Genomic DNA, 138,530 nt, shown 5'->3' on the forward strand with positions numbered 1-138,530 from the left:
TCCTGCACTTTTAATAGAGCGCCCTCGTTTCACCAGCAGCAGCGTCGCGTTTGACTCCCGCCTACGTCGGGAGCGCGCTGCGTTTATCCAAGGATCGCGTTTAGGACGCCGCTTGTTTGTGCTCCGTTATTAACGCTCGAACCATCTATTTGCCTTTGTTTTACAGTGATTTGAGTTCAGATTCCCAGTGATTTCTGAGCCTCTCCGTGTGGGGTCGCCCCGGTTTGAAGCTGAAATGCCAGACAGTCGATATTTTGGAGCTTTCTCAGCTGCACAAACGTCGCAAATTTAATGAGTTGCGGTCTTCCTGACGGTTGTGAAACAGCCTTTTCCCCGTGGCGACGCGCATCCTCAGACGTAAAGTATCTTCCAACCCATCTGACGTCTGTAGCTAGCTGGTGTAGCGGGCCACATCCTCCCCCACAGCCAAAAGACCCGTCAGTCATTCGTGAGGACGCGCGTTGTTACGCAGCTCAACTCCAGAGCTGCGTGTCAGCCGCGCACTCAATTACTGCGCCTCGATGCAACGCAGGCTGCCCCCCTCCGGAATTAAGAGCGGGACACGCTTCCAGTCAAACCCAGGAAAGGAGAAACTATTTAGGCGGCTGTGCAGTCAGATTTCAGTTGTCTCGTCGTATCTCTGCTCATATCAGGCGCTTTGTTCCGCGTGGTGGGTGTCGAGGTTATACACCGTGCACGGCCCCGCTGCCTGTCTCCGGCTGCATGTAAACGAGCGCATCAGTGCGGGTGTGTGGGTGTGTGGGTGTGTTTTCGGGGCAATGATGAAAAGCTTTTGCGATGGAACCAGTCAGACCTGTGTTATTTCCTTACAGAGATTTATGTGCAATCCTCCGCTGAGGCTCAGCGGGGTCTGATATGGGAAGCGGATCATCTCCGCCATGGATTTAGCGCCGGGGCGGAGGGGTCAACGACCACTTCATACGGGCAGAACTCCCTCGCAACGGGACGCCCGTCACATCGGGTTTGTCAGAGCTGACTGCCGAACTGCTCCGCGGATGGTGTGTGTGTGTGTGTGTGTGTGTGTGTGTTCAAGTCTTCATTAGACGCTCATCAACCTGAGGCAACGGCTGGTTGCTAACAGGCCACCAGCCAGCAGCAGCTTCCTGTTTCCTCGGTCACTTCCTGCTGGTGAACAAAGGCACAACAAGGCTTTTGAGTCACATGTTCAGTCCATAATAACGAATGTTGCGGACGACACGACAGGAGCCTGAACGCTTTGCTAACGCACGGACAAACGCAACCGTCGCCGTGATTCCAGCAGGGCTGACGCCATCGCGGCCCGTCTCCACGGAAACGACTCCCGTGTCGCTGCAGATGTTGCCCTCTGTCTGGGTAGATGTGTGCGTAGACTTCATATATCTGTATAAGTGGGAGGCGCCATACCCTCGCCGTGTAGGAGCGCAGCGGTGGGGGGGGATTAGCTGCAATCCTAGCATCTGCTGGACGGCACTCAGCAGAACAGCTTGTGTGTGGGGTGACGGGGGTCTCTAATGATCCTATTTGGCCACTTTCTTACTCCCCAGGGTGTCGGGAAGGGGGGGGGGGGGGGGGGTGCTTCGCAAACACATCAGCAGAGGCGCCGTTCCTTTTAAACCGCTGTATCAAAGTAGCAGCTTGAGGTCTCGGATGATGGGACCAAAGCAATCAACAGGCTCCGGCTCTGGTTGTTGCGCCTGTGAATCCATTTGCGTTGCTGCGGCGATGCAACCTTACTCTGGGCTAGTCTGCTCCGTCTGGACGTGGCTCCACTTATCAACGGGCGCCACGGCGGTGTCTGATTTCACGAGGACGCGTCAGAATTTTAACGAAGCGGCTCGGGCCGCGGACAGATAAGCAGAGGCGGGAAAATACTCGACGTGAGCGGATTTTGATTTTTCTTTGTTGCCTTTTTGTTTCCCCTCCATCTCTCTGAAGGCAGCTTCTCCCGTCTGACCTGAACATATTCTCTTTAATCAGGATAGTGGCCATAAGACCACAGGGTGGTCACGGGGTGGGGGGTGGGGGGGCACAGCAACATGAAGCCATAAGCACTTACCTGCTCTATTGACTGTGGAATAACAGATGGCAACAGCGGAGGACCTCACAGTGGAAACCAGCTCCTAGTGGGGGCCATAAACAGGAACTGGCTCATCAGATATCTGTGGCTCCCATCAGACTGCAGCCACAGCCAGGACGGGAACGGGAACGGGAAACACCCCCGGCTCCTCTAGAACCCTCCAGCCCGACAGTGCGGTATTCAAGCTTGTGTTCCTCTGGTCCATTTCCAACTCAATTATTCTGCGTGTGAATCCTTAACAGCCTGTTACTACTGTCATATTAGCACTGATGGATCCAGTAGGTCATGTGACGCCTGCAGCAGGTCCTTTGGTTCTGGAGCCCTGAATTACTGTCTTGTTCTAGCGCCTGTGTTTATTTTAATTTGGTGCTATTGCGCGCTTGGAAATGCATGATGGGAATGTATAGAATGTATTAAAACGCCGTCAAATCTTCAAACGAGCCGGGAGAGCGAGTTTGTCTTCACAAGTGGCTGCAGAGGCCATCATCCCCCCTAATGGGAGGATAAGTCAGGCAAATGGAGAAGTAAACAGCCACGGGTGACGAGGGAATTAGAGGAGATTATACAGGTGGAGAACGCGCCGGCATCATTAGCATCGGCAGCGTGGCCGATTCTGAGCTGCTTCTGGAGCCCTTCCCTCTTCTCTGGGGGTCTGGTCTCACCGGGCCGGCCCAGAGAGCAGCAGGATCAAGTTCCATATGTCTCCTGTAAGGAGGTAATATATAATGAACATGATCTATAGCAACTGCATGATCATATATTAAAAACAGTTAAATATGTGAGCATGATGTCAATATTCCACATGGTAGCTGACATTAGCATATCTATAGCATGGAGTTTCAAACATCCTCAAAATGTGTCTGAAAGATGGACTGAAGGAACACGTGAATAAAACACAAGTTACATTGATTAGCCTAAAACAAATGCTAATTATTTAGATCGGCTGTCACAAATAGTCACTCGAGTCTCCGAGTTTTAAAACTTTCCTTGTGGATTGATCGCCAATTAGGACGAGCAGACAGCGCCGGCTTTCGGGACCGCTATTGATGCCCCAGGCCCTCTCGCTGCGCCTTTGTCTGGCTCTTTTGATAGGGTACACTTTGTGTTACCATGGGGGCATAGAAATGAACCATTCTCTTATTTGCACTCTACTGTTCTCTCAGCAGGAGTTGCTTTTTGAATGCTAATGCGCGGCGGCTATATCTTCAAAAGGCGACACTGGATTGATCCCCTTGAGCAACAGAGGACTTTTCCATCAAATCCTGGATCAATTCACCTCGGCGCTCCTCCCAGGTACCGCGGGCAGAAAGTAAAACTGCAGACCTAATTTCACCGGTGCTGACTCTATCTGGTTCTTTAAAGGCCAAAGATGGAGCTGCTCTGATTAAACCATGAAGCTGAAAGCGCCGTGGCGTCGTCGGACTCTCCGGTCCAGATGCGGAGACGTCGCCAAACAACTTTCACTTCCTTGACCCGTCTGTGGGAACCCGATTCGGAGCTTCATCAGACGAATGGACTCAACTGGTATAAATAAACAGCTGCTTCAGGTCTAACCTCTATACTAAATTTCAAAATCTGACTTCCTGTGAGGCAGATATGACGGTGGCGGATGCAGCTCCTCCTCAACAGCGACCCCTAGTGGGGCCCAGACAGAGCAGCTTAAAGTGCCGCTCAACAATTCCTGCTGAGCACAGCAGGGAAGCTCCAGCTGCAGCCGAAGGGCACAAAGTTTTGCTCACTTTTACAGGCTTCTGCTCTTCCTCGCGTTCTTTTCTTCCTCCCAGTTGTTTGTTTTCACGTTCGCGCCGCCGACCCGTCTAAAAGCTCGGGGTGGAACAAGTCAAGTCCTCCCCGCTCTGCTCCGCTTTGATGCTTTGTTCTGTTCGGAGGACGCCTTTCAAAGCGAGTTTGCATCCAGCAGCCCGACGCTGCAATCTTCTGCTCCTTTGAAGTGCTGAGGCAGGTTTGACAGCAGAGGTAATCAGGCCGTTTCCTCTCTTCTCCCCTCACTTCTCTGTATCACAGGTTCGCTTCTTTGTTCCCCTGCGCCGTTATCGAGGACGCCGCGATGATGAATGTGCAAATCAAGGCGTAAATGTGCGGGTTCCTGCAGCGGCCACGGTCGCTCGGGGTGACAGCGAGACCAGGAGCCACCTGGACGACGCGGTCCACTTCCTGTAACGACCTCATCTCAGCCTGCAGAACAGAAAACCAGGCTGGTTCTGGCGAGGTGTGACGGATGAAACCAGGCCGGTGTTGCTCCACTTTCTCAGCCGCGGAATGTTTCTTTTTTTTAACAGGAGTATTTTTAGGAGATGTCGGCTCCAAATTCGGCTTAATTATTGAAATTCAAAAGGAGCCAAAATTTACGGTGTGGACCGGCCGGGCCAGTGCTGGGAACACCAGTGGGGTTCAGGACAATGTTTTAGGGAGATGCTGCATTTTGTCGCTTTTCCTCATGATGGAAGTGAAGTTTTGTGAAATATTTAGTCGGTTTTCCATAACTTATTGAAGATATAGGCACGAAGATGAGGAAAATCTCAGAAGGAGATTCAGAATTTGGCTTAAAGATGATGAATGAAGTTGTTTTAGAGGTGAATTAGGAATAGGCTTAAATAAACTTTTCTGGAGAGAAATAACACCAGTATTTGCGCTGAATCCTGAACTCTTGAATTGAATTCTTAGAAAGGTTAATTGTTGCGTTTTCTGTGATCTTAAGGCTAAGGTTAGCTTAGCATAAACAGTTCCAGCACAGGGAGCTTTCTTCCTGCTAGAGCGACTCTGCCTGTGAGCGCTACCGTGTAAATTATTGAGCTTTAAGGAGGCGGTTTTTGTGTTTTTACCTGTCTTTATGCTAAGCTCAGCTCATTAACCGCATGCTGTTGCGCTGCGTCGTTAATAAATATGAGACTTATCAACTATTTAAAGGATATCCCTTCTAAAGAAATGGAAATAAGCATATTTGTCATAATTATTCCTGATCTTTAAATTCTCCAGCTTTAGCTCCTGAACTCTAAATGCTGAATCATTTACTGCTGTGAAAAAGACTTTGGAAGGAGCCTCCGAGGTCAACATCCTGACCTCTGTAGGTTATTCTGTTAACGAGCTCTTGAACTGTGACACTATCGTTGTTGATGGATGATTAAGTGGAAATATTGCCAACAATCGGCTAAAATAAGCAACAGTGTAGACTGGCTATTGCTAATGCTACATAATATCAGCAGGAAACACACATTTAGCAACTTTAGCTCAAAATCGCTGGGTAATGTATTACGTCTAGGAAAGTCCTCACAAAGATAGGGATATGAGCAGGTGTGTGTGAGGACCGAAATGTGCGTTTTTCTTGCAAAGTGAGGACAGTTTTTTGAAGGGCTGTTTGAGAGTTGCGGATTTAAGGTTTTTTATGGAGGTTGGTGTTAGTGTACGGGGCTGTGGGGGGTGCAGGCCGTTCCCGAGAGTCCTCACAATGATACAAGTACCAACACATGTCTGTTCCTCGAAGAGCCTCCTCATTGGGTCAATAAGTCAATTTATTTTACCCTCTGTCGTCACTAAGATGGCCGCCGCTGTAAATTTCCAAATCCGGGTCTTCGGTCAGGAGCCGCTCAGCTCAGGCGACCCGGTGACATTCAAGAGATGGAGCGGCGGCAGCGACGGAGATTTATGCATCAGGCTGGTCTCTAGATCTCCTCTCCGCCGCCACGTCCCGCTTTATTGAGTGCAAGTTGACTCACAGCGACGCTGTTGGCGTGATAATGAGTAACGCAGTCGATATCATCCGAACAGATAAGGCCGGCTCAATGGGGCACGGGGGCTCTGGGGGAGGGGGGGGGTTGTGTGTCTTGCTGCTTGCTTCTAAAGCCAACAGATGGACGCCTCTTTAATTCACAGCTAATAAACAGATGCTAGCAGTCCAGCTCTCATTTCCGGTTTAAACCCTGAAACTGCGCTTCCCTTTGTCTCACTCTGTTTCGGCTGCAATGCCGAATGGGTCCTGACAGGCCGACCGGCCCGGCCCGCCCTCTGAGGCGTACGCCATCGCTCATGTTGAAGCCACCTCTGTGTGTCTGTGCAGGCAGCACAGAGCCGCTGCTTCTGTTAGCATCTCCGTCACGGGTTAAAAATCCCTTTAAAAGTTCTGGCACAAAGGGGGTGGAGCCTGAGGGTAAGCCAGTATAACCAGTTCAGACTGGTTAGTGAGGCAGGGAGTCTCCGGTACGCTGATACCAGTCTGTTTATTGGCTCTTTCCTGGTATGACCCGTCCATTATCGTTCCTCTCTAAAAATCTAAAACCAAACACTGTATCCATGGTGACAATGATGGAGGAACCTCACTGTTGCTGCAGGGTTTTTTCTTTATTCTCTCAGATTTAAAGAATTGAGACAGGCGTTTTTATATTAGTTACATTGACCGGAGCGACCTGCTGGTTTTTCCTGCACGTTCAGTAATAATGCAGGTGCCGCATGCTCCGTGGAGCCGCAGGGTTCTCGGGCAGCTCTCTGCCTAAAATCTCTGAAATCTTCACCTCAGCAGGATTCTGCAGCTTAAACCCTCCAACAAGCAGATATTCTGTTGAACCCCACCCCCCAAGACATGAATAGATCAGTAGACCCCCTCAGCTCTCTGCAGAGTGACATCACCACGGTGGGTAACCTGGACTACATAGAACCCTTTGAATCACTCTTCCGCAGCGCTTTGATGCAACAATGTTCTAATTCTGTGGAAATCCCAGGCAAGCTGGGCAGCTGTGAACAGGGATTTGAACATGGAACCTTCTGGTGATCGCATATCCTAAACTGACCTTTATTTCCATCAGGAATGCATCAGCTGGTCCTCCTAGAGACACTGAATTAAATCACTAATCCCCTCAGATTCTTTATTATCACCTGTCTGGGGATTATAAGTAATATATTGCTAAGCATAATTAATATTGTCTAGCTCAGGCCGAACCAGGAGTGATTAAACTCTGGGTTTAATGTGTCCAGATCTGGAATCAAGGGGGATTGGGGGAGTTTTTTGTTGGTTTTTTTTGTGCGTATTCAGTTGCAGTGTCACCATTTGAACAAAAGAGGGCGCTAATCGCCCCGCTCCTAAATAAAGGGTGATTTATCTCGTCCTCGCCTCCTACTGGGGCATTTATTCCTCACGTACAACCCCAGATAATTACCTACCGGCAACCCTTTGGTACTCAATGCTTTTAAATGGCTCGACTGAAGTTATAGTTCAACCTTCCGACTGAGGTCATTTCGTCTAAAATGTGGGTAAATTGCCCAGCTTTTATTCCAGCTGCGTTCTGGAGAAACAGGCTGATCTGAGAGGAGCACACGGTTCTCCTGATGACCCTCAGAACCCTCAGACAGCACCAGGCGGACTCCCTGCAGCGGCTTTACTGCCTGTGGAGGCAAAGCTGTTGTTATTAAACACGCGGCTCTCAATCACGTAGCGCTTTATTCCTCTGATGGGTGCTGGGAAGTTCTAGTTAATGTTTGGAGTTATTACCCAAACTCCAGTTTCTAGTTATTAGAGTCCAGCACCAACCTGTTGATCATCCTGCAGAAGGGCCGGCAGAGCAGAGGTCAAAGTTCAACCCTCGTGGGGCTTGGACCTGTTTTCTTGGAGAGATAGAAACGCCTCCTGGATGTGATCCTGATCAGATCCCAGCCCCTGTCCCTGTCCCTGTCCTTGTCCCAGTCCCTGTCCCAGTCCCTGTCCCTGTCCCAGTCCCTGTCCCAGTCCCTGTCCCAATCCTGGTCCCAGCCCCTGTCCCTGTCCCTGTCCATGTCCATGTCCCAGTCCCTGCTCCAGTCCCAGTCTCAGTCCCAGTCTCAGTCCCAGCCCCAAGCTGAGCCCCAACTCAAGTCCCAGTCCCAGTCCCAGCCCCAGCCCCAGTCCCAGTCCCAGTCCCAGTCCCAGTCCCAGTCCCAGTCCAGCCCCAGCCCCAGCCCCAGTCCCAGTCCCAGTCCCAGTCCCAGTCCCAGTCCCAGCCCCAGTCCCAGTCCCAGTCCCAGCCCCAGCCCCTGTCCCTGTCCCAGTCCCAGTCCCAGCCTCAGCCCCAGCCCCAGTCCCAGTCCCAGTCCCAGTCCCAGTCCCAGTCCCAGTCTCAGCCCCAGTCCCAGCCCCAGTCCCAGTCCCAGCCCCAGCCCCAGCCCCAGTCCCAGCCCCAGTCCCAGTCCCAGCCCCAGCCCCAGTCCCAGTCCCAGTCCCAGCCCCTGTCCCTGTCCCAGTCCCAGTCCCAGTCTCAGCCTCAGCCCCAGCCCCAGTCCCAGTCCCAGCCCCAGCCCCAGCCCCAGCCCCAGCCCCAGCCCCAGCCCCAGTCCCAGCCCCAGTCCCAGTCCCAGCCCCAGCCCCAGCCCCAGCCCCAGCCCCAGTCCCAGTCCCAGCCCCAGCCCCTGTCCCAGTCCCAGCCCCAGTCCCAGTCTCAGCCTCAGCCTCAGCCTCAGCCTCAGCCCCAGTCCCAGTCCCAGTCCCAGTCCCAGTCTCAGCCCCAGCCCCAGTCCCAGTCCCAGTCCCAGTCCCGGTCTGTGATGTGTTTGCAGGAAGCACTCTGCGCTGGATCAGAAATGCCGACACCCGGACTTTTCAAATGGAAATCCCAGATTTGCATACAGAGGCGGGTGAGAAGTGGCGTCCCAGCATGAGTGCGGAGGCTCTGGCCCAGACCAGCAGTGAGAACGGCTGTTGGAGTGTAAATGGCTCAAGGCCTCAGCTGAAACTAAACATGGGAGAAGGAGCAACTTTTATTGTACAGCTCATGAAAACGTCACTGAAACCTCCCTGATAAACAAACCTCTTGTGTTTCTCAGACCACAAAATCTCCCAGCAGAGCTCACAACAAATGTTTCCTTTCTTCTCTTATCTTCTCCGTTTGTTGTCTCCAACATTTTATTCCCAACCATGCAATTGATTTCCCACACGTTATCTGGCATTAGCAGCTGGATTATGTTCGTTAGTGGAGATTTTCCGGCAGAATCTTTACTGCACAACCTGCAGCAGCCCAGGAGTGAAACCATGGAAACGGTCTTGTGAGGTCAACTACTGCCACCTAGCGGAAGGCTGGTGTATAGTGGAGTTTTAGCACTTAAGTGCTCAAAACCCACAATTCTTTCCAATAAATTTTACTTTACTTTTTGTTCAAGATTTTCTTTGGTTTTCCCAGTTTGGGAGGTCACTATCTGAGGCTTAATTGGCAGAAAGAATACTTGATGTGCGTTTGTTTACTGCCGGGTATGAAGTTTGAATCTTTGAGAAGCTTTATCAGACTGTGTGTGCGTGTGTTGCAACCTGCCAGCCCTCATTATTTTCATGCTATTTTTGAGATAAACAATGCCGGGCAGCTCCAAGCCATCGAAAGTTCCTCATTTCATGCTGTAATGAAGATGGCAATCCAGCCTGCAAGTAAAAACGCCTGGTCAATTACATCTCCGTGTGGAGGTCAGCTGTGGATCTATTTTTATTTTCAAGCTAAGCTTTAACTGACTAAACCACTGAGGAATGGGTGTGGCTCAGGCATCCCTCTTTATGCCCCCCCACCCCTTCAAAACACCCCAAATGGTCTTATCTCAACACCTCTATCACCACGCATACAATTACCCCCTCCCCCTCCCCCCCCTGCACTTTATTCAGCAGCCCTCATTAGCATCGGCACAATGAAAAGGCTGTGAGCAAAAGTTTCAAAGCTTCCTGATGCGGCTGCTGCCATCGTGTGATTTGCAGGTTTATCCAGACGCTTTTGTTGCCGCCACTATTGTGATTAATTGTCCAGTTTGTCCAGCCAGAGAATGGGGCAGCGGCGCGGGCGCTGGGGCGTCTGAATAGAACGCCTTAGCGAGGGGTGATTGGTATCGTGGCTGCCTGAATAACGGCCCGACCAGTCGGACAGAACCCCGAACGACTCCGGAGGGTTCACAGCCTCCCAACATGCAGCGCACGACGTTACAGAGTGGAAATGAAGCGAAGGCTTGAAACTAGTCTGCACTTTATTGACGGCCCCCCAACACAGATTTTCTGCACGACTGGACGGCCGATGCAGCCTGCCAGCATCAGCAGAGCACATTTCACACATTCAACCAGGAAGAACGGCAGCGGGTACAATCAGACACCGAAACCTGTCGCCACGGCTACGGCAGACGCAGTAGGTAGTTTGTTCACGAGTAAACAATCACTTAAAATGGCTTAGAAATAATAATAATTAAAAAAAAGATAACCACTGGGTGCACAGGTGAGTCCATACATTCATCGCTGTCTTCTTTAGTGCAAATAAAGTGAGACGATATTAAATGTCGGATGATTAAACAACGTACGGTCAGAAGTGGAAAGTCAACGGGAAAGGACCGGAATCCTGTTTGCATGTGGAAAAGAAAACAACCCCCCCCCCAGAAACAGCCACGAGATCCGATTTACATTCAAATAATAAACAATAATTAAAAAAAAGAAAAGAAAGAAAGCTCCAGGAGTCCAAATAAAACAAATCAGTGGGAAATTTGGCTCCAGCCGGGTAACGGGGAGGGAAAATGGCATTAAAACACGGTGGAGGGATGAGAACGCATCTTCACACATGTCCGAATGTCCGGGTGGGGGGCGGGGGGGGCAAACAGAGATGCAGGACACTTAACTTAGGCGTGTCCTCGGCGCTCTGCTAGGTAGCACGTTTGCAGCGTGGAGGCGTTCTGATGGGCGAGAAGTTCTTCTCTTCCACACAAAAGTCTGTTGCGGTGCAGTTTAACGCCCGCTTAGCCGTGAACTAGTGACACGCCGTGATACAAGGCCCGCTTCCACATGTAGTACGTGGAGCGCGGGGTGAAGGGGAAGTAGGACCGGAACTCTTTGAACGTGGGGAAGGCCTTCTGCTCGAAGCGCTGCTGCAGGAAGAGCTTGGCCTTGGCCTTGAAGTTGGCCAGAGCCACCACATCCAGGGCAAACATCTGCTCGTCGAGGGACACCTTGGGGAGCGCGTGCTTTGAAAGTGGGGCGTCGAAATGGGGCGCCGCGGGACACTGGCGGTGTCCGGGGTCCTGCGTGTACACGAGCACTTGCCGGCTCTCCGTCAGCCTCCCCGCCGGCCCGTCTTCTGCAGCAGGTTCCTCGCCGCCCGCGGGGAGCTGGACCGCCTCGGCCCCCTTCTTCCTGCGGCCCAGACCGCCACGCCACAGCCAGTAGAAACAGGGCGACATGGTCGGGAACCTGAGCCTGAACTTCATCAGGGACCATTTGGACTTCTGGACGTGCAGCTTGGCAGCATCCCTGAGCTGTTTTTTGCTCATGTATGCCAGCCTGAAGCTCCGGTGCCTCCTCCTGCAGACCCTGGCCCGGGGCAGGAGGGGCTGGGGCAGCCCTGGCGACAGGCTGCCGGGACTCTGGCACTTGTCGGCGTCCGAGCTGTCCTCACTGCTGGCCAGGCCGCCTTTGTAGCCCCTGGCGAAGAGCATGGCGTCCCTCCTCCAGTTGTAGTACGTTGACCTGGAGATCCCCGGGAAGTTCTTCTTAAAGACCCTGAAGGGGAGCGAGGTGTTCATGGCGATGGAGTTCTGAAGGCAGCGCTTGGCCTGCTGCATGTTAGCCATGGTGTGAGCGCGCTCCAGGTCCAGCTTACCCGCGCTCAGACCGAACATGCTGGCGACGCTGTCGTGGTGCTCCGGCTCCTCCTCCTTCCCCTCCGGGGAGGACCAGGCCTCCTGCTCCGTGCTCTCCGCGGGACTCACCTCTCCGGTTGACAGCGAGGTGGAAAAGCTTCCTCTGGTCTTTAGGAGCTCGTGCTTCCAGTTGTAGTAAGATGACCTGGAGATTTCTGGGAAAAACTTCTTGAACTGGTGCAGAGGCATGAGCTTGCCCTCCAGGTAGCAGGCCTGCAGGAAATGCTTCGCCTCGTACCTGGCCGTGGACTTCTTGCAGTGCTCCTGGGTCTGTCTCTTCCAGCGGTAGAAGGTGCGCTTGGTGATGTTGTACTTGTCCTTCAGATTCGGGTAAGAGAGCTGCAGCTCCCGGCTCAGCAGCTCCTCGCTCTCATTGAGCGACGCCTTCTGGTCGCCGTCTTCATTCGCCTGGACCAGAGCCACAAAACGGTCCGGTCTGAACAGAGACCTGGAGTGTAGCACGCCGGACCACATGATGTGAATGGTCTGGGGCTCTTGGTCGCCGGGCCTGGTCCTGGGCCGTATGACGCGGTTGAAGTAAGGTCTGATTTTGAGGTTGAACATGGGGTAGATGGAGTAGACGTTGAACTGCAGGACTGACGACAGCGCGTACACGTGCCACATGTTGGCATAGGAGCCGGGGAAGCAGGAGGCCTTCACGTCCGCGTCAAAAATGGCCTCCAGGACCGAGGCGGGCAGGTTGAGCATGTCCTCCGACTCTTCCGCGCAGAGACTGAAGCGGACCGCCTGCAGCATCATCTTCGAGTCGATCATCCCCGACAGGTAGTACCTCTTCCACAGCACCATGTCCACCACAGTCCGGACCTGCGGGAGCGGGAATCAACATGTTTGTGGGTAAAATGTGGCAGACGGACCGTTAAGAGGGGACCAGGCGGGGGCCGCTCACCTGCAGCTCCAGGCTGAGATCAGTGTTGCCCACCAGCAACATGCTCGCGGCGTCAAACAGCAGGTTCCCACCTCCCTGGCAGCTCAGAGGCAGGAGACCCGCTGGGGCGTCCGCGGGATACAGGTCACGGGCCGCCTCGTCCACGCGCGCCCACTGTGGGAAATCCTGACAGGGGGTTACAGGGAGGGCGAAGGGAGCCAGGATCTGGTCCACCTCCAGGGCCACTCTGGTCAGAGCATCCAGGCCAGAGCACTCCGTGGCCTCCTGGAGTTCCCCCAGGACAGACAGCACCAACTCCTTCCTCTGGATCATACCTGAGGAACTGGAAAGCAGGGGAGGGGGGAGAAAGGGGGAGATCTGAGAGATAAAGGCGCAGAGGGAAGCTAAAAGAGGAGCTATTTTAACATTAAATCGCCTAAAATAACTCGTTTTGTCACAAACTAAACACATGTCATCATTTAAAGAGACTGGTTGTTAAATCTCCCAGTGGGAAGATTTTTAAAACACCCGCAGGTCTGAGAGTCGAGGATTTCAAGAATAAAGTTAACCAAAACTCCCACGGGCCGTCGCTTATGACCATGTTGCCATCCGCAAACAACCTGGGCCTCTTTTCAAACGTCTTAATCCCGATTAAATCAGCCCTTGGTTTCAGCTGAAGCTCCTCTCTGGGGGGGGGGGGGGGGGGGCGCTCATCGGCGGCGCCCTCCGAGTTCGGCGCGTATCCACACGCAGGTAAAAATTCAAATAAATATAAATCAATGAATAAGTAAACAACCCAGCCAAAGACTAAGCACCGCTGTCCTACCTGGATGTCCAACAGCCGAAGCGAGGAGCTCCAGATCTCGTGGTTTGCGGGGGGGCGGATGCGGGGAGTTTCAGCTTCGTTTGCGCAAAAGCTCCAGAATGCGCCGTCCCTCCTCCGGTGAGCACGGCAGATTTCTGGGAGCGACGAGCCGCACCTCCCTGCAGGAAATAGCTCACCGTCGACTCGCCCTCCTTTTTTTTGGCATCTACGTCAAGAAACACCTCCTCCAGCCCCCCAACAACACCCCTCCTCCTTAGACCGCAGCCAGGGTCAATTTCAATGTGAACTGGGAACAAAAGCCAAAGTGTCACGGCCACCGGCGGAGCCCTTTGGTCCCGCAGGTAAAAGACTTCTGGTTTTTACCCAAAACCAAATCTGCCCCTGGCCTGATCACGTGACCCACGTGGTCTCGCCAAAACAAAGAATTTGTCAATGATTTAAATCTCATTGGGACTTTTGGGGCTTTGGTTTGTGTTCCAACACAAAACCAAAAGCCCAGTTTGTTGATTAGAGTGGATATGTGCAGACTGGGTGTGTATGTTCGGGTGTGGGGGGGGGGGGGGGGGCTCCAGGTCGGCTTGTTTCTCCACTGTATGACTTTTAACACCTCCTTTCCTGCCCCTTGCAGGATTTCAGCCATCAAGGCCTTTTGTTCCACACACGCACAACAATCCCAAGCCACTGTCACCAGCCCCCGCACCACAGACCCCTGCCCTGCTACACGCGCACACACACACACACACACACACTAGTGTTGGGCTCCCACTGATGTTCACTCTGGCAGACGTGCTGGTGCCAGGATCCACTGGGGTTCAAGGCTTCCAGCCAAGACTTATCAGCTACTTGGACAAAGTGTCTGTGTGTGTGTGTGTGTGTGTCTGTGTGTGTGTGTGTGTGTGTCTGTGTGTGTCTGTGTGTGTGTGTGTGTGGGGGGGGGGTCATTATCAAGGATGGACATATCTCCACTAAAGGTAGTTAGTTTAGCCACCAAACTGGGATACACAGGGGTGCTCGGTGGGCCGCAGCATCTTCTGTTCCTTTGATTCTTGTGCATTTTAGGCGGCTCCATCAACACACACGTTTTGCATCTGCGAGCTTCTTTCATTCCCTCTTTTCCTTCATCTTCTTCCTGCAGGACCGCTGAGAAGAGACTTCCCTGAGACCTGAATCACCGGCTTTCATCCCGGCCTGAAATCTCATCAGATCGGATCATTCTAACGGGAGCACAGCGCCAGCCTCTGATCCAGCCTGGAACACTTTCTGGGTTCTGATCCAGCCTGGAACACTTTCTGGGTTATGCTCCTCTCCCCGCCTTTCCATCTTTTCAACCCCCCCAGACTGCAGCCCCCCACACACACCTTAGGTGTGTAGATTAGATGTGCTGCACTCGGAACACAGTAGTGGGCTGGCTGCAAGCATTTAAAATGCAAATAGGGCAACACTGGGCCGGCTCCGGCAGTCTCTCACCTGCTGGGGCCCAACGTGTGCGTGTGCACGTGAGCGTGTGTGTAGCAATCAGAAGGAGATGAAGGCTGAAGCCGGTCTCAAACACAACTCAGCATGAGTCCTCACACAAAGTGGCGCAAACATTTCAGCACAAACTTTATTTAAAGACATCCACTAATTATGCAGCTGTAAGCTCAGAGGGGGTCAAAGGTTAAACGAGGTAGACAGGGGACAATGCCAAGGCCCCAAACGGCTGACTCGGTTTGTGTGCGATGGCGTCGTCGCGGCGACGGATTGACGCTGCAGGCCACAGATTATTGGCGTTGGATGCAGGCGTATTCGGTGTCCTCGCGCACCAACATCTGAACGGAGCTGTCAGGTAGGATCAAATCAGCATAGATCATGTTGTCCTGAAACACACACACGCACACACACACACTTTAAACCACTGGTGCTCCCGTCCTGTCAATGCAACTGCAGGAGAAGGTTGGAGAGGCTCACGTGGTTGCTGGTTGATTCGGATCCACCAGGCTGCTGGTTTCCTGCAGATCCACATTATTATGACTAAGGGGCTTAATGGCCTGTTTGATAGTTGCAGAATAATTATTAAAGACACCACAGCGAACAGCACGCCTGCAGCTGACATGGACCTCTCTAAAAACCACACCGTTATGCAAAACCTGTTTGTGTGTGTGTGTACACAACCTGATTTCAACAGGTTTCAGGTCAACTCACTAGTTCTTCTTTTTCTTCTTACAACAAAAGCTGCAACCGCCGCGATAAAAAACGCACATCCCGCCACCCCCACCGCCGTGCTGACAATGTCCCTTTTGCCGCCTGGAACACATTAAGATTTAAAGATAACACACACACCAAAAAGAACACACTGTTGACTGAAATGAGCCCTGTGAACCTGCAGGGCCTTGAGTTAGCTTAGCGGTGCTAATTCAGGGGTAATTAGGAAGGGCTTTTGTTCCGAGTCTGGAACGCTTGCCTGCGTCTGGGAGCTTGTGATCAGGTCCAGGCACTACAACCATCGCTCTTCCTTCCCCTTTAAGAGCTACAGTGAAACCAGCATTAATCAGCAGCGTAATCAATAATGATTGGATTATGATGCGTACCTGTCTGGGATCAGTCGTACACACCTGGAACTTTGACCCACAGCTTCACTGAAGTCTTGCTCTCTTTGTTCGCAGTGACCTGACACCTGAGCTTTTTGATTCCAGGACTTTTGAAGGTGACAGTCAGAGTTACGTTACAGTCAGAGTCCCGATCAACCCGATGCTCCGAGTGTGCCTCCATGTCAGCGCCGGCTTCATCCAGCCACCTCAGGCGGACCTTCTGCTCGCTGCATTTACGCCTGCCATAAGCGAGCAGGACGCACTGCAGCGACGCAGATTTGCCCCAATTCAGGCTGATGTTTAGGACGTCTACGGGGCATCACAGAAGGGACAACGTGTGTATGAGACAGCTGAAATCAGATGATCGTGTATTTGTATCGTGTCCTCACCCTTTTTAGCAAATGGCACTTGTGTCCCGTTCGTGCAAATCTCAACGATTTGGTCTTTCTCCTCTTTGATTGGCAGATGGCATTCTGATGACCTCTCTGATCTGGCCTTGATCAGTCCAGCCGTTGCCACGGCGATGTAATCCGCAGTGCTCCTCTGGTTAAGGCGCCACATGCGAAGGCAGACTAGGTCCTCCTGACACGGGAAGACGAGCTCATATTTCTGTCCAGTGGCTAAGAGAGAACCTGCAGAACCAGATGACACGGTCAAGACTCCACACGTGGGATCCCAGACGGACACAAATGCTTCACTTACTTCTGATCACCATCACCAAAGAGAAGAGCAGCAGTCTCACTGGGGATCGAGTGATTCCGGCAGCCATCACGTGTGGAACATCTGTTGATGACAGTGTTCTTTTTTGGGGTGGCACAAATATCACTTCCTGCATTTGCATCCTCCCACCAAGGAGGACTTCACTTTTTTTTTTTCTCCACACGGCAGAGGTACTCTGACATGTATGCGTGAAATACATGACAATCCACAAAAAGACAGCCTGGTTGATAAAAATGTAGCTTTCTGGGCCACTAAGGATCCTTTTAAAATGGAATAATACGTTGACCTTCGGCTCTATTATATTTAATAAACGTGATGAAATGCTGTCTCTGGTGTTCCGTTTAGGTGTTTCCACTTCTCTCTGTCAATCATTCACCACTTAAAATTTTAAGCTGCAACCCCCTGTGACGTCCAGCAGATGGCGCCCGAGCCCAAGAACGTAAACGTCCATTTCTAAGAATGTTTAAGTCACACAAACCACAAAAACTCTGAAATAAACTTTATTAACCCGATTGTACATCTTCTAAAAGACTAAATGAATGTTATGTAATGTTACAAAAATATTACATCTGTTTCCCAGGAAGGTTCTCATTGTTGTAACGGCTAACTGGTCGAATTGGTTCTTTAGACATTCACTATCAGAATCAAACAAAAAACAAACCCAGAGACACACAGAGACTTTACACATATACAGTATGTATGTCAGAACCACTCCAAAATATAGTGCACATCTGCTCTAGCAGTAATCAAATGTCAGGTTCCCAGGCAACAATAAAAAGGTGAACGGGTTAAACACTTCAACGAGACGTCCCTTTCTCCCTGTCAGTTTTTATCCTCATCATTCAACCAGCACAAATATACTTACTTTGATGTTTTTCTTAGCAGCGTTGGACAGTCGGCCCTCAAATTAGCCAGACGCGTTCAGGACTGAACACAGGCCTGTGACATTCACGCTCTCTGCAGCTTATCTAGCGTCCGACGGCCTCCTAAACATTCCACAGAACCAGCTTGCGCACAAGTTCCAGAATCGGTGGAAGTTCTAAGAACAGAATCTGGACAGCAAATGGATCAGCAATATAGCTGCCGATGGAGCAGCTTCAGATAAACCAGGAGCACTGACACCCTGGAGCCAGGACAGACACAGACGTTCAACACGGTCCGTGTCAGTCACTGTTCCGGGTGCATGTATTCAAAAAAATAAAACTCCAAGAGTTCCAAGAGGTTATAACTCTCAATATCAGGTACAGTTTAAATGAACAGATACAGATTACACAGTTTCTAAGGTTAAAAGAATAAAAGGTGTAGCACCATGCTCTGCACAGAGGAAACACCCGCGTCTGATCTGCAGACGCTCCGCTCTAGGTCCCTGAGGAACTCCTCTGAGGGCGCCGCCGCGTGGAATAACACCGCCGAGCTAACCGTGCAAACCCAACCGTTATCATCTTCTTTTGGTTTTAGAGGCAGGAAACTGGTTATTTTTCTTGATGTCTGAAAGTTCAAGTACACACAGGTGCTTTTTTTTCTCATAAGGCAGGAAACACGTTTCCGACAAACATAAGAAAAGAAATAAAAAACGAACAATATGCCGAGTTAAACAGGAATATGAGACTTTACAGTACATGCCTAGCCAGGACAGGTTTTCAGCCCTAATTATCCAATCAAATGACGCTGATTCGTCTTTATAAGTGCGCATTTTTCACAGGCAAACCGGATATTTCATCTTTCTACAGATTAGATGCTTTACAACGTTCCGAACTTGGGAATGGCTGCTCGACTGCTGGGGAATAAGTATCTTTAAATGCTAGATCTTGTTTCCCATGCTCTGGTAAAGTGCCCGGGTTGAGGGTCGCCGCCTTGCCGACGTCACAGGCTGGACGGCTGCTGCTGTATCTGCGTGTGGGGGCCCGGCTGAGGCGGCTCGCAGTCCATGGGCGCAGGCTCCTCCCCTCTGGCGTACATGAGGACCAGTGTGACGGTGGCGAAGGTGGCGGCGTTGACGGGGAAGGCCCGTAGCAGCGTGGAGGTGAGGCCCCGCGTGAACACCATGTAGCCCTCCCGCTTCACGCTCTGCCGCACGCAGTCGGCGATGCTGCTGTACTGGTTGACTCCGCCCACGCCATCCGCCTGGAGCCGGGACTTTATCACATCCACGGGGTAGGTGGACAGCCAGGAGGCGATCCCCGCCATGCCCCCTGCGAAGAGCAGCTTGGGGATCATGTAGCGGTCTCCCAAGTCGCAGCCCAGGCTGCGCGTCAGCACGTCGTAGGTCCAGAAGTAGAAGCCGAAGGCCGGCGTCTCCCGGATGAGCGTGGTCACCATGCCCCTGTTCACCCCCCGCAGGCCCTCCCTGTTGTAGATGCGCACCAGGCAGTCCAGGGAGTTCTTGTACAGCTTCCTGGTGGACTTCTTCTCCCCTGTCCCCTGCATTTGCATGCGGGTTTTGGCCAGCTCCATGGGGCAGCAGATGACGCACTGGATGGCGCCGGCCGCCGCGCCGGCCAGGAACTGGTTCGTGGGAGTGTCCTTCGCCAGCAGCCGCATGGCGTTCCCCTGAACGCCAAACACTATGGCGTTGATGAACGTGAGGCCCATCATGGGGGATCCGATGCCTTTGTACAGACCCAGCAACTGCAGTGAGAAGCAAAGACCGCCGGACGGTGAGTGTTTTGGGCCGAAAGCCTTTTCTAACGCCTGAACCTAGACACAATATATAGATCGTATAATGCGATGGTCTTCAACCTGGGGGGGGGCTGACATTATGACAGGTGCGGCTACTGTGACACTGCTGTCACTGTCGAGCAACATCTAGCAGGCGGCGCCACTTTCAACGCCCCTGACACCGCCACCCCTAGCATACACACATTTGTGACAGGACAACTAATTAAATATATACATTAATCATATTAGCAAAAAAACAAGCGTAAATCTACGTACCGACTCCTGGCGCACGATGGACTGGAAACAGTGAAAGGTCCCGCGGTACAGAGGCTTATCGATGCACTGGACCTGCAGCCTCACCTGGAAACGTCACAAATGACACACTGAGCGTTAAAAATAAATGCTGAAACACAGACGTTTAACCATAATTTAAACATATCTTTTGTCCCCTCACCTTGACCGTGTCAAACGGGTGTCCAACCAGGACTCCAGCAGCGCCTGAAGACCAAGAACATTGTTTACATTTAGCATGGTGTAATTATAGAGCGCCATATGTGCTAAACGGGCATCGTCGCCCGTTCAGCTTTCTGCGGGGCGTTACGCAACCGGCACGACCTTGTTCTGATACCCACTCTGGTTCTCCTCAATAGAGCCCGTGTAGGAACCTAATAATAGTTCCCGGGCCTAGCGGAAGACGTGTGTTTGACATCTGAGTGCCAGTAGGCAGGATTGCACAACTGCTTTGTTTGCTCTAAGTGATAACGGCTGACGCCCAAGTCGTTTGTGTGTACTTTAACATCACTTGTGTGTACTTTAACATCACTTGTGTGTACTTCAGAATGAAAAGTTGTTGCACATCACACAAATGAAGCCTTAATTTCCACAGGTCACCCAGAGTAAACAAACCACAGCGCTAATCCCACATAAGCGCCTGCTGTGTCACCTGACCCATTTGTAAAAGGAGCCAATGGGGAGCGAGCTCCCGGCCATAAGCCACGTAAAACGCGCAGGCAAGCGCGTGTGGCACAATGACAGGCAGCCAGTGACCTTGACGCCCGGGTACAAGCGTAGGGCGTGAAAAAAGGGGGCACTCTGATCTCCGCGTCCTACTCATCCTCACACAAAGGCGGACCGCTTCGTCTGAGAATGGAGAAAGACAAGGTGTGACAGGCCAGGTGTTGTGGAAGCACAGGATTGGTCCCTGAAGGGGTGTGGACTGGTTGGCATCACCTGATTGTGCTGAAAGGAAACTTTCCAAGGCCAAAGCCCTAAACTCAGCACGGGGACACGGAAACAAAACAATGAAGTAAACATTCATCGCACACACAATGGTCTGGAGCCTAGTCAAATCCAGTCTGCCAAGTTCACCACATTAAGCTTTCAGATTCGAAATCGCTTTAAAAAAAAAGATTGTTAATCTTTTTCTAAATTACATATTTGCTAGCAAATCAGCATAATAAAACAATTATAATGGTTTAGCGTTGGAGGCTACTATTTAATCGGTGGAGTAATTATCATGTCCATCATTGAGCCGACAAGCGGCAGAATTTCGGAAATACAACTGAAATCTCGTGATGGCGTTGCATCACTTCTGCGCGTGCTGGCGGGTTGGTGCTGTTACCATGAGCAACGGGGACACTTTCTGCCCCCCTCGGGAGGCAAAGCCATGTCCACCCCAGAGCTGCTTCTTCGGCAGCTCTTCGTTATCCTGAACTTATACAACATATGAAGAGATAAGGCGCAGGTGCGGTTCACTTACCTCCCATGCATCCCGCAACGAAGTCCATCGCTCCCGCACGTCACCTCGCCGATCGACTCGTTCACCCCACGTGAGAGGAGGAGACGTCTTCAATAATTTAGGGAAACCTTCTCCCAAATTGCCAACTTTTGCTGCACCTGTACCTTTACACCTGCTTTTATCCCGTTTATTCCCTGATGATCAAATTGACTGTTTCCGGTAATCTATATGAGCCACCTTTCCGCCCCCGCAGACCTAAAAACACATAGGATGCCGACACCTTTCTCTTCTTCCCTGTAGATTTGCGCGTACAGAAACGCTCTCCTTGACTTTAAACGACCTCCGAGAACCCGGTTCTTTCATGGGCTGGTCCGGGGCTTCAAGGAAGTCGGTCTGGGGAGCTGCAGCAGCCAAGCTAGCGTCGCAGGATGTAAGTAGTAGTGGGCGGGGCCGCCGGCAGCGGCCCATCGCCGACCAATGAGAGAAAAGGTTACCGCCCACACCCACTGATTCGTGACGTTCATTGGTTGTTTAGCGCACATATTCTGAATATGAGAAGAAATGACTTTCAAATTCAAGATCTTGAAAGTCATTTCCTATTTGTTTAAACACAGTGTCATTTAGTGGTGCAGATGATCATCCAGTACAGTTCTTGTTGCTGTACAGACTATTTTTCCATGAAGATTCCAAAAAAATACTGATTTCCTGCTGATGTTTAAACCTGTGACATCTTCTTCCACATCTATTTGTTTTCTGGGAGGGTTTTGTTGAAGAAATGACTTAAAAAAGCTCAATAAATAGAACAAAAACACCCACACCGTGGCACTTGTTGACCCTGTAAATAGTTCTTGTTAAGAAGTCATATGTTCTGTCCTGTAGTCTTAAATGTGTAAACAATGTAATTGATATCATGTAATTTATTCCTACTGTCATTTAATTGTATTTTATTGTATCTTATGTATTGCGTTCTGTGTAAAACTTAAACAAAGTTTGTTTTAAAAGGAAAACACTAGAAAACAGAGACACTATGATATTCCATCATTTACCTTAACAGGACAAAATTGATTTATAAGAATTTATATAGCGTTTAAGTCAGTAAGATGTAAAAGAGATACGTTTGATTACAGTTCAAACCATATTTAAGGTGTTTTTTTGTTTGTTTTGTTTTGTTTGCTCTTTCTATCTCACGATATTCCTCGCGCTCATAACCTCCTCAAACTCAGTGAGTCTTGGGACAGCCAATAGGAACCTTCCTTATTGAGGAGTGGCCAACACTGGTTTCAAGCCACGCCTACCCTAAGAATGATGTAACACTCAAGGTTACTGTCATGCAGACATACTAAAAGATGGTTGGGTTCGTATCAAGCCGGCTTTTCTTTGTCAGTAGAGGTTTGACAGGATGCACATCGCTGATTTTGTGTCAGGATCGCTGGCAGGTAACAGCCGACACCGGTGTTGAGCTAGTGTTAGCACGGGTTGTTAGCCAGCCGGCTGCTACATAACTATGCTGCAGGTTCATCAACATTATCTCTGTTTTTCCGTCCCGATTTTTAGCTGAAAACACTGATCACATTGAAATTAAGATGGAAAATGTTTCCGAATTTTGCATAGAAGATGCGTTTTTATCTTTACTAGTATATATGTCAGTAGCCGAGAGAGCTAAATTTTCACATTAAATAATTGTTTACTCAGGGGTAGATAATTTATAAGATGGTTGTTGAGTCACACGTGAATGTTCAGTATTTTAGTAGAGCAAAATTCAAATGTGAACGTGTGGGTGATTGACTTTAAATAATTAAAAGTGTTCCAGAGAATTATAAATATTAATTTCTTCCTCACAAATTCAGTTGCTGTAAAATAAATGGGCCAGTGTGTCACATTAGAATAAAGAAAATCTGATTCTTTCTGTTGTAACAAATATCTAATGCAAAGTGCCTTTCAAACTACTAACTCACGATGGAAAACCTCTGCAGATAGAACCAGTTAGCATTGGCAGCAACACTAAAAATCACGTTATATTCATGTTGTTGTTAAAAGTGAGATGATTACTGGTTTTTATCACAAGCAAGTGATTAAAGCGCTGGAATCTTTGTGTTTATAGTGTTGTCTTTAACACTCAGGGGGCATCGGAGTCGTTGTGGGCTACCCTCTGGACACTGTGAAGGTACACTAATGGACATCCTGCGATAGACGTCTAACAAATCAACGTCGTTTTGATTTCATGTCCTTTTATCTTCAAAAGGTGCGAATCCAGACTCAGAAACAGTACAAAGGAGTATGGCAGTGTATCGAAACCACGTTTTCAAAAGAAGGGGTAGGTGCCCTCTCCATGAATAGAAAGTGCAGAAGCTGGAATAAGATCGTGCTCCATGTGGTCCCAGCCAGTCGGCGCATTTCCAACGGGAACATTTGGAGTCGCCTCTTCACCCTTTAAGATGCTCCAACGCTTGATTCACCTGTCACGTTTTTGTCGTTCTCCTCGCTGCTGTTTTGAAGGTGAAGGGCTTCTTCAAAGGCATGGCCCTGCCGCTCACCACCGTCTCCATGACTTCCTCTGTGGCGTTTGGCACCTACAGGAACTGTCTGCACTGTCTGAGCCAGGCACGCGGAGCCGGCGGCGGCCCCAATACCAAGATGGAAGTCTTCCTGTCAGGTCTGGCGGGGGGGGTAGCCCAGGTACGGCTCACGGATTGAGATGTGTCATGTTTGGAATGTAAAATCATGTCTGATTACTGCCCTCCCAACAGATATCAGTGATGGCCCCGGGTGATATCGTGAAAGTGCGTCTGCAGTGTCAGACGGAGTCCAAGAAAGGAGCCACGAACACGTCCAAACCCAAGTACCAAGGCCCAGTCCACTGCCTGCTGAGCATCCTCAAAGAGGACGGGGTCAGAGGTCTCTACAGGGGAGCCCTCCCGCTCATGCTGAGGGACGGCCCGTCCTACGCCGTTTACTTCCTGATGTACAGAACCGTCTCCGAGCTCCTGACAGACTTTGGCGAGAAAAAACCCAGTGAGTGCGGAGGGAAACGGCAGGAAGGCACGTGGGGAAGCAGCTGTAGTCATAAGTCAGCTGTTAAAATGGAACACCACGTGTCCCGTCATGTGACCTTTACCATTCACGTCCCAAATCTGGGACGAGACTGAACAACAACATTGTCATCACGCAAGTGCTGCGTAGGAAGTGTTTTCAATGGCAGCGTTTTGCATATGAAGACATCTCTAAACTATATATTCTATCATTTATATATAAACTGCTGCTCCAGATATGCTAGATCCCAGGCAGGCAACGAATTTAACATCAAACATTTGATGGTTGAGTTTCCTGTGTTGTCTGGTCTGTCTAGGCTGGATCGGCGTGATGTTTGGCGGGGCCGTGGCGGGCATGTCGGCCTGGACGGTGGGGACGCCCATGGACGTGGTGAAGGCCCGTCTGCAGATGGACGGCCTGCTGGGGAAGAAGCAATACAGAAATTTTTTCCACTGTCTCACTAAGACGCTGAGGACAGAGGGAGTCGGGGTGTTCTTCAGGACCTTGGGCCTCAACTATGTCAGGGCCGTCCCTGTCAGCATGATGGTGTTCCTGACCTATGAGGTCATCACCGCATTCCTCCAAACTAGTTCTGATAACACGGACACGCCCCCCGTCGGCTTTGAATAGCAGCAGCCGCCGACTCTTCTCTTAATAATGTTTGCTTTTACATATGCTCTGTTTGATGCTGTTACCTCCACCATCGGTAATATTTCCCACGCTCATAAGCTAATTTGGTCCAACCGCCTCTTCCGCCACTAGATGGCGCCCTCGTCCATCTTGTGCGTTACTTCTGTTACACTTGACGGCGATCAAAGGTCTTTGCAAACAAAACTGCATTCGTGTAGTAGTTGCCTGGAGAACATTCAAGCCTGAAAGCACTATTCTATTCTGAAGGTATGGATTACCAGCAGCACAGTTTGCACCCCCGACACTACCTGGAACCATAAACACGATGGTGTGTCTCAGGAGGACGAGTTGTGAAACAACACATATCAGTCACCAATTTTAAGTTATTTATAATTTCTTACCTGTTTGACAGTCAATGTTTGTCTTGCCTGCCGGCAAAATGACTCAACGCTTTCAACGGATTAAAAGGGAAAAAGAATCCAAAATGGCTCAAGAAAAGAGATGTTTGCATTTTTGCGATGCTCCGGGTTGCGGAGGGACTTTGACCTTTGGCCTTCCAAGCAGAAGGGAGTTGCGGTAAATGTTTGGGCTTGAGTTATCATCTTTAGAATATCGCTGACATTTCCATGTGAGAGATTTTTCACTTATTTATTGAATTTGTGACCGATGTGCTGACGCGCCTTCCCCAATTAAAGCAGTAAATCAATGGATATTTTCTATGGAGGAGTGAAGCTCAAAGTAGAGGTAGAAGAGTTAAATAACCAGTAAAACCCTGAACAAATCACAAATATTTGACTGGTCTGCATAAATGTAAAGGGCTGATTCACGACGTGATCACGTGATTTTGCGACAAGGCCTCAGAATCATTTGGTTGCCTTTCATACAAAAACTCTACGGATCAGTTTGTTGGTGCATGTTTTAAAATCGCTGACAATCCAGGCAGCATCCATGACCGACGTCTTATCATGTTTTTGTGTTGTTACACCCGACAACAGGACGAGTGTCATATTTACGCTGAGCGTCACAGCTGTTAATCCCAGTGGAGACAAAAATGCAGTATACAGGTACAAAAGAGACATCAAAGGGGAGAAATTAGCAGGGGGAAATCGGACATCTGAGGCAACAAATCCTCAGCCTGGAGTGATCACCTAAACTCCGGAGCCGGCTCACCGGGTTCCCTGCTCTGCGTCTCTAATGACGATCAGATCGAATTCCGTCAACAAGGTGACACGGAAACGCTGATAAATGCACCAAAATGTGGAATCGTGTCCTTTTTAATCGTGTCGGAACATGCTGAAGCTGGGAGAGGTCATCATTGATCTCACACGCGCAATCAGCCAACTTTTGCAACCGAACACAAGCGTTTAAAGTTTCAGCCGGAGTGCTCCAAATCTGATGTTTAGGGTAAACAACAACAGAAAAGAGCCAGTTTTCCTTCACCGAGGGAGATATTTCTGTTATTCTGTTGGAGGGGGGGCAAAAGAAATCCGATTATCCAAATATCAAGGGGAACATTTTAAAAGCTGGACCGTCGCAGCTCCTCCGCGCGCCTGCTGTGCATGGAAGGGAGTTCTATAAATCACCAAATAACTGAGTTTTAGCGTGCAGGAGCGAAGGGTCACGCCTCTGTGGCAGTTCCACACCAGTGCCGGCACAAACCAAAAGCACACTCGCTGAAATTCTGAGAATTGCCCTGAATGTTTCCTTTGTGTGCTGATAATTAAACCCTGCATGTTTGTATTCTTTTACGCAACCTGCACAATTATTCACAATTATGAAACCAGCCATGCTCTTCGTTTGTAAAATTCCATTTAATGAGTTTCCACAATTTCTGTATTATTTCCGTACATGCACACGAGCTAAAGGAGAAAACACACACACAAACACACGAGATGTGATGGAAACATGTCAACTGTTCTAGTCTCGGCTGCGCATCACGCATGTTAAATAAGTTTTGTCAGACGGATCAAATCAAAAAGCGGATCATGAAGATGAAAGCGGCTGGGAATAAAGAAGCAGCGCCGGCATTTCCATAAACAGATCAGTGGGATGAGGCGCAGCGCATGATTCACATCACAGCAGCCTCTCATGTCTTTATTCCCTGTCAGAGGGAGGGAAACTTCCGGCGTCGGGGTTCGAGCAGCTGCGGAAGGTTCACAGCTTCCGTTTGTTGTCATGCATCAGTCCTTGCATCCCCCCCCCCATCCCTTGCACCAACTGCCGTTTGGGCTATTTTCGGAGCTCTGCGCTCCCCTGGTGGTGACGTGTGCTGCTGGGTAAAACTGCAGCTCCAGCGGTTGGGATGGATGGATGGATGGATGGATGGATGGATGGATGGATGGATGGATGGATGGATGGGTGGATGGATGGATGGGTGGATGGATGGATGGGTTGGTGGGTGGATGGATGGATGATGGATGGATGGATGGATGGATGGATGGATGGTGGATGGATGGGTGGGTGGATGGATGGATGGATGGATGGATGGATGGATGGATGGATGGATGAATGGATGGGTGAATGGATGGATGGATGGGTGGGTGGATGGATGGCTGGCTGGCTGGATGGATGGATGGATGGATGGATGGATGGATGGATGGATGGATGGATGGATGGATCGGTGGATGGATGGATGGATGGATGGATGGATGGATGGATGGGTGAATGGATGGATGGATGGATGGATGGGTTGGTGGATGGATCGGTGGGATGGATGGATGGATGGATGGATGGGTTGGTGGATGGATGGATGGATGGACGGGTGGGTGGATGGATGGATGGATAAAAACACAGCAGTGGCAGCAAAACTACTGATTGACAGGTGATTATGCATGTAGTACCAGGGGGAGCCGTGTGGGGGCGCTGTTGCTCTTCCTACGCTTGGCTCCAGCTGACTCGCACATAAACAGCTGACGCCAGTCCAAAACACTCTCCAGCTGAAGGGTTTTGTGTTGTTTGTTTGTTTTCCTTTCTGCACATTTATGCTATGGGGATTTGCGCCGTGCTTGAACATGTCCATAGGTCTGCAGCTAATGTGAATACTGAGACGTTCCTGTCACCAGTGAACAAGAAGAGGCACGTCTGACTCTAACCTAAAGAGCTCTCCCTCTTTCACAAGTGTTGTAGGTGGACGGTGTGAACTCATCTATGATATATTACAGCTTTATTCTGATCATAATAAGGCAAAGATCAAGATATATTCTCAATAATAAGCGTTATCTTTGACCCAGGATCTAAATAATGCTTTTGTCGTCTTTTTTAAAAAAACTTCACATCATTGGTGCGTGCGAGGCTGGTCCCAGTTGGTCCTCATGGGAGTCCGGGACTGTTCTGGATCGGCTCCAGGTGAGTTTTCTCAAAGCCTGCACCTAATTCAAAACCAAACATTCTGAGCTTGCGTCTGTCACGAATGTCAAACACTGCTGCTCTCATTGGGACAGGATCTTGACGAAGAGGCCGCAGCTGAATGGAGGACGTGACCTGATCTGAACTGGAGGCTGCAGATCGTGAGAAAAGACAGCGAGCAGAGCGCTCGGAACCAGACAACGACCTGGGCTGAACATGCAAATGTAAGAGGTGAGGATAAAGCAAAGGAGGGAAGGAAGAATCTGTCCTGCCGCGCTGGGGGCTGAGCTGTGGTGACACGCTGCTGCAACACTGGAGGGTTCAGAGCAGGTCAGTCACACCCAGACATGCAGGAGATTAGAAACTCACCACTAGCAGAGTCAGACCTTTGTGCGCTGCCAACCACTGCCCGCGCATTAAATCCATACTGCTCTCATTTAGTCGGGTGGGAAGCCTGCTCCCAAACAGCGTTAGGATGTGTGAAATAAAGGGAATTAGTCAAAAGTGCAAATAGGAGAAACAACAGGGGTTCGGGAACAAGAATAGAATGTTATATATTCCCCTTGTTTATCTTTCCTCAGTTAATTATTAGAACAAAGCTCATTAGCAGCAGGCATCAGAGGATTTCTGTGAAAGAACGCAGTTCAGCGGCAAGAATTCCGTCATTATGCTTCCCTTTTGTCCTCTCGGGAGTAAAGTGTAAACCGAACTAACTTTTTTGTGTGTGTGTGGGGAGGGGTTCGTTCACAAAGTGCCCGATTGTTGCATTAGCGAGCGCCGTGGCCTCCGGCGTCCTGCAACATTCCTGCTGCATTACATGGAGCAAAGTCCACAGAAGGGCAGCAAAGATAAGGAGGGTTAGCCAGGTAACGCCTGCGGGATAAAGCGGGCCGCACGCAGACGGCGGCGCCATTCATCAGTCGTGAAGCACATCTGGGGTGATCCCTTTGGTCCACTTCAGCCGGGTTTTCCCTGTTCCCTCAGCGCCGTTACAGATGACACGTATGTGAGAACCTGGCTGATATCAAACTGTCCTCCAGCCAATGGCGACGTTTGCTTCGCCTCTGATGGGTTCGTGTCTCTTTAAGCCTCTGATGCCTCAGCGATGCTCTTGTGTACAAAGGGCAGAAACAACGTACATGACAGTTTGCTTCTGTGGGACCTGACAGCGTTAAAGTTAAACACGGGGGAGGGGCTGACCTGTACATTAAACAACCACCTATGGAAATCATTAGCGGAGGTAAACGTCCACCTCGGGTCTCTGTCAACGCTGACCTTTTATTGCTGCAATCCCATGAACCCAGGAGGATGCTGGGAGTCGTCACAAAGGAGCCCACATGAGGGGCCAAATGTGAGCGGTTCTAGTCTACATTGTTAGCATCGCGGCTAACCCCACATGAATGACTGATTCTCTTTTTAGAGGGGAGGATTAAAAACTATTCCCGGATCTTAAAAGAAAACAAAGCATCAATCAACACTTTGAACGCTGAAACCTGCTTTCGCTCTTGTCCAAGCCCCGGCAGCAGCGATGCTATCAGCCCCGCTACCAAACGCACCTCCGTTTCAAAGTCAGAACTTGGCCTGACGTCGGTGGAAAGTCGACGTTGACTTTTGGAAGCTGCCTAAAATTCCTGCTAATGTCAGCGTTGGCCCCTCCCGGTGGGATCGGCACCGAGCCGAGGTTCCCTCGGACCAGACGCCGCAGCGGGAGGCAGAAGAGTCACATTCAGGTGACTAATATCCACTGTTATGTGTGCGGTTCCACGTGTGTCAAAAACACCCATGATGGATGGCATCATAAGTCATTCTGCTCTGTTTTGGGCAACAAGAGCAGCCACACACACACACACACACACACACACACACACACACACACACACACACCCGAGGTCGTTGATGAATAACATTGTTTTTACATTTCTTGGCGCTGGTGATGACTCACGCTTTCACCATTTCATCTCTTACGGTCGGAAGGGCGACTCTTGAGACAGCGCCGCCTCGGTGTTCCTCAGCTCCGCTCTGATGCGGACATCGTGAAGCTGCGTTCGTTTTCACGTACGCCCACGGAACGCTCAGACGCTCTGCTTTCAGTGGGGACGGGCTCCCTAGGCGCTCCGGCTGTTACCTTCACCCGCAATAAAGAAGCAAAGAAGCTGAACCGTGTCAGACTGGAGGTGGAAATTAAGCCCGTTCGGCTGATCGAGGGGCGTGGATCCGCTTTAGCGTATCCACGGCGCCGTGGGAAAAATGTTGACAGGTGAGGGCCTCGATTCGCCATCGTGTGCCTCTGCTGCGCTGGAGGCCGGATCACGACGATTTGTCACATGAACCTCTAAAAATAGGCACTTTTGGCCAACACTCCTGTCAGCGGAAGTGTCGCCGCAGGTTGGGGGTTCTAGACGAAACCCCGGGTTCAAAAAGGTCCACAAAGGGTTCGGGGCTCTCCCCGTGCTCCTGAATGCATCGTTTTAGCGCCGCCATTGACGACCAATTGAACTTTTGCTCTTTTTTCCAACCTAAAACAGAACCGTGGAGCTGCAGGCGCCACCGATGTAGGTTAAACGCCGAGAGCGGGTCAGACGTACCACAGCAGGCCGGGCCTATAAACCCAAAGCTTTGTTATTTGCATACCAGCAAACAGTCGGTTAAGACTGAAAACCTCCTCTTCTCCTCGGAACATGTGCAGCTCTGTGAAACTGGGCCCGGGCTGCAGCCAGAACCATCTGTGCTGGAGGGTGGGGGGTGGGGGGTCTTATTATTCTTAATGATTACTTTTCCCCCGTTTTGGCAGAGCTAAGGACAAACATCAATGCTGATTGACTTTGACTAAATGAATTAGGTGTGGGGGGGTTTAGTCCCACTGGGCTCTCTGGATGAACCTTGCTCAGGCGTCCCCATCCGACCTCTGCTGCTATCGCCCGTTTGAACGTACAAGCCTGTTTTTTTTCTTTCTTGCACTCCACATTTTTCATTTATGAGACCACCTACTCCAGCCTCATTAGGGGGGAAACACACACAGGCTTTTAAGCAGCAGAAAACTGGACCTTGGATACATAAATGACCACAGACACATGTGCTGACAAGAGGCACGTGCAGATTTTGTTGGGATGGGGCGGGTGTCAGAGTACACCTGCCCACTTCGAATACCTGACCAGGCTTTGTTGGCTGCACCCTGCAGGAAGATTGTGTGTAGCTTTACGGGAGCCTAGAGTCTGAGTCCCAGAGCAACAGGAAGAAACCAGGAGCAGGACCAGGCTCATCAGGGTGGTAGTGGTTCCGGAGGGGAAGGGGGGGGGGGGTGACTCCTGCTAATGGGATCTTTTACACCTGAGCTACAAAGTCCTGCAAAGTTAAGCTTCAAGCAGCCGCTAAAGCCGGAACCACAGCCACACTGTGCACAGTGGTCCCCAAACTACGGCCCGTGGGCCGGACACAGCCCGCCTCCACATGTGGTCTGGCCCCCTGAACAATACCAAAAAGCATTTTGATTTTTTTTCATATATGTGTATTTGTATTTGATAATAAAGTTGGACTTTAGAGACTGCTCATATGAGTCATTTAAGTAAGAGATTCTGCTCTGACAACCAAGCTGAACTTGGACCTGTTAAGACAGAAAGTTTATATTCTATGGACTTTTGTTCTGTGGAGAATCCAGAAAGGGTTATCTGATTGTGCTTTCTTGAAAACAATACATTTTTACGTCTCGGCACTCCTGCAATCCTCACACTTTTTCTGTTACAAACTGACCCGGCCCCTTATCAGAGAAGGGAATGTGGCCCTCACAGGAAAAAGTTTGATGACCCCTGATGTAGCATGTTGCTAACGCCGACGCTCACCCTGTGTGTTTGTGCAGCTGATATCTGCTGGTCAACACTCTTCAGACAGTTTCCCCTAATTTGACAAAAGGATCCTTCCACTTGATTTGTGATGCGGCAAAACTTATGTAGTTCCTCTGCTCAGATTTGGCCGTCCCACTAATTGCTGTCACGTTCCCGTCACTCGGAATGAATCACTTTTGTCGATTGTGTTCGGAATAATGCCGGCTCACTTTTCTTCAGGGACCGGCACCGAGCCGAAGTGGCACCGGGGGGAGCGCGGGTCAAGAAACAGCAATGAACGCTAGCGAAGTTGTGCAATCGCCCATACGAGCTACAACAACGAGCCGCGTTCATGCGAAGAAGCTGGCGGGGACGAACTCGACGCGATTGTTAGCACTCGGTGTAGAAATGATACCCCAACTGTTGCCACAGCTGCAGCTCCAGGCCCATTCAGATGTTCTGCCAAGTTCCCTGAAACAACCCAAGAAGAATTGGTGGTGAAACGTACATCCGCTTCACGTGCGAGAGCTTTGGCTACTTACACTGGATGTCGGCCACAGGTGATTTGTGGTGAACGCAGTCAATCTACACAACAAGCACGTCAGGCAGGATTCCGCTGCATCGGTTGTCAGGTTCTGAGCTCCTGACAGTCAAATCTCTGGGTGAAGGGCAGATGGATTTACATTATGTGTTCACACCCAACTACGGATTACATTTCTGCTTTTGTGTTCACTTTTATGAGCGCTTCCATTGAACAACACGTCGACACCGACACTCGATTCAGGCTGACGTCTTAGTGGGTTTGTTTAAAAAGAGAGAGATTTTCTTAATTGGGGCAGTGAAAGTGGCGACATTTTTAATCAGATTACGGGGTCTCTGTAATCAGGATTAATTCCTGTTTCTTATTAATTGCGTATTATATTTGGAGTTTCATTAAAGCTTTTTAACAGAAAACAAGAGAATCTCACAGGTTGGATCTGCGGGTGGTGGGGGGGGGGGGGGTGAGATTTGAGTCAAATGTGACTAAAATGAATCAGGCAAATCAATTAATCAGGATCAACACTTTAATTCTGACAGTCATTAACAACACCCACCTTAACTATTAAGAGCCTCAACAGCCGTTGGTTCATTAAGGGCCGACAGCAGACTGAGCTGGACGTAAACCCCCCAATATGGGGCCCGCCCTCCGTCGTTTGTCTTCATTTGTTGGGTTCTTTTGACGGGTCCGGGTGAATCATAGTTGTGCTTGTCAGCAGGTTCTGGGCTCTTGCTCAGGGCGTAAAGATCACATGTCACCCACATATGGCGTCTGGGAGGAACGCCGCCTCCCATCGACGCGATCAGAGTGTAGATTTATGCCTGAATTGGAGCGTCCACAGCTGGCGGCGGCCTCCTCCCCCGTCCCTGCACCTGCGTGATGGAAGGCTCTCAGAGCCTCTGACCAGAGTCACCAGTTAACAGCATTAAAACAAGCCTCGGTCTGTTGCGCCACCATTAATGACACCTGAGTGCTAGAGGTCAGCCCGCCCTCCCCGATGCATCATTCAGCCCCGGAGCTTCTCACGTCAGAGCCGGGGGGGCTGTTCCCACCACACTTATTTGTGTACTCTTCAGGGTCATTTCAGGTGAATTGATCGCTTGTTGTGGTGACACGGCCTGAACATCGTGTCAATAAAGGACACGGCCACCAACAAAGAAATTAACACGGGGTCGTGTCCTCATCGCTGGCTCGAACCCTCCCTGCTGGATCCAAAGCCCCAACAGAGGGGGGAAGGGGGGGGGGGGGGGCAGGAAACAATGGAATACCACAGCACACGAGCACCATTAAGAATGTGCTCTAATTTGTAGAAAGAGGCATTTTTTAATGAATCCTTGCAGCACAACAGGCCTGAGAGATGACTAAACGTGGCCGAGAGAGAAGGAGAAGCCGGTGGAGAGGCTGCGGAGCGTGAGCAGGGCGAGGAGCAGAAAGGACGGGTTAGAGACAGAAGGAGGAGGACGAGAGGACCCCGGTGGCCGCTGCTCCCACGTCCCTGCCGCACATAAGGTCGCGGCACGTGCACATCAGTGCACAGATAGCTGCGGGAATTCCACACCTATCGTTTAACAGCCGTGCGCCGGTCCGGAGATGAAGGCCAACGCGCGGCGGTCGCGCCTGGACCCGGAATCTGGGAACCCGCAGAGTTCAGAGGAGGTGACGAGCGCCCTCAGCAGAGGGAGTCAGCTGAGGTTACGTGGAGATAATGAACAAGCAAATCTCCCAAACGGGATTGTCCGCTCTCATAAACGCCGCTACGGCGGGGCAGAGGGTGTCATAATGAGCGTCTGATGCAAGCCGTGACTCATCTGCAGCTGTAGCTTCTGAACGCTTTTATTCCCTCCGTGGAAAAGTTCGATGTGTGACGCTTGAAAGGAAGTTTTATTTGTGCTATAAGTCCCGCTGAAAAGGGTATTGTGCTCCGAGAGACGGTTAAGCCAGCGCTGCCAACTGCTTTTATTTACCTGCAGAGAACCTTGACTGGCACAGTTTTGAGGCAAATTGCTCGTATCAACCGCGCACGGACTCACGCATGCAGCCGTGGCCCTGACGTGACTTTAGGTAGCAAGAAGGACAGCGGAGAACAAAGTCCTCTAATGTCCCCTGTGCATCACCATTCATAGTTCATGTTTATGGTTAACTCAAGGTTTTGCAGGTCCTTAAGCTAGATGCATGCTAGGCTATGGCTAATATGAGAGGGGAAGAAAGTGTTTCTCAAATTGTCAGTTGTCTTTTAATAAGCGTCTTCCTGGTGACAGGACGTGACCATGAACACAGAAGCTGATGTGGCAAAAACATCTGTAAATGAACAATGTTGTGGACAAGCAGTTAAACTGTAAAAACAATATTTTTCTGTAAAAACCGCCCTCACGTATCACACCTTTGACCTCAACGCCACGTCCACCTGTGCTCCCTCCCCGCAGGACGCCCTGTCTTACAGATACTGGCGCGTGATAAACTCGTTACCCTGCGCCGCATTTTGAAACCGTTCAGAGATAAGATACGCAACGCGGGCCAGGTGGGAGGAAAAAGCCGCCCCAGACGGTTGCAAGGCACTGCACGATTATCCAGTAAGGACAAAGATCGATTATCAAGAAAAGTCGAATCGGAAGTCCAGAGACGGGCGTCCAAATGCTACGCTAACTGGTGGTGTTGTCAGTCCCTTTCCTCGCTTTGTTCCAGGACCAATGTCTGACCCAAGGAAGGAGAAGTTCCAGCGGCGGTCCCGGGAACCGGAACAGGCCAGATGTTCAGGCCAGCCCGCTGTGACGTGGCGCCGCTTCAGACGGTTCCTCACCCGCCCGTCGGTAGAGGATTGCATAACTAACATCAACAAACACAAAATGTACTAGCTGGATTCGGGCAAACGAGAGGGTGGCGGGCAAACAAGCACGAACAGGCAGGCACGTGCGCGGAGCGTATCGTGACCCGCTCAGAGGTCTAACCTGTTGGAGTGCTTCAAAAGGGAAATCCAGGTCACAGTCGGCCATAAAGGCTTTTATGCTGCCTGATGATGGAAAGACTCACCTGAGATGAACTGCATCACATCGTCCTTGGCGTGGTGCTGGCGACGAGTCCGTCCTGTAATTCGATTCGTTCAAGGTTTTCCCGTGAGGTCAGGGTGGAGAATCCCAATGCTGACCCCTGAGGGATCTGAAGGATCCCAATCAGTGCGATTATGAGGCCCATTTCCTGCGCCAGAGGTCAGAGTGCAGCTCCCGGCTCCCCCTCTCGTCTCAGAGAAGATCTTTGGCTCCCTTCTGTTGGATTGCAGTACCTCTCGTGTGTCACTGCCAATCCGCGTGTTCTTTAAATGAAGACTTCCAGTAAACAAATGTCAATTTCAAAATGTATTTAGCAAACAGATGTATTTAGCAAACAGATGTATTTAGCAAACAGAATCAATTCAAGATACAAATATTACAGAGCTCTGGGCCAGTTCATAACCCTAGCAACAACAAAGTCAATTGTCAGGGCATGAAGTCTGACGACCTAACTATCCCTTGACCCAGTCTTATATAGAAAGATATATGTAAATTATTGATGCTAATTCAGTCCAATCCAGTCCTTCTTCTTGGATGACCCCATCTTCTTCTTCCAGCCTCCTTTGGTGTTGGTGTGGTCCTTCTTGTCCATTATCTTCTCCAGATGGCCAGGTCCGAAGTCATATTCCTGCCAAGGAACTTATCAACACCAGTAAACTACGTTGTCATGTTTTACGATGGGGATCTACCATTTCCTGTCTGGCTGGCTCCAACTGTCTGACCAGTCTTCAGGTCAAGGAAGGGTCAACTGACTTGCTTATGTGTATTCCTACTAAAGAGTATATAGTATTCCTAACTTCTAAACTAACTGTAACATAAAACAAAACATATAGTATAACACATGCTAATAAGATAAAAGATGCTAACAAGATAAAATAATTCTCTTCACTTCCGAGGTGGTGAGGCCACCAAATGCTCCTCTCCGTCCCTAATCCCCGCAGCCTGTTTTCGTGGTAGCGGCTTGCTATTTCCGTGCCGTTGATCAGGCTTATTGCTGCTGGCTGTTTTATATCAAGCTTGGAAGCACCCCGACGGTGCTTACTGTAGTCCGATCAGAACCATTACCCAAGACCGATGTGACGCAACACCCCTACGATGTCCATCTCCTGGAATCGGGCGAGTGGTCCGGTGTTGGGCGGCAAGTGTTTGACTGTACGTCATCGTCCAGCAAAGAAAACAGCAAATAAAAAGTGTTTTGTTCTCCCTTCAAACCTTTGGACACTCCATATTTTTGTTTCCCCACAGATGTCCTATTTGCGTGGTCTTTTCTGGGTTCTGGTTACATATTGACAGCCCAACAACTGGGCGACTGTTTACCCGAGGGGGGCTTGCGTGGCCGAGTCGGTATTGTTGTCGTCATTAAGAACACACAATTGCCTGTTTCTTTGAAGCTCAGCAATGAAAGCCGGTCGTAAAGTTGTTTTTGACCCAGTTTCCGCGGGTTTCTACCTGGCTGGAGAATTAAAGCGGCACCAGCGCTCCCAGTAAAACAGTTAATACCATTTAGCCTTAGAATTCAGCTTTTTTTCCCTCTCCCCCTCCCACATAATCAAAGATATGTCGCTCTAGGATGACCCGATAACACGTCTCCGTGGGGTGGTCGGGAATACGGGAACAGTCGGAGTTTTCTCCCGCTGTGGTGAATCAGTAACTGGTTCTGCACCTCCCGCTTCCTCAGCCAGCTGGCCTCGCTGCTTCTCCGAGACGGGCTCGCCTTAGGTGACCTGGGATTTACTGCGCAATCTCTGCTTCCACCCCCCCACTAGCTTCACTGAAAGCCTGCCGTTAGGTCTTTAAAAAAGGTTCTGCCTGGGCCCGGGTGGCAGCAGCTGAGCCAGAATGGAGAGTGATGTAACTGGTCCGATCACAGGCGCTCCCAGTTCTGGTGTGAATGCAACACGGGAGAAAACTAGTCCTTGATGGGGGTTTTTGCAGGTAGGCAGCCGCTATGGCTGCATTCCTACACCTCCTCGGTGGGGGAGCGTTGCTATAACAACCGGCTCAACCCGGGATGTGCGGCGTAGCGCAGATTAGCAACCATGATCACTGAATTCTTCTCTTTCACTCCTTTCATCCTGTGACAAATTAATTTTAAAGTAAGATTGCGTAACAGAGAGCGGAGGGGTGTGTCTCCACGGTAACGGCAGCATAGACATCCTCCGACTCGTGTGACTGTGAGCTCTTCGGGGTTCATCTCTCCTTTGATTTTAGAAGGACGCCAAAGGTCGGCAGCGCCGGGCGACCATAGAAAGGTGATCCATTTCGATCCATTTTTAAAAGGGGAGCGCCTGTGAAAACCTGCCTTTGAGATCAAATATGCAGCCGCAAACTAGCGACGAGGTCCGCTGACACTTCTGGAGGTTTAGTCGCTTTTGAATCTTGAGAACGGCTCCAAGAGCCGTCAGGTCCAGACTGGACCAGCTCTAAAGGAGCCCCATCAGTAACAGCAGACGGGATCATTTAGTGATTCTGAGCCCTGATCAACTCGCCCGCTTGGGACTCAGCTAACAGCTTGTCTTGGTTCCACGGAGCTAAAGGTCAAGAACTTCTGGCCTGCCCTCGCGCTGGGGGAGAACCAGAAAATGACCCCGCTGCTTTTTGCTGTGAAATCCCGGCGGACGCAGCAGAGCAGCAGTGTCCCCGGGGAGGGCGAGATTCGGTTTATTGGTAAATGCAGCTCTAAGAGCGAGTTGGTGAGGAGGATTGACCCGGATAACCGATGAACCGCTGTAACCTGCCACTGAATCTCTCCCCAGACACCGCCAAGCCACTTTTCCAGGATTTCAAGCACACTGCTGGTAATTTTGAACTGAAAGTGGGCCTTCTTATACTGGTTTTGGAACCAAGCAATAAGCTCTTGAAGCACGTTAGCTTATTTACTTAGCTGCTCTAAATCGATGAGGGGACTTCAACACTATTTAGGTCTTACCCCACTTATGCTACGTTCTAACCTAAACAGGCCTAATGGGGCTCCAGTAAATGGGAATTGACCTGGTTCTGGAGGAGCCGAGGAGCCACAGCGCGACGCCGACAGAAGGTGCAGACGAACGCGCTGACTCTCGCCGCCGGGGCGGCGGGCTGGTCGCACAAAAGGAGCCGGTGAGCCGAGGTGATGTAGCGGTTCCAGCAGGGGCTCCATTGAACCGCAGCCGACCAGACGGATTAGCCTGAGAGGTGGCGGTTGCTTAGTAACTACAAACCTGCTCAAAATGCTCGACCGACACAAGGGGACGGGGCTCCGTGTGGAGGACGAGCAGCCAACAAACCAGCGCTAACTCTGGATCTGCAGACGGCGCGTCGGGCGACACGTCAAGACAGTCGCCTGAGAGCGGCACGAAAAGCTGGGCAAGAATGGCTGCACGTGTGTGGGAGTGGTGTGGGAGTGTGTGGGAGTGTGTGTGGGAGTGTTTCCTACCTGAGTGTTTGCTCAGTCTCCCTCTTGGCTGGATCTCTGCCACATTTAGTGCTTTGCTGCAGGCTCCTTCCAGCTGTTGTCCCTCCCCGCCGCCGTCCTGGTTTGACCCGCGCTCCCGCGCCAACATCCAAGCTGCGTCTGATGAGAGTCGTGGCTACGGCGAGGTGGCCGCCGACGGCGGGGTTCTCCAGATAAATACGGACCTCACATCTTGATAAGGCGTGTGTTTGTGTAAGAAGGCCTTTGACTGCAGGCGCAGGGACGTGTGTGTTTTGGCTGTTGACAGTCTTTGCTGCAGCTAATGAGATTAGGAGTATTTCTGGCCGCCCTGACCACTGGGTCACGAGGCTGAACCCGAGCTGATCTCAGAAGCCCTAATGGTTCTAGGAAAATCACTTTCCGCCCAAGAAAGTGACAGCAGCTAAAAATTCCCTGTAAGCCAACACACATGCTGTTTTTAACAGCAGCATGTGGGGAGAAATGAAACTGTCAGTCTGTGTTCCGCTTATGTAATTACTTTTCATTCATTTAAACCAGGAACCGCCTCAGGCGTACTGGTGTTACCTTGTCTTCAGCCACTGTTAAACAGCCACTGAAATTCATTCAAACTGAGCATCTTTACTTATGGAAATGTGTCAATAAAACCAGCAGCTGCAGGGAAAATGGAGGCTAAGACGTAACCTGGTCACGTTGGCCCCCGGGTCCCCACTTGGGTCGACGGGTCAACAGGAACCTCGGAAAATCCTGACCGGTGAAGCAACTTGCAATCCGCTGTGTCCTTCTGACATTCTCTTCCTGAACAACTGCGGAAACCAGCTGCAAAATCCAGGAATCCACGCCAACCCCCCCGGCGGTGGTACCGCCAATGACCACTAGGGGGCGCGACGTCACTTTGATCAAGAGAGCTAATTAAAACAAAATTAAAAAAAGGCAAACAGAAAATGTGCTGGGGGGGGGGGGGGGGGGTCACTATAAAGTCAACAGTTCGAGTGCGGGGAAATGATGATCTGCTGCCTCTGCTGTGACTCAACTGTCTGACTCACGTCCACGTTGCGGATGAGCGTCCCCCTTCCGCCGTTTTGGTTCCCCAGGAAGGTCTTTGCTCTTCGGAGACCAGATGTGATCATGTGTTCCACCTCACCGTGCAAAAGTGGCTGACGTCAGTCGCCTGCGTGAAGCACAAACATGTTTCGCCACTTAATCAGACGTCTGGAGGAGCAGGAGAAGAGCACGAGCGGCTCCGTCTCCTGACGCGACCTTATGACCTTCTGTCAAAGACGTGCGCCGCTCAATCGGGTGTGGCCCGGTTCCTCACCCTTCTGGGTAAGTGGGAACCTTCTTCTGGGAAGCCAAAGGATGACTGGAGGTGGTTCACTTTCGTTCTGACAGCCAGGTGTTGCAACTGTTTAACAATCTGTCCAACAACAACAAGAGTGCAACCACAAAATGCGTCCCTGTCCCCGGTTCACCCTGTGTCCCGCTGATTCCACCTCTCTGTTCTGTTAAAAGTGTGTCAATCAAACCACAGAATGAGTTTCTGGGGGTGTTGAACACAAATACAGAGCAAAACAGCACTAAAATCAACAGTTTTAACTGATGGAATTGATCGTCCCCTCCTGCTAATCAATAAGTCATTGATTGCTGTTAAAAAGTAGCACAAATTTGCTGATTTCAGATGATTTTGTTTGTTTGTTTTTACCAGTCGTTCTAGTCGAACATCTTTCCAGAGCCAGACTCAGGGTCTCTGTGGGGGGGGGGGGGGGGGGGGTCGTGATCATGAGTCATCCGGCTCCGGCTCCCATCGCGGTCCGCTTGCGCGCAGCGCCGCCTAGTGGCGACGCTGATCCCGGAGCAAGTGGAGGGTTGTTGTTTTGTTTTTTTCTTTTTTCTCTCCGGACTCTGAGGTCAGAGGAAGCGCCGCTCCGCCGCCAGTCAAGTTTCCCCGACAGCTGAGCAGACCCACCCGCCGGAGCCTCCATCCGTGCGGAGCGGAGCCTCTCTCGCCCCGCGCCGGAGCCCGGGCCGGGCAGGAGGTAATCCCCACCATGTGAGTGGGCGGCGCGGCACCGGAGGCGTGGTGTTTATGTTTTCTTTTTTCTATTTTCGCCTCATTATTCAAAAGCCGCTGCGCGTATAAAAGGGACAAGTGCGCGCCTTGGATAGTTTTCCCCCCGCTGATGGCCGGGGGTGTCTGAGCTCGCAGCCTCTCTCGTCGGCCGGGTCGCGGGGACAGAAGATGATGCTCGATTCCGGTGGAGTCCAAATGGCAACGGCGCTGAAACACGCCGCCCTGTGCCTGATGCTGCTGCCCCGGTTCCTGCTGACCGCCGTCATGCTTTGGCTCTTGGATTTCTTGTGCATCAGGAGAAAAGTGCTGCTCCAAATGGGGCAGCGGCAGAAGAGCCCGGACGACCCGCCGGTGTGCGTCTCGGACTCCAACAGGATGTTTACGCTGGAGTCCCTCGGGGCCGTGTGGTACGGCCAGAAACTGGACTTTTTCAAATCCGCGCACCTCGGGAGCGCGGCGCCCAACACCGAGGTGATGCTGGTGCAGGAGCGGAGGCAGGTCCGGATCCTGGACTGCATGAAAGGGAAGAGGCCGCTCATTCTCAACTTTGGCAGCTGCTCCTGACCGCCGTTCATGACGCGCCTGGCGGCGTTTCAGCGCGTCGTGCGGCAGTACGCGGACATTGCGGACTTTTTAGTTGTATATATCGAGGAGGCGCATCCGTCGGACGGCTGGGTGAGCACGGACGCGCCCTATCAGATCCCCAAGCACCGCTGTCTGGAGGACCGGCTCCGCGCCGCGCAGCTGATGCTGGCCGAGGTGCCGGAGAGCAACGTGGTGGTGGACAACATGGACAACTCCTCCAACGCGGCGTACGGGGCCTACTTTGAGAGACTTTACATCGTGAGGGACGAGAGAGTGGTGTACCAGGGGGGCAGGGGTCCCGAGGGGTACCGGATCTCGGAGCTGAGGAGCTGGCTGGAGCAGTACAGGAACGACGTGGCGCGTTCCCAAACAGCGGTGCTGCACGTGTAGAACTGTCGCCGTTCGGCGTCCAACTGGTGCAAGAACCTCCACAAATGCTGCTACCGGACGTTCACACAATCTCGGTGTTTTTGTTTGTTTGTTTTTGTTTTCCTTCTTCAGGATTTTGGTGGTGAAAGAGCCGAAAGTCTCTGAGCTCCCGGGCGGGATCCCGACTAGATTCCTGTTTTTGTTGGGGAGGTTTTGGAGAAAAGATCTGAATCTGTTCGTCCTGAACATTTAGTGATCACTCTATTTTTCTACAATACTAGTGTGTATGTGAGTGTGTATGTGAGTGTGTGTGTGTGTGTGTGTGTGTGTGTGTACGCGCGCGCGTCGGGGCTCATGTCTTAATCCCGGTGTTTTTGTGAAGTTCGGTTTTTAAAGGGCAAAGTCCAGAAAACCGACACCGATGTTTCCAACACCGGGGGCAGGAATCTTCTTCTGACCGACCGCCAAACGATGTCATGTCGCTAATCATGTTACTGCCCACGTGGTTTCAAATAAATGTCGGATCACGCACTGATGCGGCTCCTGTCGACTGTTCACAAGTCCACTCACAAGTTCTGCTCAGAACACACCGGCAGCAGACCATAATAGGGGGGTTAAAATGTCCAAAACAGGCGCTGGAGGCCACATCTGAAACCTGCCCCCCCCCAAAAAAAAGTTTGATGACTTATGGAAAATAAAGAACAATATTAGCCCATTTAGGCTAACTCCTAATGCTGTTTGGGGTAAATACCAGGATTAGCTGTTGACCCGGCTCTCCATCAGCTCAGGTTCAGCCACCAAACATGTGAGATTAACCAGATTATCCTCAGGGACAAGAACAATTTAATTTCTTTAAATTCATTCGGACGTATTCAGATGCTGTCATCCTGAAAGGCGGGTTGCAGGGGATCAAAGGAACTACGGAAAAGATCAAAGCAGAACGTCTGCCGTGGCATTTACATAGGATCCGATTAAAGAAACGGGATCTGGGATGGGTTCCACCTTTGGATCCAGATATTTGTTGTTCCTGATGTCTCCGTCTCCAGTTCCCGGTTTCATGATCTTCCCCGACGGCTCCCGAACCCGGTGGCGACAGAAACCGTGGTGACAGAACCTCCATCCCGAGGCTTCTTTAAGCATTTTGGACGGCGCCAGATCATAAGCGCTTTATTTTTTAAATGACTCGGCCGAGAAAGAGACACAATAAACCCCTGTGATCAACCTGTTGCTTCAAAAAAAAAAAGAGAGAGAGAGAAAGAAATGAAAGGAGGTTTTTCAGGCGCAGAGCCGTCAGCCGGTCAGGTGGGCCTGAGAGGCCGGCCCATTGTGACGGGGCGTCATGGCAACGTGGCCAGCAGCCTCTCCACCGTGTCAGAAAAGAGCTAAAATGGGAAAATTCAGAACCCTTTTGGGGAGGGAGGCTGTCGCTGCCGTTTCGTGGCACACGTGCGGCGCCCGGGTCACACCGGTGGGCTCGTGGGGGCGGGAGCGGGCTTCCACGTGCACGCAGGTCTGCTGCTGGGATGGTGGCGTCCTAGGAAGCCGGAACGGACGAGCGATTCCAGCACCAGCAACGTGAGCAGATCTGAGGAGAAAACGGTGCGGAGTTTCGGTTCCGAATGACCTCGGAGCGCTTTGCTGCTGCAAACCACAAATCAAGTCGTCCCGGCGCCGCTGACGTTGCGGAGGAACCAGAAAAGTCCGGTTGAAGTCCAGTTCCAGGTATTTAATGACCTTTGTGAGCTGAAAACAAAGGATTTGGGGAAAAACTCAGCCTGGAATGAGAAGCGGGAACGAGACTGAAACCGTGGGAAAGGACTGGGAACCGACTCCGGAGCAGGGAAGGCGATGGCTATTGATTCGGTTTGGGCCTCTCCTGTAGGGACAAACAAGAAGCTTCCTCTTATATAACCAGCGGGAATATCGGGGCTAATCTGTTTATGCAGATGGAAAATGGCGCTGTATCAAAAAGCTCATTGTAAAAAGTCCTCCATCCTCCCAAAAAAACCCAGAAAGAAGGAAACGCTGCTGGCTAATCAATTGGGGCGCCGCCGCGCCGCTTTGCTTTGTGGATTACTGGCTCGCTTGGCGTTTTGATGCGGCAGTGTTGCGGTTAGCTTCGCCCAGACTGCCTCCGCGAGGGCAATACAATCAGGCTAATTAGCATTTTGGCGGGAGCCCGTTTAATCGGTAATCAATGTCAGTCCCATCAGGGGTCATTAAAGTCCCGGCGTGCACGATGTTTAATCATCTGCTGTCAGAAATACGACAGGCGCGCTTTTGAATTCTCTTTGATAGGCTAACTGCAGGCCCACTGAAGTTTGCTAGCTTGGCTCCATCATGTTCGCTAACCTGTTGCTAATTGTAAACGTATCCCTGTAAACACACCTCTGGTGTCCCCGCCGCCTCTCCGCAGGACGCCATTGTTTACTGAACTCTAGCCTGTTTTTTTTTATTTAGATTTTTTTGTAAATTTTTTTTTTGTAATTTAGCTTCAGGCTCAATAACAACGATATTAGACCAGTCGATCCTGTTGTAATCAACACAATAGCGCTGCGTTTTAGCATAATATAACCGGTCAGTGGAAGCTCCGTCTGCGGGGGAAGGGGCTGAGAAGCGGAAGGTTCTAGGGAAGCTACCCTTGGTACCCTTGAGCAAGGTACCAACCCAGAAATGCTAACATAGAGCCCTACGATGAGCTCATCTAGAGGCGCACCCAACCTTTGACACATGTGCAGAGGTCAAGAGGTCAAGAAGACTAAAAATAACCCATCATATTCCAGAGTTGCAGCTGTATTTGCCGCCCCGACACACGCAAACGGAGCTGGGGGGGAGGGGACAGGTGCGACCTTCGCCTTGCTAGCGACTCTCGAGAGCGTCGCCGTTCACTCATCGGCTCACTTTCCTGCGGGGCGAGTTAGCGCTGGAGGTGTCTGTTTAGCGCCGCTAGCTGCAGCGAGGAGCAGAGGGAGGGATCAGAGCCGAAGCGAAGAGTCTCAGGGCGCCGGCGGACAGAACACCTGCTGGCTTCTGCTTATTTTTGGTGCAGACGTCAGCACAGCAGAGCCCGGGAGTCTGTCGCTCCGTAATCTTCCATCTTTTTTTACCCATTTTTCATTTTACAGCCGCCTCTTGCACACCCGGAGAAACTGGGAAGCCACGATTTGAGGCTTGGGATGAATCCTCCGTGAGCGGCGGCCGTCCAGACGCTCTGCACGCCTCGCCTCAGCGTGGCGTCTCTATCCCGATGTCATGGCAATGCGGTTGCTATGAGATCCATTTATCTGGAGATCTGGCTGCTTGCAGACGGAGGAGCCGCTCGCGACAACAAAGCCTCAACCTTCATTCCTATTCTGTCCTCCCGACTGTCCAAAAAACAGACCCGGTTGCCGTAAGACGCCCGACAGGCAGGTTCCGACCCCCCCTCTGGCTGCACGTCTCTCTGCTCGGTGGGTCCCAGCGTGACGCGCGTTGCTGAACCTTTGACCTGCGGATCCGAGCGGCAGCAGGAATACCGCCTACGCGCTTTTAGGAGATTTGGTTTGCTAATAAAAAGCCTCCTCGCTCAAATCCGAGACGGAGCGCTCATGGCAGAGAGGGAAGCGGTGGGAGCTTTGGGCGGCGAAGGTCAACGGGGCTGTTCGGCGGGGAGGGGGGGGTGCATGTTTTGGAAAAGAGTCCAGAAGAGGGAATGTTTTCACTTATGGAGGCGGAATCTTTTCCCCCCTGCTAGGAAAATGAGGCGCACCTGTACGGCAGGAATGAGACGCTGTTGCGGACAGAAGCATCACGTCTTTTATCCCGAGTGTCTCAGCGAGCAACGTCAGCCATCTTGAGGAGGGGTTCGGAGCGTCCCCATCCAGAGGCAGTCGGTTCTGAGGTCTGTGTGGAAGCCCCTTGTTGATCAGCACCAGGCCTGAGTGGTCGTTGCAGGATGAGATGTAAACATTGGACACATTCACGCCAGATTAGGCAAATGTAGCTAACGCCTACGCGGCCCGACATGACCGCAGCCCGGCGAGGGCCAGAATGCCAACAATTCAGCTAATTTTGGACCCTTTAAATTGGTGATTTCACACCTATAAATTGGCACGTAATCCTGTGGGGCTCAGATGACCTACATGCTAACAAAACACAGCTTCGTTAGCCCACTTTGCTGCTGTCCGTGTTGCGGATCACAAAGTTTGACACCGTAAAACCTCATCGGGTCACATGAGCTTCAAAACATCCCAGTTAAATTAAACTGGACTAAATCTTAAACCAATTTTAGGGAACAAATGAGTCTGTAAATGGGTTAATAACCTTCCTCTGAGAAATATGTTATGTATATTAAATTAGAACATTATATGACTGTTTTGACCCGCTGGATGATGCACACAATCGCCATGTTTGTCTCCCCTGACAAAAGTGTGCTTTTAGTCTATTTCCTGAGGTTACACAACAACCTGGGACAGATTATCCACGAGGGAAGAAAATCAGTAAAAGAGTAATTCGATCAAGCGATCAACGGCGCGATTAAACGCCTGGCGGCCGGACGCGGTACTGCAGGAGGACCCAGGCGCGCAACAGTAGTTCCAAACCACATCTGTCGTCATAGGCACGAGGGAAAACCAGCCTTTCGCCTGCAAATGGGACAGATTCATGGAAAATAGACACACCTGTGCGTCTCCAGACAGTCAGCCCAGGACACTGCCTCCACACGTCCCAGATCATCTGGCCCGTCCAACAAAGGCCACGTGTCTGCAGCTGCCCGGGACAATGGCAGGTAATCATCGTGTGTGTGCGTGCGTGTGTGTGTGTGGTGTGTGTGTGTGTGTGTGTGGGTGTCAGGATCACTGCTCCAGTGTTGCCACAATTTTTCTCCCACACGGGAGCACGAGACACTGGAGAAATAAACGAGGCTCTTGATGTGAAGAATTTTAAATTGTGCTGTGCTGGTCTATTTTTGTGACACGGAAATGTTCTGGGATTTTCGTGGGCGCTCCCGTTTGTGTCACTTGAACATTAAAAGCTTCGACTGTTCGGCGACGTCCTTCGCTGCTAAAGGAAACAATAAAATGAAAGATTCAGTAAAAAGGGGATCAAAAAGTGACATTTTGCTGATTAACTAGAGGGGAAAAAAGGGAAACGGCGTTTAAAAGAGGAGAAACTCAGCAAAAATCACTCAGAGCGGGTTCGGGAAACTCTCGAATGGCCCAGAATCGAACCCATAACCTTCTCACCGTGTGTCCCCGTGTCCCCAGTCCACTAACTCTTCTCCTTCAGCCCCTCGTCCATCACTGGAAGATCCCAAAGGTGTCAGACTCAGCTGGACCTGATCTCCAGACTGGAACCCCCTCCATCCTCAGGGAGGGGCTCTAGTGAGAGAAGCAGGGCCACAAAAGAGGAGGCACAGCACCCCTGGGGTGCGCCGGTCTGATGACTCACTTCCTGGCTCCCTCTGCATCACGTGACTCTCTCTCTCTCTCTCACACACACACACACACACACACACGTATCCACGGAGCACTCCAGATTAAAGTGTCTCGGCGATGAAACACTTAAAATCTGATTGGATGCAGTCACAGCGGGGGAAACTTTTGAGCGCTGTTTCCATGGCGATGGGTTGTGACATCTGTTGTGATAAGAGCGCCGGTTTTATTTTTCCGGCTGCAGGGAAATCTGACTGTCGGGGGCGACAGAGACGTCAGAGGAGCCGGATCGGAACAGAACCTCATCAGCTGCAGGCCGGGGTAGGGTGTGTGTGTGTGTGTGGGGGGGGGGGGGGGGGGTGAACCGGAGTGACCTGGCAAGAAAAACAACACTCCGACGCAATTTGTTTGCGGGTGACACATGCAGCCCCCAGGATTTCTGCCTGTATAATGAGGCAAAAGTTGTTGTGGGAAACAATCTGCACCCTCATTAGAGCCACCGTCGGACGATCTGAGGGTGGAATCCAGGCGCATCCATGATGGGGGGGGGGGGGGGGGCATCACCGTCGTCATCATTCTTAACCATGAAGAGGCAGGAAATGTAAAAACCCACAGCAGAGGGTCGTGTGGGTTCAGAGCTGAGCCCAGCAGGGGGGGAGACAGATGCAGGTGGGGGGGGGGGGGGTGGAAACCCGAAGGTGTGATGAATAGCGCCACCTGCCGGGGCAGAGGTGCCTAAATCGGCTCTGCAGCCTGAACGAATCAGGACACTGGGGGCGTCATTAGATGCTCATGATGGGATGCACGAGTGGGTGACGGAGGCAGGGAAATGGACCCAGCATGAAACGCAGCCCAACTCGATCACCTTGAGGATCAGACGGATTTCTGATCAGATCTAAAAACTCACCTGGGTTCCAATTGGATGAGACTGTTCCCGCCTCGTCCAGCAGGGGGCGGCAGAGGCGCGTTTCGGAAACGGCTTCAACACGATTTAGTCAAACTTCGTATTTCTGGAAAATGACTGAGGCCGAAAACTTAATTTAGCATGAAAATATAAAACTCACATGTTCTCTTTATTTGCTGTTTGTAGATAGTTGTACACCACTAGAGATTTGGAGAAAAAAAATCATGAATGTTGACTCTGAACACATCTGGAGATGAAAATAAAACGAGAAATATCAAGATTACTAAGAGGTTTCTTTAAAAAAAAAAAAAAATCTTTGTGGTTTCCGGGCGCTCGGCTGTACACGTGGGCGTTTGTACAAAATTCTACCGTTCAATAACAGTTAAAAACGTGAATAAAAGTACATCGTATGTACAAAACGAAGACGAAGCCATTTAGTCGAGATACTAAAAGTCACTTCAGAGAAATCAAAGCGTCTGAAAATGAAGCGATTATTAAAGCCATCTCAGGAGGAAGGAAGCTCACCAACGACACACTTTGGGCGAACGTCGTTCTTCAACAAACATAACGGAGAACAACGCGACGGCGGTATTTACAATTTTCCACATTCAGTTGAAACACTGACAAAGAAGGTGGGCTGGAAACCACAAAACACGATCATCTGAGGGGGGGGCGGCGGGTCCAGCGGGGCTCCGAGACGCTCCGCTCTCGTTCAAGTGTAACCAGGAAGTGCGTCAGCGCTGGAGGGCCGATGCTCAGCGCTCCCGTAGCTCCGGCCTGGACCTGGACGCCACATCTGCTCCAGCGTCGGTGGAGCCAACACCCGACTATTAAAGGCACTGAAACAAAAGGCTCCTCCTGACCAGACACATCGTCTGGAGGGGAGAAAACAGCCTCCTGCCCCCACTTGTCCTCTTATCAACACACAGCGACATCGCCTGCTCCGTCCATAACCACCCCCCCCCCCCCCCCCCCGAATACTTGTAGTTGAGTAGAAGCAAACGAGAGACTGAAAATAACTCCCAGGAGTGAGACTGTTGGAGGAAGATTGGCACTGGAATACCAGTCTGTGGGGGGGGGCATGATTGACACCCCGCAGGAGCCCTGAGTGACCCTGTCCTGATTCAAAAATGATCACTGGGGGGGGGGGGGGGGGACAGAACTGTGGCCGCACACAGACGGGAAGAATCAGCAGAAATGTCCGTGAAGGGAGGTGTGCTTGCACCTGAGGGAACGGCCAGAAGGGGGCAGCACGGTCCAATCTGAGAGGACAGGAGAGCGGAGAAGATGCAGGTGTGATGCCGAGGGCGCAGCCGCTGGTCCAGATGGGTGACAGGGCATTTTGGGGGGGGGCAACGAGGGTCTGTGTGTTGTGCTTGGCTGAAATGAGTGGCCGGGTGTCTGTGGCTGATGGTTTCTGCTGGTTTCAGTGGGTCTCGCTGCTCACTGGCCTTCGGGTGTGAGCATCTCCTCGGCTCGCCGGTGCAGCTCCAAGGCCGTGACGGTGCAGATGTCTCTGGGCAGTTCGGATTTCCTCCGCACCAGCGGGCGCTCCCGACGCTGCTCCTTCTGGATCTGAACGAGAGGAGAGGGATTCAAAAACCAGGACGCGCACCAGTGGCTCTGCGCCCCCATGACCTCCTGACCTCTGTGGCTTCTTCCTGTACGGTTTTCTTCAGCATGTTGACATCGTCGAGCGGTGGCCCGTCTGTCTCCATGTCCACCGGTCTTTCTGGACCCGCGGAGTCGCGGTACATCAGAAACTGTGCCGAGAGGAGAGGATAAATCAGTGGGCTGGTCAGACAGACACGGTTGGGTGAGACTGGGAGGTATTTTTGCCGTCACATTGGTTGCTCTGATCCCACTGGGGGGGGCCAGTACCTGTGGGTTGGATTTAGCCAGGTTCTCGATCTTCAGCCAGGCTTCGTCTCTTTCCATCCATTTGGCTTTTTCTCTGACAAAAGTTGCGAGAAGGCAGTTAACAGACCCCCGCTGGTTTTCGTGTGTGCTGCAGATGTGACGGGACGTACTTGCTTTTCTCCGCCCTGAACTGCTGGGTGCAGTCATCAAACAGCTTCTGGTTCATCTCCATGAAGAGCTTCAGCGCGTTGTAGATGAGCCCGTGGATGGTCCTGTGGACAGACGGGATCAGTGTGGATCACAGACAAAGACGACCCCGGTGGGGGGGGGGGGGGGGGCACTTACTTGTTCCAGTGGGTCTTTGAGTTGCGGTACAGAGACGGGAACATGATGGGCAGGATCTTGGCAGCGTTGTCACTGATCAGGCTCATGATGTACTCGTTGTTCCAGTAGTACAGAGCTCGCTCGGCCACCTGAGGACACGCGTGTCGTCAGCGCTACGTCACAGGTCAACAGGTGACACACATTCATCCAGGGAGGGGGCAGACCTGAAAGTGAGGGCTGGACACACACTTGGCCAGCTGCCTGAAGAGAGGCTCCATGACTTTGACAAACTCGGACGGCTCGATGACGTCCAGGATCTCCTCCAGCTCGTTGAGGAACATCACCTCTTTGGGACTGTGGGTCTTTGGCCAGTACTTCAACAGAGCCATCACCGTCTGCAGGCAGAGCAGAAACAGGCTTCAAACAGGCAGCAACAGACCGCCTGCTGCATGTAGCATGCCGCCGCTAACAGCTAGCATCCCGCACAGGTCCATCTTTCCATGCGTCTCGTCGTTAGTGCTTACCGGCTCCGTGAGGGTGCTGTCCTTCTCCAGGAACTGTACCACGCAGTAGGCCAGCTGAAGAAAACAGCAGATTTAACCGTTTGAGCGCAGACGGTTCCGATTCAGAGCAAGAATGAGGAAGTGGTTACCTGTGGGTGGTACACGCTGAGAGACTTGACTTTGTGTAGCGGCAGCAGAACCTTCAGCAGGAAAATCTTGTGCTCTTCTTTTAAAGGTAACGCAAAGCCGTTAATTATACTGTGAAGAGGAAGGCGACGGTGAGCTGGTCATTGGGCAGCCAAAGATTTGTCACAAACCTCAGTTAAGTGTTTAAAAAGAACTCACCTGCCTAAAATTTCCAGTAGTTCTGCTATTCCGTTATGGTGCTCGGTCTCATAAATGAACCTAGAAGAGCAACACCTGCATAAACACCTGTGAGGGCCAAAAACTGAAGCGCCTCAGGCAACACTCACCGATAAAATATGTGATTAATCTGCTTCCGAATGTACGCTCTCAGGCCCAGGAACTTGCCGTAGATGCGATGAAGAGTCGTCTTTAAGAAATCTCTTTCTCTGGGATCTTCGCTGTCGAACAGATCTAAGAGCTGGTTCCAAAAAAAAAGACGTTTCACAAACCAAAGAACCCAAAATAACAAAAGCTTTATGAAGACCAGCGTCCGTTTACCTGCATTACAAACTTCTGGTCGATATATTTTTTGGCTACGTTTGGTTGAAAATCCGGCGACTCCAAGAAGCGGAGGAAGAATTCATAGACGAGCTGCGGAAAGAGAAACAGGTTATTTTAAGAAACAAAACTATTTACGGGTTCAGCGTGTGTGTGTGTGTGTGTGTGTGTGTGTTTACTTGGATGTGTGGCCAGGCTGCTTCTAGCGTCGGCTCGTCTTCTTCGGGGTCAAACTCGGCTCCTGTGGGGTTGGACGACGGCGGCAACGTTCGGAATATATTTACAGCAAACTGAGAGGAGAGGAACAAAGAGGTCAAAGGTCAGACCACGCTGGCCCGAACGAGGCAAATGGAACGACCACATCCTGTCACCCAGGTCTAAATCCTGAAAACATGCAACAAACATGAGAGCGGACGCCTGGCTCTGGACCCTTTGATGATGAGGGGCTTTTAAAGGGTTTTTGTCTCCCAGGCTGCAGCGAATCTGAGTAGATTTTCATGCTGATCTGGCAGCTCTGTTGCATCTTTGCGGCCCTGATCAAACAAACCCCCAACGAGGGGGAGGCGGGTGCATTTGCACCTTGATCGCTTGGCGTTTAGCGCGGACGCGGTGCTTTGATTCACATCAAAAGCGCTTTAATAGGACGTGACAACGTGTCCCCGGCAACACTGAGGATGGTGAGCGAGGAGCAGCTTCAGAGGCTGATAAATGGACGGTACATGATGGGGCCGGCTCGCCGTGGTCTCCCAGGAGCAGCCTGTACCCTGAAACAGCAGACAGGAAGACACGGAGGAAGGCCAGCAGGCCAGCAGGCGCTGACATTTGGGCTCGGCTCCATAGCGCAGCACTGACCATGTGAACCACCTCTGGGTAGATGGGCTCTGTGACCACGTTCCTGTTGTGGGTGATGAACTCCACCATCTCGCTCAGAGCCGCCCGTTTCACTTCCTTCCATTTTAGGTCGCTCAGGGGGTCCGAAACGAAGTCGAAGAGGACGCAGCACTGCCGCAGCTTCTGGATGAACAGCTTCTCCTGCTCCGCGGGGGGAACGTCTGCGGAACAGAGGAGGAACCCACAGATGTACAACCGGCACTAATATGGTGATCTGTGACGAACAGATGAACAAAAACCTTCCTTTTTCTCATCATTTAATGTTATTTACATTGAGTCAACCAAGAATCCTGGTGTTTAACGCCATCCTGATGGCAGTTAAAGAGCCATCCCTCCATTAGGCTCTGCAAACACACGGCCTGTCGCCACGGTGATCAGAGGCCGAGGTGGGACTCACACCCAAACATAAACCCAGACACGGACGCGCGCTCATCAGCCCGAGTGCGCCGGCTCGAGTTACGCCGCAGCGCTAGGGTTTCTGAACGCAGCTGAAATATTCAGAGACACGCTGTGCGGGCGCAGACGTCACAGGCGGAGCCCTCGGCATGATGGGAAAATAACCTTTACTCATCTGAAGCCTCCAGCTCAGACAGGAAGCCGGCCGTGGGTGCAAATGTGAAAAGCTCAGCATCATCGAACGATTAAAGTTTGATGATGTGATCTGTGAAGTGGCACCAGCGGTGACTGTCACTAAATGCAAACGTGCGCTCCAGGATTAACATTTCTCCCGTGTTACAAAGACCCCGACGGGAGTATTTAAAGTGGAGCGATGCTCGGATCTGTTTTCTCCATCAGGTGAAACAGGGAAGGACTGAATTAACCCCATTCAGTAAAAAAACAAAACAAATATCACCTCTTTTCCAGCTCTTATAATCCCGACCAATTATTTAATCTGCGCATAAACAAGTAGATGTTGTAAATTTGCAGTTTAAAATCAGTTTCAGTGGCTATGAGACAACATGAGACAACAGGTTACTGAGGCTGGACATTGTGGACACATGCACAATAGACTGGGCAGGACAGTTTGACCTTACTTCCTATGACATCAAGAGTCCTGATGGGGGATGGGAGACACTGAAGTAGCACTGCTCCCCTCTCTCTCTCTCTCACCCTCTTCCTCTGACTTGTGCTAAGCTAAGCGATGTCCTGGAAAAACCCTTCTTGACTGGCACAAACACAAACCCCCTCTTCCTCTTCCAGAAATCCTCCTGCCGCTAACGCTGCCAGCAGGAAAACTCTCAGTCTCTCTCAGCAACTTTTGGAAAAGTCATCCAACAGTCTGTGGAAAGTGAAGCTGCTAAATCAATAAATGCTGCTCATTCCCCCCTTTGACAGACACAAACCTCACCTCTAAAATGCACCAGGGCCAGAGGCTGAAAAGGCCCGTTGGAGCCTGCTGCATCCAGAACCATGTCACCGGTCGCTCCGGTACATGCCGACATCAGTGAGTCAAGTCTGACGGGGAGGAGAGGGCAGCCCGGGCTAAAGAGAGGAGCCAGCCTCCATTTTAGCACCAGCACAGAGCAGAAAATGAAGCACCCTGCTGCTGGAGGGAACCAGCTAGCTTGTGATGTCATACCTGACTGCAGCCGCACGGTTGGCCCAACGCAGTCACGTGTCCTGGCAGTCAGCATATATAATCATGAGGGATGGGATTGGCTGCCGCGCTGACAGGAAAGGGGCCGGGACTGTGTTTGTGTTGGGAGAGAGAGCAGCTACTTCTGTCAGTCTTAAAGCACAACACCGTCTGTCATCTAAGCACACATTCTAATTCAAATATACCTAATTCCCAGGAGAAGACAGGGTTGCTATAGGGGTCGCAAGCACACCGCGGCAGGCGTTCACCATGGTAACGCTCAACCACGAGGGCTGCACAGAGCTAAGAGGCCGGGTTATCACACTGGACGTGGGCTGCAGGACGGGCTCTGACCATCGCGTGGGAGCCGCCTTGGAGCGAGTCCTGCAGGACAGATGGCTCTCTGAGGCCACCACCTGAGCCCAGGTGCAACTCGCAGCGGCACGGAGGCAGGAAGTCTCCGTCTGAGCGACACAGGATGTGCATGTGCAGAGAGCAACGCTGCCTCAGCAGCACCTGGGAGGAGGGGGAGAGGTGTGCGTCTGCAGTGAGGACAGCTGAATGCACAGATTCAGGCAGGCTGGCGAGTGAGAGGAGAGCGAGCTAGGGGGAAGGAAAAAAAACAATTTCCTGTGCATTGTATAAGAAGTCATGTAGCAATGGGATGTGGCGAGCCCCACCCGTTCTATCTACAGTAATTGAGCAGAAGTGCAAAAACAAACCCACAGTCTTTGTTCTGCTTGTGCGGTGAGAACCAGTGTCGTCCTCCAGATTATTACTGTCAATCTGGGACCGTTTTACTGCTAATTTACTGCTGTCTTACATGAAAGGCAACAGTACAGAGATGAGCTGGATTAAAAGAGGACAGGCAGTACATGTTGTTTTGGATAAGCTGTTCCATTATTAGGAGAATTAACTTCTCTATATTTAACAACACCCACTTGTTACAAATGGTGTCCAAACCCTGGTTTGGCACATGCGTTTGTCAGGCTTGAGCAGTTTGTTGCAGCTATTTCTGGCAGAGATTGAACGTGTGAGTCTGTGATGGAGTGAGAGCGCCTCACAGCCCGATAGCAAAGCTTTTCTTAGGCCGCTGTCAATAACAGCAGGCGAGCCGCGTTCGAGTGCTTCATCTACATCTCTGCAGACCCTCAGAAGCACTTTGAGATGCAAAACCAAGTATCAAATCCAAGATCTCCACTCTGGCCGTTGACCGAGCTATGGTGTTCCGATGGAGGAGCACCTGTGTGAGCGGGGCAGGAAACCCTTCCCAGAAACCTGCCGTTTCCTTTAGGAGCGGCACGTTACACTCAGGACACATCTCTGTTGTTCCAGAGTCATGGCAGCCTGCTGGAGGCGCTACAGTTTAACAGAGTTTAAAGGAAATGATGCAGAAGTATTTGTGTATTCCTGCCTGAGAGGCAATTGAAATTCTGTTTTTAGCGCTAACTCGTTTCTGACAGCAGGTGGCGACAAACTGTCAGGAAACAGATGCTTTAGGCAGGAGAGCATCTAAATCAGGAACACACACACACGCAGACACACACAGACACACACAGACACACGTAGTCCTGTTCAGTCCTGCCTGAGAAGCTCTTGGACAGACCTTTTCAGCAGGAGGTGAAAATGGCCAGAGAAGATTTGAGAGTCATGTTTGGACAAGACAACACGACTACAGAAATATACAAGCTGTTGATCGAATACTTCAATATAGCAAAGTCAGACTTGTGGAGGCCATTATATTAATTCCCCTCCAGCAAGCCTGTAATATCCAGCTCCAGATGCGTCGCTCAGGATTTTGCAGACCCTCGATCATCATCCGATAGCTGTGCATGTTTGTGATACGATTGTGCTGCAGCGCCAGGTTATGTAATTATTGTAATCACCTCAACATTGTGTCTGCTCACCCATGCACACACAGAAACATATAGACAGCAGCTCCCTCTCTTTTCCATCTGCGGCTATCGCGGCCCAGTCACTGTCAACATCCTGGAGCACAAGCGCCACGGAATTAAAGCTTTATCTCTGGATTACCACTAAATATAGATCCTGGGGCTAAATCCAGCACAAAGTCCACGCCATGGACATCCTCTGTTTCCATGCGTTGCGTAATGAGCCGCTCGGACCGGTGTTAAAATGATTGAGACGCACCGGGGGGGATGTTCTGATACTGAAGGTTTAAAGAGAGGACATATCTGAGTGTTTACTTTCACCGGGGACGAACCATTAAACCAGGAAGTACCTTTGAAAGCGGGCAGTTTCTGCAGCTCCCTGTTGTTGCTCAGGCTGAAGCGAGAGGAGCTCTGCCTCTTGTCCTTCTTGACAGGCGTCTGGGAACCTGGCTGCTTCCCCTTCAGCAGCTGGGTGGTGGGGGGGACGCTGTTGCTGGCCTTCCTGTTGGAGTTCTGTGGAAACAGAAAAAAATGTCACCACTCATTTAAGCAAACCGCGCCGGTACGGAGCGTTGGCCATGACCCCCGCGGTGTCCACCCCAAACCGTTTCACACAACTATTCAAACGCTGTGTGGATAAAAGGGATTTTCTCATCTCCTCCACCACAAATCTGATTTTCATGCTAAATGTAATCGACTCCGTTGCAGCTGCTTCCACCTGCCTGCTGGGCATCAATATGCCACAATCACCTGTCGGCGCGGAGCCGGCTGCCCCAGTCGCCGCTGCGGGACGGCGTCATTGGGAATCACTGGGGAATTAAAACCTCATTTAAGGCCCTGCAGAAGTTAACTACAGCCTGCGGCGCTGTAACGCGGGAGCTGGGCCAGTGACAAACCGTCAAGGAAAGGGGAAGAGCTGGATTCTATTAATAAACAGATTACATATTCATGCAGGACGCCGATAGAACGGGGCGTTCTACTGGCTGACTCAATGATTTTAATCAGCTACATGACTGGTGATGCACATCAGCGACGTTTGATCGTTGCCACAGCGATTAGATACCGAGACGGGAAAAGCTGGAGGATTGATTTCGCGTCTGAATTTGAATCATCTGAATGACCAACACACACACACACACACACACACACACACACACACGAACACACACAATAAATGTTTGTAGGACAATAGCGAAGAGCTAATGAGTAATAAACTGGTGAAAAATTAAGAATATGAGGTCTTTTTGACATTAATACCAGTCAAATGTAGGAAATAGTGGGAAAGGCCACATTCGAAGAGTGTCGTGTGTTTAAAGTTAAAAATGTAGTGATTCCGTTATGGACAAAGAGCAGCATGCGTCACAGGAAGAGGAGCCGCGCACGGTGTGTCCAGAGAGCTGCAGAATGGGACAAGATTCAAGGTGAAAGTCAGACTTAAACCGAATCACGCAGCATGGCATCAAACCGTAAAGAATCTCAGGATGCTGTTGCTAGCACAGCTGCCTCAGCCGAAGCAGCGATTATATAACGCTACCAAACTTCGGCGGCATTAAAGGATGACAAAAAATAAATAAATAAGGGAAGACCAACACTTGGATCTGACTCAGATTCAGCGTTGCTGTGGTGTGCACGGGAGATTTTAATTAGCCACTAAATGCAAGATCCGTGCATAAATATTTATGGACATTAAACCCTGACTCGATTTATGACGCCAAATTAGGATCATCAAACAAGACTATTCCCCAGCGCTTTCGGTCGTCCCTGTAAATTCATGAGGCGTCGTGCGTCTTTTTCAGCAGGATAAAACCTGAGAACAACAAATATGAGAGAAACCTTTCAGCTGCAGTGTTTTCCTTATCGCCAAGATGCTTTAAACCACTACGGGCAATAAGGATGCAATGTTATCCTCTGCCAGCATCATAAATCAGAGACTTTAGCAAGACTAAGTGATAAAAGGTTGAGGTTATTGATTGATACAACATTCATCGGGTAACCTTGGATATGAGTGACATTTGAACCCGGACCAGACGAACTCCAGCTGTCTTTGACGGTTCTGGTCGAGCTTACCTCATGCTCCGAATTCTCTGGTCCTCCACTTTTGCCCACTTTTGCAGACTTGGGTGTCTCCTAAAAAGTAAAACAAATCAGTGCTGAACCACATTGGTAAAATCGTATAAGTTAATGTCCCAATACTAAAATAGCAGCTAAATATAGCATGTCTGCCACCCAGGCTCCTACATGAACACAAAAATCTGTTAGCTAGCAAGGCTGTTTCAGCATGAATCGCATTTTTTTAAAGAAACAATTACTTTAGTGATCAATCCATGAAGGTGTTGGTGGAATCGCTGGCACACAGAAACGACCAAGAGTATGACTTTGGTTGCAAGACACACAGACAGCGCTATCACGCTGGCAGGATAGCGGCTAGCATCTGATTATTTCTGGCTGGCTAACGTTAATGGGATGGGGCACTGCGCTGATAGCTAACGCTGAATATCTCCTTCCTTGTGCGGTTGGCATCCAAAGAAATACTGATAAACACGCCGCAGCGACACTTGCCTTCCGCACGCCCTAATTGCTAGGCGATTCCGAAACTCACCTTGTCTTTTTTCGATTTATTCGGCATCGTACAAACGTCGCCGCCCTTGATCCCCACTCGGATACTCCACAATCAAAACCTTGACAACTCTCAGGGCACCACACTGTTGGGCGGGGTCGAGCCGTCCTCGGCCTGTGATTGGCTGCCGCCTGTCAGCTGACCACAGCGGCTCAGATTGACAGGGTGAGCGTTGGGACGACTGGCGCCCCAGCGGCGACAGCTGGGTACTGCAGCATTGATGTTGCCCATTTATTAAGTTAAAATCTGGAGTGATTTAAGAATTACGGTAATAGGGTGACGTTTTCTGCGTGGATTATTTGATTATGGACGTTTTTGATCTTGTTGCTTTCGATATTCTTGCAAAAAATGATGGTCCCACTCCTGTTGACTTCGATTATGGGCCATAACGTTTCAATGCTGCCATCTACTGGTGGTGTTCTGTAATAACTGTGAAACCTTACAAAAAACAGGGGCTTTTTTGACATGGTATTACTTTATTCTTAAATTTCAAACCGCAATAGTTCAATATTTTTACACGTCAGCACTCAGAACATCAGAATGTCGAATACAAAAACAGACAAAACTCCTGATACAAAAGAAACTTTGAAAATAAAGTTCTAAAAGGAATGAATGTGAACTGCATACAGTAAATGCAGGAAGGAACTAAAGTGATCAAGTAAAACCATTAATAAGCAAACAGGGTAAAACAGTCCAGGCTCATTTACTGTACAACATAGAACTTTGATTTTTTTACTATACGAGCGAGTGTTTGCAAGCATTAACAGGCCTAGTCCACCTCCTCCATCCTGGACGTGTCGTCATCGTCCCCTTCCAGAGGGGGCATGTCCTCAGTGGGAGCAGCTGTGGACTCCTCTGGTGTCACCTCATCTTCATCAATGCCTGGAGGGACACAAATTAACAAATGAGCTCAAGTTTTAGAGGCATTTTGATCACAAGATTAAGAGGAAATGTGGACTAACCAAGACCCAGCTTGATCATTCTGTAGATACGGTTGGAGTGAGTCTGGGGGTCGTCCAGGGTGAATCCTGAGGACAGCAGCGCGGTCTCAAAGAGCAGGATGACCAGGTCCTTCACAGACTTGTCGTTTTTATCGGCCTCTGCCTTCTGCCTCAGGGTCTCCATTATGGGGTGGTCAGGGTTGATCTCAAGGTGCTTCTTAGCTGCCATGTAGCCCATGGTGGAGTTGTCCCTCAGAGCCTGGGCCTTCATGATCCGCTCCATGTTCGCCGTCCAGCCGTACGTGCTGGTGACGATGCAACACGGGGACGACACCAAGCGGTTGGACACTGTGACCTGTCAAGTCGGATGTGTTAGAACTTTCAGGCTTTTGAAAAACGCAGAAAAACGGTCACCTGGCTTCTAAGGGGTTTCACAGGCGCTCACCTTTTCCACCTTCTTCTCCAGGATGTCCTTCATGATTTTGCACAGGTTCTCAAACTGAGCCTTCTTCTCCTCCTGCTTCTTCTTCTCCTCCTCATCCTCAGGCAGCTCCAGGCCCTCCTTAGTCACTGAAACCAGGTTCTTGCCCTCGAACTCCTTCAGCTGCTGGACACAGTACTCGTCGATGGGCTCGATCATGTAAATGACCTCCAGGCCTGCTTTACGAAGGCGCTCCACGAAGGCCGAGTTTGCCACCTGGTCTTTGGTCTCGCCTGATGGACAAAAGATGCCGCCATCATGCAAAAGGTCAGATTTAGTTTGGGACTTGACGGTCTTGTTTAAGCGAATAGGTGAAGAGCAGGCTCACCAGTGATGTAGTAGATGTGCTTCTGGCTGTCTTTCATGCGTGTAACATAGTCCTTCAGAGAGACCATCTCGTCTCCAGATGCTGAGGTGTAGTAGCGCAGCAGCTCAGACAGCTTCTTTCGGTTCTGAGAGTCCTCGTGGATCCCAAGCTGCAAAGCAAATTAGAATCCAGTTCAGTCAAGAAGTAACTAGTAATAAACTGTCTTGCTTCATCGTTTAAATGTGGACACTAACCTTGATGTTCTTAGAAAACTGCTCATAGTATTTTTTGTAGTTGTCCTTGTCCTCTGCAAGCTCAGTGAAGAGTTCCAGGCACTTCTTGACCAGGTTCTTACGGATCACCTTCAGGATCTTGCTCTGCTGCAGCATCTCTCTGGAGATGTTCAGGGGCAGATCCTCAGAGTCCACCACACCCTTAATGAAATCTGGTTTAAAAGGAAAGAAAAGAAGATGAGACTTTTATTTGAATTCAGGGAATAAAGTGTTGACTCCACGCTCGAATACTCACTGAGGTACTCTGGGATGAGCTCCTCACAGTTGTCCATGATGAAGACCCTCCGTACATACAGCTTGATGTTGTTCTTCTTTTTCTTATTCTCGAAAAGGTCAAATGGGGCGCGGCGAGGGACGAAGAGCAGGGCACGGAATTCCAGCTGACCTTCGACTGAAAAGTGCTGTGAAAGAGAGAAAAAAAAAGAGTCTATGTAATGGAAAAGCATTTCATTTGCCCTCATTTTAACATACAAGACATCACCCAACTAGAATTGATGCCACTTTCAAAGATCAAAAACACACTCGGATGTCTCACTACGAGGGTTAAACAGCGTTAACTCACCTTGACAGCCAGGTGGTCCTCCCAGTCATTGGTAAGACTCTTGTAGAACTCCCCATACTCCTCGTTGCTGATGTCATCTGGGTTACGGGTCCACAGGGGTTTGGTCTTGTTCAGCTCCTCCTGGTCGATGTACTTCTCCTTGATCTTCTTCTTCTTCTTCTTGTCACCAGATTTGTCCTGGTCCTGCTCCTCATCCGACCCAACGTCCTCGATCTCCGGCTTGTCATCCTTCTCTTCTTCATCTTTATCCTTTTCCTTCTCTTCCTCCTCTGCCTCGTCGTCGCTCACCTCCTTGTCACGCTCTTTTTCCACCTGAATAAAAACACGTGCTGTTAAATCCTTTCGATTCAGCTCCATCCGGTTCGCTTTCTGTAGACCAGAGTGAACTTACAAAGAGTGTGATGGGGTAGCCAATGAACTGCGAGTGCTTCTTCACAATCTCTTTGACTCTTCGCTCCTCCAGGTATTCTATCTGGTCTTCCTTTAAGTGCAAGATGACTTTGGTGCCGCGACCAATAGGCTCAGCTGCAAAAACAAGAGTCGGGTCAACACATCCCTCCACTTCCAATAAACACAGCCCAACAGCATCACATCACTCACAGTTGTCCACTCTGACAGTGAACGAGCCTCCGGCTGATGACTCCCAGGCGTACTGCTCGTCATCGTTGTGCTTTGTGATGACTGTCACCTTCTCGGCCACGAGGTAGGCGGAGTAGAAACCCACTCCGAACTGACCGATCATGGAGATGTCGGCCCCAGCCTGCAGAGCCTCCATGAAGGCCTTGGTGCCAGACTTGGCGATGGTGCCCAGGTTGTTGATCAGGTCGGCCTTGGTCATGCCGATACCCGTGTCGATCAGCGTCAGGGTGCGATCCTCCTTGTTGGGCTTCACCTCAATTTTGAGGTCTTTGCCGCTGTCCAGCTTGGAAGGGTCAGTGAGGCTCTCATACCGGATTTTGTCGAGTGCCTGGAGGAAACCCCATTGTCTTTCATCTTAACCACTATAATGTAATAGTCACAACACATACCAACCCAACACAATTTTAGACTTTGAAATGAAAAACTCACATCTGAAGAGTTGGAGATCAACTCCCTCAGAAAGATCTCTTTGTTTGAATAGAAAGTGTTGATTATCAAGGACATCAACTGAGCAATCTCAGCCTGGAATGCAAAGGTCTCGGTGTCTTCCTCCATTTGTTGGTCTTTGGGTTCAGGCATCTAAACACAAAACATAGTATTTTAAGAAAATGACATCCTATGCTGGGGGGTGGTTTGACAGATGGACCACTCTGGCTTACATCTCTACTCTCTTCTCATCTATTTTCAGCTCCAGCATGAATGCAATAAAAATACCCTCTTAAAGTCATCATGTGTAGTTAGATTCCAGAAGAGGTTGGAAACCGCAGTTGTTGCAGTTTCACCTACATCTCACAGTAAAAATAAGAATGGCCCGAGTGCAACGGATAAATCATAAGTGTGCTGCAGTTCGCGCCACCTGGCGGTTTAATCGGGAACTGCACCCTTCTAGAAGGTACCACGAGCGTGCCATTGGCTCCTCCCCCAACCCTTTTCTGAGGAATTCATGAATGAGCTTCCACATTTCCGACAAAGATCCAGAGACCAGGTCAAAGTGACAGCATTAGAGCATTCACAGATCTTGCAGGGAAAAGATGATCTTTTCAGAGGAGAAGCAGATTTTTCCTCTTTCTTCATCGTGACCGACTGTGATGATCCCAGCCTGACAAGTGCACAATGAATGAACCATGTGGCAACAGACCCCTTCACAAACCATTATTAAAGCAATATAAGAAATGCTATTATAATAGTGGGAATTCCTAGAAAGCATAAGTAACACAGACCTACAAGCAAATCCTGATAAATTGATTAGGATGACTTGTCTAGGTGTTACAACCTGATCTCTGCCTGAATGGAACATGATGTACATAATCTAAAATGCAAGCCGAAAAGACATCCTTTGAAGGTCATCTTGGATGAAAATCGGTTAGCTTTATCTGAAAGCCTGAGCTGTAAAGAAAAAAGGTAATGTTATCTAACACCATGGATGCCTTAATAGGAGGTAATTAAATATTCCACAACCACATTCATTATTACGCAGAAGGCAGAAATGTACAACTTACTTTGGTCCTTAATGTAGGGAAACCTCCGACGGAAAGTGTCGCACTGTCGCCTCGACGACGCAGAAACTCAGCAGGTTTAGAATGGGCTGGGATGTGGTACCCGACAGATTAAGTATCGTTTCTGACTGTTCTAGAAAGCCTGACCGGGGCTGAGGCAGAGCTTCGAGAACCATCTAGAACCCTCCTCCGTGGTGGTTGCTGATAGGACCCACGGACTGTCAATCAAGTTGCACGTGCAAACTCCTCTCCATTCAGGGGCGGGACTTGGCCCGGAACCCGGAACTGAACTGATTAATCCATGCAGAGTTCATGAAAGTTCTAGAAGTGGAAGTAAAATTATATATAGAACAAAGCGACTGACGGTTAAACGTCCAGCATTGAGCTACCAGCTAAAAATAAGAAGGAAGATTGGACAGATAGAATGAAATCGTTTAAGATTTGTTATACAGTCCCTAAACAGCTAATAAGAGAAACAAAATGTGAAGTTTCAGGGTAAATTTAGGAAGAAGCATTCAGAAACTTCCAGGTCATTCAACTTCCTTTACAAAGACCCGTTGATTGTCGGTCTTACAAGGAAATGCATGCCAATGAATCAATGCACATAACTGCAGACTTTATTTCAATACATTTTATTAGAAATTTGAATGAGTTACAAAAAATGTCACAGTTATGAAAAGAGACAAGCCGAAATTTCCAGGAACTATTGAGGCTTGACATTTTGAATGACACATTTGTGTAAGACGTCAGCTCCCTTCTGTCTCCCCAAGCCCAGACTGCATTTAACTTACTCTAAATGTTTGTCAGTAGTTTGAAATAAGCAGCTTAAGCGGTACAATCTAGGCTAAGCCACTCTGTGGCGCGAATAATTCCTTTAGCACTGATTAGGTAATATAATGGAGTAGGGTTTGAGTTTGGGTTTTACAATTAAAATTTCAAAAACAAAACAAAAAATAACTTACAAAAATAAAAATGAGGCATGGAGGGACTCCTGAGAGTTTTAGTCGACTTCTTCCATTCTGGATGTGTCATCATCTCCTTCCAAGACTGGCATTTCCTCATCAGCAGGCTGAATAAGATCTTCAACTGCTGAATCGTCATCATCAATGCCTGCAAACACAAATGTATATATTATTATTATTGTACTCTAACATACTAACTTCCATGATTCGGAAAAGGATAACACACCTAGACCCAGTTTGATCATTCTGTAGATGCGGTTGGCGTGTGTCTGTGGATCTTCCAGAGTGAATCCTGAGGACAGCAGGGCAGTCTCATACAGGAGGATGACCAGGTCTTTCACAGCCTTGTCGTTCTTGTCAGCTTCTGCCTTTTCCCTCAAGGTTTCAATGATTGGATGCAGAGGGTTGATCTCAAGGTGCTTCTTCGCTGTCATGTAGCCCATGGTGGCGGTGTCTCTCAGGGCTTGAGACTTCATGATCCTCTCCATGTTAGCCGTCCAGCCGTACGTGCTGGTGACAATACAACATGGTGACGCCACCAGACGATTGGAGACGGTGACCTGTCAAAAATAAAATGTGTACCACTGTCATGATCAGGCCATCACCAGATTAAGACTGGAATATCACACTTTTCAGCATTTTTCTGTGGTTACCTTTTCAATCTTCTTATCAAGGATGTCCTTCATGATCTTGCAAAGGTTTTCAAATTTGTTTTTGAGCTCCTCCAGCTTCTTCTTCTCCTCCTCATCCTCAGGCAGCTCCAGGCCCTCCTTAGTCACTGAAACCAGGTTCTTGCCATCGTACTCCTTCAGCTGCTGGACACAGTACTCGTCGATGGGTTCAATCATGTAAATGACCTCCAGGCCTGCTTTACGAAGGCGCTCCACGAAGGCCGAGTTTGCCACCTGGTCTTTGGTCTCGCCTGTGGAAATTGATAAGATTTTGTTTAATCAATAGGCAAGTTGCTAAGTTAGAGACACATAAACTGAAGTATAAAAATACTTCTATTAAAGTACCTGTAATGTAGTAGATGTGCTTCTGGTTGTCCTTCATGCGGGAAACATATTCCTTAAGAGAGACCATCTCATCCCCTGAGGCTGAGGTGTAGTAGCGCAGCAGATCAGACAGCTTCTTCCTATTCTGAGAGTCTTCATGGATGCCAAGCTGAAATATGTAAAAATGTGTTACAGACCTGATGAACTTCACAACTGATTTCTAACACATTTGTTACTTTAGAATGATGAGTCTACCTTCATGTTCTTGGAAAAATGCTCATAGTATTTTTTGTAGTTGTCCTTGTCCTCTGCAAGCTCAATGAAGAGTTCCAGGCACTTCTTGACCAGGTTCTTACGGATCACCTTCAGGATCTTGCTCTGCTGCAGCATCTCTCTGGAGATGTTCAGGGGCAGATCCTCAGAGTCCACCACACCCCTGATGAAATCTTCACAAGGAAGATAGACGGTTTAGCGACATGGTTTCTTTGATAACTCAAAACATGAGCCATTAGTAATTAAAGTAACAACAAATGATACTTACTGAGGTACTCTGGAATGAGCTCATCGCAGTTGTCCATGATGAAAACCCTGCGAACATACAGCTTGATGTTGTTCTTCTTCTTTTTGTTTTCAAAGAGGTCAAATGGAGCTCTTCTGGGTACAAAAAGCAAAGCGCGGAACTCTAGTTGGCCTTCCACTGAGAAGTGCTGTAAAGAGAAGGAAAAACATCAATCAGTCTATGTTATATAATAAATATCACATTTCACCCCATTTGCTGACAGACTCAGGTCACCTTGACAGCCAGGTGGTCTTCCCAGTCATTGGTCAGGCTTTTATAGAACTCTCCATACTCCTCATTGGAGATGTCATCAGGGTTCCGGGTCCAGATAGGCTTGGTCTTGTTCAGCTCCTGAACATCCATGTATTTTTCCTTGACCTTCTTCTTCCTCTTGTTCTTGCCATCCTTTGTATCCTCATCCTCGTCAGAACCCACGTCCTCGATCTTTGGTTTGTCAGTGGGCTCTGCAGCCTCTTTCTCCACCTCCTCCACTTTCTCTCCCTCTTCAAGGTCCACTTCCTTCTCCCTGGTTTTCTCCACCTTGAATGGATGAGAATGTGTATCATTAACAGTGGTTAATTAGGATTTTAAAGTAAAAGAAAATCTTTGCCGGGGAAATTCAAGACTTACAAAAAGGGTAATAGGGTAGCCAATGAACTGAGAGTGCTTCTTCACAACTTCTTTAACGCGTTTCTCCTCACAATACTCTGTCTGATCTTCTTTGAGGTGAAGGATAACTTTAGTTCCTCTGCCAATGGACTCTCCTACAAGATGATGATAGCAGTAATGTAATGAGGCTTAATGTCTTCAGCCTGCAAATGATTAATTAATGCTTCTCACACCAAACTTACCGGTGTCAGGCTTAACTGTGAACGAGCCTCCAGCTGCAGACTCCCACACGTACTGCTCGTCATCGTTGTGCTTTGTGATGACTGTCACCTTCTCGGCCACGAGGTAGGCGGAGTAGAAACCCACTCCGAACTGACCGATCATGGAGATGTCGGCCCCAGCCTGCAGAGCCTCCATGAAGGCCTTGGTGCCAGACTTGGCGATGGTGCCCAGGTTGTTGATCAGGTCGGCCTTGGTCATGCCGATACCCGTGTCGATCAGCGTCAGGGTGCGGGCACGAAGGTCGGGTCGGATTTCAATCTTCAGTTCTTTGCAGGACTCAAGTCGGGTTGGGTCAGTCAAACTTTCATATCGGATTTTGTCCAAAGCCTGCAGAGAAAAAAAGTGTTAGACTGCTTCTTCCTAAATGTGTTGTAATGAAAGTGCTGTTTGTGCTTACATCTGAGGAGTTAGAGATAAGCTCTCTAAGGAAGATCTCTTTGTTTGAGTAGAAGGTGTTGATAATAAGAGACATAAGCTGAGCAATCTCAGCCTGGAATGCGAAGGTCTCCACATCCTCCTCCACAACTTGTCCTGCTTTCTCTGGCATCTTAAACAAAAACCAAACATAATGTAATCAGCAAAACAGGCTTAATATATATGCAAGCTTGTGGAGATATGCTGTAGTTCTAAAGGTATATTTGAGTTCTCCTTTGGCCTCCTGGTCCAAGTAGCTATTGCCTATGGCAGAAGAACATATGCTCCTCCTGTGACCTGTCAATCAAAGTCTTGCCATATGGTGAAGGGGTGGAGTTCTGATGCAGCCCCAAAGACTTCAAGAGGCCATCTAACACCTTCAGGATGAAAGGAATCAACGGCACCGCAGGATTCAAAGTAGAATCAAATCTGACTTCAGTGCCGCTAAACAAGCATTCTTATTTTCTTGAGTGAGAAATAAAGATTTATTACAAAGAAAATGGTCCTTTTACTTGATGAGCGGTTATGAATGACTCACCAATAGTTAATATCTGTGTGATTAAACCGCGATGAAACACAGCTTACAGCTGCAGTTTTCTGTAAGGTATTTTAAACAATCTAAACCCATCTCAATACTAATTCATTTTCGTGTTCACGTGTCATTGCTCTCACAGTCAGGGTCACCCCCCCGGCCATGTGCTCCACGCATGTTAGCCTGGCCAAGTAACTAGAAACTTTGCTACACTGCAGATATTAAACTTCTGTAACAAATATTATGTTAGTAGAGCAATGTTCTTGTTTGATGTATTCTATTTTGTACAGAGTGTATTCTGATGTTTATGGTTGAAAAGTGAAATTTAAAAATGATCTGATTTGTCTTACCTTGAATACTTGCTGTAGTCTTTGCTCTCAAATATGTCTGCGGGTTAGGTTTAGGCTATCTTCTCTTCTGGGAGAGCTTTGTGCTGTGATCCTGGTCCTGTGAGCAAGAGAGTTGAGTTTTGGTTCTGCAGACCCCCCAAAATGCCGGCGTCTTTTTATACTTTAGGGTTGGCTTCTCGAAGCTCCCATTCAGAACCTTCCAGAAGATACTCTCCCTACGGTGATGGGGGTGGCGTTTAGGTGAGTGACAGTTGACGTGTGTGATACCAGACCCCTAAAGTCTGTGTGCCCTTATAGGGCTGCAAGCAGTGCCCGTCACTCAGAGAAAGAGCTTCTCTGATAGCTTGTCTAGCTCTAAGGCCCCGAACCCCCCCCCCCCAGTTTGCACCACAGCTGCCGATGTGGATAGGCTATCACCTGTTGTCAGGGTGCCACAAAGACAGAAGATCCATTTAGGTTTTAGGAGGAAAAAAGGACTGTGAGGATCTGAAAGGCTTATTTTTGTACATTTAAAGCCTAGGTAATGTAATCAGTGGCCACTTCTACAAAGCACACATCATTGAATCAGACATTACATGCTTCCTTGCTGTGAATTGGAAGTTTATCTGAATTTATGCCAGACTGCTTGTCAGAATAATGGTTAGCTGAGGCCCTTATTTTAACCTACTGGTTAAAAAAAACATTCCCCTGTGACCTTTCAGGGTTTCAGATAAACTTACCTGTCAACAATTACAATTTTTGGTGGCCTCTTTTGAAAATTATATATATATAAAAGAATGGATGGTGAATAATTTGCACTCAAATATGATTTATGGTCACTATTTTGTGATCACAAATGTTTATCTGTCCTGCTCACAGTCTTTTATGCATTGTAAATATGTTTGACTATTTTTAAAATATTATAATAAAATTTTCAGTGTTGACGCATTGTTACTTTAAACAAAGAACCGGCATAAATAGAGATTAAATAAATGTTAATTAGTAGAAATGCAGGTAGGATTTGTTTTTAAATTTGGTAAAATATATCTATGGTTTGATAGGAAATCCCACTCAAAGTACAGAAGACTAATGAAACAAAGTTCTAATTGGCCTGTTTGCTGATTATATACTTTATACATGGAATCCTTCTGGCAAAAAAATGGAAAGAAACGAATAAATGGACAGGAACTAAAGCTTGCTATGATAAAATTTGAGGAACAATTCATGCAGAGGTTTCAGAAATGTTAGACTAACATGGAAACCGACAACCCGGACGGTTGCTGCTCTTGCAAACAAGCTGTGGTTGAATCGTCCACGATTTCATAGAGAATTCAGCTGACCAGAAGATGGCAGTGTGTCGGCCACAGCTCAGTTATGCAATCACGGTGGTTCCAGCTGGCAGTAGACTTTACCAGAGGCTGCACGTTGCGTGCGTAATGCAGATGGTGCAACCGAGAAATTTGAACGGTTTGCACGTACAAGATGAGTCCCGATGCCAGGTATCAGATTCCACAAACTAGTCAAAATAGATTTCGAGATTTTGTTTTTCCAAATTGATGGACTTAAATAAAACGGTTAAAACAGACTGATTAAAGAACAAGTAACAATACACGGCTATTTGGAATGCTTTCATAATGGCATATACAATGAAATTAAAACGTATATTGTCATGCACCTGTCTTGATGATATAGGCTTAAATAAATAAGTATAAAAGAGCTAGATGATTAAACTAGTCCAAAAGTTGTGTATTTTTACTCATATTATGCGCACTAAGAGTGTGAAACGTGCAGTCAGATGACGGTGTTTGTGTGTGTCGTCTCGCATGATTTAATGCGCATGCGCAGTTGTAAACATCCGGGTTTCTGACAAGGATGTACGCCAATTTCCAAGATGGCGGCGGAGGGAGGAGGGAAGGAGATGAACGAAATTAAAACACAATTCACGACTCGGGAAGGCGTCTATAAACTCCTAACTCACTCTGAATACAGCCGACCGAACAGGGTGCCTTTTAACTCCCAGGGCTCGAATCCCGTCAAAGTCTCCTTCGTCAATGTAAACGATCAGTCCGGCAACGGGGAGAGGATCTGTTTCAATGTGGGCCGGGAACTCTACTTCTATATCTACAAAGGTGTGAGAAAGGTAAACAATGATGGCTGCAGCGAGCACGGACGGTGTGCCCGACAGCTGCTCTTGTACTGAGCATTTTCGTATCATTTGTGCCAGAGCTGTCATATTCTTTAGCTTCTGTCAGTGAAGGGCGCTGGTTGTCAAGACAAGGCCATGTATCAGAGCAAGCTAAGTTAGCAGCTAATTAGCATATTTTAACCTAGTCTGGAAAAAAACCATTTTTGCATGAAGGATCCGTGCGTGCACTCCGGGGTGGTCAGTTGATTTGCCTCTTGGTTAGGAGCTGTAAGAGCGCATTTCGTAAAGTCGTAGCCTGATTAAACTGTGTGAAACGTGTGTTTATTTCCTGACAGTCTGACAGCAGCGCCAAGCTGCACTTGCAAATCGTCTCTTTGGAAAAACTTCACTTTTTCCTAGGTGGTAGTTGACGGTGTTTATTTCGGTTGATTCCAGTATTTGGGTGGGATTACCATCGTTGTTCAGCGAGCGCTACTATGGTTTTATTTATAATGATTAACAGCAGTGATCGCACTAATAATACAGTTATCGTCAGATTTAGGAACACAGTTGTCTTTCCTGCAGCTTTTGATGCAAATTCTGCACAGTATTTCTCCCTCTATAATCAGTAACGATCATTTAAAGAAGCAGAAGTGTCTTGCTGTTTTGTACACTTTCGAGTATATGAAAATGGAAATCAGAATTGTTAAACATGACACGGACGATTTCTCCTTGTCCAGGCTGCTGATCTTAGTAAGCCCATAGACAAGAGGATATACAAAGGAACGCAGCCTACATGTCACGATTTCAACCCTCTGACGGCCACGGCTGAGAGCGTCTCCCTGCTGGTGGGTTTCTCAGCGGGTCAAGTACAGCTCATAGATCCAATAAAGAAGGAGACCAGCAAACTCTTCAATGAAGAGGTGCGTTTTAGGACATAATCTTACGTTTGTGTCCAAATATACATGTTGTTCACGCGAATAATGTGTTCAATTGTTTCCTCCTCAGAGACTTATTGACAAATCAAGAGTGACGTGTGTGCGATGGGTCCCTGGTTCAGAGAGCCTCTTTCTGGTGGCTCACTCCAGTGGCAGCATGTATTTGTACAACGTGGAGAACACCTGCGGTACCACGGCGCCTCACTACCAGCTCCTGAAGCAGGGTGAAAATTACGCTGTGCACACCTGTAAGAGCAAGTCAGCGCGCAACCCGTTACTGCGCTGGACGGTGGGTGAAGGGGCGCTCAATGAGTTCGCCTTTTCCCCTGATGGGAAGTTCCTCGCGTGTGCCAGCCAGGACGGCTTCCTGCGAGTGTTTGGCTTCGATGCGGCAGAGCTCCACGGAACAATGAAGAGCTACTTTGGTGGACTGTTGTGTGTGTGCTGGAGCCCAGACGGTCGGTATATTGTGGCGGGAGGGGAGGACGACCTGGTGACGGTGTGGTCGTTCTCAGACTGCAGAGTGATTGCAAGGGGCCACGGTCACAAGTCTTGGGTGAGCGTGGTGGCTTTTGACCACTGCACGACCAGCGTGGAGGACGGTGACGTTCCTGCTGAGTTCAGTGGTAGCGACGAGGACTTCCACGAGCACATTAACTTTGGTGCGGGAAGAGAACGAGCCAACAGTGCTCATTCTCGACTTTCTAAGAGAAACTCAACAGAGAGTAGGCCCGTTAGTGTGACCTACAGGTTTGGCTCAGTCGGCCAGGATACTCAGCTGTGTCTGTGGGACCTAACAGAGGACATCCTCTTCCCTCACCTCCCTCTGTCTCGCACTAGGACTAACACTAACGTAACAAGCTCCTTAAGCCCACTGACCACGGGACAGTCGACTAACACAAGCGTATCCTCCACAAATCCCAGTTGTACCAATAGCAAAGACAATGTGAGCAATAGCAGCACCAGTGGGAACCAAGCTAACTCCCTCCCCAGCACTCTGCCTCGGTCCAACAGCCTGCCACACTCCTCCACCCCTACAGGGGGCAGCACTCCCAACAGTCACACGGGCAGCAGCAGCAGCAACAACAGCAACGCCAAGGGAAACAGCATCATCGACAGCGCGTTCATCGCCACGGGCGTCAGCAAGTTCGCCACCCTGTCTCTGCACGAGTCGCGCAAAGACCGCCACGAGAAGGACCACAAGCGAAACCACAGCATGGGACATATCAACAGCAAGAGCAGCGACAAGCTCAACCAGCTCAACTCGTCGCGGACGGCGAAAGCGGAGGCGGTGAAGACGCTGGGCACCACGCTGTGCCCGCGTATGGAGGACGTGCCCCTGCTGGAGCCGCTGGTGTGTAAGAAGATCGCTCACGAGAGACTCACTGTGTTAATCTTCCTGGAGGACTGTCTGGTAACAGCCTGTCAGGAGGGGTTCGTTTGCACATGGGCCAGGCCAGGGAAAGTGGTGAGTAATGTGCTACTGGAGAACGCCGTCATATGAGTTGGGAAGCGTCCTTGAGTTATTTCTTATCAGCGTGTGTCATCTGTCTCCACAGGGATTGTTATCCTCTCAAAACAACCCAGCCAACTCCCCCAGTGGGACAGTGGTATAGCCGCTGCTGATTCATGCTCCTCGCGACAGTGATGGGGACGACCGAGGCCCCCGCAGTGCTTCTTCACACACTGTGGTGCCCCACGTGACCTCCAGTGTCACCTTCAGTCTCATCTTTACAGTCACCTCCTCTCATTGTTTCACTGCTTGTGTATAAACAGCTGAGCCAGAGTCAGAAATTTGATCCCAGACCGCTTTGTCTGGTGTTTTTAAAGGCTGCTACGGGAAGCTTTAGAATTGCCCTAGTGGTTGAAAGGGTTAACTGACTACCTATTTTGGGCATATCCAGTTGTGTCTAGTCTGAAACTAACAAACTGTCATACCCAATCCTTTGTGCCTGTAGATTTTTAAGACTAGACACGCTGGGATACATCGAGGAGAGGCCTCATTCTGACCATGTTGGGGCTTAAATGAGACATTTCGCTCTATAATTTCTCTCTTTAAGCGTAATCACTCACAAAAGGCAATCAGATGAGGGAGCAGCTCTGTTTCTCATGCAGCTCTTCTCACTTCTGCACACCTTTTCTATTTAATTTCAGCTTCAATTATGAGAATTTCAACAGTAGATTTGCACAGATGGATTCTGTCCTTTTTTCGTTAACCCTTTTAAAAATATAAGCGGACCACAAGCAACATATTGCTCAGAAAGCCTTGGAAGCACTTAACGAGGGGCGTTTTGGTAAAAGCCTCGGTCTCAACACTGGATGCTGCAATTCTGGTTTTCTTTGTGTCATATATGGAGAAAATGTTTGCACTTAATAGTTTGTTAGAAGAGTATGCTTTACATTTTTGGAGTGTGTAAAGACTTCATTGAGAAGGTTGAAATATAAATAGAATTTATTTTAATATTCTTTCACATTCAATGGGCTCTGTACTATATGTAAATATTGTACTTCTATGACCTATAGGTGAAATGATTATAGTCCCTCATTTGAGCAAATAGTGATATTTCTAATACAGAAAATCTATACATAATATAAATCTTAAATATGCAGGTGAAGCAGTTCCTTCCTTGTTGTACAGAAAGAGAATTCTGGTGTATTTTTGTTACTGAAACATTTGTATAGGAGACGTCTATGAAATCCTCTTATCTAGTGCTGAATGCTAGCTAGCCCTCAGCTGCAGATCCCTTTGACCACGTTGTCAGAGAGGCGCAGCGGTGTGTTTCAGCCATCACTTTGAGCTCAGGTAAAAACCTAAAAAACAAAAAAAAACAGTAAGACTAACTCCATAGTTCACCTAGTCTTGTTCGACACGTGTGGAATCACTTTAACATGACTGACGGCTGTTATGCAGACGGGCTGGGATACAGAGATCTCTCCGAGTGAGTAATACTGATGTGGAACTTCTGAACAAACCTTTGACACTGTTGACGGAGTAAACCTTTGAGGAGAGTGCGTTTTGTTTTATTTCTACTATTAGCAAGATTTTAAATTGGGAGCTGTTTTTCTTCTATGTGATGCCTCATTAAAACAGTTTTGACAGTACTTGTTGCCTTTACATGGGTTTACATGTGATCATATTCCACCTTAAACACCTGAACAATAAAAAAAAAAGAAGCAAAATAAAGGATTTGGCCGTTAAGCGACGCGTGGCCGCTAGAGGTCAGTGTTACACATGCGACGGGTTGGAAAAATCACACCCTAAAGATCGTCGTTTGACAGCCTATTATTATTCTAAACGACCTGAGTTCCTGCACACGTTTGTCCCGTCCTGCAGTCCATCCCGTTTCTTCATACATTTTTTATGTTCCAAGCGGTGATAAAAGCGCTCCTCTATAATTTACGACGGGCCATTAGAAGAAATACGAGCAGTCGCGTTAAAGGTGCATCCTGTCTAATCAGGAAGGAAGGGAGAGAGGAGGGAGCCCGGAGGTGCACGATCGACCTTTCAGGATGCAACTGGCCGAGTCGCTGCGCAGATATCAATCAGGAGGGTATTCGTTCTAAAAAAAACAAGCCTTTCAGAATGAATTAAACTCACCATACACGACGCCTCCCCACCCCTTCATCAAAACGGTCCTTTTAAATGGAAACTGCTTTATTTCACAGCTCAACTCCTCTTGACAGTGATGCGTCTGCAACACACACGTGTCCATGGCTACAATGACCCCTGCTGTGAATCATTAATACCTGTCGGGGCTGCAGCAGCGTTCCTCGGCTTGCAGAAACATGTCAGCCAAAACGCTTCCCACTGACGGGATCCCTCAGAGCAAATGGGCTCCTTTCTCTCCGCGGGGAGGCTGTGAAATGGGTTCCTCAGAGAAATGGAGGCCAGACCTGTGCGGGAATAAAGATGAACCGAGCTAAAGCGAGCGTTGAAGCTCATATGCTTGAAAAATGGAAATATTGTAGCCGTGGTGGGAAAATAGATTCATGTTTCTGTGTTAGTGGAAGGACGAGGCATGAAAAGCAGATGTTGCAGCACATTTATTCCAGTTCTGCTCATCCAGCCAAGGGGAACAGTTTCTGGCGGTTGGTAATGAATGCATCAGCACGGATTCCTGCTTCTTTAACACGAGTTCTTGCAAAAGGGAGTTAATTAAAACTTGTTCAGACGCCAGTAAAAACACGTTTTACCGCCCGTTTCAGCAGCATTCGATATTATTTGACATGTGAAGGCGGGAAGGGAAGCAATTATCTTTACAATAATGAATTCGGAGGAAGGATTTGCCCTGCGGCTGCACCGTTTATCTCTAAACACTCTTCACAGTCATGTTTTGTCCAGGCTGGTTTCTAAAAGTCACACGGAACGCAGCTCTATTTCGCCCTCTTCTTATTGTAGATGATTAAGTGGAGCACAATGCGAGACTATTTTCTCCGGGCTGGGATTAGTCAGGGGCCGACGGTGTCTCTTCCTTCAATTCTCCGTTCTATTTCGAGCTCATTTCCCCTGAGAGCTGGGCCCAATAGCGGGGCCTCCACCAGGGGAGAAGCTGCACCATTTATCACCGGACTCCAGGCCAACAGTCCGATCTTCACGCCGCATTAGGAGCTCCAACCAAAACACCGTTAGAAGCCAACACAAGACGGGATGAAGTCTAAACTACTGGGGGGAACAATTGAGCAGCATTACTGAGCAAATTGGCAGAAACCTGGAACCAGGTGATGGCCACGCACGACGCTCGCAGACATCCATGGTAATAAAGGATCTGGAGAGTGCGCAGGGTTCGGGCGGGAGAATCAATGACGCGTCGGCTCGGAAACCATCGATATCGAGCTGCGGCCCGAGCACTTAAAATGTAAATGCGACGCAGACGTTTACAGCGGTGGCACGAGCGCCTCGGGAGCAGAGCGCGCATTTTACGCGCAATGAGAGCTGGACACTGATACAGGTGCCTGAGCGGGCATGTTTAGTGTCCAAATGGGAGGCAGCAAAAGACCAGCAGGGAACACGAAGCGCTCTGCAACACCCTGACTGATGTGGGGGACCTGCTAAAGCGACACCGCTGCTGCTGCAGGGAACCTGTTGAAGCCCAGTGTGTGTGTGTGTGTGTGTGTGGGGTTCTTTATGTGGAACAAGGTGTCTCACAGGATCCTCTTTGATCTGAGCGAAAATGGTGCGATAAAAATACCTTCCGATTAATTATGCATGCTCAGAGGGCCGGTTAAATCCACAGCTTTCCCAAAGTTTGCCCCCTCCCTGCCTCACCAAACCCCTTTGCTGTAGAAGACACTACACCTGTAACAAAGCACACTTGTGTTGTTCAATCATTTGATGTAAAGACGTGTGTGTTAAAGAGAAATCCCAACTTTCATCTTTATTTGTAACAGTCCAATAAAACAGGCAATATGAAGAATAGTCCATAAAGATTTACGTTTAAAAGGCTTTCTTTTCTTAATAGAGGATGCAAAAAGAGACAAGAATATATAACAGTAGCAATTAAGGTCACTGTAATCGGACGTAGCTCTTGCAGAGTTCGTGATCCCTGATGTCCCCCCAGCCTCCGTTTTTAACGTGCGGGGCCACGCCTCCGGCCCGGTTGCCAGGCAGTCTCTTGGTTATCAGGAGGTTCCTGGGGAACAGCTGTTTGGCGCTGCTCTGTAAGATATTTTCAATCTTGGTTTTCTGGCTGATTGGCATGCAGGAGGCCTTCTTGTGGTGCATGCCGCAGTCGCCGGCGTGGAAAATCCGCGGCGCCTCGCTCACCATGACCTTCCAGTAGTTGGGGAGGCAGGACACGGTCAGGTACTGCAAGGACCAGTCCCAGTTGTAGTCGTCGTAGGTGCAGAAGGTGTCGGTGCACTGGAAGAGCTTCTTGTACGTCTCTCTGCTCAGAGCCATCCCCATGTTGTGTTCAGTGGACTTCCAGGCCTTCACCTCCACCTTGTTAGCTTTGCTGGAGTAGCCGATGTGGCTGTAGCTGCCCAGGGAGAGGATGTCGCAGTCGTTGCACTGCTCCCTCTTGAGCGCCGACATCAGTTTTAAGAGATGAATAAAGTCTGGGGACATGTAATGGTCCTCCTCGATCAGCAGGACCAGGCCTTTGTGGTCGTTGAGAACGTGGACTCGGTCCCATACAAAGTGCAGCTTCCACCACCAGTGGTGCTTGGTCTGGGAGAACTTTGCCTCACGATAGTGGCCGAAAGTGTCGGGGTAGTCTGCGTTGATGCAGCCCAGCTTCAAGGCCTCTTTTTTTGGAATGTCTCTCGGGCAGTCCCTGGGGTCGTTTCCGGGGAACTCCTGGGGGTACAGCTGGATGCTGAAGGGGAAGAAAATCTGCAGGACCTGACAAAAGTCAACAGAGGCGACCACTTTATTAATCTCTGGGGACCAGAAGTCATGGCTGAATATCAGCAGTAGGCTCTCCACACCTCTGGCCTTCCGCAAACTGTCCACTAGTAGCTTAAGATAGTCCGGCCGGTTATGGACCTGGACTACGACGACCAGGTCGTCTTTCTGTCGGGCCGCCTTAAACTTGTCCTCGTTTCTTATTATCTGGTCAAAGTTGAGCTGGAAGACGATACCACGGTACACTAAAGTGGTGTTGTCCACCTCTGGCTTGGCGATCTTGGCTTTTTCCTGGCGTGTATCATTTGCTTGGAAAATAGGAGGCGGCACAGGCGCCCGGCTGGAAAAACATCTGTTGAAGTCGTATTTGTAACGAGAGCGAGTCTCTCAGCGATGCTAACGGTGCGATAGCTTCAGTTAGCAACTTCGAAACAGACCAGCCGGACGGAAACAGGATCAAAACACACCGGGACAGACACTCACCTAAACCTGGAGAAGCCGAGTGGTCATTTCAGCGACATGCATCAGTACGGTGGAGAAGCACACTCCTCCATTCCTTCCAACTGGCTGCATGGAACCGCAGCTACCAGCAGCTAGCTGCGACAATCCCTGTCAATACGGAACCGCTGGCCGCCGCTGTCCCACAATGCACCGCTCCAGCCGGGGGGCGCGCGAGACCCCCAGTGTATTCCTGCTGACGACACCGTTTTACTCATCAAAGGCCTACGCGGATTTATTATGGAGTCAATATTCTCGAAAGATTAATTGTAAGCGAGCCACACTGGATGTGCGCACTTATTTATACCGAGAAACCCACCCTAAAGCTGGGAGGGCGCAAGAAACGGTCAGTGCCAGTGATATCAAAAACACTCTAGGCTCATAAACAGAGAAGTATTGCTGCCTTGGTGTTGCGTGATATGAATAAAATGGAACATGGGATGTTATGTTATTTAAGCTGTTGATACTTGACACAATTATATTTCCGTTACATCGTCCGACAAATAACAGTGTATCTTTAATGCAACTATTTGTCCAGACGCAGGGTATATATTCAATAAATTAATTAACATCCCTTGGAGATAATTTGGTGTCCCGCAGTTCCTTTAGATGCAGCAGTTCATCCAACCACTAGAGGGCAGCACGCAATCTTTTACAACCGGAAGCACCTCGGCGCTCCGTTTCTTGTGCGCAGGCGCATTCGGCTTTCTTCCTTTCCAGCGCTCGAGCGAACGAGACAAGATGGGCCATCAGCAGCTCTATTGGAGTCACCCTAGAAAGTTCGGCCAGGGATCCCGATCCTGGTCAGTTGTAAATTAAATGCCTTCATTATAAATATATATGCCACAATATATGCGTTGTCGCGAATAAATAGCCTCCTAAGCGTGAGAATTGATCACCGCACGGACACCGCATGGAAGCGGTTCGTGAGCCAATATGGCGGCGGAAGATGCACCCTGTTACTTTGAAACTACTGGCGCTGCGTTAAGCTATAATGTGCAACTATAAAATACATGTCCGACGGGCGATTGCTTTTAAGTATGTCGGTGGTATTATTTTATAATGTAGGCCAAGTTTTGCCATGTTGTGAAGACATGAAAAAGGTGCCAGCATTATTTTTTGATGTTGGTTGGTTAAATGGGGCGGCTTTCTTGACCGATGGTGAAACGTTGCACATCTTGACACGCAGATTAATCTGTCCTTTTTCGTTTCAGCCGGGTATGCTCAAACAGACACGGACTGATCCGCAAATACGGACTCAACATGTGCCGCCAGTGCTTCAGGCAGTACGCTAAAGACATCGGCTTCGTTAAGGCAAGTTCTTTACTCTCTCTAATCCAAAATCACGGTTTAAATTTGATTTTAACGCTTCATCTTGCAAGGCCGACCTGTGTGTGTTGCTGCAGTTGTCCTGTTCTGTACCCAACTCGTTTGACATGTTGGGTGTTTTGGTGTATCTAATGTTTGTTTTTTGTTGACAGCTGGACTGAACACTTTGGACTGACATGTCCGGAGATGGATCCAGTGAAGTCCTGAATGCCAATCTACATGGAATAATTCAGCACTGCAAATAAATTGTTTTTTGTCCAAACTTAAAGTGCAGTTGTGTTCATTGCTTTCTCCTTGTGAAGTTCAGCAATGTGACAGTTTAGGACTGGAAATGATCTATAAGCACTGCATCAGTTTGTCAATTAAAATTATATAAGGAAATAATTTAAGGATTCATCTCATGGTATAGCCAGGGTAAATAAATGGTAATTAACTGCCTAAAAGCTGAGATGTGGGTAATAACACTAACCATCTTTGTTCTGCTAAGAACTCCTAAAATATTGATGCGCCAAATATTTAAGGGGGGAAACCTTTGTTGCTATTAGTCAGGAGTATTCAGTAAATGTCCATGAGATTATTTAGTGACATGAAAAAGGCTTTAAATATCGAAAAAGAAAACCTTTGAGAGTAAATTCAATGCGTTTATGACACAATTTCTCCCGGGCACTAGATGGCAGCAGCATGCTATTTATTTGAGGCTTACTGAAACTTGTTAAAAATTGAATTTTTTTCCAAATTCAATCCCCCCCTAAATCACATCCACCTCCAGAGGTTTGGAGTCATGTGCACACTTCGGTCATTCAATTTATTTAAATGGTCACCTTTTAAGAGGTTGCACTTCACAGTATATCATGCTTGCTATAGTAACTCATATTTGATTCAGGTCCTCTTTAATCAAGTTCCTTAAATAATACTCGTCTATCTGCGGCAGATTAAGGTGGAGCTAATGTATCATGACAGAACATGGCAGCTTTTAAAACGTGGGAAAGGAAAATCAAATGTCTATAAAAATGTAAAGTGGCAGGAGGACCTTTCCTTTGGATGTCTCTAAGTTAAAAGGCTGCTGAAGGTGGGAGCACGGGGGGACTGAACACTGGCGCTCCCAGTTGCATCAGCTGACTCCAGCCGGCAGCAGGAAGGTGTTTTCTTTCATGTTCAGATCAGTTCCCCTCTCTTCTTCACTAGTGGATTCATTTTTGTGTTGCTTTCCAGACTTAGTTCAGAGTTTCCGAGCACGCCGCTCAGCAGGTCACACAGGAAAAGAAAGGGATGTCTTTCATGGAGGAGCTTCATGCCGTTCTCTGGCCAGACCAGTTAACGATGAGATGTAGCTCTAGTTTGTGTGTGTGTGTGTGTGTGTGTGTGTGTGTGTGTGTGTGGTGTGTGTGTGTGTGTGTGTGTGTGTGTGTGTGTGTGTGTGTGTCAGAGGACAATAACCCTTATAAAGGCAGGAGCGGTGGGGCGGTGTTGCCAGGGTGAGCATTAAATACATGTTCAATGTTATAGCTGTCATTGTAAATTGACATTTAGGGGCCAGGTTGTAAAATCTAGACTCGTACAGTTTATCACAGTTTCTTGCACCCAGAGTGGCTCCGATGGATTTTCCCATCAACATTACAGCACTGGTTCCAGTGTGGGAGATACGGCAGCATTTAACTGTGAGAATAAAGACCGTAAAACCTAAACCCCGTCCCCCAATGTCCCCCTTTTACGATTACATGACTGCACCTACAAGGATTCCCATTCCAGATGTTTGGGAGCTGGAACTGAGATTAAAAACACATTTCTTTCTGCAAAAGGGAGGCCAATTATCTTCTTAAGTACCACATGTGATCATGAGTAAGAGTCCAGGCTGCTGTAGAAACATGGCTTAGCAACATGCTAATGCCCACAATGCCGTTTATAGAGAAATCTCATTTCCAATTCCACATTTATTCCATCGGTATGTTTGATAAGTGATTCACAAGCTTCTCATTTACAGTTTGTCAGAAAAATATACTGAGAGTTTTTTTTTTAAATTTAACATCATCACTCTATGCGTCTTTGTGGATTTTCCAGACCTTACGACCAGAAACAAACATGAGCCATTAAAGGCTCCTGCAAAATTCTGATGCTTTCTTGTAGAAAAGATTTCAGCCAGAAGTGTTACATAAAAAGGCTTCTGAAAGTACTTTCAGGTGACGACAGAACTTAAATTTGGTTCTGGTGGATATTTCCCACTGCTGCTTCACTGAGCTTTAATAAAGCTTCTCGGCTCTGCTGGGAATCAGAAATGAATTTCTGTACATGAATAAGTCGAGACATTTCAGTGATTACAGCAAATTTGACGTGAACCAATCCAATAATGTGGGAGACTCTGACATATATGTCTTGTAACTCGAATACAGAGCAATAAATTAACATATATGAGACCAAGATGATGGAATCTGAGTGAACAGTCAGATTTATTTTCATCTTGTTAGTTTCCACTTTTCCTTAGATGTTGTCTCATCCTGGTTCTTGCAGAATGACGATTCTCCCCCACATCTTTATTTGCCAACATTTGTTTTATTTTCTACATGTTCTAAAGCGTCTCTGACCTGCTGCAGAGGAGCAACTGCACAGTACCGTGACTCACGGTGGAGATGGTGCGTTCGAGGTCACGTGGTGTGTTTACTGTCCTTAAAAATCTCCAGACTGATGTTTAAAATACTACATTTTGAATAGTTCCCAGAATCTTCCTCCAGCTAACCTCTGCTACCATCCCACGTCTTCAGATTTACTTTCTCTTCGACTTTCTGATGTCTCCAGGACATCGTCTCAGCCGCCGAAGCTTTCACAGCTGCACAAGCGTCTCGGTAGCCTTGGTGCTACTTTTCAGCCATCGTTTTCATGGATTATTTGCACTCTCGGGGAGCAAAACATCAGCTGGACATTTGTTTTTTGCCTCCATCTTGACCTCAGTGACTCTTGTTATAGCTGCTCAGAACCCTCCTTTGTCCTCTTCGACAGGAGCCTCAAAGATCAGTACAACACTGATGCCACTTGTTCAATATCTTTCATCTCATGTAGGGTTCTTCACTGCATCCTCAGCTTGAGAATGAGGCTCCAGAAGACGTTCGTTCCTGTCCCAGTGGGACTACAGACTTGTGTCACTGGCGTCCCAGATCCTGAGGACCCTGGAGTCATCTGCCTGCTTAATCATGTCTACGCCCACCTGGACAAGCCAGTGAGCAGTGTGTCCTGGATGCTGGATTATGTGACTGGCAGACCAGAGGGACAACTGTGGTGGACAACTTTGTCACTGGGTTTGAGCAGAATCATCGGCAGTGAAAGGAAATGGTGGTGGATATAGAAGGAGGCGGAGGAGGAGGAGGAGGAGGCGGAGGAGGCTGTCTCTCTTGAGGCGGCTGAGGCCCTTCATCATCTGCTGGACAATGCTGAGGATATTTTAGGAGTCTGGATTCTCTAACCGTAGCATCAGAGAGGAGGATGTGGTCCAGAATGAAGACGATACTGGACAACACCTCCCACCTTCTCCATGATCTCCTTCACAGTGATAGAAGCACATTTACTAACAGAGTCATCCCACCTCGTTGCACCACAGAGCGTCACAGTAAATCATATATAATCTAGAATTCCGAGAATCATTTGAAGTCATTTGATTGATCCTGGGACATTTTTACTTCATGTACAATAACTGGGCAATAATTAAGCTGATTAATGATATTGTAAATATGATGTAGATGTAAAATACGCATTTACTGTTTATTACTGATGGGGATATATTTGTTTATTTATACTTTAGAATTCTTATCTTATTATTCTTAGTCAAAGTTAGGGACACTGCAACAAAAGGTGATAAATCATTCTGCTTTTGATTCAAATGAGGCACAAATGGATCCTCAAGACTTTAAAGCTCAATCAAAGCTTAATAAACCCGTATGGATTTATCAGTCAACATAACAGTTGTGGCAGGAGCACTCGTGGTTGTTCAGGACCCAGAAGTCTGAGTGGTCAGAGTGGCTGCCAGGAGCTGCCGAGGCCTCACATCCATCTTCAAGATTAAAGAGAATTCCAGTGATTTCTAGATGTTCCTGAAACGATTCTACAGGGTTTACCTGCCTGCAGCTCTAAGAGCCGGAGACGCTTTCTGCAGAAAATGCTGAGAGCAAACGCACTCAATTTCCAGTGACGGCAAATAAAAGGGAATAGAGAAAGCGAAGCATTTGGAAAGAGAAGGAACAAAGAGATATTAATGAAAAAAGAAATGCCTGTAAAGGCAAGAAAAGCATCATATTTATTTAGAACTAAAAAGGCAGAGGCGGGGAAAAAAGAGCATAAATCTTTACAGCGTTATAATATAGATGATAGTTTCACATTTTCCAGTTTGTTCTCTTGACTCGCTCAATTATTCCAGATCCGAACCCCCAAAATGCAACAGAAACAACAGTTTTATCTTCAGATGGCTCCAGCAAACACCAACCCCACCAGTTTTCTGTGTTAATAGCATTAAAAATGCTTTAAAAAAAGGACACATCTGCATGTGAAATCACTCCTGGGCGAGAAGCCGCGGCACAAACACACTGAAGTGTGATTAATAACACCGGCCGTGGCTGCCTTCCACCTCGCTCCCGCTGCATTGTGGAGTTCTGTGGCGTTCTAGTGGAACGCGGCCATGATTCCTGTCATCAGTCACACCTGCTCTCTGGACACACACGTGACTGATCCTGGTTCCAAAACACGCACACTGGGTGGACTGGATCACCTCCAGGTGTGTGTGTGTGTGTGTGTGTGTGTGTGTGTGTGTGTGTGTGTGTGTGTGTGTAACAGCAGTGGTGACCCATCCAGGGTGTCTCCCTGTCCCCGTCCAACGACTGCTGGTCCAGTTTTATAGACGAGGTGACTCTTTATTTTGTTTTATCCACTGTAACGTTATCTAAAGAAGCCACTTCATCATGTGTAATCTACTGGAAATGCACTCGCCACGGGGTACTTTTATCTCAGCACTTTAACACACTTTTTCCACCGGAACCACTCTCTAGACGGCACTTTGGGGTATGTTATTTGATGGAAAGGGACCCTGAGTGTCACTCTATCTACCGAAAAGGGCATTTAATCACATACTTCACAGTTTTGCTTCCGAAAACACGCCGTAAATGGTGCTTCATCCTGCCCTTTCAGCTGGAAATGCAGCTTTTTTTTAACGCCACCATTTGTTGCTGCTAGAAAGGGGCCTTACATGTTGCCAGATTATGCACTGTCCACTGAAGAGGAGGGCATTTTATCACGTTACCTGCGGAGACAGCATTGCATCATTGTGTTTCCATTAAAAACAGACCAAGGCATGCACACAAGTGGGCATTTTACTTCAGTATCCTCTGAAAGGGGACCACTAGCATTTAATCATAGTTTTTTCTTATAGAACTGAACACACTGGGGCATTCCTAAAAGATTATTCATTTAAAAATCCAACCAAATTTGACCTTTTTAACATTCACCTTGTCTTCCTGGTCAAAATATACAGACTTTTCCTCCAGGGGAGCAATTAGAGGCTTCTTATGCAGAGCCGACATTATATTCTTCCCGTCTCCGCAATGTTTACGAGCAGCAAGCAAATGATCCGACAGTGAAGGACAAAGGTTGCCTTTTATTGATATCAGCCTGAATATTAATGGGCAAAAGTCTTCCTGTGAAATACTCAAAAACAGAAGATCTATGCTCCTGCCACTTATTGGCGGTGTAATTTCACAGCTGAAGTGATACAAGCACAGAAATTTATTAAGAATATGTGCTGCTCGCCAAATAATTAAATGGAAAGATCGGATTCAGCAGGTTTGGCGTCGTGCAAAATTTCACAAATGTGCACATCTTGCAGTCGTCCCTCATTTGCGTTGGATCCCGTCAAATTAAATGGTTTTGTGAATCCACAGTTTACAGATTCCCTCACTATAAATTGGAATAAAATGATCAATTGATACGATTTAGTTACTTACTCACAGGAGGAAAAAAAAACGCCAATGCAGAACCCCAACTCACCTGAGGGGGCAGTGTTGCACCGCAGCAGAAAGTAGAGGAGGCACGGATGAGGAGGCAAGGTGAGGAGACAGGAGGCGATGCATTGGTCTCTGAGGAGCAGCACTGGAGTCACAGATGAAAAAAAAACAACACTAAAGAGATAGAAGGAGAGTGAGAGAGATGCAGCCTCAATCAGGCTGTCAGCTCAGGCATATCTAATTAAATACGCCATGCCATTTGAAGTGGTGGAATACAGCTGGAGCACAGAGAAACAAGGGTAGGGCAGGCGCAGCGGGACAAGAGCCTTCACCAAACAAAAAGACAAATCAAAGAGCCAACACAGAGGCTGTTCACACAGATAAATCTGATCTTCTCAGCGCGCCCCACCGAGTCTGCCGCTGCGCCGGTGGCGGAAGAGGAGCGTGTCAGATCAAGAGACCATGCGGGCGTCTTCAAAGGTGATATTTGACACAAACGGGGTGAAACAAAGATATTAGTCATCATCCAGGGTGGTTTAATGGCGACGTGTTGCCACTTCAGTACAAAAGGGTCTCTGTGGGTGTGCAGAGACGTAGCGTTGAAATCAACGTGTGCAGAAAGTTATTTTTGTCCAAGATGAAATGGCAATGATGGCACAGAAGGTCCAAAAGTGGGAGGGTGGGCCTCAGATACGCTCGTGCTCTTCTGTGATGGTTGACCTTGGGCATGTTTTCTTTGTCTTCAACTTTGATTGATTTCTTTTTACACTGAGCACACACAGAAGAGGCTTGGGCCAGGAGATCACCCCGAATCCCTCAGCCACACAGAAGTAAATCCTCCCCGGGATCCAGCTGAAGACCCGCAAAGACCGCAGGAAAGTAAATATATGCAGATCAGCTCGCTTCCTCTTATTCACGGCTGAATTAATTTCGGTTTATTCCAAAGTAATGGACCAGCGTAAGCAGGAAATAAATGGATTTTCATCATACTCAGGGTTGGAGTCCATCATGGCGGACAGATCCTGCGGGTGTCACGCAAGCCTCTGCACACGCATGACAGGTCGGGAATGAGGAATGATGAACTTGAGAACTCCGACTTTTCTTAGAGGAGATGATCAGAGGAGCTACTGGAACGGCGGACGGGTTTAAACCGACGCGCTTTATTGTTCCTGCCATGTAATTTGCGTTTGACTGGCGTCACGTAAGTAGCCCGGGAAAGCGTGATGCTCAGAGGCAGCCTGGGGAGAGAGGGGGGGAGGGGAGGGGGGAGGATAAAAAACCCTCATAAATGGAAAAGATCAAACAGTGGCATTTAACAGTTGGAGGAGAAATGGCGTCACGGAGGACGCCGGTCTTTCAGTTGTCCTCGGGCTAACGGAATGTGATGTTCTGCCACCGCTGTAATTCATTTCTAGGCCAGGTCAGGGATGGCCAATCACATCATATCCTTTACCTTCCCGGGCTGTAACCCACCGTTACAGTCACGCAGCTGTACGACATATGTTCACCCAAGTTAAGGCTCCGATTACGCCCCTATTCAGATTTTTATGCCTTCTAGACACCAGACAAGCCGTAACCTTTTATGCAATACGAAAATATGCACCCATAACCGCCGCCGCCGCTCCTTTTTGTACGCAGGTTTGGGTTTAACCTTTGAGCGTGCAAAGCAAAGGGACGGTCTAGACATCATAAACATTTCCACGATGAGGCGCAGATTAAAGCCGACGCCTATGTGGCAGGCGGGAATGTCGTGTGGTTTTGTATTCCGCAACATCGCTCGATACAATGAACAGTTGCACAAGGAACAGCTGCCACTCACTGATGGCCCAAAAAGTGGTACCTGGAGTAAAGGCGTCGCTAGGACGTCCCGATCAAGAGGCCCCTGACAGACGTTAGCTGTGTCCTTAATGAACAGTAGCTGGTGATGTTAGCTTTAATGCTACCGGCTTCGCCGTCCTTTTAGGAGCAGCTTCGACCTGACATTTAGTAATAACATAGCATTTCCTCTGCCAAACTAGTCTTTAACCTTCTCCTTAATCACTCGTTTACAGTTGAGAAAATGGCATTTTGTTCATGTTATCAGGCAGTTTCAATGAGTAAATGTCAAACAATTTCAAGTTACATCGTTAAACACAATCTTGCAGGGATGTTGCCCTCTTTTCTGCATCGCCCTTCAGAATTTATGGTGCGAATCTGAAGACTTCTTTATTTCAAGAGTTTGGGTTGGTGGCGCCCCCTGTGGCCTGCCTGTCCATTACAGGACAGGTGAGACTGTCACTTCTGCTCTGCTTAAAAAAAGCGTGACCTCGCTCCAGGTGTGTTTTAAAAATGACTGCTGGTTACCATGACAACACATCCGCAACTGGGGTTCACGGTAATGGGCAGGCGAGAGCGTGTTTTCTTTTCCATTTCCCCCCTCTCCATTTGGAATATGTGGAGGTAATTCAGCCACAGTGACAATGCGACAGATGCAGCTCTATTTGCCGAGGATGAATGTATGAATGATACTGCCAGAGAGGATCACACAGAGCTCTAACAGCCTCTCACCCGCCGGGCTCAGATGGAGGTGCAGGGGCCAGGCTTTCCAGCTTCCTTGGCTTTTTTCCCCCCTAAATTAACCCCACTTCCACCCGGTCCATTATGCCTCTGCTACCCACCACATCCCTGTATGTCAGCAAATGACTTGCATTATACATGACACGCAGTCCTTGTGCCATCATTGCAGAAAGGGACATTTTCCTCTTGAGGGAAATAGTGGAGTGTGCAGCGGGGTTCAGCCTATTTTTCCTTGACATTTGAGTCATCTATATTTAAAAAAAGAGAACTGTACATTTTATCTCCGTCCACAATAAAAACCCACAGTAAATACTATGGTGCTGAGCGTCCGTGCTTTGTTTTGGCGGCACACTTAAAGCTGCATTTGCAGACTACCGAGCGTGCTGTAGTCCTTTGTTCCATCTGCAGGGAATTTCATTTAAACCTTTTTGCTAAGTGTTCCATCTTTCCCGCCTTGTGTGGGCAAATGCCTTCATGTTCTGAGAGGCAGCTGAGTGAACAGGTAAGATTCCTAGAGCTTTTTATGCTGCAAGTCCAGGAGTTATTGTCTCCTTTTGTGGAAAAAACGGTTACGTAGACCTACATTTCCAAGCAGAAGGGCCGGTACTATCCAGTCTTTGTCAGCCATGTTCCTTTGATTAAAACTCGAGATGTTTCTCAGTTTCAGGAAGCTTTGTTTGAAGCAGAAGGATAGAAATAGAGAGTTCTGACCATCGCAGCAGAACTGCTGCCAGTCCGGCCTGCAGGCGGGATGACCCCACCGCTGGGCCCTCATTGATTCCCAGCTGTCCACCCACCAGAGGATCTGATCCCAGTTAAGGGGATGCAGAGTCCACATGTTTCACAGGGTATCAGCAATCTGTGTCTGGCAAAATTGAAAGTGATAAGGATCAGTCAGCTGCAGGTTAGCATTGATTAGGAGCGTACGCGATCAATGGTGGTGGGTCAATAGAAATTATAAGCATTTTAATGAGCTCCTCTGACTGACAGTGAGCTTTATGAGCTGCTGTGGAGTCTAAGTTTGGCCTGTGCTCATTAAGAATTATTAACCACTGACCTTTGTTGCCGTAGAGGGTTATCAAATAAATTGTTTGTGGCAGATTGATCTCATCTTGTAAAACATTTTCTGTGCTAGCGCCCCCTAGTGGCCAGAGTCAGTTGGTTCCGGTCACCTTCTTTGCCCCCAATAGCCACTTTTTAAGGGGCAGAGTGTTTTTCTGGTGTCTCAAACATGAACTACAGCAAGCTCATAAGACTCCAAATGTTTTTTGTTTTTTTTTATTATTGCAAAGATGTTGAGAGCAGAGTGAAGAGCCAACCACTGACGGGGTTGTTCTGGTAACTGCTGATGATCCCCCTCCCAAATAAAACACTCATGAGAGAAAATGGACATGAAAGAGCTTGCAAAGATAAAGTAGATCCCATACATTGATTTCCACCTCTGCTGTATCTATTTTAAAAATGACAGCACAGCTATTATATCTAATATTTCTGCCACATCTTTTCAGTATCAGCCTCCCCTCAGACGATCACCCAGCAGCACAACAAGCTTGTGCATCTCATTATTCCCAGCCCACACATCATTTTACAGGCCATTCCGCGTGTAACTGGTGTAATATCCCACATCACTCATCCCCCCCATCCGCGGGATCCTGCTTTGTGGAAAATCATAACACTTGCATCTGGAGGCGGTGCTCCATCAAGCCCGAGGATGTCAATAAAATATTCTGCTTACCGGTGACTAATCGCAGCAGTCAAGTGTAATTTGACGGCGGGTGACGTTCGTCACCGTCGAGGAGCTCAGCTTGGCCCCGGTGGCGCGTTAGCCGTGATGGCGGCGACGGGGCAGAGAGGGGCGGGCCCGTGCTGGTGCAAGGAGCGATAAGGATGCAGCGCTGTGGACAGCACTGGCGGATTGTGGGAAAGTGCTTATCAGGCTGTGTCAGGGTCTATCAGCGTCTGTCATGTTTATTCCTCAGGTGCGCCGGCTGCTGCCAAGGCTCCTTCACAGCAGCCGGATGAGCGCCAACCTGGTGCAGCAACAGGAAGCCACCCTGTGTGTCACCCTGTGTGTCTGCAGACCAAAACCCTTTTATTAGGCCACAGCACCTCCTCTCTGTGTCTATAACCTTTTTCAAGCCTTCCACCAACCTGTAGAGATGTAGGTTGAATCCTCACTTAACCATCAAAGCCTTGGTTTCAACATAGTGCCTTTTGGAAGTGAGGTGGGGGAGGGGGCTGTGGCTGAACATTAGAACAACATCTCTTTTATCTGTAGTGCTTCTGTTATTACAGTGCAATTTCTGTCCCTCTGTCAGGCTGCACCGTACACCCATGTCTGTCCGATCAGCAGCACATATAAATGGAGCCCCCTTTCCTTCCCCATACAGGCTCTGCTGTCCTTGCTGTTGCATTAAATAAATAATAGATTCGACAAAATGGGATCTTTCTTGGACAGATTACAGTCTTTTTGACCTTCTCCACCACCAGGGGGCGCTTCTTTGTCTATGTAGTGAGTAACATAGAATATTTATCCAGAGCAAGCTTATTAAAACATCGGAAAGTAGAGACAGAGTAAGACATTGTGACCTTAAACCGAATAGAAATGTTCCTAGAATAACTAATGGCTGCATAGGGCTGAGTTCAAGCGACACGGCCATAAGTGAGGAAAAAAATAGTTCAAGTTGGAGGGAACAAGAGCTTTAAGAGAGATTGTCAAAATGTCACAGGTGGAAATGGCAGCGGCGAGGTGGAGAGGAGTCAAACCGAGGCGGAGCAGGAGGGTGAAGCCGTAATTAGTGTCTCAGTGTCACTGCGAGTAGCCCAGCGTCTCCGCCGGTGAGGACATGCATGAAGCCCTCCCAGACCTCCGGCCTGTTTCGGAGAACATGCTGTCCTCGTCTCCGTCTCGCTGCCGAGCGGCTCTGCCTGTATCGGATGTGATGACCTCGTCACGTTTGCGGGGTCACACTCGTGGCCGCCGTGACGGTGGCGCCTGTTTCTAAGTGGGCGTCTCTTTTATCTGCAGCAGCTGTTGCATGACCGGCAGCGGAATCAGACCGAGGAGACAAACTCCGCCCGCCTGACCGTCTCACGGAGGAATCAACTTAGAGCAAATTTGGCCCCTGAATGCGGCCCCCGCGTGCTCCGCTCTCTGTGAGGCAGACAGCTTTGCCCCGTGTCAGGCTGTTTTACGCTGACTGCGGTATCGCAGGGAGACAGGCGGCCAGTCAGCGTGAAGGAGCGAGTTGGGGGATGACAGACACGCACTCGATCTCATGAACCTGCGTAACAGACGGTTCTGATGCGCGGACACAGCCTGGCGCCGTGAGAGATGGGAATGCCGAGGGAGGCCAACAGAGCTCGGGGAACATAGAGCCGAGCAGATGTTCCAAATCTGTGGATGTAAAAAAAAATGAAAATGAAAAAACAAACACTCGGACCAAGAAGATAAGAAATACCAGAAAAATCGATCGTTTTATGCGTAGAAAACAATTTTGCCTTGTCATCGTGAGCGTGACTGCGCTCAGACACAGAAGTGCCACTAAAGGATCTTAGATGGATTCTACTACAGGAATAAACCTCCTCCAACCTTGACTTTAAAGTTCTGTCCACACCGACGACACTTTTCTGATCATGTTACCCCTCGAGTCGTTTCCATTTCACATTTTTGCTTTAAGTTGCCGTTTGGGTGAGTTGTAAACACCTAGTTGTGGCATTAAAACGTGCACTGTGACTACCTGTTGTCCCCCCCCCCCAGTTACAAGACCAGCCCGCTCTCATACGGACTTCCATTCGTGTCCTCACCAACTTGTGAGTCTTCATCCGTTGCCACTAAAGCACTCAAATTCCAAGTGCCATACTGTCAAGTATGCTACAAGTACTTGACAGTATGTACCAATTTTATCAAGTAGTCATGTGGACTCTAGTACATACTTGAGAAGTACACAAGGCTGTAGAGGTTCTGCTGCAAGGCTCACTCCCAAAGACGTTCTAAAACTTCCAAACCTCTCTGCGAATAGGTGAAAATTGGATCGTGTCGAGCTGAATCCTGACCCAAGGGGAGCAGCATCGTTTCCAAATGAATCTGTAATGGCACTCCATCTTCACTTACCGTACCATTTTTAAGCTGCGAACACAGTAATTCTTCACTCGCATGACATGAGATGTAATTCCATTTTTAAGAGTCTTTATATGAATTCCAAAAGATTACAAACTCGGGAAGAAAACGTTGTGCTCCCGTACCTAATGCAGCTCTACCTGAAATGCCGCTGCGCATGCTCTCTTAAATCAATTTCAGGGAGCGTCATCTAAAACTTCACGTCAACAATCATTATGAATTACACAATAACATGTACCATGCATCAAACAAATACAAATTGCAAACATAAATTGCACGTCATTTTTACACACCTCAGTTCTGCTCTATGGCTCTTACAGAATCCTGTCGGTTAGGTAGGACGTTCCTCTGCGACTGTCGTTGCACCAGAATCCAGCGCCAAGATCCGCTGATTGTGTTAGCATGGTGCCGCGTTAACCAGATGGGTCGGAATGGAGGGAACAGCAGCGTGATTGTGTGCCTGACCCGGCGGCATGTTTCCACAGAAACTGTAGTTAAAGCAGACATACCAGCCAGCTGATGTTGGGTAAGAGGGCTCACCCCCCCTCCCCCCCTCCCGTCTGGCGTAAATTTCACAGTGCTCAGCCTCTCGTGAAATTATTAGGTCTAAAATCCCGCGCTTCAGGGATTTCTCTGTCTTGTTCACACTCCTTTTCCCCTGAACGTGATGAACGGTGGCCATCTCCCAGCACGGTCGCCTTTAGAGGAAGGCGCCGTCTGAGCCCACCTGGGTGGGAAATGAGCACATTTCTGTGTTCATCAGGAGCGACTGGCCTGTGCTCCGCCGCCCCGTGCACACGTTAATAAATACAAATGGACCAAGCACGCTCTAAACGAATGTTGCACGGGGGCACGGCCGTCACAGTAAATCACAGTAACACCCAGTGCGTTTCTATCTCCCTGGAAGAATGGCCACTGCGCCCCCCCGTGCCCAGAGCTGGGAACAAAGGGGCGTTTTTTTTTTTACTGAACCCAGTTCTCGTTTTCCGTGGTTGCGCTGACCTCGTTCGGAGGAGAAGGTTCCATATTAATGTGCCCTGCTGTGGAAGAAGCCTTGGCACGTTTTGGCTCCTTTCACCTGATTCAGGAACAGAAGGTAAAAAAGTAATATGGTCGGAATGGGTTGGCCAGAATATGGAGGTAACGAGGCGCGGGGTCACTTAGCAGGTTAGTTCTGTTAGATCTTGACTTGATAACAGCAAAGCCTGCAGCAAAAGTACTAAAATAGAGGAAATAAGCGTGGATTGATGCTAAAGCATAAGGAGCTGTCTTTAATTTCAGTGGTTTCATAAATATGCCAGAGAATAACAGAGCGGGTGACAAAATGTTCACAGAGGTTCAAAGTCTCCCTCATAAAAGCAATTTGAAGGAAAACGTCCCGCTCTGCGTCCCTCTGATCCTCGCCGTCACGCGTATCAGTCACCGCTTCAAAGCCGCCGGGGGCGTGACGGACGACGCGGAACCTCTGCAGAGGCCACGGTCGGGATCTGACCTGAAGGGGAAGGCTTCCTTCCTCCCAGCTGCAAACATCCAACTCCCAATAAGAGACTCCAGGCTGGGTGAAGAGCTGTGATCCAGGTTGTTGTGACTGATGTGGTAAACAGTGCAGGCAGAACACAAAGGTCAGAGATCAAATCCCAACATTTCTCATGCCGCTGCTACTACTGTTGCCCTAAATCCACAGGGAAACACTGGCCATCATCTTCCTCAAAGATGGCTCCATCCATCCATCCATCCATCCATCATCCATCCATCCACCCACCGATCCATCCATCCATCCATCCATCCATCCATCCATCCATCCATCCATCCACCCATCCATCCATCCATCCATCCATCCATCCATCCATCCATCCATCCATCCATCCATCCATCCACCCACCCACCCGTCCGTCCGTCCGTCCGTCCGTCCGTCCGTCCGTCCGTCCGTCCGTCCGTCCGTCCGTCCGTCCATCCACCCCCCCATCCATCCATCCATCCATCCACCCATCCATCCATCCATCCATCCATCCATCCATCCACCCACCCATCCATCCATCCATCCATCCATCCACCCCCCACCCATCCATCCATCCATCCATCCACCCTCCACCCATCATCCATCCACCCACACACACCCATCCATCACCCATCCATCCATCCATCCATCCATCCACCCATCCATCCATCCATCCATCCATCCATCCATCCATCCATCCATCCATCCACCCCCCCACCCTTCCATCCATCCATCCATCCATCCATCCATCCATCCATCCATCCATCCATCCATCTCCATCCATCCCCCCCCCCCATCCTCCCCCTCTGCTTGGCATCATATCATAACCTGTACTGCTCTTTCTGTTAGCGTCTGCTAATGCTGCTCTGCACACCTCCCAAGAGCTGCTTGGTTAAGTGTGCACATTATACAAGTAAATACACGTAAAATATCTTTAAATACCTCTATTAGAGCATCATGAATAATTCACCAACTCTGCTCTGATGGCGATATTTATAATCACGATTAGGGCAACAACACAGAGTTTATGATTTATGAGCGCTGAGGTCGGGGGGCACGCTGTCATGGCATCCCTGCTCTCCTCAGCTGTTACCACTTAATTATGCTTACGACACATGAACGGGGCCCACCGGCCAGCCTCATCATGGGGGAGGCTGCAACTTCATTACACTGTCCGATATCCACGCTCAAACAAGCTACGAGCAATTATTTAGATTAATTTGATGCACCCTTCCCAACCTCATTTTGCTCAGAGCGTCTGCTTGGGCTCAAGGAAATGATGATATACGAGGGATGATTTAGCCTGGAGGGAGAGAAATCACCACGTCTGATTGTGGCCAAATGGAATTTGGATGGACGGAGCTTGTTAAGAAGTAAAGGTGACGGGAAACTACGGGTTTATGAGGGCAAATAAATGCTTCTGCCAATGTCTCTTGCAAGTGTTACTCCCCCACCCATCATCTGTGTCCAGCTTATCTCTGTGAGCCTGGGCTGCTTCATAAGAGCATCTCCCAGCATATTGTGATGAGCTCTCAGTCCTCTTTAGGCACCGGTGTCACCACGTGAGGAATCATCCTTCCTGGTAGCGTTCTGTGGAGCGCCGCTATCGAGTTTACCCACTGAAACAGCCTGCAAATTGAAAAGAGGCACAAAAGTGTAGCATCAGCGGTCCAAACGTCATTATTACTCATGAATTACAGCAGAGCTCATTTTCGTGGCAATGAAATCTTAAATGGGGTTTTGAGAACATCATCAGCAGAGTGTATGGCTGAGCTTCGTAAAGTAATAGATTTAAATGGAGAGTCGGTGGTCGAGCTAATGAAGCGTGGAAAGAATTCCCAGTTTACACGGAGTGAGGGGGGACAGAGGTGAGATGATAAAAGACTTGCTGGCGGTGTTCAGCCACCCAACCCCCCCCCCCCAATTCTCGACCTGAAGAGGAGCGTTCAGATGGTTTGAAGGTCGCTTCGGTCTGACCTCTAGAATCAGAAGAGATTAGTCAATTTCTGCCCATTATTGCTGTCATAACACCCCCTGAAAGCTTTTGAAGACCAGGATGCTCCTTTAGTCCGGAGCTAAAGGAGCGGCTGAAGGCTTCATCAGTTGCTCCCTCTCACAGCGATCTCTTCAGCCCCACCTGCTCCTCTCCAACTGCACCATAAATCCTGCTGAGGGAGAGAGGATGATGTTGGTGTATGAAATCTTTGTGCCGGCATCACGTGTATCTTCACCTTCGTTCATGCCCTGTGTGATCCCTGTGTTTGTTAGCATATATTGCGTATTGTGTTGCTCTGTTGTCTCCGTAGGAGGTTTAATATGCTTTTCAATTGAAGAGCCAAGCGCTCTCTGCCACTGATTCATGCCTTTTCCTGTGTGCCAGGATGCAACGCCGTGTTTTGTTTGCTAATAAAGCAGCAGGGATGAGAGGAAAGAGGCCATGTTTATTGAGTGGCGATAACAATGGCAGAGACACCTCGCTGACGTGAATCCTTAATTGGTGTCATTATTAAAGGGAGACAAACGGGAGAAGATAAAGTTCTCATTTGCATCGAAGACCAACGCTGATAACCGAGGCTGCACCTGACCCCCTGACAAAGAAGTTTAGGGGATGCATCAGGTGTGTGATCCACCTGGGTAGAAACAGGGTTTAAAGTGTGCGCCAGGAACTCTGAGGGTGACGGGTGAAACGTGAGGATTTTACCAGTGAAATGAGCCTGGTCCTGCTCCAGGTTTCCCCCTGTTAAACATATTTTCTTTTTACCTTTCCACTGCTGAATGACACTGTTTCAGGGGTCAGGTTCAGGGATCAGGAGAAAGGAAATGTGGCGACATGTGGCCCGTCAGCCACAGGCAGGTGACCTCTTATGTGGAGGATGATTTAGCGCGATGGCGGCTGATGCTAAAGTTCACCTCCCGCAGAAAATGTTATGCGTTAGAGTCCGAAACGGACACAAAACTATACTGAGCAGTAAAAAAAGATGGTGCATTTAAAAATATGGCTCAGATTTTAGTTTAACTGTAGCAAATGGACCTGATAGTTAATTCTGGCATAATCATTTTCATACTGTGTCAGGTGCTCCTGGATTTACATGCAAGAATGACGTTGGACAGTGAGACGTCACTTTTTTGCAGACTCATGTCCGTACAAACCACTTTAAATGGCAGCGCTGCCTGATAGAGACTTGATTTTTGCTTTTCTGTTGCCATTACCGGGAATAAAAGTGCCGTTCCCCTCGGTTATTTGTATGCTGATTATCCCACGAGTGCATGAGTTTACATCGTGTAGGTGTCTGATAGATACCCAAGAAAGACACAAATTGAAAAAAGGTGAAATAAATGAGCTCTTTAACGCCCCAAAAGAGGCAAATGCATAGCAAAGAAATACCACAAAGACAGCTCATAACAGCCACCTTCACATCGTCTGTAGCGCTCTAAATATTTTTACCCAAGCTTTGAGGAAGAGGCTGATGAGAGCATTTCCCAGCATGTAAAACCATTTCCTTAATGATCTCTGAAAGTTATAACCCCGTGTTGCCACTAAGACGTCCTGTTCACAGATTTTTCCGGCGGGTGCAATGAAATCCGTCTTCATTGGAACCCTGGGATTGGAACCGCACGTGTCTTTACATCTCCATTCACACGCGGGCTTTTAAAGCACTCGCTCAGCAGTATCGGCTGGAACCCGTAGGAGCCATATTACAGCCATAAATTGGGCCAGAAGCAAGCATCTTCGGAGGCTTGGATTCATCAGGAGGCCAGGACAGGAGGGCTGAGGTGGCGGACCTCAGGTATTTTATTGATGTGCTCATTACTGTCAGTTCTACCAGCCTTGGATGGTTCCAGCTGAACAAGCACACACTATGTATGAAAGCGGGGAAATAGATTTTAACCATTAGCTTGTTTAAGAAGTGTATGTTTTGCATGTCATTGCCCAGCATGTGACCTTGAGAATACAACAGGACACAATTCTTAGCAATCAGCCTTCAACGTCTACTGTAAGAAGTATTTCACTATTGTGCAAGTAAATAAGCACTTGAGTGTCCTGGCTGTTATTCAGGCTGTTATAAGCACTGAAAGCTCCGGCTGATTATACTTGACACTCGCACGGCTCCAGAGCCAACAAAAGACCCTTTCCTACCTCAATGGGCGACCTTAAACCACAGAGAATTCACAGAACTTCTGAAATACCTGTGGCACTGCTAGCTTAGCCAGTTAATTCGAGTGCCAACAGAATTGATTGATTGGACTTTGCTCAAAGGCCCGGAAAAATTAATAAATAATTGGTAGAAATAATGATCTAAACTCGCCATTGAGCTTGGTGCTTGATAATGAAGCAGGTTTTAATGCAGAAATGCTCCTGTTACCTGCCTGAGGAGGGGAAGAGGAGAGAACAGGAACAGGAGGAGAGAGCGAACGTAATGAACTTCCCGCAACACTACTTTCAAGGACAGGTATTAGTCTGTGCCACGTTTGTAAAGGACCGAGGATGTGCTTATAAAATGGTCCTAAAGTTGATTAAGATGGCTGGGGAAACAAAGGATCTGTGTTTCAGTGATATTAATTGCTAAAACAAGGGGAGAGATTATTGGATCATTAATACTGGGCCACTGGGACGCTGCCGTTCCCCAAGAGCATCATATCTTTGCTGCCTGCATCACACATTTAACAGCAGGAGACGCTACATGTCACACAGCATGGCCTCCGTTCAGGTAGAAACAGCTCAGGACCTTACTTCAAGCAAAGACCAGGATTTGGAGGAAAACAAAGGCTGAAGCATATTCATTTGTCTATTTTTTCCGGTTATTTTCATGTTTCTCCGGATGCTTCGATTGCAATCATGCAGAGGTTGCTTCTCCCCTCTTTGTCTGCAACATTAATATTGAGCCCGCTCTGTAAATTTCCCCTTAAAACACAGGGTGGAAGCACAGAAGCCTCAGAGGATTCCATTTAATCTGGAACAGAATTGATTACGAATGGAAACGTGACAAAAGCGCAGCAGGCTGTAAATTACAGCCCCCCCTTCCCCCACAATGTCAAAAAATATCATGTTCAAATGGGAAAAAAACATATTAAAATGCTAGAAATACAAAACACTCTGGTTTAAGTCTGGTTTAGGTATTCAACAGGAAACTCGACATCCCACAGAAACCAGAAACTGGAAACAAACCAAACTCCCTGAAACCACAAAAGCTGCTCTGCTGTTGGCTACCCCCCCCCCCCCCCCAATCCACACACAACCTATTAGTCCACCTTCCTCCCCAGCTGGTTTTCTTTATTTGTTTGCTTGTTTTCTCAGTTTCCCTCCATCAGTCCTGCCTGGACTGGTGTCCTCGGTCCCGTGCGGTCCCCCTCACACACACACACACACACACACACACACACACACACACACACACCTCACATGACAACCATAATGGATGGCTGTGATTTCTGGATTTAAACAGACTTTAATTGGACAACGATTTTTTTTTCTTCACTGCCTGAGTTGAAAATCTGTTTCCCCCCCACCGAAGTCAACAGGAAGTCTCCTCACTGCAGGAAGGGACGAGGAACAGGCGGGATGGGGAGGGTCAACTTCCCAGGAACGATTAAGGATGGTTAAAGTGTATCAGCTGCACCACTGTTCACCTGAAACATGACTTGGAGCTACACTTTGTAATAAATGTTGCATTTTCATTTACGGAACATGTGACATAGACCTTTAATCCCCCTTATAGGTCTTTTTAAACACATTGATGCTAATAATCATCCTTGCTTGGTCAGCGGTGGCCTTTCCTTCACACACTCTGTCAAACATGTGGGGGAGAGCTCCCCCTCCCCAACCACCACCTCAGCAAGGTTCCGGGAGAGACTGCAGAGATAATTTGTGTTTCGTATCGATCGGATCCATGTAGCTGAATCTGTGACTGGAAAGTGAAATGAGTTTTGACATTTGAGTCAAATGAGTAAATGAGTAAAAATATGAATAAAAAAACTGAGTAAATGAGTAAAAATATGAGTAAAAAATGAGTAAAAATATGAGTAGAAATATGAGTAAATGAGTAAAAATATAAAAATGTTACTTCAGAACATTAAAAATAAATCTCACAATTTACTGGTGCTGTTTAAACATAAATCAAAGCTTGTGTTCATGTTGAGGGTCTTAAGAAGCTAAAATCGCCAGTGAAGGCTGATTTTCCTGTGCCAGAGCCAAAGAGTGCACGGAAATGTACATTAAGAGGAAAATATTCAGGAAGCTGAGCGACTACTGCAGCAACGTTTGTGCTCCTTTACCTGAAAACTCAATTTATTTGGATATTAGCTCTGCAAATAATCAAATTCTGGTGAAATTAGGAGACAGCATTGGCACTGTGTCAGGATTTCAGCACATTAGACTCCCAAAAGCGTCCTGATCTCCCCACAACGGCGTTAAACGACTTCGAGACAAGGTGACGCGTGGGAAGTGGGCCATTTTGGCCGGATGTACACAGAACGGTTGAGTCTGTCTTCCCGTAGCTCAGCAGCCATCAATCTCACAAGAGCCGAGACCAGCGTAGTTAATCTCTGCTATCCTGCTCTGTCAGGATAAGTAACAATTCGAAGTCTTCATTTGCCTCCTCTCGCCTCCCTCATAAATAACCTAATTAACTCGGGTGCAGAAGCGAGCCGCGCCACGCACAAACAAATAGTCCCTGGGACGTACACACCTGGACACGCACCTCGAGATATATATCCCGAACACACAATCTTATCCGCTCACTCCTCCTTTCCCTCCACATTGTCACGTACGGTGTAGGTCCAGATGAATACAAATCACCCCCCCCCCCCACCACCACCACCGCCACCACCTGTCTACACGCGGCGCTGTAAATAACCAGAAAGAATGTGCGAGGAGACGCGGTGGGGGCGCTGTCGGCCCGAGCCAGCGACTGGGGGACAATTCAGTGGGCAACACTCCCCTGATGTATCACCTTTTTGGAGGGGGAGCCAGAAACCTCCGCTGGGACAAAGGTGTCACTTCAGGGATGGAGATTCTCAGAAAAACTCCTGGTTCTCATTTCCTCACCCCGTCAGCTGATCCCTGAACTGTTCTCCGTTCTTTTACTTTGCTGGTGGTGATTCAGCTTTATAAGTAAATGTGTGAGGGCCATTTAGTTACGGCGACACAGAAGGTTACTAAGGGCGAGTGGAGGGAACGCCGGTTCAAGCCCCCCCTGTTTTTCGATATGGTCATCCTGGTAAACAGCATCAAGCAACTACTGGTCCTAGTTCTCGAGTTGCCAAGTATTGCTCCACCCAATATGTATCGGACATGACTCGTGTGGACTTGGGACAGCGAGCTTTCCCACAATGCACCTCGTCTTTGCCAGCAACAACAGCGATGGTCAAAGCAGTCCAGAAGTTGATGAGAGCACGACTTCGCATTGAGAAATGGCTAATTTGTGTTCCGTCATTTCAACAAGTGAACAATAAAGACGTTTGTAGCCAGGTATCACCGTGGACAACGAGGAAGTTTAGGGGAGTTGTTGTGCTTGCCTAGATCTCCAAACTGGCTGGATCCGGCTCAGCAAACGTCCGACCCACCTTGTTGTTTTGTCTCTAGTTCGGTAGAAACATCGTAAATCCCTGTAGCCAACCTGGCCTCGGCCATGTGGCCCCAGATCGGCTGATTCTCATGGGAACTCTATGGGAACTCCATTCTGTGGAGTATCCTGGAAGTGGAGCCAAAACTCCGTCCACTGAAACACCCTCTGCCTCCTCCACGGAGCTGGAGCTTTACCTCCCGTACGACCATCCAACAACTATATTATTGGAGACTTTAATCGTACCGCTGAGACAGTGCGTCTTTTAAATGTCCCACTTCAGCTGCTGATCCAGTCCGTCATGTGGTCAGCAGGTAATCACTGCGATTCAGGATATTCCCTCGCCATACTTTTTTTCTTTTTTACCTTCTCAGCACGTCTTTTCTCTCACTCTCACGTTTTTTCAGCAGCTCCAGAATAACGTTTGCTGCTCTTCTGGGAAACAGATATACAAAAAGGCAATCCATTGCAGGAGCCCTGACAGAAATCTCATACAATATTTTCAGGAAGGCAGTAGAAGAGCGAGGGCGGGGGGTTGGGGGAGGTAATCCATTTTAATAGAGCTGTCTCTGGATTATTGGCAGCTTTTTCTTCTTGCTCCTCTTTTCAGTTTCATATGAGACACTACATGCACTCAGAGTACGGGTGTCAGCACAATGCTGTAAATAATAAAAGGGCCACAGTCGAGCTCCAGGAAACGGAAAATCTCGAAATAGCTTTAAGGCGAGAGAATATTTATTCACTTTAATGATCAAGCCCTTTATTGACTTTTTGGAAAATCCAATATGCAGCCTGCGAGCCAGTGAGAATCTTCCTCATCGCGGTGCAATTTCACCGTGGCGTCTGCGGCAATAATCATTTATAACCTCCAAACCCGCAATCGCACGAGGGCCCAGCCATCTCCTCCGCCGAGACAAGGACGGATGTTTACACGTGCGGCGACATGGCTTTAAATTACTCGTAAATATCCACCTGCAACCGAAAAACGTTTCAGTCAAAGGCATTTATGCAGATGGCCGTGAATGCATAGAGGGCCGCTTGTGAATGCAAACCTGTCATTTTTGCCTCCCTTTGCTTCCTCTTGTTCCCGTAGTCACACGCTGTTGGCCCTCATCACGGCGCAGGAGCCAGGGATGAGACAAAACATGAGTCTGTCTGGCAGCCGCTTTCTGGCTCCGCATTGATACACGGTAATCCAGCTGTCAGTGGGGAGCTGAGGGAAAGAGAGAGACGGGGGGAGAAAGCGAGACGGAGGGACGCAAAAGAAATAATGGAGGAGAGCCGGGAAGAATGGGTCTGGATGTGTTTGCAGTTCTCCTGGATTTATAATATCGCGGCAGGTGAAGGCAACTTTAAAGGAGGAAGGTGGGGTAGCTCTGTGCATATCTTTAAAGGCCATGATGGACTCACGGCATGTGGATCCTCCCCTCATCCCATCATTGCACGATGACATAATGTCAACAGCCTCCGTTCCTGTAGAGAACCTACGCCTGATCGGTCAGGCAGACGTGTGCTGTTGGCGTCAGGGACTGGGTCTCTGTGGGTTAAGAATGTGCTGTTCAGAATGAGAGGAGACGTAAACGTGGCGACTGACTAAATGTAACATTTGCAGGACAAGAGTGAGACAAAGAAAATAGTTCCAGCTGAAGTTCTGGGATCCCAGATCTTCCAACCTGTTGGTCGCGGTTGATCCTCTTAACCTTCAGGTGTTGGAAACCCACGACAGCTACTGTTTCTACTTATGGTTGTTGCTTCAACTCTATTTTTTCAGTCTGTATCCATCTACAGGCATCGCCGACCTCATAGCCGTGCACTGACCTGCCGACCTTTGACCCCATTGACCCGCTCATTTCCTATATTGATAGCTTATTGTGATTAATATAAATGCACCATGTGTGTCTCTAATTATTGTCCTTCTTCTGATCCTGCTCGAGGTTTCTTCCTGTTAAAGGGGAAGTTTTCCTCACCCCTGTTCCTTGTTTGGGGTCAGGTCCTGGGTTTCTGGAAAGCATCCAGAGAGCATTTTGATTGTAACCGACGCCGTATAAATAAAGATGATTTGAATTCGGTGAACTTTGACGAGGCTCCATCGATACAGAAGTTTAGTTACCTCTGAAGGAAAGGATCTGTCGCCAGTTTGGAGCGGGACAGTCACTCATCCATAAAAGTGTGTGGAAAACAATCCATAAAACATGTCAGTCCCAACAAAGCAGACGTGAGGGTCACCATCAGGAGTCGATGTAAGGCCGCATCAGCGCTCAGATAAATCTCTGCTATTTCATTAATGTCAGTTCAAATGTGTTCTACTGAGTTTATCAACCCCCAGTTGCACCACACTAGTCCCAGAGTGCAACAGTGCAGTAAATTATCCTGCTATGAACGCGAGTGAAGCTACAAGGAGACGAGCTGTTTGTCCTGATGGACTGTCCCCAGCCTCGGTATTGATGATCTATCGATTTCCCAGTAGGGCTCCTCGCCTTGACGGCAAATGTCCATTGAAAGCTTTTCAATAAGGATCCTTGAGTAGATCGTAACTCCTCGGGGCTGCTCAAACACCGATGACGCCTCTGCGGCCCGGACAACGATCGTAAATCTAACGTGATTACAGGTTTATCGCAATGCTACCGTGTTGATTCCTGTTGAGTTCATTGGGTTCATGCGTGATGGAAACTCTGGAGCCAGAAGCTGAAAAAAAATGTTTTTATCTCGTGTTCAAGGATGAACTTTGGTCTCCGTGACGCGGTGTTAAAGATTTTAAACATTTCCAACCTTAGCTGGCCGACACAAACACGCCGTGCCCTCCTGGACTCCCTGCGGCCTGCTATTAAACAGCGGCGAACAACTGTTGTGTGAGTGAGGCTGGATTTTCAGCTTTGTGAAAAGGCAAAAGTTCAGCAATTACAGCTGAAACAACTTTTTCTGCTGTATGGAGACTTGATTATGAGCCCCGCTTCTGAATGAGGAAGCCCTGAGGAGGGCACTGCGGAGGCGTGCAGGGAGACGGACACATTATCTAGAAAACATCTGCGAAAATTCATTTAAAGAGGATATCGAGGGGCTCTTGATTTCATTATGTTTGTGCTTTTTTGGCTTCACTGACATTTCAGATGTGAACGAGGTTTGAGGTCCTTTCACCGAAAGACAGGAAGGTGCTGCTGCGTCTTCTAAATGACAGTAAACTGATAATTATTATGATTGTGCAGCTTTACGAGACGTGACTGGATATTAACCCCAACAAATAGGAGACAAGCCATAGCCGAGGTGGTTCTTTTAGATGTTTTAAGAAGGTCAGAAGATTGTAGAGAAGAAAGGCCAGGAAACGGGCGAGGAACTGACCACAACCGGCTCAGGAAGGGACAAACGTGACAGCATATTCTCCCAGAACTGAAGGATTTCCATGGGACTGACAAGAAATGTGTTCCTTTATGTCTCTCATGCTCTATTCGGTCCCCTCGAGAGTCACCTTCTGATGTCCCTGCATCCAGTCTTTCCATGGAGGTGCAATGAAAGTGCTTCAGAACCTGATGTACAAAAGAACGCAGGGATTCTTTAAGGACAGCGGTCCTGTCTGAGCCCAAAGCGTCCATAGGGAGACTTTTCTTGTGTTTTACCCTCGATCCAAGACACAATACACATGGAACGGTGCAGAACTTGGGTGTTAAGAAAAAGCTCCTGGAGCTGGTCGTTCTGAAGCCGAGTGGACCTGGAGACAAAGTCTTACCGTCTTTCCCTCACTCCAATGTTTGAAGGGACAAAATGGCCTCACCACCGGACCTCAGGCTGAGGTTCCTTTCTCTCTGGACCTAGATGTGCTTTAAAAGCGGCCAGTGAAAAATGTTTAAAGGAAGCAGGTGGCCGGTGGACGGCGGCCAGGACAGAGATGCCACACGAGCCAAGGCTGTGTTCTGAGCTCGTCGTAGGTGTGAGAGGAGCAGCTGGCTTTGTTTTCAGAATCTATTCTTACTGTTTTCCTTACAAGGAAAGACAGGCAGTGGTACCTCAGTCTGTCGGGGACCGGGCTGAGAAGCAGGGTTCTAGGTTCAAGTCCCAGTGTGGACAAAACATGGAAGGTGTTCTGGTCGTAGTGCCAAGTGCCAGAACACCTTCAGAGCACTGCTGAGGCGCCCTTGAGCAAGGTACCGAATCCCTGAACGCTCACATTTATCTGACCTGGGCTTGGCTGTGATGGTGCTCACTTAAAGCAACGCACGCTCAGAGTGGAGACCCAGCTCTGCAGTTTCTCTTCAGGTCCTTTATGTTTCTCACCCTCGCAAACTTTGCTCTTTTGATTTATTGTCACCGTGTTTCCAAACGCAGCAGGCGGTGCTTTTTCTTCCCCAAGCGCCGAATAACAAGCTGCCTGCCTGGCACCCCGAGCCACAGTCGGCTCTGAACCGCAGATCAAACACGCTGAAGTGAATATTCCTGCAGTCGGGGGGTCAGACACAATGCAGGCTGAAACAGGTCACCTCAGACAAACCTTCCCAACTACCGGCAGCTAATCTGCCCCTAATCCAGCTGCCAAACACACTTGTGCTGCAGGAAACTGCTTGGATGGAACAAGGGAAAACTAGTTCTTTGTTCCGCAGCTTAATGTCGAGCACAAAGCCTACACATTTGAGACATTTTGAGTCCAGCAGTCGGGGCTATTTTACACAGAGCGATCCTACATTAGCACTGTTTTGATTTACATTTCAGAGGCGTCTGACTCTCCATCACTGTCTGGGCGACTGCCAGAGCGGCTGAATGATGAGCACTAATGATGATGAGCACCCAGCAGTCTGCACGGCTCACACCGCCGTCCATTATTAAAACACAGCGGTGCAGAATGCTGGACATTCGGGGCCTTTATTGTGGCAAACGATGCCTCACTCATCTTGCAAAGCAAGGATTGGTGATCTCACGCACAGCAGCCGATCCCAGGAGATCCCAGGAAAGATTCTTTTGAAGCACCTTATTTCGTAGATTTCCGCCTGCGCAGATCAAAAAGTTGTTTAATTTGACTCAAAACGGGTCACAGGGTAATGAAAGCCTTGCTGGAATCAAAACGCATTAAAGCGTTAAATACAAAGACGTTTCGCTGAGTGTTTGGTTCATCGGGTGTTTTTTCCCCATTTGGAATTCTAATTAAGGCCGATTTCTGCTCAAGTGGTCTGAGGATGAAACACATGGAGAGATGCTCAAAGTGGAAGTTTGCTCCAGAATTGTGGTTCAGGCTCCACAGGTTCCGTTCTGCTTGGCCTCAGAATTCTGCCATGACGCTGAACCGTTTCTCTCCCGAGCGTTCCGCACAATTCTCACAGGAGAATCCCAAATGTATCAGCCACACATGCATCCCGATGCTTTCGGGTATCGGAGCTTAAGATTACATTATCGAGAGGGCGAGTGAAAAATAAAAAATTCTAATCCGTTTGCTGCACCTTCCCAATCATGTTACGGATTTCAGACAGCTTTTCCTCACATTTCCTTGGAATGTTTCCTGCGCTCCACAGGTTTAATCAAGCCGATATGAAATGGCTGCATGTGTGACAGTAGCTTCATGGACCGTTATGGAGCAGCCGACACCAGTTTGTTACCAGCAGAAAAACCTTTTTTTGCCGGCCAGCTGCACTTGTTAGCAGCAGTTTAGCCAAGCAACATTAGCGCCTTGATTCCTGCGTCCAGCATCCTCAGTGTTTTTGGCAGCAGGTATTACACTATATTTTATGCTTTACAGTATTCCTCCTACCCCCCCTCTCCCTATTGCCTCCACACAGTGCAGCTTCAGGGGCCCCTGTGGGCTAATTGTAGACTGAAGATTTTCCACATGAGACACTTAATCACGCACATCATGTGTCCATTAGAAGACGAGTGCCGTAGTCAGGAGCCACCTAATATTATCTCCAGCAGGGATCTGAACCTCTGCACGCCACGTCCACGGTCACGTGGGTGCTCAGGTAGCCGGCCTGACTCCCAGCCTGGTCATAGCAACAGGAAGTGGGGCGACACGGTGCGATGGGTGTTAGCAGTGTTTCCCGGCGTGCGTAACGTCCCAGCCGCTGCGTTCTGTTTGAAGACGAGCTGCATTATTGTTTTATTAATCTCACTGCAGCCTTGGTTCAAAGGCCCTGTGATGTTTCCAGCTGATGTTTGACAGAGAAGCAGTAAAGCAGACGCTGAATTATACGGAATCTAGAGAAAAATCTGCACACTATCCCATCATTCCTGGTCAATTTAGTCCCGGAAGCTAGCGCTTTCCTTATCAAACCGCTTGTTGGTAAAATGCCCGCATGCATCGATAGAGTCTCACCATTATTGGTGGTTACGCTAATGTTTCCTACCCCCACAAAGCTGATTGCAACTACTTTGCAACCTCTTACATGAGCTTCGCCTGATATGTTGTGCCAGGCTTGTCCATTGGATGTATTTCACAGCAGTCTAATGGGACATTATTAATATTCCGCTTCCTTTGGTGAGTCTTCTGCTGCAACGTAACCGGAGCGCAGTTGTTTGGTTGCATCAGTTCACATCTGAAATCATCAAAGAATGACGTGCTGCTAATATCATAGAAGGCTGGAAAGGGGTTTAAAGACGTGGTGAGACGGAACAGGAGCGTAAGATATACTGCGTGCGACTGCTGGACGCTGAGACGCTGCCAGTTTCGTGCACTTCCTCTGCCTGTGATGCGCAGGAACAGAGGGAACATGCTGGCGTCTGAGGCTGAATTGATTGACCTCACTATGCCTCTCTGTACCGCAGCAAAAATTGATTTCTGTGGATGCTATGCAACTGTTTCTGTGGAACACAACACTGAGCTTCCCTGCAGCCATCTGCTATCAGCTACTTTGTTGATATCCTAACTGCTAATTAGGCAAATCATTGAGAATGTGCCACAAAAATATACGTCGTAAATCATCAGACGTAGCTGCCAGCTACATTTATAGATATGAAAAATTAGTTGTCTTCCAGAAATAGAGGTTCTGATGAGGAATAGTATGAAACTGACATATACTGTAGACTAGCTGGCATCATTCCTGATGGGTTTACTTTAAGATGGGATGATACATAATGCTGTTTCTGTGCGTGGTCTGGCTGTTTGTCTTCTTTGGTCAGCTGTTTCTAAATGCTGGTTATGAGATATGGTCCTGCGGGAAATCAATAAGCAACAAAATCCTCCCAGCAGCATTTAAAGGAACTGGGATATTTTTTTCATTTCGTGCACACCAGACAACAACGGCTGTTATATCCTCTCTGGCTCAAACAGTACAGTGATCTGTTTGTTTGCTCACCTCATTTTTTGAATAAAAAGGCTTTAAAATTCCTGCCAATCTATCATTCCGTTGTGCTCCTCTGTAAAGGAAAAAGAAAGACATTCTCTTTTTTTCTACAGTAATTGGCGACGGATCCCATCTACAAAATACTCCCCTCAGAGAAATCCTGAAGGACGCCATGATCAGATACTGTAATGTGCAGTTTTGAATGAATCCAATCTTGAAATCTGAAGAGACCTCAGAAACTGGATCCAGCTAACGAAGGACGTCGACATGTGACAGACCAGGACGCCGGAGCCAGCGTGAAGGCCCTAGAAGGACTGTAGAGCATTTCACTGGCAAGTGACAAGTCAACATGTTCTTAATGCTGTCAGAAACAGCCAGAAAAAAAGCCGAGTTGGAGCTGCAGTCAGTCCTAAAGTGGCATCAGAGTAACAGTTTGATTACAGAGCGGCGATCCTGCCATGGGCTCAGTCCCAATCTGTTCAGGTGTACTCAAGGCTGAGCACTAAAAAGGAGGCAGGCTGTAATTTCTGGTCAGCCTAATGGGTTATTTCTCACCTCTGCAGAGCATAACTCGGCCATCTGCTCCGGGGAGTCTCTCTCAGCATCTCGCTGCTCTCTCTGGAGCTGAGGACGGACAAATGGCACCACTCAGCAGCTGAGTACAGGACTGGGTGAACACGGGCTGCCTCTTTTTTTTTTCTTCCTTTTTTTTGCTGTTCTTCTCCATTTTCTCACCCTTGTTCTACTTTAGTCGGTTTTATTCATGCAGCTCTTGCTGTTCACACATATGCCTCAAGGGGCTTTGGAAACTGCAGAGCACACAACAACCTCTTCGCCTGCACCATCTACTCAGATAAGGAATTATTCCCCCTTCAATGCTGGGAGAAGAGGAGCAGAGAAAGAACAAAGTGAGAATCCGCCTTCCAGGACGGACCAGCTGCAAACCATCTGCAAGCGCAAGAATACCAACGTTGTGCAAGAACAACTGAATCTTGACGAAGCGGCAGCCGTGTAGGAGTAGGAGGAACTACCTGCAGCCTTGTTTCAGGCTTTTCCCCCATTAGCTCTGACAGTCTGTAGGTGTTGTCGTCTCCCTCTTCGACGCCGGCGAGACTGGGCCAAGACGGAGACAAGAGACCTCGGCGACACGCTCCTCACTCCACCTTCAAGTCATTTTCGCTGACACGTGCCGTCACACTTCAGACGTCCGCCGCACGCCTCGACCTACTCCGCGGCGAGCGCAGTCATGTAGACCTGAGGGACGCCGTCAGATGTGCGGTTTGGAGGAACTGACAACTCCATCAACTGCGCGTCAGATCAGCTGGGAACCGGACAGTGATGGAGGACGGGGGAGTTTGAATTGAACTGCTTCAGAGGCCTCTGTGTGTTGCTGTGGCATTTACAGCAGCCAGGGCGACATGATGCCTGTGTGAGTTACAATGTGTCTCAGTCAGAAGACGTCTCTCAACCAAACATCCTTTCCAGAAAAATCCATCTGGGCAGTTGTTTTTCTCGACAATAGCAACATTATGTCTGGGAACCGTCCCTCAATCACAGCGGAAACCGTAACTATAACCTCCACCCAGCAGGCGGCAGTAGGGAGCAGGAAAGGTCCTGCAGCCGACGGCGTGGACAACGCCTCAGCCTTTAAGCTGTGTTGGCGCTGTGGCTGTTTTCTTTTTCACTTGCAAGTGAAAAATAACCATTTCTGAATTCAGCCGATCCCAAGTGAAGGGCTGAAACCCGGCAGAGAGCTAAACTCACACCACGAATCCTTTTACGACTGCTCTCTTTTTGCAGTCAAAGCATCAAGACGAGCTGAACGCCACAAAGCTTTAGAGTCACTCTGACCCAGGAACATTCAGGCCCGGCCCAGGTGAGGAGACTGACGGCAGTGGAACAGAACCCTGCCAGGCGTACAGGCACAGAGCCACATCGCTCACGGCCCTGAGAGCATTAAGGGAGGGGGGGCGCTGGCATTCCTGCCACCTCCACTACTTGACAGCACGCTGTGTGCTCCCTCCTCGTGAGCGTGTATGAGGCACAGATTGGGTTTACAGATATGCCACATATGTGAATGCCCGGCGCTGCCTCGGCTTCGCCGGACAAGCGGATTCGTGTTTCCTGTGATGGGCGACACAGGCAGATGATTAGGCTTTGTCTCTGTAATACGGTGCCGTTCTTTGGCTCACAAACCAACGCAGGCTTCCGGATCTGCATCCTCCGAGTGGCCTCGGCTCGCACACGCTGTTTCTGATTGGACAGAGCGGGCTGACATGAATTCTCCAATCTGGCAGCTCCGCGGTGGCACATTAGCATAGCTGTGTGAAAAGCAAACACGGGGAAAAAAAAGGAATTGTTGGTACGCTGAGACACTGATTCATCTGTCCCGTCTGTGCACTCAGACAGGAGGAGAATAACTGCTCCACTTCCTCCTCTGTTGATTTACGGCTAACTGTGCCATGTTTGGACACATTTGGTACACGATCCTATGTTGATTCCATCTCCTGCTCATCCAGACTGAAATAAACGGAGGCTTGTTATCCCTCATGGAGGGGAAGAGCCTGTATTCGTGTGGGAGCCGACAGATTAGAACGATTATGCCGCATCGCGCTGGTGACTGCCACCCAAATCTGCATGATGGAGTCAGGAGCATCTAAACTGGACACTGGTCCGTCTCCAGCCTGGATGGGCTGAGAGTCCTGGGGGTATTTTACCTCCCTTCAATGCTACAAGATGTAAAACACATTCGCTCTGCATCTGTTGGAGGCGTTTGACCTTTTCTTTTTAGCCAATATTGCAACCAGGTCTTTGTGACATCCTCATTGAGGGATAAATGAATGTTTTTTTTTCTTTTTGAGGTTCTCCTGAGTAAAACAGCACATTTAGATGACCCGGTGGAGGTCAGGGACTTCTCACCTGCACGTTGCATCCATGCATTCAGCGGCTCCTTTTCAGATCTCTTCCAGCGGTATAAATGTCACATTATGCAAATAATTGCGTGTAAAGAAGAGCAGGAACATTTATTCCAGCGTCTGCAGGAGCACAATGTTCCAGGTTCTCTTCTGTTTCACCTGACAAACAGCTAACCATCCTCTAACAGCTGCAATCATGGAGCAGTGCTGGGGGAGACAGCCTGGAAGCTATTGATGGCTGCTGAAGCGGAAATATGGAAGTCTGCTTTTCTTCTCCGCAGTGCCGCGCAGGATAAATTGCAGGTTGTGGTGGGATTCTCACCTTCGCCCACAGCACCTTCACCCTGCCTCTGTTTTCTTTACAGCGGCTCCTCGCATGGATCCCTCTGATACCCCTCTCCCAGGGACTGGCTGGGTTTTTCTTCCGCCTATGGAAGATTAATAAGGTGTACCGAGACGGGTCACAGGAAACGGACCATGTACGGTTCAGAGAGAAGCGCGGCAGTCGTCCCTACACACCTTTAAAAGAGCATGAGCGCAGTCTTGCAAATATCAGGCACAGCGGCGACATTCATCCTTTCCAGGATAGAGTTATTTCTCTGCTGTATTCCTTCCCATGTTAATTCCACAGGTAATCCTGGGAGACCCCCCCCCAGATTAATCTTATTCCCATTACACGTGACCTTCGCTGACTGTTAACCAAGCATGATCCAGGGATACACACTCCATCACAAGCCTGGAAGTGTTGTGGTGTTTTTTTTTTTAATCATTTCTTTAAAACATGCAGGTTTTTGTGCTGAAGCGCAGGACCGGGGGTACTTAACGGCCGTGAGGCTGTTAAAGTGAAGCAGCAGATGGATAAGAACTGTCTGTTGAGTGACTCCAGGAAATTAAAACTGTCTTTATTACCCCTCTCTCTCTGTCTCTTTCTCTCTCTCTCTCTCTCTGTCTCTTTCTCTCTCTCTCTCTCTCACACACACACACACACACACACACACACACACACACACAAACACACACACACACACACAGTACTGCACCATTACAGCTACGATACAGTCATGCATTGCAGGTCTCAGAGCTCAGGAAGAGCGGGAGAGGCAGCGCGATGGAGGAAATGTCAGGATTATATGAAAGCCATAATGAGATGATAATGGCTTCTTCCATGCTGATGAGTTGACAGAAGGATGAACAGGCTTCTGGGATGTTGCTGTCAATAACCTGCTGAAGCAGATAAGATGACATTACAGCCAATTAGCTCTCCAGTTTGCACGGATGCATCCTGTAGCACCGCGCGTGGCGGCGCCACATCTGATCCCATGTAGCCACTCGCTGCTAGCTGGGCTGTGTGTGTGTGTGTGCATTTCAGCTTAATGATTCAACCTGGGAAACTGTAGGCACAGTTAAGGGTAGAACTGACCCAACCATTGTTAGAGTGGATGCCCCAACACTAGAGGGCAGCCCACCTGCATGTGCTACTGTCTAAAAATGGCTAATTTTGCTACGACTGATGTGGTCTGTATGGAAGCAAAGGCGTGTATCCTTGGCAGAGGCCGGTGCTTCAGCTCCTCATGGATGCTGATTGATCGGCACTAGCAGGAGGAGCACAGATGTGCTGGCCTAAAACACGTTTACTCCCTTCTCCCACATATTTTGCAAAGCATCATTTAACGCGTCAGTCGCTGTCTGGCTGTTGAATGCTAAGTGTCTTTCCTGCACATGACCTTTACCTGCTGCTGTCTCGCTTTCATTTTGCTACCAGACTTATCATACAAACTGCACCTAATATATCAGGAATGACTTCATGGCACCTCAGGAAGAAAAAGGGAGCATGAGGGAAAAAACAGCACTCAAATGTATTTGACCTGGAGTGTCGAGTCTGTTTCATCTCCACTCCTCCTCTACACTTTCTCTTCCTTTTCAGTGCACCTCTCGCTCCCTACATGCACTCAAATCGCCATCTGGGGGAGCCTGATAAGCTCGGGAGCAGACGGCAGCATTTGGGCGCTGAATTGAAGTGCTTCCCGGAGACAGCCGGCAGGTTCACCTGACCACGCTCCGCCGTCTGAGCACGGAGGTGGGCGAGTGGCGCCGGCCTCGCTCGCCTCCAGTTCAATATTTCTGCCTCTCCACCTCATCTGCAGGAACCCAAGCGAGCGCGCCCTCGTCAGGGTGAACAGATCTACATTTGATGTATTAATTTAAAGGACTTAGCGGCGTGTGTCACCCCAAAGGTGAGCCAGATTATCCTCCCTCGGAGGCGAACGGCCTCCGCCGGCTCTCCCGACCGAAGGCAGAAATTAAGCGACGCTCCAGCTTAATTAGCCGCACGTGTCCAAACACGACTTTTATTCTGCTTTTCAAAAACCGGGCTTGATGTGAGCATGTGGAAGGGAAGGTTACGCTTGAAACTGCCCAGTTTTCACATCCGTTAGATGTAATAGTTACCGTTTACAGGCCTCTGGGTCGATGTTCCTCTCCCTCCTGCTCCATTCAGAACCTTCTGGTGCACCAGTGGGGCCCGGGCCATCTGGTCGGCGCTTGTACTTGTAAAGAGCAGAAGCAGCTTAAGTGGACAACACGGAGGTTCACCGAATTGGTAACACCTTCTCAGAAATCTGCGCTGGGATCAGTGCTGCATCATCTGTCCTGAGCTGGAGATCTAAGCTGATTTCGGGACACGCCGTCCAGACGCGGCGTTGCTGACCCAACAAATGTTTACAATAATGCACAACTTTAATCCCGACTCTCAAGTTGCATTTGTGCAAGCTGAACACATAATTCAATGTTTTCCTTCCTTGACGGGCGTCTGGATGCGACAGGATTTGAAATTGTCCTGTCAACAGTTCTGCACGCTGTAATCATTCTGTAATTGTCAGCTTTCTGCAGAAAAGAAGCAGCGTGTCAGATGGGGAGTCAAAGAAATTACTGGTGTGGGGGAGATTAAAAATGAACAGAAGCACAAAAGTAGCCTCATATTGTGCTGCATATTTTCTACCAAATTGTTATTAACATTTAACTAGTCGCGCCCGTTTCAGGCCTGTAATTTAGAGTGAGCGGACTGACTTTTTTTTAACCTTTTTTTAAGACATTTGAATCTTTAGCAGCCACTGGCGTGTCTGAAAGCGTGCTGGTTGAGCAACAATGATGTTTGTGAGTCCTCCTTTGATGCCCAGAATCCACAAGCTTGGAGTTTTGAAACCTGCGTCGCCGCAGCATCGACCTCACGACGACACATTTAGCTGCAACGTGCGAAAAAAAGAAGAACGCACACATTGGTCTATTTCTATCTGCAGCCTAATGATGGATGGCTACAAACCCACGGCGGTGGGAATCCAGCCCTCGCTGACACCCCTGAATGAGTGTCCAAACGCCCTGGAGGACATCTGAGGAGACGAGTGACCCGGACGCTGACTTATTCATGTGGTCACGAGAGAGGAGGGAGGCTACACGCTAGCCCAGCGAGCCCAGGGCTATGTGGCGTAATGCGGTGCAGGGGTGCGCGTGCTGAAAGGCTCGCCGGACAGATATCAGATGAGGTCGGGAGAAAAAAGGATTTGCCATCCGTTTCTGGGGGTTTGACAGGTAGAGCTCTGCTGAATGATTCCCTGTAACTGTAACACCTCGGGCTTAGTCTGAGGATATCACAGGGCCGATGTGCGAGAGGGGGGTTTGGGGGGCTTTGGGCGGCGGTTCGGCGACCTCGGCGGCTCCAGTGATGAGTAATCCGGTCTGAAAATAAAATAAAGTGCAGAGAAAGAAATGCCAACCCACGTGTAAATTAGAGAGGGTCAAGTGTGCGACACTGACTGAATATCTTGGGCTGTTTGAGCCGCACGGTCAAGGAAAATGTGTGGAGAGTGAAAAGGAAACGCAGAATGGCGCGTTCAAAGGTCTAATGCCGCCCCATTTCACGGCAAGTCTCATTTCCATCAACCGAAGCGTCGCCATGGCAGCTGTTTCTGAAGTCCCGCAACCTCTGATGATAATTGTGACCTCCGAACAACCGAGAGGGGATTTATTCAAATTAATCATGTCATTATCCCCGAGATCACTCCACTAAATTTTACTTACTGATGTCCGGCCAGTCACAGAACGTCCGGCTCATCTCCGTCCGACCCCGACCCCGGGGGAAGTTCAGCCGAGGTCGCGCCACTGAGAAGACGTCCGCAAAACGGGCCGATGATCAAGAGCACAACGCAAGCGTGATACAGCACAGTGGTGACTGGCACGGAGGCTACGGGTGGATCACGGGGGTTAGGGCGCAAATGGAATAATGAACGCGGACAAAAGGAAGATGGATCGCGCTAATCTGCTGCAGAACCCCCCCCTAAACGTTGCAGTTGTATAGCTGACACTACAGCCTCCCCGTTTGATGAGCAATTAGCATCCTCTTGCCCGAGTTTGTATCGTGATGATCCATTCATTTCCGTGCTGTAATTATGTGTATAAGGCTGCTCATTTGGAAAACATTGAACTCATCAATCTTTTTGAGCCCGTTTTCTAATTCAGCCCATTGAGAGAACCCGGGGGGGTGGGGGTGGGGTGAGGCACAGACACCGAAACTGCAGATAATTGTCCTCATTTCAGACGGCTTCTAATTACACCTTTAGATCTCCTCAGAAAAGGTTCAAGATGCTCCGTGCCCTTTTCCTGTCCCACAGTCCCACCGTGGAGAGAAAGCAGCATCTGATCTGGGGAGGGGGGGAGGGGGAGAATTCCCTCGTCACCTCGGCCTCCGGCAGCTGTGCTCCGGATAAACAAACACGCGTCGCTGCGCATCAGTCAGGAGGTTGGGGCGCGGGAGCTTGATTAAACTGCTCCTTCCACTGTGTCTCCTGCTCCTGTCAGGGGCCGGACCCAATAAATAAAGGAAAGGCTCGCGCTCATCGGGGGGAAGAGCCAAATTTCCCACTATCAGCTGCTTCCCGGAGTTGCCTTTAAGATGGATCCTTAAAGGCGTTCCACAGCGAGGTAACCCGGATTAGCAGAGTCGGACGCAGGAATCAAAGCAGCGCGACGTCATTTAAAGAAAATTAATGCGGACGCAAGGTGCCAAACAGCAACATTCCCAAGTAATAAGTATTGAGCTGAGAGTAAAGAAGTGCCAAGTCGTTAATAACCCTTAAATCAACAAAGGTGGAGCTCTGCTGCACTGACAGGAGTTTAATAAGCCAGACAAATAGGACGAGACCACCCTTTTAATTTGCAGCGTCTTTTAAAACCATAAAAAAAATCAATTCCCGGGAAAAGACAAAGGGGGGATTCAGTGATCTGAAGAACACGGCGGTAGAACAATCAAGTCTAAAGTCGACCTGATTCAATTCCATTCAGTCAAACTTTATTTAAACAGCGCGGGTTGCCATGGAGCACGTCTGTGGGCAGCTAACAGGAGGAAACCTCGAGCAGGACCAGGCCCCTGCTGCACCAGACGTGCACGAGGACCCAAATAAACTGACTAGTTCCTCTCATCTGTCAGCGGCGCCGGGATACCTGGCGTGGCGACCCAAAGCCTCAGGCTCAACCTGCACGCTGACAACATTAGGGCGCCATACGCGAGCGCCGCGCTCCCCTTCCCCGACCGTTTGAGTGGGATTCCCAGCAAAGTGAGCTCGGAAGGATTAACACGGCCCCCAGGAAGGTCTCCACGGAGCCGACTAAGCAGCGGGGCGTGCCCGGGGGACCGGTCGATTCATCACAGTATCGATCTGGACCAGTGCTTAACTGAGTAGACTGTGGCGCGGAGCTCCGTGACTGACTATTGATATCAGGAGTGTGTCATCAAACTGAAGAATTAACCAAGCGGCTCCTCTTGTTTGTTCTCGCAAATGAACTCAAACAAGCCGTTAAAATGTTTAACCATGAATTAATAACTCTGCTTTGTCTGCATAAACCTGCCTGAAAGGAACTTTAGCTGAGAGCCAGCACAATAAGCCTTCTATTCAAAGTTTTTGTTGTTGGCAGAGTCGGCTCGTGCGAACAATCTGTGCGTGTGTGTCCCGGCCAGATTAACAGCTCATCCCCACACTCTGTGACTCTCAATCCTCCACGTCATTTTCTTAATTTGCCCGATTCAAAGAGCAGCATTCTGCAGGCTGACACGAGGGGATAATCCAGTTTTGCTCACTGGGGAAAATTCAGACAGGAACTATCACAAAGGAAAGGTCAGATTCCTTCAGGACGGAGGTGGAAGTTCTGCAAAGTTTAAAAAAGTACTGGCTCGTTTCAAGAGCGGAAGGGAAAGAGATGTTTTTAGGAATTCTACACCTGGAATTTTTAAAGTATCCTGAAGAAATCCTGGTTTATTGCTAATCCTTTATGGTTTAACTATATCTATCATCTTGGTTGTAACTGGGCAGAGCCCCACAGCCCAGTTTTGCATCTTCTGGTGAACCTACTGGGACCTCCTAGTAGGGAGTCTGAACAGGCAGAATTAGACTGCAAAGTCAGGCCAGAAACCCAAAATATTCATTCAAACTGCTATGAGACAACAAGAGAAACAACAGGAGAATCACAGAGGACAGCAGCCACTTTCAGGAGAGACAGTCTGGAACAGGAGGGGGGGGGCTGATTAGACACAGGTAAGACACATGAGGGTGATTAGCGTTCAGAAAGAAGGAGGCAGGGAAAACCTGAAACCACACACAGATCCCAACACTTCCCACTCTAATAATGATCTCCACTGTCACCGTTGTGTGGACGTGTTGGACCGGATTATACATCTAAAACAGACTGATTCGCTTTCACTGAGGAGTCTCTTGATGTCCCTGGCCTCCGTCCGCCGACGCCAAAGTGATTGATTTAAATCTAAACAAAGGTGTGTGTGTGTGTGTGTTTCTGATGAGGTTGGACTGTGCTTGTTGCGCAACTCTGTTCACGCTAAGAGAACATCAATAGTTCCCAATCGATCTCATCAAGGACGGCCGGGCCAGTGCCGACCCAGCGGCAGCTCTGCCTTGCTGATACGCCAACATTAGCTTATTGTGTCCTTTTCTTTAAATTTGATGCAGCAATCACCAGGCTAATGGAGCGTGATTAATCCCAGACCGTCTGGGACACTTTCCCCTTTAATAAAGAGCCAGAATCAGGTTAAATGTCAGCACGTTGCCTTCGTGCTCGCTGCTCAAACCACCTCAGGTGATCATTTGCACCACATTTAAAACCATGTAAAAGTGACACGTCCTAATCTGGTCGGATAGGCAGGAACGTTTATATCCGTCTGATGATCATGTGACTCGTCGTACGCGTTAACTGGACTCCACTGGCTCCCACGTCGCCATTACAGATGAAGGTCTCGTACGATTGCATCTCCCAGGAGTGAATGGTGCGTGTGTGTGTGTGTGTGGGGGGGGGGGTCTGATTCATTTCAGATCTGATGGAATGTAAAATAGACGTGAGCTTCAGAGAGGTGGTGATGGACAAAATTATAATAGCATGAAATTTTATAGGATTACTATATTAGAGAGCCGAAGCATTAAATTAATGCTCGTGGACTGAGCTGGTGGAGGGGAGGGGAGCTGGGGGAGCTAAATGGGCTTTTGCCTTTATTTCTTTTCCATCCCGCAGCCACCAGCGAAAAACACATTTGTTATATATATGTGAAATATATCAAGGGACAGTCAGACGGCCCGTGTGGAAATCTGGACGTGTAGCAACACAGATTTGGTTTCATGCGTCACTTTTACTGTCCTGATGCGGAATAAATGGTTGGTTGGTTATAAATACGCTTGAAGGGAGGCTGGGTGATGGAAATTCACCTTCTGACCTTCGCACATACTTTACAGCCCAGAATCCTGCACTACAGGTGGGTGGAGACCCAGATTTGGCTGTCAGTGTGTCTGGTGGAGCGACTGGTGACCAGAGGTATTTGTTGATTAGTTGATTTGCATGTTTGAGGAATAAGTCTCGTTTCTCTGCGGTACTTTGAAAGGAAGAGGGAGGAGGAAGTCATGGAGCAGGTTATTGACATTCATGTGGGCTCCAGCAAACTGGTGCATTTGTACCTACAGCACATCACACCTTCACCCTGCTGACCCGACTCTTTGACTTGAAAGGGGGAAGCGTGAAGAAAGATCCTGTTATTCCGCCGCAGCAGAAATCAGGAGACGCCACATCTGTGATGTGGCCGCGGAGGAGGAGATGAAGACTTAATGACTGATCATATTAGTGCAGGAATACTTCACCAGAACTTGGAATTAGTGCTACGACTGCACAGTGTCCAGCTGTGCTAAGCGTTCCTCAGCGGCTACAACACACAAACACGCGTATAAACAGAGCGCAACAGTCCAAACGACAACTCAATCTTTGCTAATTATTGCATCTGATATTATCACTGGGATATTGCACGATATTGCGTTAATATTGCGTCATTAATCCATGTTTATATATAGCACAGTGCAGATTTAAGTGTGTGTTTGTTCCTCCCGTCTTGCTGGTATCTCCACACTAATAAATAGATGCTAATACGCGTGACAACCTGCAGAGGTGTCATGTGACCCGCGACCAAGATGCGTGTTTGTCATGCCAGTGTGAAAGCCTGGGTAAAGAACCCGGGTCCTCACTGTGGCGGATTATCTGCAAACACATCACAGGCGCTCAAGACGGCGTCCCGAGCCTTTATCGGGGCGGGATGACCGACCACTGGCCAGTTCCAGCGCCGTGGCTCATCCTATTATCAGATAAACCGTGTGACGACTTGATTTGGTCACCAGCCTGTAAAACCTGGCAGTCCTGCAACTGATATTTGTGCTTTTCCCTTCTCAAAGATGCTTATGTTTGAAACCAGTAACGCCGTCAATTTGCTATATTTATGAGGCCATTCGTGTTCATTTAGATTGGTATTTATCCCGACAGTGCTGTTGCTTGGGTTATGGGATTTAAATGGCAGCGTCCAGCACCTTTGGCCCTGGATCTATTTCACCGTGAGCTGGTGGCATCACCGATCGAGCTGATTAAAGGCGGAGAAATAGTCGCCCGCTGATTAAAACAGGCATCAGGAGCTAAACTGGAGCGCTCTGGGTCAGCCGCACTTAGCCTAAAAAGAAGAAAAATGAGAGGCCAAACCATTAAGTAGCAGTATGCTGCAGCAGCATGTTGGGGCTCAGGAAGCGCAGCATTTTACCATCGTCTATTTTCGAGATTCCTCTGAAATGAATATCACTCCTGCCTGTATGTGAACCAAGCCTGTGATAAGGAATATTTTCAGTGGGGATGGAGATTAAACAGAGGCTGATTGAGGATGCAGCGCCAATCAAGTTTTCTGCCTCGACTGGCTGGCAGGCTTTAGGCCATTAATATTCAGCAGTCAACACTTTGAATGAATGCCAGCTATTGCTGTACAAGGTGCTACTTCACACGGACGGTCCGCCCCATGTTTGGGGCTCATATCCTAAAATGCCGGCGAGCGGAGCCGCGTTGAGCATTTATTCCTAATTAAGGCTGCGATCTTCCACCGTTCCTGCCTGCCCGCGTCAACGCCGTTGTTGATATTCCTCGCAGCAGCCGCGAAGCGGCGAGCACCACCAAAACTGCTGAAAAATGTATGACCGAAGCATCATTCACTTCGATCTTCAAATCCTGAGCCCGGTACACAGCTCCTCTCTGTAAGTGCAGACATAAATCAAAAGAAGGCTATTAATCATGCAGCAGACACGTTCTCACCGCTGCAGTCTGTTACCTTTTGCCCGCCACACCTTTATGTTGTTTTCTATAAGTACCAGCACAAAAAAAACCCCAATAAAGGGTGGAATAACGTGCCGCTGTCTCTAAAACCGGCGTCCCGTGTCTCCATTAGAGCGGGACGGCGGCGGAGCCGGGAGCTGAGGGTGAGCGGAGCGTTACGGTGTAACGTGGTCGGTCCGGGTGTTTGATCCGAGCTTAAGCTCCAGAATTCAATTTGGCCGAATATCAGTTTCCGCAGCAATAAGCCCTCCCTTTTTTTTAATTATCGCAGCAAAGTCGGAACTATACGCAAGATTCGTTAGCCGGATGGAGTCGGAACAATTCCGCCGCGCCGCTCAAAAGGCGGGATGTGGAGGCGCGTATCGGCCCGGGGTTGTCTGGGAGATTGTTGGTAAATTGTTTTGCAGATGAAACGGGAAGGTGGCGGCGGGCGAAAAGGCGTATCGGGAGCGCACATCTCCCACCTGCAGCACCTCGGCGTCGGCCCTCCGGCTGATAGCGGCCTCTCCTTCTTTCTTCCTCCCTCCCGCTCGCTCCCTTCCTTCCACTTCACTGACTGTCCCCACAAGAGGAGAGCTCTCAGCTCTCAGCTCCGACTCCAAACACTTTCACATTATGCAAATGATTCCCCCACAGAAAAGCCGCACGCCTGCTGCCCATCAATTCAGCAGGGCCTCCAGTTTGAATACACGGGGATTTTTTTCCCGCTTCCCCTCTCCGCACTTCTCTTCTCCATATTTGTGAAAAGAATGTCTTATTTCTGATGCATAGCAATGGTGTTCCCATCATTGCGGTGGGGGGTGGTGGCGGAAGGAGCTCTTACTCTATCAATTTATACAACCGCCTTTGGAATATGTGCTTTTTTCCCCCTGTGAAAGTAGGGAAATTATAGAAATGTGTGAGGAATACTGAGGAATACTAAGACTTGCTGAAAAAGTTTTGCATTGTTTTGCCCGGCATCATTGTCATTCCACAACCCCCCCCCCCCCTCACCGAGATATAAATGAACACGCCAAAGAAATTGATTAAGTTCTCGGAGGCCCCAGAGGTGGGCGGTCTTAAAACGACGCCATTGTTTAATCCGGCAAAAGATTCCTAGAAGGAGACCATGGAAATCATCCGCCGGTGCTCGCCAAATTCAACACATGCTGAGCAGCTCCACGGCTGTTGTTGCGTCCGCGCCCACGCGGACCCCAACGAGCGGTTTGTTTTCACATCCGTCAGATGGAAATGACGATGATGCATGTGACGGGAAAACAATCGTTCTCACGGAATTTACAGTGCCTCTGCGGTACCTCCATCAGATTTGAGGGAAAATTCAAGGACGGGTTCTTATTCCAAGGTGACTTTAGCCTCACAAAATGTATTTTGCTTCATTAAGGATTCAGAGCAGACCTGCTTTGTGGGACTCATGATTTGCTTCCATCTCGCGCCTGTGTGTGTGTGTGTGCGTGTGTGTTCCTCAGGTGTGCACAAAACACTCCTTGGAAGGATGTTGAGGGTGTGAGGTCACTATGCTTTTTCCACAGTCCTTGTTCGGGAGCTAAGCTGGACTGTTTATCCTTTTGGAACATGCAGTTGTTGCAGGTATCAACCTGGAGCTGAGATCCAAGATCCAAAGAGTGGAAAAACGCCACTGTTTTCCCCCGGTTTCCCCCTCAGTCGGGTCCGTTAATGCTCTTGGAAATACTAAAAGTTTGTACTCTGCTCGTCTGAAGTTTCCACCTCATTAACGTTTGGACTCCAGCAGGAAGTTGCCATTTTGGCATCTCTGCATCCAGATGGATGTTCTGGAGGCTCGGGGCTGAAGGCTGACCAGGCTCTTTTCCTAAATGTTCCGACTGCCACAGCGGACACACCGGCTCTGCAGAGACGGCGTGCACGCTCCCTGCGGGTGGCGCTCCACTTCTGACATCTCATTAGCCGAGCGTGTCAGCGTGGACGCCACTTACCAACTAATTATGATAAAAACACGTCTTGGCTCACATTGGTACATACTAATCTGAGCTGAAGTCCTCTGCGGGGAACAGAGTGATGTCACAGTCTTTCTGTGCTGGAACACCAGGAGTCGTCGCTTATCCGATGGGACGCTTTGGTCCTGTGACCCCCCCATCAAGATCAATGAGATCTCTGAAGTCTACAACACACCCAATCACTTACACCATCACCATTTCTCAAGACCAAGTATGGACTTCCTGACAAGTATGCCAGAAACAGGTGTTGCCCCCCCTCTTCCACCCCAAGATTTCTACAACAGATCCTTGAGGTCCCGCAAGTTGTGACCTCTGTGGATCGGACTTGTGTGTCCGGCACATCCCCCAGATGCTCAGATCCGTGGGTTCCCAAATAAGGTGCTAACCTCTCACTGACTGATCATGTATAAAGTTTATATCATAATGCAATATAACGAACATGAGAGCCGCCAGTAGACTCCAGGGAACTCATATATATGTGAATATACTGTATATGTGAGTGTGGGTTATAAATATAAGTGTGTTTTTATTTTCAGACGCGAGCTATTTCACAGCAAAGCACCAGCAATCATTTTCGTTTTAATGCCTTCCTTTTGAACTGCAGACCATCTACGGGCATTTAATTGACCCAAGTTGACAGCTCTCTCTCTTTTCTGAGTGGGGGGGGGGGGTGTCTTTCAAATGTGTTTGAAATAAAGAGCCTCTGCACTGGTTCTACCTGACACAGGTGAATCCAAAAGGTTGGAAATGACTGAGATCCGGTAAAGGACTGATGATCCTGGCACTGATGTTCCTCCATCCCTGTGTGAGTGTGTGTGTGAGTGTGTGTGTGTGTTTTAATCCCTGACAAGTCTATCTCTCCAGGTCCAGAAGACAAACACATGACAGGTGAACAGGGGCCCTGCCTCCTAATGAGACAGTGGCCCCGTTCTATTTTGCCACGATTGACCAGAGATTAGAGTGATTACAGTGTGGTGACAGCTGTGTAATTAGATGGGAACCCCCCCCCCCCCCCAACAAGAGGGTAGATGACGTGTTTGTGCAGCTGCAAAAACTGACACGGTCCCTTCCTGTCACTCTGCTGTGAGTCTGCATTTATCCGGCCGACACTCATCCACAGGTGACGCTAATCCAGATCAGTACCGGCTCTCTCCACAAGGTGGCCCCACTCACAGTGCTTGCCTCGTGCTACAGGTAGAGCTCAGAGTCAGACAGGTGTGGAGAGCGTGTGACGGAAAACCGTCCCTGGAAGCTGCATACTGTCTCCTGCAGATCATTGCGCCTCCTCCCAGAGGAGGAGCGTGTTACAGAGATGGATGGACTCTATTCCGGGAGATATCCTGAACATTAGCGTAGCTTCCGCTACACTCCGGGGGAACCTCACCAACACTCCAGACCTGCCCGTGTCAGGCTCAGACCCACAAGTGGACCTTTGTGGATTCTCAATGACACCTCCTTCATGTGAGTGCACTCATACAAGACGACAGTTGCTAACGCCAAACAGCATTTCCATGTTAGGCGGGGGCCTTTATCTTGAACGTTTCATCATAAATTCTTCCATTTAGGAGCCAAATCTTAGTTCAAAGGGGCCCGAGGAACAGGCAGAAGCAGAGTGAAATACCAGGGAATGTCAAATTATTTCCATATCTTAAGTTTGACATACAATCACGCGGAGCAAAAAAGGTTCAAGAATTGGGTTGGGTGGTGACTCTAAAGTGCCCTCGGAGCAGTAGCCAACCTGAGCGAATCATCCATATTATCAGCATTATTTAAACTATGGCTCCATCAATTCAGGCCGTACAAGCGCGTGATGAAGCGTAAAGCCACACAAGGCGATAACATCCATCCTCCTCGCCTCCACCAAGAAGAGACACGGATCTCATTCCACTCTTGCCCTTATGAATAAGATTATTTCTATTTTGGTTATTATTTATTTAGCTTTTTTTTTGTGGATGGAAACCAGTCTTGACTGCAGCGTGGTTCATTAATTATTCACCCGACTGCTGGCTGAGGATTGCTTCAGATAAATTTCTCCACTTTTCCTGCCTTCTGCATGCTGAGGAGCTGCTGCTAGCTAAACCCCACGCGGGCAAACATGCACGTTTTTATTTAACACGATAATGCTTTGGCTGGGGGGGGGGGTCCCTTCAGATGTTGCAGCACAGCTGTGGGATGTATGACAATTACCATTAAATGGAAATCTGACTTATTTTAGATGCAAATGTAAAATGGGCACACTCACCTCTGGAAACAGATTGTAATGAAAGTGTGACAGTATCACTTCTTATTCTTCTTTCTTGCCTCCAGGGTGCAGGTTTCAGCATTAGCACAAAGCAGCTAGCTAGAAGAAGGAGAAGAAGAAGATGGATAACTGTCATCCTCAACCAAATATGTGGGGAGAGGAGAGGTTTTACAGGTTACAAAAAGGGCAAATGAAGCTAACATTAGCCAAGCTGAGCTAAGCTACAGCTGGACCTGAACCCTTTGCTAACATGCTTTCTGTGATGCGTATCCTGACTAAAATAACCATTCCGGTTGTAGATTTCTGTATTTTTCCAACCCAAATGCCTCACTAAGGAGCGCAAAGTCAACCCTACACCAGCTAATCCCAAGGATTCATGTTGGACCCGACAGCACTGAACTGAATTTGGAACTTAATATCCTGATGCAGCGACTTGAAAAATCAGCACTTGTTTCTGGATGCTGGACTTTTGGAGACAAGAACTGGCTGTCGGTGGTCTTACATCACAAGGTAAATCACACCCAGAGAGTGTGAAGTTCTGTCCAGACCGAGAGAAAAGATGAATAAAATAGATCCCCCTAAACAAAATGAAATGTTCACAATTGGGTTTCGTGAAGGGAATTCTATTAGGAGCCCAGGTAAAAGGCCCTAAAGTCGCCCGAGATATTATGCAAAGTAATGCAAAGCAAAGCCCTCAGATGAATAAACACACAACAGGACAGGAATAAGCATGGCTGGTTATTATTTTTAACACCGTTGTTCAATTGTCTTGCATTAACTGATGGAAACTCCCACAAATTCTTCCAAAATAAAGCAAAGCCTCTCTGTGCGCATTTAGCCTGTCACTTTCATTTCCACTGTACATTCATCAGGCCGGGGACGCGTCTAAATGCATAGCAAAAATACAATTTATAGCAATTATGGCCATAATGGCAGGAAGGCAGAGAGAAGAAGCGTCTTCTCTTATCACCGCCTCTCATTCACCCCGGCATTAAGCCCATCAGCTTCCTGACAGGTATGTTTTCCAAACCCAGCTTCTAATTAGACCGACACGTACTGTCAGTATCTCGTTATGCGCGCCAGCTCCACTATAGTTAACGTGATTAAATCGCAGTCTGCCGCAGAACAAAGAGGTAAACGTGTGTTTTTATACGTAACGTGCGGCAGAACGGAACCTGCCAGACCGCCACCTGAAGCCGTTTTTGGATCCAGGACAGCTGACAAATCTGCGTTTTCCTCCTGAAATATCATCGTCTGTTCGTCCCTGCCTGGCAGATGGCGGCGGATCTTCCGCCAGCGGGTCACGTGCGCTTTTTTGCGTCGGTTACTTCGGTTCCACATATTGACTGGCGAGACGTGTGAACTCTGGAGCGTGCTGTTGTCGTGGGGAAAGTTTCTGCTGCCGTTTTCCCTCACTTGTTTCGGCCATCTGTCTTTATCTTTGTGATTTGCGTCTGACTTTTCAGGCTGGTTCTGGCATTTTGCAGGCTGTGATCAGTTTATGCCCGCAAGCTGTTGCGCCACATTGTCGCCGTTAGCAGCAGCTAATGTTTGCTGTCTGTTTACGGGCTGTGCGGATAATAGAAACTAACATATTTGTTCTTTTTGGCACTTTAAATGGGTGACGGAGGAGCGTACAGGACGTTTTCCGTCCCATCCTGCTTGGTCAAAAGGTCTCTATGGAAACCGGATGTTGTCAACCTGTGCTGCCTCTGTGGCGCTGTTAATCACGGCTTCCTTTACATCACGTCACTTTTGGAACTAGGGTGTTTATGTTGAAGCACCATACTTAGTAGTTACATCACAACAACCGGTGCTATGTGTTGTTTTGGCTTTTTTCCCGCTTTAGCATTAGCATGGACGGTACTCGGCTCTTCTGGAACCGTTCGAAGCACCGTTGGTGATGTAAATTCCGACCTGTCATGGAAAAAACACCCCTGTGCAACAGTGACTTATGCGTGTCGTAGCTTGAAGAACGGCGAGGGACGCGGGCCCGCTTTAGCACGCGCTGCTAACCAGTTTGTGTATTCCAAGGCAAATACCGCACCGTCTGTGTGATTCAGACGTGGGACTTCGGGGTCCAGCTAGTCCCTCTGATGGATCCTGTTGTATTTCGCATTTGTCTTGATCCACTTAGTTTCACCACCTTCCCGCGCGCTCCCGACCCGCCGCTGCACCTAAACAATAATCGCCTTAGCCGCCCTCACAGGGGCCTGACGCTTTAGCCCGAAAATGAATTTTTGCTTTTCTATGGATTCGCGGCGTAATAACGGTGGATATAAACCGTGCACGTTTGAAGCCTGCTCGCTGCCGTGTCGTGCTTCTTTTATCGTCTCTCAGTGAGCGTCTGCACATGTGTTGTCGGCGCAGACATAATGAACGGGACAAGTGCGGCCTGTAACAAAGGCTTACAAGGGCATGTTTGCCTGAACAATGGGGCTAATTGTGTTGGAGGCTTGTGCCGTGTGTGTGTGTGTGTGTGTGTGTGTGTGTGTGTGTGTGTGTCAGCCCTGTGTAGCTAACATGCCTGTGTGTGTGATGCAGGGAGCAGAGCGGGACCACTGGGCTCGGGCTGTGCTGCTACAGTAGTAATGAGCTGCCTGGTGCCTCAGCATTTTTGATGAAGTCTTCCCTGTGATCACTTCTCCATCTAATCCCTATCGGCCAGGTTCCTCCGCAGCCTGCTTCCCATTAGCCGAGCTGCTGCTGCTGGATGCATGCAAAGAAACTTTAACTCTCTCCTGGCCAGATTAGCGCAGGCTCCCGATCCGCAGAGGGACTGCGTGCCTTTCCATGCTAACAAACCTCTTGTACAGCACCAGCACATTCCGCCCTCCCCTAATGAGGCCTGCAGATAATGCAGGGTGTAAATTTCCCTCCCCAGGATGTGGAGGCTTCCAACAGCCGTGGTGCCACTGGTTTGTAAGGTCAGATCTTGGCGGTGATGTGGATTAACCGGTGCTTTCTCCTGCGGCGCCGTGTCTCCCGAGGCCGGCGGAAAGGCTCATCCGAGCGCCACAGTATCTGTGGATCCCTGCGTCCTTCTCGCCACCTGAATTATTCATGTGCCAAAGCCGCCGCTCATATCTGTGGAGGCTGCAGCCTTCCTGCGTTATGAGCCTGCAGTAATGCGACTTTATGGGGACCAGAGCTCCCTTTACTCAGCCATCCAGTGCCACATTCTTCACTCTCCTCCTCTACTTTAGCCTTATGTTCCATTTTTCATCCCCTCCCTCCAGATCCCATCGCTTTCTCTCCCCGTCTTCCGTGTCCTTCGTCCACTCCCTGACTTTATGAGGACGGACGCTTTATTCCTTTTGCTCACAGGTTTTCTTTTCTCTCTCTCACTCGGAGCACTCCTCATTTCCTTCTGCTACTCCCACGTACCTTTGAAGCCGCCTCTCCTCTTCAGTCTCCCCGCCGCCCTGCTTGTTCCCGCCCTGCCTGAGCTCGCCGTGTCCATCGGCGGCGGCGGATCTCCCTGCTGATCAGCACTTACGGTTTGGAAGTCTCGCCGCAGCTCCGGTGCTCCGGTGCACAGATGGGAAGCAAACGCGGTCGCCTGTCGTTAGTGGCACGCCATAAACGTGGCCTTAATGTGAACAACTGTTTACAATCGTGTAAAGCCTTGTGAGGGCTCATGGGGGGGGGGGGGGGAGCACCGCTGCCTCCTTTGGTCTCCGTGTTGTTTTCCGAGCTTTAGCTTTGGGCCGGCAGCAGCTCCAGCCGTAGGGGGCCGGACTGAGAGGCGGAGGTGTTCAACACCAGAGCATTGCCGAGGTACCCTTGAGGAAGGAACTGAACCGCCACATACTCGCATTGGCCCTGCAGCGAGCTGGTGGCTCATCCAGCCGTGTAGCTACCTTTACCCGTCTGTAGCTGGGAGAGGCTCCAACATCCTCCCTGTGACCTCGAAAGGGATGAAGAAAACACACGCACAAGCTCCCAACTCTCCAACTCATCTTTACTGAAATTAGCCTGTTTACTGGGGGAGACCATTAAAATAATTGCCAAAGTTTAATCTGAAGGGTCGAGTTGTCGGGTCGTACTCTTCATCCGTTCGGTTGGTGAGGTCATAGTGACCCTCGGTACCAAAGTTAGAAGAAGGTAGCTGAAACAGGAGAACTCTTATCTTTAATCTGCTTTGCTGGGAATTTATTCAACTGGGTCTAAAAACTTCTGGGAATCTGTTTTGTTTTATTGCATTTCCACCACACCTTGAAGGACCGGCCCAGGCTAACGGCGTGTGGGGGAGGGGCGTCTGACCAGCCAGGACTGTTGGTCCTTCAGCATCTTCTACACTTCCTTAGGAGTCCTTTCAGTTTTCATTCCCCAGCTCTTCTATGAGGTTTAAAACTTCTCTTCACAGGTTTACAGCTAATGCTAGCAGGTCCCACCAACCAGTCCTCCCATTCAGCCCACAGCCGCGCCCCTCCCAGCACGTGTAGGTAACGCGGTACCGTCGTCGCCCCGGCAGTGGTGGGTCCTTCAGAAATAATAAGTTTGTTGCCTGCCGTCAGGACCAGTAATGCAAATCAAGGTGCGACATCTTGTTATGTGATAATTCATCGATCCAGTCGGGGAAGATAACATCTAATTTACTAATGGAGGCTGATTGAACAGCACACCTCCGAGTATAGAGAGGGACGGAGACGCAGATGAGACCTGAGCTCCGCTCCTCTTTTTTTTTTCCTTTTCAATTTTTAATCTAGCCCCTGCCCACGTTGTTTTCTGAGCAGCTTAATAGAAACCCTCTTCTTCACTCACACATTGGAGAGATATTCATCAGACTTGTTTAAGTGAGATGATTTAGTAATGCGTTCTGGACAGGCCAATTCTCCCAGAGGCTCCGGCTGCAGCTTCTATATAGTGTTGTAATGTTCTAATGTTCTTTCTGAGAAAAGTCTCTGACATTAAGGGTTTGAGTTTCCGTGGCAACTGCCATCTGGCAGTGTCAAAACCACAAACTAAAGTATAGAAATGCGCCCCTGACATGTTTTGAATCCGTCAGATCAGTCGTGATCGACCTTCTTGTCTCTTCTTTTTCTACAGGAGTGGAAGCGACACCTGAAGAAGAATGGGGGAGGTAAATTTAGAGATTCAATACGCTGACCTGATGAAACAGAGTGTGATTTTAAATCAATGTTCATTTAATTCTTAAGCTGGGCCTCCTAGCTACCAGATGCTGCATGATTCTAGCGGCTAATGTCTGTCTATAGAGACCAAATTATGTCCTGCGTGCATTAGACATGTGAATGAAGCTTTAGAAGAATTAGCTTAATCCATAAGAGTGTCTGAATCAAGTGAAATGCTTATTGGATTTAAGTCTATAAGATAATAGTTGGAGCATGAGATGAGCATGAGTATATTGATTAAACGATGTGACTTTAGCTCCTTGATTGACAAAGGACGATGGAGTAGCGTTTGTGTTTCTACTGCTGAACTGTTTGTATTAGGAGTCGATGTGGGTGTGTTTAGTCTGAAGGAGCCCCAGAATAACATGCTACGTGCTGATTAGCTGCATGCTAAGCCTGATGTTTTTATACCTGAATGTGTAGAATCTTCCCCTCTCCTCCTCCTCTCTGAATCTGCAGTATTAAGAAACCCCCACAAAGAGCGGCACGCCACTCCGAGCTGACTTTTCTCCAAATGCCAGGACTGTTTTCATGCCTCAGGAAGTATGCAGGGATCAAATGTGCACCGGCGAAGAGGGAGAATGTGTCACCAGCGCTACCCAAAAAACAGAGCGACTCCCAGGATGTGGGGGCTGATCAGACTGATACGGGTCCCTTCGATAACGGCGTCACTTTTCTGATTGGTGTTGACTTTGCCACTGACAGATAAGACTTTGCTGCCTACGGGACCTTTTGATCTCTGCATTCAAACTGTTCCCAAAAGATTCTCTAGGCCAGAAATATTCACAAACATTCAAAAATAAAAATGGCCCCTTTTTGTCTCTCTGGCCCCATTTACAACTACAGAATTTGCTGTAAAACCTTTGCTGAAAACGATGTCCGTGCACAGTGACCAACAACGTGCTGCAGTGCACATTCCAGACCAGTAGGCGGCGGTAGCGAGTCAGACAAGTGTACAAAGAAAAGCAGCGATTTAACGTTTTTAAGTGGAGGTGAAGCTGCTTCCACAGACAGCTGCGGACTCTGAACGGATGTTTTGTTATTCGCATGTCCGACAACACTGAAAATCCTTTATTTCGTGTTTTCAACATTCGGTTTTCAGGCATTCTAGCTTAAATGGACAGTCCAAACGGAAGTGAAGTTTTGTGCTTTCACCTGAAGACGTTGTTGCGTATAGCTGGGCCTGTTTCTGAGATATTTTGTCCTCTCTTTGTAGTCTACCATAAAAGGTGTGGTGTCCCCACTGGGGCTATGCTTTCAGCAGGTTCTAGTTACACCGGCCCCCCTGAACTGTTTACACGAGACGTGGCGTTGTTACATAACAGACAAACGTTGTTTGGGCCAAGTCCGCTCAGGTGTTGATGCGTCAACATCTTGCGCCCCTGATCGATTCGAGGGCGGCGTGCAAATCAAGCCTGCACGGTTGATCGAATTTGCACTGTCAGCACAGATGGGACTTCCTGGACAGGCGGAGGTGCCTTCCTGATTGGCTGTCAGTCAGCGTCAGTCAGCAGCAGCCCGGCTATCACTCACACGCAAAGACACGAATGCAGCTTTGGAGAAGCCAAATTATTTGCAAGTAAATTGCCAAACTTGGGTTCTGACAGAAATACCCGTGTGAATAGATTGGGTATAGGCCGCAACGCTTCAGCTGTCTCCAGTTTACTTGACGTGCGAGACGCTCATTAGGTCCAGGATTCCCCGAGACAGTTTAATTACGTACCACCGGGGCTTGGGTGGGTGGGAACCTGCCGTTACAACTTTTATTAGCAACGTGATGCTGTTATTGTTTTCAGGAGAGCACCACTACAGCAGAGGGGGCAGGTGACGCTGCAAAATGTCCCACAAATGTTGTTGCATTAGTGATACTCTCAAGGTTTTGGGGCTCTGTTTTGACAATCCAGAGTTCTCTTAGTTGGGGGGGCAGCGATCCCAGCTTGACTTGTTATAGATCTTTTTTAGAGAGATCTTACAGAGATTTTGTACCAGGAAAATGGTCTGGGACAGTTTGAGTGCACCCCTTAACAGAAAGATGCACCAAACAGCTCCTCAGACAAGAGTTGTAGTTCAGCTCACTTTTCTACTTTCTGCATAGCTTCTGTTGTACTTTTTAAGGGTAATTAATGTGCAAGGGCAGTTATTTTATGAAAAAACATTTTCCAAATAATTAACTGTCTCCACAACATCTCAGATCACAAATGGGATAGAGAGAATAATTTGATAGACATGACAAATAGCCGGAGGCTTAAAAACTGGCTAGCAAGTTCTACTGAGCTCAACCACATCCAGTATTCAGGCCTGGAACAACACACACACACACACACACACACACACACACGCTCTCATTACTCATTATACTCTCATTGTGCTAAGCTTGAAAAAACAACCTTGAAGGTTTTAATATTTTTAAAATTGCCTAAAAGGGAAAAAATAAAATAAATTAAAAAAAAATATATATATATATATAAACATTAATTTACAGTCATTTAATCAAATCCTGGGTCCAGTTGTACCAGTATAGACCATATATTACGGTCATTTTTTTAGTTTTTATTTTGGGTAGTTTTCATGATTTCACTGTTTTTAGCAGATTTTAAGTCTTTGGGTTATTTTTCACAAGTCTATTTAACCCTGAGCCGTATATCTGAGAGGGTCTGCAGAGGTGCGGCGCCTTCCTAAATTATTCATTCCTGTTTGTTATTTGCTCTAACAGTTCTAGTTTGTTGTCTCTTTCTTTTGATTCAGACCTCTTGTGTCCGGTCTCCTGTGGTCTCCTGTGTCTTCAGTTATTTTTACTCTTTTGCTTTTGTCCATTTCCTCTTTTTTGAGATTTCTGTCAGTGCTCTAGAGTTTGCTCGGTCATTTATATGAGGCTTCTTTTGACCCACACCCACATGGAGCTGAACCCGTTTGATCTGTGCTGTCTGACCGGCGCTGCTAGCATTTCTGGCGCCGAACGTTCCCACCATTCTCTCTCCGGATCAGTTTACGGTGAGAGGTATTCCTGTTTCGCATCCATTGTGGAGCCTCATGCTTCCTAGTGGCCCGGCCGGCTCTTTAGCATGCAGATGTGATTAGCTAATGTCACCAGGCAGCGGGGCTGTGATTCAGACTGTTCCCCTCCGCTGGAGTCACATTGGCGTCGCAATCCCAAGAAAATCAAATTATAGAGCCATTAATTTTAGTAAGTGATCCTGCCTGTCTGCTGCTCTGGAGAGGTAATCTCCCAGGACAGTGTTCATCAAGTGTGAGATGCCAACAGAAGTGAAGCATTATCTAATTAACAGGACACAGCCAGGAATCACACGTGGACTCACACAGCTGTGCTGTCGGTCTGTCTGAGTCCACGGTTTAAATAATGGGAAACGAGGGAAATCCTGCTTTGGACACAATTCACCTCCCAAAGGAGGTAGGGAAGAGTGTGGAATATCAGCCAGAGGAATATGCTCCTCCGTCATTGTCCGAGGACCAACAGATATTCACGCAAAGGCTAAAAACATAGAAATGGATTGTATTAAAGGAAAGCAGCTTTGGTCAAACGAGAGGGTCCAATGCAACGACCCCAGCTTAAATGTATCAAAATGAGGCCAGAAGGAGTCAATTATGGAGCAGCGGCTGCTTGTGTCACCCTTATAAAGTTAAATATTCTTCAGAAAATAATGACTCAGAAATATTCATTTTCTACTTGATTTGATGTGAAACTGATGAGGAGCCTAAAGCATAATTAGCCGCTGATGATGTCAGCCTGTGCGGCAGGACTGCACTAAGTGGGGGTGCAGGAGCGCCGCCCCACCCCTCCCGTGATCAGTTTTCATTTTGTCGGCTTTTTAGAGCAACTAATGATCTAAGTAAGTCACTCAGCGCTGAAAGACGTCTGCTCTCACCCCGCTCTAATTGGTTGGTTTGTCTTCCTCAAAGCTTAAACAGCTCCTCTTCCTTCTTTGCCATTCGGCGCTCAGGGGCACGATGCTGTAATCATATTAGTGGATCATTTGCGACAGCTCTTTTACGACACGCAGTGTCTTTTTCACTCCAAAACCACCGCTCGCTCTCACAGATGTGCCAGGGGGAGTCCCGAAGCATTTGGAGTTCTGCTGAGACAGAGACTAAATGGAACGGGCCCCGGTAAATGCGTGTTAGCGCCTTCAGCGGCGGCGCTTCTGCACGAACAAATATGTCTGAAGGCGGCGACGGCGGGACGACGGGACGCTGCACTCCTGCAAAAGAGCATCGGCGTCACGGGATGTGGAATGATGACATAATCTTGCCTAAATGTCAAGTCGTCATCCTTGACTGTTCCTATTTATGTCTCAACAAACAACTCCTGAGTGAAAATAATGTTAGTTTATTAACGTTGGTCGGCGTAGCTTTGAGTTGGGCTTTACTAGCCCGCGCCTGCCAACTTTGGTTACCGTCAACAGCGATGAGAGGGGTATTCCGCGAAAAGGCCGCCGCCACACTGGCTTTTAAAATGCATTCTCAGCGGGGGGGCCTGTCGAGAAAATCCCCTCGCATTGACCGCAGACGCCACGGCAGCAGTCAGCCCCGCGCCGGTCTGTTTAGCAACTCCAGCTATCGATTGCTTAAAGTGAGTCCCCCACCGCAATTGGCATCCCATGACATGGGAGGAGAGCAGAGAGTGCAAGAGGTGCAATTAATTGCTCCTGGGGGCATCGGGGGAGTGATGGGGAATCAACACCAAGATGTAGCCCAAAAAAAGGAAATAAAAAGGAGAAGGGGGTGGGTAGAAATGAGACGAAAGGACAGTTGGTCATTGCCCAGATGGGTCGTTCTGCCCCATCCATCCATCCATCCACCATCCATCCATCCATCCATCCATCCATCCATCCATCCATCCATCATCCATCCATCCATCCATCCACCATCCATACATCCATACATCCACCATCCATCCATCCATCCATCCATCCATCCATCCACCACCCATCCACCCATCCATCCATCCACCATCCATCATCCATCCACCATCCATCCACCATCCATCCATCCATCCATCCATCCATCCATCCACCATCCATCCATCCACCATCCATCCATCCATCCATCCATCCATCCATCCATCCATCCTACGCTGCCTTACCTCCTCCCCCACGCTGCAGGAGTTTTAATTGGCTCGGTACGCAGTGTTTGCCCAAGCACTCGGTGAGTTGGGAGAAAAGCTCTGTGGGGGAATGCGCTGAGCTCAGTCAGGCTGGAAATGCATAAGATGGGAAAGAGTGGGAAGAGGAGTAACTTCTAGGTGCATATGAGAGTGTGTACGCGTGCGTCCATAACGCACCTACAGCTCATATCAACGTTGATAATTTTCTATCCATCCATGTGGATAATGAGCAGCCAGAGTTTTGGTGATTTCCTGTGAGGGGTGCATTTTAGGAGAATCAGCAATCTTCAGCACTCATTATATTGCTGCTGCCACTGCACAAAAAGTACCGGTCAATGGACCTAAAACCCCCCCTCCCCTCCCCGAGAGGGGGCCTCGACACAGAGCTGATGCCCAAAGATTTGCAGTGGCTTTGGAGTGAAATGTGTAGTTTAAGTCTCAATTGTGTGTCGTCACCCTGTAAAATAAGGCTTGATTCTCCTCCCTGTGCAAGCTGACTGTTATAAAAGTGGAAGGGGCTGTTTTGCCGCTGGCTGCAGGCAGAAGCACTGTTCCAGTCAGAGAGACTGTTGTGAGAAGTGAGTGGGAGTCTTGTTCCATGTGGATCGTTTAAGCTCGCAAGAAAATAATGGTGTCATCTGCCACAGGGTGAATCTTTGCACGTCTGTGACATTGCACTAACTCAATTGTATATGAGCCAAAAGGCAATTTCATTTTGCTTTGTTGATCATAATAACTTCCTCTTCCTGCTGCTTTGCTTCCTGAAAGGGCGGAGCCTGAAGCACCACTTCCTGGACCTCACCCAAACTCATCGGCTGTTTCCGAAACCACACACTCGTTCCCTATTCACTACTCACTACATGGGGGACATGGACTGAGTGAACTACGTAGCGCACTCAATTTAAAGTTAGTATTCGGACCACGGCGTCATTTACGGCTAAAGTGAAAGAATTTGACGCTTTAGTATGAAATGTGAAACAAACAGCGGACAATACGTACATTTGTAAGTCATCTCTCCTTGTTTACCCGCCATTGATAGATTGTCACGTGATAGTCTCTCTCCTTACAACTTCACACAGAAGGAGATCTGGGAGGTGTGTTTCAGAATAACCAGAGCAGAATCCTTCCTGTGGTAGATGTGCACGCATGTGGAGTGATACTTGGTTTCATTACTTCCTGGAAAGGCGGAGCCTAAAGTTGACATCATCAACCAGTGCATCTGCTTTGTCCTCAACATGGAGGATCTGTCAGCAAACTGAAATTTTTCTGAATTTTTCTCACGTGTTTATCTGTTTATCTAATTCTACTGGACTCATCAAGCTGTGTTGAATATTATTGTATTTAGCTCCCAATTTGCATAATCATTGTGTTTGAGTAAGTGTTGGATTATCCCCATTGGAGTATTAATTAGTAGTTTAGAAATCTATTGATAACGAGAATAATGTTGCTATTGTCATAAACAAACAAATCCTGAAATTCAATTAAATGTTGGATTGGATCCCAGCTAAAAACTAATCTGTCCTGACAGACAAACAATACCATAAAAAACCAGATCATTAATACAAGCTGGATTAGTAAGAATAAAAGATACAGAAAATCAAGATTATTATCATTTTACCTCAAAAGTGCATGAAATTCGCATCAATGGAAGTAAATTTAATTTGTAAAAAGTGTTTGCAAATTAAATAAAACACCATGCAGAGAGCATATAAATCGTAGTAATTGAGGCAGCATTTGTCATCTTTGTTTGCAGTTTTGCAGTCCAAACTTGGCAGTTTTAAATTCAACACCATTAAAATGGTTGATTTTCTTCACATATCCGCCTGCGTGTGTGTGGAGGACTGAATATCTGCGCCAGTCTTCTGCTCTGCAGCTGAACCAGTATCAGGGAGCAGGAGATGCACAACACTGCACTAATAGCCTTCTCCATACCCTCCCTCTCGGCTGGTTTGACCATTTGCTCCTCTTTTCAGACACCAGTTATACAACAAAAAGAGAGAAAACACGTTTTGTCAGTGGAAACGAGCCTGAAATGGAAACTGCTGAAGAGAAATAATCAGATCCTGATTACCAGCCATCAGAAAGGTTGCTGAAACAAACATGTGCAGCACGGTTAAACATAAGGCATAAAAATAGAAACGCTAACCCTGGATTCAGATCAGATTTAATCAACAATGATTCCATTCAAACTCTATTCAGTGTGCTACATGCAGCACTTAAGCAAATGATTAACCTATAATAAAAACCAGCACTTACTATTTTAAAAGAATAAGTGAAATATTATTTTATTTTATTGTTTTGTCTCCCCAAAACAAAATACACTCTCTTCCCTATGAAAACATCATGTGCTCACGCCCTCAGTTCCATATTTAATGCTAGAAATTCATCCAGTTACGAACGAATTAATCACAGAAGGATTATGGAGGGAGAACGACGTATGTCCGTTAACATTGAGACAGGAAGTAGCCTCGGCTGTGCACATCTGGTGAACCACTCTTCGAACCCACGTGGCACCATGCAGCGTGTGTGCGACGCGGATGACCTCGCAAACATGGCGATGAATGACGGCTGAAGCGGCTGACTTGGATAGAGCATTCATCGCAACAGTCGCCATGGCTTCGTTCCTGTTTGTCTACTCAGAGTTAAACTATGACCAACAGCTGCCTTTCGTCTTTTCTTTTACCAAAAATGAACAAGTGTATGTTGCATATTTAGTGGCGCTTGGAATTTATCGGACTGTTTTATTCAGGCAGCATATATATATATATATATTTGACAAAAAATATCGAGTCACTTCAATTTTTCATGTGACATTGCTTAACCCTGGAGGACGGAGACAAATGATGGCGTCATCTTAGCATCCACCCTCATTCTATAGAATGTTGATTAATTTATGAATCCATGGAAATCAACTTCAGTTGATTCAACTTCAGTTCAGCTTCATGTATATAGCGCCTCTTATAATCAAAGCCCCAGAGCCCGACCACCCAGGTAGCAACAGTAGCAGCAAGTGCTGTCCTTAACAGGAAGAACCCTGGAGCAGGACCAGGCCGGGGGTAAAGGGGGCAGAAAGAGGAGAGGAGCAGACACATACATGCTAATGTGTACTTTTTCAATGTGACCTGCAGGATTTGGCTGGTGACTGACCCAGCCTTGCAAAGATATTGATCCACAGGTGTCCCTGGCTCAGCTTCCACTCCCACCCACACACCTCTGCACAGCGGCTGGCACCTCCTTGCACAAAGCGCCAAC

General features: G+C 48.7%; 11 protein-coding genes and 3 long non-coding RNA genes across 28 annotated transcripts in view; 7 read left to right on the plus strand and 7 right to left on the minus strand.

Annotated features, from left to right (window-relative positions):
* Positions 1-10,036: 10,036 nt before the first annotated feature.
* Positions 10,037-13,774, minus strand: vrtn (vertebrae development associated). Its single transcript, XM_057017593.1, has 3 exons — positions 13,420-13,774; positions 12,615-12,936; positions 10,037-12,532 (listed from the first exon to the last, which is right to left on the minus strand). Exons 2-3 carry the CDS (start codon positions 12,924-12,926, stop codon positions 10,808-10,810), a joined length of 2,037 nt encoding a protein of 678 aa, XP_056873573.1. The 5' UTR covers positions 12,927-12,936; positions 13,420-13,774; the 3' UTR covers positions 10,037-10,807.
* A 1,234-nt stretch (positions 13,775-15,008) lies between these two features.
* LOC130516069 (mitochondrial basic amino acids transporter-like) lies at positions 15,009-21,544 on the minus strand. Of its 3 annotated transcripts, XR_008947350.1 has the most exons (10): positions 21,124-21,544; positions 19,819-19,862; positions 19,641-19,724; positions 17,572-19,334; positions 16,689-16,769; positions 16,376-16,618; positions 16,011-16,295; positions 15,601-15,925; positions 15,367-15,407; positions 15,009-15,275 (listed from the first exon to the last, which is right to left on the minus strand). XR_008947350.1 is itself a non-coding variant. In XM_057016836.1 (8 exons), exons 2-8 carry the CDS (start codon positions 16,753-16,755, stop codon positions 15,180-15,182), a joined length of 900 nt encoding a protein of 299 aa, XP_056872816.1. In that variant the 5' UTR covers positions 16,756-16,769; positions 17,572-18,571; the 3' UTR covers positions 15,009-15,179. The 3 variants fall into 3 exon arrangements, 2 of the variants coding, with proteins under 2 accessions (XP_056872816.1, XP_056872815.1); XM_057016836.1 differs by lacking the exons at positions 19,641-19,724; positions 19,819-19,862; positions 21,124-21,544 and having other exon boundaries at positions 15,601-15,702; positions 15,860-15,925; positions 17,572-18,571; XM_057016835.1 differs by lacking the exons at positions 15,009-15,275; positions 15,367-15,407; positions 15,601-15,925; ... (1 more) ...; positions 16,376-16,618; positions 16,689-16,769 and having other exon boundaries at positions 17,194-19,334.
* An 821-nt stretch (positions 21,545-22,365) lies between these two features.
* On the plus strand, positions 22,366-25,468 carry slc25a47a (solute carrier family 25 member 47a). 2 transcript variants are annotated; one of them, XM_057016837.1, is made up of 6 exons: positions 22,366-22,538; positions 23,223-23,266; positions 23,345-23,416; positions 23,599-23,778; positions 23,850-24,114; positions 24,449-25,468. In XM_057016837.1, the coding sequence occupies exons 1-6, from the start codon at positions 22,502-22,504 to the stop codon at positions 24,760-24,762; spliced, it is 912 nt and encodes a 303-aa protein (XP_056872817.1). In that variant the 5' UTR covers positions 22,366-22,501; the 3' UTR covers positions 24,763-25,468. The 2 variants fall into 2 exon arrangements, with proteins under 2 accessions (XP_056872817.1, XP_056872818.1); XM_057016838.1 differs by having other exon boundaries at positions 22,379-22,538; positions 23,204-23,266.
* Positions 25,469-33,686: 8,218 nt separating this feature from the next.
* Positions 33,687-36,718, plus strand: LOC130515972 (uncharacterized). The gene is made up of 2 exons (XR_008947316.1): positions 33,687-35,033; positions 35,146-36,718. It is a non-coding gene; the product is annotated as an uncharacterized LOC130515972 (long non-coding RNA).
* Positions 36,719-40,838: 4,120 nt separating this feature from the next.
* LOC130515971 (thyroxine 5-deiodinase-like) lies at positions 40,839-42,479 on the plus strand. The gene has a single exon (XM_057016680.1). The coding sequence runs from the start codon at positions 41,159-41,161 to the stop codon at positions 41,963-41,965; it is 807 nt and encodes a 268-aa protein (XP_056872660.1). The 5' UTR covers positions 40,839-41,158; the 3' UTR covers positions 41,966-42,479.
* Positions 42,480-48,394: 5,915 nt separating this feature from the next.
* On the minus strand, positions 48,395-58,699 carry ppp2r5cb (protein phosphatase 2, regulatory subunit B', gamma b). Of its 6 annotated transcripts, none has more exons than XM_057016677.1 (16): positions 58,589-58,699; positions 58,057-58,116; positions 56,340-56,502; positions 52,483-52,682; positions 51,810-51,920; positions 51,631-51,723; positions 51,420-51,550; positions 51,292-51,351; positions 51,096-51,204; positions 50,968-51,021; positions 50,668-50,838; positions 50,465-50,592; positions 50,290-50,391; positions 50,141-50,213; positions 49,906-50,022; positions 48,395-49,834 (listed from the first exon to the last, which is right to left on the minus strand). In XM_057016677.1, exons 1-16 carry the CDS (start codon positions 58,613-58,615, stop codon positions 49,703-49,705), a joined length of 1,731 nt encoding a protein of 576 aa, XP_056872657.1. In that variant the 5' UTR covers positions 58,616-58,699; the 3' UTR covers positions 48,395-49,702. The 6 variants fall into 6 exon arrangements, with proteins under 6 accessions (XP_056872657.1, XP_056872656.1, XP_056872659.1 ...); XM_057016676.1 differs by having other exon boundaries at positions 50,105-50,213; XM_057016679.1 differs by lacking the exons at positions 56,340-56,502; positions 58,057-58,116; positions 58,589-58,699 and adding exons at positions 53,556-53,800; positions 53,870-54,084 and having other exon boundaries at positions 50,105-50,213.
* A 363-nt stretch (positions 58,700-59,062) lies between these two features.
* hsp90aa1.2 (heat shock protein 90, alpha (cytosolic), class A member 1, tandem duplicate 2) lies at positions 59,063-63,512 on the minus strand. The gene is made up of 11 exons (XM_057016920.1): positions 63,329-63,512; positions 62,259-62,408; positions 61,791-62,157; positions 61,582-61,715; positions 61,191-61,502; positions 60,864-61,029; positions 60,590-60,780; positions 60,357-60,504; positions 59,993-60,261; positions 59,569-59,902; positions 59,063-59,488 (listed from the first exon to the last, which is right to left on the minus strand). Exons 2-11 carry the CDS (start codon positions 62,406-62,408, stop codon positions 59,376-59,378), a joined length of 2,184 nt encoding a protein of 727 aa, XP_056872900.1. The 5' UTR covers positions 63,329-63,512; the 3' UTR covers positions 59,063-59,375.
* A 429-nt stretch (positions 63,513-63,941) lies between these two features.
* On the minus strand, positions 63,942-68,291 carry hsp90aa1.1 (heat shock protein 90, alpha (cytosolic), class A member 1, tandem duplicate 1). Its single transcript, XM_057016921.1, has 11 exons — positions 68,029-68,291; positions 67,130-67,279; positions 66,693-67,059; positions 66,472-66,605; positions 66,076-66,381; positions 65,824-65,989; positions 65,538-65,728; positions 65,304-65,451; positions 64,941-65,209; positions 64,514-64,847; positions 63,942-64,435 (listed from the first exon to the last, which is right to left on the minus strand). Exons 2-11 carry the CDS (start codon positions 67,277-67,279, stop codon positions 64,326-64,328), a joined length of 2,175 nt encoding a protein of 724 aa, XP_056872901.1. The 5' UTR covers positions 68,029-68,291; the 3' UTR covers positions 63,942-64,325.
* A 1,584-nt stretch (positions 68,292-69,875) lies between these two features.
* wdr20b (WD repeat domain 20b) lies at positions 69,876-74,172 on the plus strand. 2 transcript variants are annotated; one of them, XM_057016736.1, is made up of 4 exons: positions 69,876-70,147; positions 70,873-71,055; positions 71,141-72,538; positions 72,630-74,172. In XM_057016736.1, exons 1-4 carry the CDS (start codon positions 69,899-69,901, stop codon positions 72,684-72,686), a joined length of 1,887 nt encoding a protein of 628 aa, XP_056872716.1. In that variant the 5' UTR covers positions 69,876-69,898; the 3' UTR covers positions 72,687-74,172. The 2 variants fall into 2 exon arrangements, with proteins under 2 accessions (XP_056872716.1, XP_056872717.1); XM_057016737.1 differs by having other exon boundaries at positions 69,881-70,136.
* Positions 74,173-76,415: 2,243 nt separating this feature from the next.
* mgat2 (alpha-1,6-mannosyl-glycoprotein 2-beta-N-acetylglucosaminyltransferase) lies at positions 76,416-77,970 on the minus strand. The gene is made up of 2 exons (XM_057017660.1): positions 77,948-77,970; positions 76,416-77,768 (listed from the first exon to the last, which is right to left on the minus strand). Exons 1-2 carry the CDS (start codon positions 77,968-77,970, stop codon positions 76,574-76,576), a joined length of 1,218 nt encoding a protein of 405 aa, XP_056873640.1. The 3' UTR covers positions 76,416-76,573.
* A 544-nt stretch (positions 77,971-78,514) lies between these two features.
* rps29 (ribosomal protein S29) lies at positions 78,515-79,511 on the plus strand. Its single transcript, XM_057016738.1, has 3 exons — positions 78,515-78,717; positions 79,129-79,228; positions 79,396-79,511. Exons 1-3 carry the CDS (start codon positions 78,524-78,526, stop codon positions 79,402-79,404), a joined length of 303 nt encoding a protein of 100 aa, XP_056872718.1. The 5' UTR covers positions 78,515-78,523; the 3' UTR covers positions 79,405-79,511.
* A 1,648-nt stretch (positions 79,512-81,159) lies between these two features.
* The window catches only part of LOC130515852 (uncharacterized), a 68,551-nt gene continuing 11,180 nt past the window's right edge, over positions 81,160-138,530 (minus strand). Inside the window, exons 1-3 of one of the 6 annotated variants that reach the window (XR_008947282.1) lie at positions 89,510-89,759; positions 85,262-85,363; positions 81,160-82,771 (exon numbers count right to left, since the gene is read on the minus strand). Coding sequence is in view for 3 of the 6 variants with exons in the window: in XM_057016391.1 (XP_056872371.1) it covers positions 85,032-85,171; positions 85,262-85,363; positions 125,022-125,120 (341 nt within the window). In the remaining 3 variants the exon portion in view is untranslated. Of the gene's footprint in view, positions 82,772-82,989; positions 84,519-84,582; positions 85,172-85,261; positions 85,364-89,509; positions 89,770-125,021; positions 125,121-138,530 lie in introns of those variants that run through there. The other 5 variants (XM_057016392.1, XR_008947283.1, XM_057016394.1 and 2 more) reach the window with 5 other exon arrangements.
* On the plus strand, positions 129,424-131,191 carry LOC130515857 (uncharacterized). Its single transcript, XR_008947286.1, has 3 exons — positions 129,424-129,561; positions 130,074-130,107; positions 130,616-131,191. It is a non-coding gene; the product is annotated as an uncharacterized LOC130515857 (long non-coding RNA).
* The window catches only part of LOC130515856 (uncharacterized), a 6,384-nt gene continuing 3,382 nt past the window's right edge, over positions 135,529-138,530 (plus strand). Inside the window, exons 1-2 of the long non-coding RNA XR_008947285.1 lie at positions 135,529-136,281; positions 138,407-138,530. The exon at positions 138,407-138,530 is cut by the window's right edge and continues 41 nt beyond it. This is a non-coding gene — a long non-coding RNA (uncharacterized LOC130515856). The remainder of the gene's footprint in view (positions 136,282-138,406) is intronic.

This window comes from Takifugu flavidus, chromosome 19 (assembly GCF_003711565.1).
Source record: "Takifugu flavidus isolate HTHZ2018 chromosome 19, ASM371156v2, whole genome shotgun sequence".
Classification (NCBI taxonomy): domain Eukaryota; kingdom Metazoa; phylum Chordata; class Actinopteri; order Tetraodontiformes; family Tetraodontidae; genus Takifugu; species Takifugu flavidus.

Coding starts and splice junctions, on each gene's coding strand:
- vrtn (XM_057017593.1), bottom strand. CDS start 12,926: ATGATCCAGAGGAAGGAGTTGGTGCTGTCTGTCCTGGGGGAACTCCAG. Junction 12,533..12,614: donor ATCTCAGCCTGGAGCTGCAG/GTGAGCGGCCCC, acceptor CCGCTCCCGCAG/GTCCGGACTGTGGTGGACAT.
- LOC130516069 (XM_057016835.1), bottom strand. CDS start 21,151: ATGGACTTCGTTGCGGGATGCATGGGAG. Junction 19,863..21,123: donor CGTTGCGGGATGCATGGGAG/GTAAGTGAACCG, acceptor CTTGGTCTTCAG/GCGCTGCTGGAGTCCTGGTT. Junction 19,335..19,640: donor CCATCGTGCGCCAGGAGTCG/GTACGTAGATTT, acceptor TTCTCACTGCAG/TTGCTGGGTCTGTACAAAGG.
- slc25a47a (XM_057016837.1), top strand. CDS start 22,502: ATGCACATCGCTGATTTTGTGTCAGGATCGCTGGCAG. Junction 23,267..23,344: donor ACCCTCTGGACACTGTGAAG/GTACACTAATGG, acceptor TATCTTCAAAAG/GTGCGAATCCAGACTCAGAA. Junction 24,115..24,448: donor CTTTGGCGAGAAAAAACCCA/GTGAGTGCGGAG, acceptor TGGTCTGTCTAG/GCTGGATCGGCGTGATGTTT.
- ppp2r5cb (XM_057016676.1), bottom strand. CDS start 58,615: ATGCCGAATAAATCGAAAAAAGACAAG. Junction 51,551..51,630: donor ACCAGAAGTTTGTAATGCAG/GTAAACGGACGC, acceptor TTTTGGAACCAG/CTCTTAGATCTGTTCGACAG. Junction 49,835..49,905: donor TACAGGAAGAAGCCACAGAG/GTCAGGAGGTCA, acceptor CCTCTCGTTCAG/ATCCAGAAGGAGCAGCGTCG.
- hsp90aa1.2 (XM_057016920.1), bottom strand. CDS start 62,408: ATGCCTGAACCCAAAGACCAACAAATGGAGGAAGACACCGAGACCTTT. Junction 60,781..60,863: donor GCTCATCCCAGAGTACCTCA/GTGAGTATTCGA, acceptor CTTTTAAACCAG/ATTTCATTAAGGGTGTGGTG. Junction 59,903..59,992: donor TGGAGAAGAAGGTGGAAAAG/GTGAGCGCCTGT, acceptor CCGACTTGACAG/GTCACAGTGTCCAACCGCTT.
- hsp90aa1.1 (XM_057016921.1), bottom strand. CDS start 67,279: ATGCCAGAGAAAGCAGGACAAGTTGTGGAGGAGGATGTGGAGACCTTC. Junction 65,729..65,823: donor GCTCATTCCAGAGTACCTCA/GTAAGTATCATT, acceptor TTCCTTGTGAAG/ATTTCATCAGGGGTGTGGTG. Junction 64,848..64,940: donor TTGATAAGAAGATTGAAAAG/GTAACCACAGAA, acceptor TATTTTTGACAG/GTCACCGTCTCCAATCGTCT.
- wdr20b (XM_057016736.1), top strand. CDS start 69,899: ATGGCGGCGGAGGGAGGAGGGAAGGAGATGAACGAAATTAAAACACAA. Junction 70,148..70,872: donor TCTACAAAGGTGTGAGAAAG/GTAAACAATGAT, acceptor CTCCTTGTCCAG/GCTGCTGATCTTAGTAAGCC. Junction 72,539..72,629: donor GGGCCAGGCCAGGGAAAGTG/GTGAGTAATGTG, acceptor CTGTCTCCACAG/GGATTGTTATCCTCTCAAAA.
- mgat2 (XM_057017660.1), bottom strand. CDS start 77,970: ATGGAGGAGTGTGCTTCTCCACC. Junction 77,769..77,947: donor GAGGAGTGTGCTTCTCCACC/GTACTGATGCAT, acceptor CGACTTCAACAG/ATGTTTTTCCAGCCGGGCGC.
- rps29 (XM_057016738.1), top strand. CDS start 78,524: ATGCAGCAGTTCATCCAACCACTAGAGGGCAGCACGCAATCTTTTACA. Junction 78,718..79,128: donor GGCCAGGGATCCCGATCCTG/GTCAGTTGTAAA, acceptor TTTTCGTTTCAG/CCGGGTATGCTCAAACAGAC.